Here is a 144,179-nt window from a genome sequence, read left to right on the forward strand (position 1 = left end):
ATGTAATTTATGGCAGCGAAGCAACTCTCAAAAAGGTCCACACATGGGATAATTGTGCAGACATGTTAATGAAACTAGTTTTGGTAGAGAAGTTGCGGTGGTGTTTGACTCCTCTTTTCTTGCAAAAAAGATGATGAATGTGCATGGGTAATGGATGAGGAATTTTTTTGTCAATGTAGAGATTGTTAATAATGACAATAATTAAAATATCTTATAAATGTAATTTACCTTAGTATGCTCTGCTTTTCCATTCCATTTTTGTAAATGTAATTTACCTCAGTATGCCTTGTTTTACAGTTCAAGCACTTTCATAATAATAGACATTTTTTTACAATGGTGCTTTTTTATTAAAATGTTGTTAACCAAGAGGCTTATTGTATTTTTGAAGAGTGATTGTTGACCTTGAATAAGAAAGCATTCGAATCCCTTGCCCATGGAGTTTTCCTTGATACACTATGAGGGTTTTACCATGCGAAACCTATGTCTATTTGTGTGAATTCAATTTCTTTTCCTTATGTGCATTTCTATTCTTGTTTAAAATTGATTACAGGCTCCAAATACCAAAATCTACTATTATTAAGAAATTTAAAAGTTTTTTCTAATTGAAAGAAATATAAAATAAATATAAAATAAAAATGTTAATTCATATTAATTAATTAATATTCAATTATTTCATCTTCTTCACGTTAACGACCAATATAAAATAAATTAAAAGAAATATAAAATAAAAATGTTAATTCATATTGGAACCACATTGGAGTTCAGAAGGCAGAGCGGAAGAAACGCGGTGGCTAGGGTTCCTCTACAAGCGGAGTTCGTTTCATATGGAGAGTGGCAGGGGAGGGAGCTCAGCTCCCTCCTACAAAGATGTAGTGGCCAGCGGAAGCAAGGGACCCACTGGAAATAGTAAAAGTGATAGGAACTATAGAATCAAAGATAATGAAAAGGAAACAGATGGGACCATAACAAAAGAAAATAGCAGCACAAAGGACAAAGAGGAAGAAGACAAAAGTATGGGTTCAAAAGACAAAAAGTTAAAAGGACCTTGCAAACCAAAAGTGGAAATCACTCCCCAAGTAATACTAAATGATCTTGCTCTGCAGGAACACAGAGAACATATGGGAACCTATGCCATAATTTGTAAATTCATGGGACTATGGCCCATTAAAAAGGCTTTACAGACATGGATCAAGTATCATTGGAATCCCAAAGGAAGCATTGACCTACATCTAGGGTAGAAAGGATTCTTCATAGTTGTGTTCTCCAATATCGAAGACAAAGACAGAATATTCGAAGGAGGACCCTATTTTTTTGCTGCAGCAGGTCTCTATATGAGACCTTGGAAAATGAACTTTGTTCCAGAGAGGGAGACTTTCACTTCGGTTCCTGTGTGGGTAAGGCTCTACTCTCTTCCTCTTGATTATTGGCAAACTAAATCATTGGCTGCCATTGGTAATAAACTAGGACGCTATATCAAAGCTTCGGAAGCCACAAAAAGGGGCAAATATACCTCCTTTGCTAGAATCTGTGTGGAAATGGATCTATCAGGAGCACTTCCGGACGAAGTTATACTGGAAGTTCTGGATGAAGAGTGGGTACAGGTGGTTGACTATGAGCATATACCCTTCAGATGTCGAAAATGCCACGAACATGGGCATTTATTAAGAGACTGCCCTATCAGCAAAGAAGATAACAAAGAAAAACTCAATACAATGAAGGACACCGAAAGATTTTAGAAAGTGGCCAGTAAAGGAAGGGGAGGAAAAAAGGGATCAAAACAACAACATACTGAGGGGAAAAAGGTAGTCAAAATAAGTTTAAAGTGTTAGAAGAGAATGAAGAAATCACAAGAGAAAATCAAGATCTAGAGGAAGATGCTAAAGAAAAAGAAAAGCAAGAGGACTTAAATCTCTCTCCAACCATGGACTCTCTAAAAGAAGCAATGAGATGTGAAACAGAAATGGAAATGGACCAGGAAATGACTCAAAGTGAAACAGATCTAGAAGAGCATGAACTACAAGAAATCCTTGACAAGGAAAACTTGGATCTGGAAGGATTCCTGATGCAAGGTACCAAAGGAGGAATAGATTCTCTGCCCAAAGATGAATGCAACAGAATACAACAGTTGCTTTTATGGAAAACTCGGGAACAAGAACAGGAGAAAGGTAAGAACATCCACAAACAGGAGCACAGAGGGGTGAAAACAATGAAATTAAATCCAGGATTAGCCACTAGAAATCCAGGAAAGAAGAGAGGTAAAAAAAAGAAAAATGAGCTCCTAATGGAGTGTGGAAATCTAATGATACACTCAGCTAAGATGAAATATCTAACCAGTTACTCCTTTACAAATCTTTAACTATGAAGTTCATCTCATGGAATATCAGAGGTCTAGGTAGTAAAAGAAAACAGAAAATGCTAAGTAACAGAATGAAACTAGCAATGCCGGACATAATCTTCATTCAAGAAACAAAATTCTCCATTCAGAAGATGAAACAAATCCATAGCAAATGGCTCAGTAAATTTGATTTTCTTGAAGTTAAAGCAAAAAACATAGCGGGAGGCATTCTTCCTCTCCGGAACCCCCAAAAAGTAATCAATGTAGATGCAGAGGCAATGATAAATTACTTATCAGCTACCATTCAGTGAATGGGGATGTTTGACACCTTCCTGGTTACGAATTTCTATGGTCCACAGAATGTATATGAGAAGCTTAGATTTCTGAACTCCTTGGTAGATCTCAGAAGAAGACATAAAGAAATCCCTTGGGTCATTGGAGGAGATTTTAATATGATTAGATCTCTTTCGGAAAAAAAAGGAGGCACCAGAATCCTCAGTAGAATTCAATTCTTTCATAGAGGACATGAAGATGGTTGACTCTGAAATGAAAAATGGTCTTTCTACTTGGAATAACAAAAGAGGAGGTAATGCTCAGGTTGCCTCTAAGTTAGATAGATTTTGATATCCGAGAAGTTGATGCTCACAAAGTCAGAAATATCAGCAAGTGTTCTCCCATTTCGAGGCTCTAACCACTGGCCAATTCAATTAGAAATCAAGGGAATTGATGGTCCCAAGAATAGACCCTTCATATTTGAAAATATCTCACTCTCGCACCCAGATTTTATCAGCAAAATTGAGGAATGGTGGTCCGAAGATCTACAAATTTAGGGCTCCAAAATGTTCCTCCTCCATAAAAGGCTAAAGCACATAAAAATCAAACTCAAAGAATGTAACAAGAAGGATTTTGGTAACATTTTTGCAAACAAAAAATTAGTAGAGATCAAAATGCAGGAACTAAACCAAGCAATGATCGCAGAAGGTTTTGATAAACCCAAAAGTGAGTAAGCTGAAAAACTCAACCTATATTGGGAGAATTTATGCAAACAGGAGGAAATTTTTTGGAGACGAAAGTCTAGAATTCAATGGGTCAAAGAAGGTGAATGGAACACTAGGTTTTTCCACCGTTCCACCTTAGCCAATAACGCACAATAGAATCTCCTCAATATTGAATGAATATGGGGAGCTTCAGACCACTCATGAGAATATCAAAGCTGTGATGGTTCAGCATTTCAGAGGTATCACAAAGGAAAATAATATAGACAGAGACCATAACATCAAGGAAATTATAAAGAATATTCCCAGGATGGTGTCTAGAGAAGATAACTTTAACCTGAACAAACCAGTAACTGAAGAAGAGGTTAGTACGGTGATCAAAGAGATGCAAAATGGCAAAGCTCCAGGTCCAGATGGTTTTAATGTGGACTTTTTCAAAGCCTGCTGGAATGTTGTCAAACATGATATTTTGGATGTGGTTGAGGAATCCAGAAGAAGCAAATCTATTCTGAAAGCCCTCAACACCTCTTTTATCTCCCTGATCCCCAAACAGGACTCTGCCCTGTCTCCTGATAAGTTCAGACCAATAGCTTTATGCAATGTTGTTTACAAAATCATTTCTAAGATCCTGGCCAATAGACTCAAACCTCTTTTGCCCTCTTTGATTTCTGGGGAACAGTCTGGTTATGTGGAAGGAAGGCAAATCCTGGATAATATTATTTAGGCCCATGAGGTTTTTCACTCTCTCACTAGCAAAAAGCAGGCTGGTATGATCATGCAATTAGACATAGCAAAAGCGTATGACAAGGTGAATTAGATTTACATCAGAAAGGTCCTTTCCGCGTTTGGGTTTGATCATGACTAGATCAGATGGGTTATGGCTTTGGTTACTTCACCCAACTTTTCAATTCTGGTGAATGGAGCGCCCTCAGAGATCTTCACTCCTTCCAGAGGCCTCAGACAAGGAGATCCACTCTCTCCCTTCCTTTTCATCCTCATGATGGAAGGATTAGGCCGAACCATTAAAACTGCTAAAGTTTTAGGTAAGATTAAGGGCCTTCAATTAGTGGAGAATGGCCAAGCCCTGACTCATCAGCAATTTGTGGATGACACCATGCTGCAGGGTATCCCCACGGTCAAGGAAGCTATAGCGTACAAGAAAATCTTAAATGACTTCGCCTTGGCTTCAGGTATGGAGGTCAATCTCTCCAAATCAAGAAATTTTTTCTTTAACACTAACATTGCTATTCAAAGGAACATCTCTAGAATTTTGGGCTTCCAAAGGAAGGTCCTCTCATCAAAGTATTTGGGAATCCCCCTTATAGATAAACCTATGCGCAAAAGTATCTGGGAACCAGTGCTCAACAAGATGCAAGACAAGATCAAAAAATGGACTTATAGAGCGTTGAACCTAGCTGGCAGATTGGTTTTGACGAAGGCAGTTCTCCAATCCATCCCCATTTTCTTTCTATCAACCCTGCCAGCCCCCAAAGGGGTTTTACAGCAACTCAGGAACATTCAGAGAGACTTCCTCTGGGGCAAGGAGGAGACAAAAAAGAAATGGGCCCTCATTTCTTGGGATAAAATCTCTAAACCCAAAAGTCATGGAGGCCTAGGCTTAGACGATCAGGAGATTCTAAGTAATGTTCTAGGAGCCAAACTCTAGTGGAGATGGGTTAAAGAACCAGAGGTGCAATGGGCTAAAACCTGGAAAGAAAAATATGCCAGCTCCTGGCAAACAAGTGATCTCATTAGAATGTCAGGGAACATAAAAGGCTCTCATATCTGGAACAAAGCCTGGGATAACAGAAGCCTAGTTCAGAACAACAGCTTCTGGGAAATCAGAGCGGGTGAACAAGCTCTCTTCTGGGAAGACAAATGGTAACAAGAACCAATGTTGTTAAGGGAAGACTTTATGAGCATCAAGTAGGAAACTGATTCCCAAGGACTAATAAAAGTCAGGGATTTCTGGAATCTTCCTCATGACACTGAGAAATGGAGAAGCTGGAGGAGAATAGAATGCAGAGGGGTAGGCACCACAAAGACAAAAACAAAAGAACTTATGAAAATTTTAGAACAGAGAAAGATCTGGGTCACAGATGGGCAGGATCAGTTAAGATGGGGACAAAACAAAGAAGGCATCTTTAACATCCATGAAGCTAAAAGAATTTCCCTTAACCTAGATCCCTGCATTTTGGCAAAGTCCTGGAAAAAACTCTGGAGCCATCAAGGATGGATGAAGATCAAACTATTTATGTGGCTAGTTCATCACAATTTTTTTTTAACTTGGGATAACATTCAAAAGAGGGGAGTTATGGGGCCCTCTAGATGCCCATTATGTGAGGCTCAAGAGGAAACAACAGAACATATTCTCAACAACTGTACCTATATCAACTAGTTGTGGGATTCTTTCAACATCATTTTTCAACAGACAGACAGAGATAAAGGTAGCATCAGTAATACCCTGAACAAGTGGAGCAAAAAATTTTCAGAGAATCAAATCCTCAATTTGGCCTGGACCTTGACACCAAGCTTCATCATCTAGAATGTTTGGAAGGAAAGGAATAAAAGAATTTTCAAGGACGAAAAAACTACTACCATTTTCCTAATGGAATTAATCTTAAAGTAGATTAGAGAGACTGTCTCTACCACTGTGCACAGTTACCCCTCGAATCCCCCCACTGCACGTGAATTGAGAACTCTCAAGCAGCTGGGAATTCATGAGATCATACTCCAGGGTCTTAGCAAAAAAGTAAGAGTGTTGGAAAGGGAAAAGGAATTCTAGCATCCTCCACCAAAAGGGTATCTGAAATGCAACATTGGTGGGGCTTCAAAAAGCAACCTAGGAATAGCAGGTTATGGAGGTGTGTTAAGAGACGAAGAAGGAAAAATAATTTTCACTTTCCACTGCCATTTAGGCAAAGCCACCAACAATATGGCTGAATTAATGGCGTTGGAACATTGTCTGGAGTTGCTTAAACTCAATCACAGCTCAAATGTTCTCATAGAAGCAGACTCGGAGATTTCCATAAATGCAGTTAAGAAAATCAACTATGGAACAACGCCTGAAAGGGTCTCAAAACAATGGAGACTTATACAAGTGTACCAGAGAATCCATAAACATCTCCAATGCCTTCGAACCATTAGCTTCAATCATGTTCGGAGGAAGGCCAACAAACTTGCAAATCTACTGGCCAACCAAGGAGTGATTAATTCCGAGTGCAAAATAGACATGAAATGGTAGGAGATGCCTCCTAGCAGGCTAAAAGCTATTTGTGAGGCTCAAGCCACTGAGGACAAGGAAATTTATGATTTCTGGGCTCGCGGAGGAGGGAATGAGTAATAGAAGATTGAGAGGCGGTTTTCTCTGCTATTCAGAGTGAGTGTAATGGTAACCACAATTCCTTCTTTAATGGAGTGCTCCTTTTCCGTAATAGATTCCAGGTTCAGGCGTGGAGATACAGTTAGCGCAGGAGGAATCCCGGGTCTCCCGACAGCAGGGATTTTTCGTTTTTTTGGGTTTTGAGGGATAAACCGCTTCACCAGCGGTTTTCATCCGATCGCACCGCTTTTACTCGGGAAGTGGTATTCTCTTTTTTGGAGCGATCACAATCAGATTCCACCACGTGGTAGGACGGTGGTTTGGAAACCGCCCTTCCCCGCTCACTATCGCGGGGTCTTTTTGTCTGGTGCGATATTAATCTCCACCGTTGGATGCAACACAGGTTAATCAACGGTCTTGTTTCTCCGTGCAGCTTTGAGGTTTGGTCCCGCTAATCTTCGGAGGTCTTGTCGGAGCGTTTTCATCCTCGGCCATCGATTTGCTTGTGGAATGAACGGCCCAGATTGATGGGCTCTTCCGCCAGTTTTTTAGTTGTTCTTTGTTCAGCTTTTTGGCTTGCCCTTGGGCTTGTCCTTAGTTTTCTTGTCTTCTCGGCGACGGGGAGATTTTTGTTCATATTGTAAACTATTGGTTAATTAATGCAAGAGAAGGTCCGACATTTGCCTCAGCAAAAAAAAAATGTTAATTCATATTAATTAATTAATATTCAATTATTTCATCTTCTTCTCAATGACAACCAATATAATATCTCAGAATCAATATATACATGTTCTTATTTATTTATTTAAATTTTACATTTTATTAAGATAATATACTTTTATTATAACAGTTTATAAATATATAAATTTCTATAATTTAAATGTATGGTAGAATCTTTTTTTATATATATTTAAAAATAATTAATCATAACAAAATTTATACATTAAAATATATATTTTAAATTAAATATATTTCCCTGATATATTTAACTTCTATATATAATTTGCATATGTTTTATATATATATATATATATATATATATATATATATATATATATAGATAGATATCTAACATGTTTCTTCTATGCATTTAATTTTTATACGTTTTTTGAAATATACATCTTTTTATAATTTATGATCTCTACAGTCATAATTTACGATCTCTCTGCGCTAATAGTTCATGATCTCTCTGCAATAATAGAAAAACAATCTGGGGCACGTGCATCTGCGGTCCGACTTGCTGATATCAGGTGCACACATTCCTTATATTTTTCTAATACATATCTACTGATATATTTTCAAGTATGAATAATTCACCACAATTACCAAAGATTACCAAAGGTAGACCTAGCACAATTACTCTACAAAGCCTCTATGAGTATATCGAGTCTTTAGAGAAACGTAGAGAAGAAAGAGAAGTCAAGCTACAAATAGAGTTAGCAGCCATGCTGGAAAATAAATTCACATCTCTTGAAGACAAGATCCAAAAACAAATAGAAAATGTAGTAGAACTATTGGAGAATGAGATGGAGGCAATGGAGACTAGGTTGTAGGTTATAGAAAAACAAAACCAAGATATGAACCAAACATCCCAGCAAGTAGATGCTGATACTTTAGAGAGTCTTAAAATGAAGGACATGATTAAAGAGCTAGAAGAAAAAGTTAATAGCTGCCTCACCCTAAGTAGTGTGGCAGGTAAAGTAGATATCAAACCAATTAAAGATGAAATGAAAAAATGGATATAATTAGACCATGAGCGTAACAAAAGGGACTTGAACCTTATAATCTTCGGTTTGAAAGAGGAGTTAGACGAGGATAATTTATCCATAGCCCAGACAGAATTACATAACAGATTACAAATTGAAACAACGTGTCTCATAGAAGCAACAAGGTTGGGGAAACTAACTGAGAATAAAGGAAGGCTGATCCAAATAAAGGTGAGCTCTACCAACCATAAGTATGACATACTTAGTAAAACCTCAAGTCTAAAAGGAACGAGAATATTTATAAATGAAGATCTCATTCTAGAAGATCAAGCAGAATTGAGAAAGGAGGTTCGAAAGGTAGAGGAAGCTACGAATGAAGGAAAATAGGCAATAATCAGAAATAGATGATGGTCTCAGTGCAGGCGTTAGAGACAATCTCCCTAATCTGCCAGCAAGCTCTTCAATGTCTTGATCAACTTCCCTTTCTTCTGCTCTGGACACATCAGTCATTACACTGATATTTCATTTCTTTTAAAAAAAACCCACTATCATGCTTTATTAACAACAGTGGCTTTCGGGAGTTCTTAAAAGAATATCCAATTGGAGGGCTTATGCAACACAATATATATATATATAACCATGTTATATTCTCCCTTTCCTCCTTGACATCGGCGATGGTCATAGGCGGGACTTTACCATGGACAAAGGCTCAGATATTATGGACTAATGGCTATATATATCCGCCCTCTATGCTGGTTTCAGTTCGATATATATATATATATATATATATATATATATATATATATATATATATATATATATATATATATATATATGTATATATATATGTATATATATATATATATGTATATATATATATGTATATATATATATGTATATATATATATGTATATATATATATATATCTATATATATATATATGTATATATATATATACATATACATATATACATATATATATATATAGATATATATATATATACATATATATATATATACATATATATATAGATATATATACATATATATATAGATATATATATATATATATATATAGATATATATATATATAGATATATATATATATATACATATATATATATATATATATATATATATATATATATATATATATATATATAAGTCGGCAATCGCCAACCAATGATCTTCTTTCGTTCGAATCAACGGACCCAATACACTTATGTGCAGCCTTTAATACTTCGGCGGTTCCGCTTTTCGGTGGTTGACTCAATTAACAACTTTCCCACCTCCGAAATGACGGACCTGACAATATGTATATATCGCAGTTTATATCCTTTCGCTCCTGATTCGGAACTCGGCCCTTGTTGCGTTATGGCTCCCTTTGGACCGAAAGGCTTTGTAAACCGAGCACACAACTAACAGCTCCAAAGGATCTCCTGACGCCGATATGGTTTCGGACCGATGTGGGTAAGAACTTCTAGTTATAATGTTTCAAATCAGCTACAGCCACTTAATGAAAATTTGCAAGAGTTCTTGGTATAACCAGAATATATGCGCAACTGTAAAATAAGAGTTAAAGCCTATATAAACATGAATGAAAGGGAAGGTGCTTTCAATGGTTAATATACAGTACTGCAACATGCGAAATCCAGTCACCGATTCAACAATATTAAGGCACCACACAATAATCTACGCATGCATATTACAGAGTCATTTAATAAGAGACACCGAGAGAACAGTTTTTTTTTTTAAATAATACTATGGCACTCGCTCCTCTCCTCCGTCTCATGAGAGCTTCGCTGCCTCTTTATTGATAACTAAGGATAGGCCCTCTCGTCCTTATCCGATACGAAGAAAAGCACGCTTTACAGAATGATTTAAAGCTTGAAAGGCTTTGTTACAAATAGCATGATTTATTAATAGAATTTATTCTATTTTTTAACTAAGAAAGCATAGAAATTGCAAGCTAAAGGACCCCACTCCCTTGCCTGTAGATTTTTTTGGATTTTTTTGGAATAATTTGGAAGATTTTTCCCCTCTGAGTCATATGCTTCTACATCAGACTCCTGAGGACAAAATTCTTCATGGGCTCCTGTCCATGAGCTCATCTACAGATTTGCCCAATTTCTGTAGAATGTCTTCTGTAATCCAAGTAGCTTCAGCGATCGGCTGTCCCTTCCATTTCACCAGATACTGGAAATATTCTCGTCCCCTTGTCTTTTTATACACTTTCTTATCCATAATTCTTTCTGGCTGTAAATCCTTGGCTGTGGGTAACTGTTTTGCCCAGTCAATCTTTGGAGTCTCTTGATCCTGTGTTGTATCATCTGCAGCTTCATTCTCGTACTTGTACAAGTCTGCAACATTAAAAATGGGTGATATTCCCACACCAGGTGGTAATTCAATCTCATAAGCATTTGCAGAGAATTTCCTCAGTATCCTGCATGTTCCAATTTTCTTGGATTTTAACTTATTATACTCTCCCTTTGGAAATCTCTCCTTTCTGAGGTGTGCTAAAACCAAGTCTCCAACTTCAAAGTTCATTTCTCTTCTCCTCATGTCTGCTCTAGTTTCATATTGAATGTTGTTGTCCTGTAGCTGTTGTTTCACCTGTTCATGTATCGCCTGCATTCTTGAAGCAAAGTCTTCACCTTCTGCAATTCTCATTTCTTCTTTTCCCAAATTCCTTAATTCAGATATTCCCCTTGGGTGCATTCCATAAACAATATGGAATGGGCTCTGTCCTATGCTCCTATTTGGTGAGTCATTATATGCATATTCAACTTGTGGTAACACTTGATCACATTGCTTTGGATGTTCTGCAGTAAAGCTCCTCAAAAGATTGCCTAAACTTCTGTTCACAACTTCAGTCTGTCCATCAGTTTGTGGATGATAGGCAGAACTAAAACTTAATTTATTTCCCAGCTTCTTCCATAGTGTTCTCCAGAAATGTCCAACGAACTTTGAATCCCTGTCTGAAACAATGCTTTTGGGCAATCCATGTAATCTTACAATTTCATTAAAAACAAGTTAGCAATGTGAGAAGCATCACTAGTTTTATAACATGGAATGAAGTGTGCCATTTTTGAAAATACGGCCACTACAACAAAAATTGAATCATAGCCTCTTTGATTCTTTGGCAATCCTAGCACAAAATCCATACTTATCATATCCCAAGGCCTATCTGGAATTGGCAATGGAATATACAACCCTGTGTTCTCCCTTCTTCTTTTTGCATACTAGCAGACTTTACAATTTCTTACATACTTCTCTACTTCAAATTTCATTTTCGGCCAGAAATAAAATCTATTGAGCTGTTCCAATGTCTTCTCTATACCAAAATGTCCTGCAAGTCCTCCACTATGCTTCTCTTTGATTAAATTCTCTCTCATTGAACAGTTGGGTATGCACAGCTGATTCTTCTTAAATAACAGTCCATCTTGTATAAAATAATCCAGCCACTTGCTCCTATCCACCAAAACAGGAGTTTTACAAGCCTCAAATGCCTCTTTAAAATCTAAATCGATCTCATATAATTCCTTAAGAAAATCAAAACCCAACACTTGGATTTGACTTTCTTGCAGCAATACACTTCTCCTACTTAAGGCATCTGTGACTTTGTTTGATTTTCCAGTTATATGCTTCAACACAAAATGAAAGCCTTGAAGATACTCTACCCATTTAGCATGTCTCTGGCTGAGTTTTGGCTGCTGCATTATAAACTGCAATGCATGGTTATCTGAATAAAGAACAAATTCTTTCGACATTAAATAATGCCTCCACTTCTTTAGTGCCTGCACAACTGCGTAAAACTCCTTATCCTAAGAAGAATACTTCATTTTTGGATCATTTAGCTTTTCACTGAAATAAGCTATTGGTCTATCTTCTTGACTTAAAACTCCTCTAATTGCTTCTGCGCTGGCATCACACATAACTTGAAAAGTTTTGTTAAAATCAGGAAGAACCAAAATAGGCTTTTCAGTTATTTTCTTCTTTAACAGCTGAAAATTTCTCTCTGCTTCAGCAGTCCACTTAAATGGTGGTTTATCTTTCTTTATGGTCTCAATAATAGGTGCATTAATCTTACTAAAATTCTTAATGAATTTTCTGTAAAAACTAGCAAGACCATGAAAACTCCTTACCTCAAAAATACTCTTGGGTGAAGGCCACTCCACAATTGCTTTGATCTTTTATGGATCCATCTTCAATCCCTCAGCTGAGATAACAAATCCCAAGTACACCAACTCCTCTTTCATAAATAAACACTTCTTCAGATTCAACAATAATTTTTCTTGCTGCAGCTTCTGTAAAACATAATTTAAATGCCTCAAGTGTTCCTCCTTGGATCTTCTATAGACTAATATATCGTCCAGATATACTAGTACAAATTTACCAACGAATTCTTTAAGAACTTCATTCATAAGCCTCATGAATGTACTTGGTGCATTGGACAACCCAAAAGGCATCAATCTCCACTCATATAATCCTTCATTGGTCTTAAAAGCGGTTTTACATTCATCCCCTTCTCTTATCCTTATATGATGGTAGCCACTTTTAAGATCTAACTTTGAAAAATATTTTGCGCCAGACAAGCAATCCATTAAATCTTCAATTCTGGGTAATGGAAATTTGTACCTGATTGTAATCTTATTGATGGCTCTTGAATCTGTACACATTCTCCAGCCTCCATCTTTCTTCGGGCTCAGCACTGTTGGCACTGCACAAGGACTCAGACTTTCTTTGATCAACCCCTTGTAAATTAATTCTTGCACCTGTTTCTTAACTTCTTCATTTTCTGCAGGAGTCATTCTATATGCTGCTTTGTTAGGTAGGCTTGCTCCAGGAATCAAGTCTATATGATGACTGATTTTTCGAATTGGCGGTAATTCATTAGGCAAATCATCAACAATAATATCATAATAATTCTCCAGCATTTCTTGAATTTCAATGGGTAATTCAAAAATTTTAGTAGAAGTCAATATTACTTTGGGTTTGCAAATTACAGAAAAATTTACCTCATTTTCTTCAATCTGCTTCAAGTATTCCTTCCCTCCAAGTAACAGAGTTTTTGGGCCAGTCTTCTGTCCCAATACATCTTCTTGCAGAGGCAACAATGTATGATTTACACCATCCTTTCCAAACTTGTAGGTGTTTCTCTTCCCATCATGTATGGCTCCTCTGTCATATTGCCAAGGCCTTTCAAGAAATATGTGACACACGTCCATAGGCATCACATCACAAACAATTTTATCTTTGTACTTGCCCACTTGAAATTCCACTTCACATTGTTCTCTTACCAACAGTTGATGTCCCTTTTATAACCATGACACCTTATAAGGTGTTGGATGCTTCATTGTCTTCAGCTTCAATTTCTCCACTACTTCTGTAGAGACCAAATTATCAGCACTGCCACTATCAATGATCATCTGGCAACATTTCCCTTGGACTTTGCATACTGTCCTGAATAAAGTTTTCCTTTGTGGCGGTTCAGCCACCTCCTTCACTGGCTTAAGTAAGACTTTATTAACCACCAGAGATTCTCCTCTTTCTGGTGTATTTTCTTCTTCTGCTACCGCCGCCACTGGTGCTTCTTCTTCAGCTGGAGCAACAATTGCATTCCTCTGCTTTATGTCTGCATTCTCTGGGCACTCAAAAGCTTTGTGTCCCAACCTGTTACATCTGTAACATCTTATTTCTCTGCCTCTTCCTCTGCCTCCTCTTCCTCTGGAAAAACTCCCTCTGCCTCTTGCATCACCTTCTCTGGTTGCATGCTGGGTTGAGCTACTGCTAGCTCCATCTCTAGGTGTTGTAGATCTTCCTCTACCACCTTGACTTCCTTTTCCTCTGAAAGTCCCTCTCCCTTTGGCAGACTGCTTCCTTATGAGTTTTTCCTCAGCTTTCAGCGCTATCTGATAAGCTTCCTCTACTGTTTTAGGAGACAACAGACTTATCTCATCCTGAATGTCCATCCTGAGGCCATTCATATATCTAGCCACCTTCTCATCTGTGTCTTGGGCTTCTCCAGCTCTTATGCTCACTTTATAAAACTCTTCTGTATATTCTTTTACTGTTAAAGCTCTCTGTCTAAGATTTTGCATTTGTCTAAACAATGTTTGCTGATAATTACTTGGCAAGAACTTACCTCTTAACTTTGCTACCATTCGGCTCCAATTCTTGATTCGCTGCTTACCAAGTCTCTTCCTTTCCGCCTGCACACCATCCCACCAGAGTGCTGCATGGCCTTTTAACTTGGTGACAGCAAAATTTACTTTCTTCTCATCTTCTGTTTCCTCATAATCGAATAATTTCTCCATGCTATTAATCCAGTCGATCAATTCTTCTGGATTCAGTCCTCCTTGATATACCGGTACTAATTGGTTCCATGGCCTGGCTGTGGATTTCAACACTGACTGAAAGAACCTCATCTCAGGAGTAACCTGTATGCTTCCTCCTCTTCAGCAGCTTCAATTTCGGGCTCACTGACATCTGCATGATCTATATTTCTATCTGAAGTTAATGCATCCACTCTAGCTCGCAGCTCTTCTACTGTTTCAATTAGTTCAGCATTTGCAACAGGTCGTCCTCTTCCACCACGTCCTCTTCCTCTTCCAACTCTGAAAGCCATCCTTCTTCTGCTCCTGAGATTCAATTCAATATCAGTTGTTGGCTCTGATACCACTAATGATGGTCTCGGTGTAGGCGTTAGAGACAATCTCCCTAATCTGCCAGCAAGCTCTTCAATGTCTTGATCAACTTCCCTTTCTTCTGCTCTGGACGCATCAGTCATTACACTGATATTTCATTTCTTTAAAAAAAACCCACTATCATGCTTTATTAACAAACAGTGGCTTTCGGGAGTTCTTAAAAGAATATCCAATTGGAGGGCTTATGCAACACAATATATATATAACCACGTTATATTCTCCCTTTCCTCCTTGACATCGGCGATGGTCATAGGCGGGACTTTACCATGGACAAAGGCTCGGATATTATGGACTGACGGCTATATATATCCGCCCTCTATGCTGGTTTCGGTTCGATATATATATATAAGTCGGCAATCGCCAACCAATGATCTTCTTTCCTCCGAATCAACGGACCCGATACACTTATGTGCAGCCTTTAATACTTCGGCGGTTCCGCTTTTCGGTGGTCGACTCAATTAACAACTTTCCCACCTCCGAAATGACGGACCTAACAATATGTATATATCACAGTTTATTTCCTTTCGTTCCTGATTCGGAACTCGGCCCTTGTTGCGCTATGGCTCCCTTTGGACCGAAAGGCTTTGTAAACCGAGCACACAACTAACAGCTCCGAAGGATCTCCCAATGCCGATATGGTTTCGGATCAATGTGGGTAAGAACTTCCAATTATAATGTTTCAAATCATCTACAGCCACTTAATGAAAATTTGCGAGTTCTTGGTATAACCAGAATATATGCGCAACTGTAAAATAAGAGTTAAAGCCTATATAAACATGAATGAAAGGGAAGGTGCTTTCAATGGTTAATATACAGTACTGCAACATGCGAAATCCAGTCACTGATTCAACACTATTAAGGCACCACACAATAATCTACACATGCATATTACAGAGTCATTTAATAACAGACACCGAGAGAACAATTTTTTTTTTAAATAATACTATGGCACTCGCTCCTCTCCTCCGTCTCATGAGAGCTTCGCTGCCTCTTTATTGATAACTAAGGATAGGCCCTCTCGTCCTTATCCGATACGAAGAAAAGCACGCTTTACAGAATGATTTAAAGCTTGAAAGGCTTTGTTACAAATATCATGATTTATTAATAGAATTTATTCTATTTTTTAACTAAGAAAGCATAGAAATTGCAAGCTAAAGGACCCCACTCCCTTGCCTGTAGATTTTTTGGATTTTTTTGGAATAATTTGGAAGATTTTTCCCCTCTGAGTAACATGCTCCCGCATCAATAGAAAATCCATTATTCGAGATAGAAACCAAAAAGATAATAATAAATAGCAATTCAACATGCTTCAGATTCTTTCTTGGAATTGTCAAGGCTTTCCATGGAACAAAGGCCCCAAGATAAGTTGGTTCTCAAATGATGTTGATATTATTTTTCTTGTTGAAACTTGGGGGCACGGAGAATCTAAGGTCCCCAACACAGATGGCTTTACATTATGGTCTACCTGGAATAAGTGATGCTCCCATAGAGGAATTGGGGGTATAGCTTGTTACATTAAGAATAACATCTCTCCCATGGTAGGATTTATAAAAATGACCCTTAAAACCAATATAGTTGGATAGAAATTACTGACATTTATGATAAAATGACCTACATTGCAATCTGTTATCCCTCCCCATCAATTCTAACTTATATAAGAAAAAGAATCTAGATAAAAATAGTCCTTACAATGGCTTAGAGAATGATATTTCTAGCCTTAGGAATGAAGACAATATCCTTTTCATGGGTGACTTTAATGCTTGAACTTCAAGCAACCAAGCTATTCTTCTAACCAATCATTCCAACCCTAATCCTCTTTGGTTAGACGAAGACCTTCCTCTAGCTAGCCAGTCTAAAAGAAGCTTTGAAGACCTCGGGGAGAATTTATTTGGGTCGAAGCTAGCCAAGCCTTGTAGTGCTCAGGATATCATAATTTGCAACAGTCTAAAGAAGCGGCCCAATTCTAGCCAGATGACATGCATCCATGGGCTTGGTAGCATCGTGGTAGACTATGTTATCTCTGATCTCCCTCTATACAATGAAATAACAAATTTTGACATCTTAAATGACCACAATCCTGACTCTGATCATAGGCCTTTACTTATAACTATCAATTTTTTCATGCATAGAGACCCCATAAAAGATAATCCTTATAGCCAAAAAAAGTTAATCAATGATAGAAATAAAAAAGATCTCTTTCTTAATGAATTAAAAACTAATTTGCTTCCTTTATCTACTATAGACAACATAGAAGATCTCTATCATAATTTTACTACAACCCTCTCATATTCTATTAACAAGTTCTCAATTGAAGTTTCAAGTAATAAAATAAATAGCAAAACCAACCCATGGTATGACAAAGATTGTAAAAGTGCGAGGAGAGAAATTAAGGAAGTTGTTGATGAATCTCTTATAATTGGCAAGATAAAAATATAGAAAGCCCTAACTAAAAGGAAAAAAGGCATTATATTTGTAAAAGACAAGAGAATCTCTTACACCTCTCTAAGGTAGCTCCTAAGAAATTCTTGAGGAAGATTCCAACTAGGAAAACTAAAGATAATAATAAAATTTCTTTACACGACTGGAATTCCTATCTTAAAAAGATTTATGAATCTCCAAATGTCATGGATAACTTTGAAACACTGCTCACAACGAAAGAAGTTTTCTCATTAGAAGACATTGATTTTGGGGTTAATCGTTTGGCTAATGGGAAAGCTAAGGACATTGAAGGTTACCAGGTGGAAATCTTAAAAATTGGAGGTCATGTCCTCATCCCCCACATTCACAAGCTTTTCAATCAAGCAGTCAAGAAAGGGTTCCGTAAACCATGGACTCAAAGCCTCATTATCTCTATTTTTAAAATTGGGGATAAAGATAACCCATCTAATTATCGGACAATTATGATCAACACTCTCCTAGCCAAGCTATATGGTATTTTTTTGGAAAGCAAGTTGAGCATATGGCTTGAAAGTGAAGGTAAGCGAACTAAAGGCCAAGCGAGTTTTAGAAAGCAATACTCAACAACAGACCACCTCGTTACGCTTAGGATCATTATGGAGGAATGTCGCAATGATAAATCCAATCTCTTTTGTTGCTTTGTAGACTTTAGAAAGGCTTTCGATACGGTTCCTAGAAATAACCTTTAGAACATATTAGAAGAGCTAAAGGTTCCTTTTGAATTGAGAGCTGTCGCTATAAGGTTATATGAGAATGTAATTGTCAAGTTAAAGAGCAATGAAGGGTGGTCGAAAGATCTTAAGTGTAATATCGAAGTTAAACAAGGTTGCCCCTCTCCCCTACCCTATTTGGCATTAAATACATCGACAAGCTAGAAGGTTATTTAGAGGAGGCAGGATGTGATGGCAAGATCTTAGTTGGGATAGTCAGCATCCTTCTTCTCTACGCTGACAATATTGTTCTTCTCTCAAGGTGCCCATTTGATCTTGATAAGCAACTTATACTTCTTAAGGATTTATGCTCTACCATGGGTATGATTGTTAACACTAACAAAACAAAAGTTACGATTATCAAATCCAAGAAAGACACTTACGCTAATTTTATGTATGAAAATAGTAACTTGGAGAAAGTGTCTTCCTACAAGTACCTAGGAATTGATATTCATCACAAGTTCAACTAGAACTATAGCATTGAGAAAAGGATTAATGGAGGATGGAAAGCTTTTTTTGGTCTTGAAAATAATTGTAAAATGGAAAACCTCGTAATGTGGGATATAAAAACGTTCCTCTTTGAAACATTAGTCGCTTCGGTTATCTTATATGGATGTGAGGTTTGGGGTTGTAGCATCTCTAGAGAATCCTGGAGAAAGATTGAGCAAATCCAAAAGCGTTTTATAATGTATAACCTCAAAATTAAAAGCAACACACCATATCCTATTCTCCTTATAGAAGTGCGTCTTTCCCCTATCAAGAGCCTAGCTATGACTAGGCATCTGTTGTACAAGCACAAACTCAATAACATAGAAGATCATAGACTTCCTAAACTAGCTTTAAATTCTAGCCAAAACCAACTAAGGCTCAAATGATGTTGGTATAAAGACACAAGGGCCTGGTTAAACCATTGGGAGATCGATGAGAATGTCGCATTGAAAAACATTAATAACATTAAAAATATTGTTACTTCTAAGTTCAAAGAAAAATGTGGTGTGAGAAAGATTTAGCAGCTAAAAGAAAATTAAGATATTATAAGGAGGTCAGCAACTCCACCCTAGAAGATCAAAAGTATCTCTTTGTTTTAACTAGCTCAAAGAAGAAAATTAATATAGCCAAGATTAGATCGAACTCTCATGGGCTCCATACTGAAACGGGTCCTTCAGCGGTTCCTAAAACACCATGGATGGAAAGATTATGCCATCTCTGTGATAATACGAACATCGAGGATGAAAATCACTTCCTCTTAGAGTGCTCCGTGTACAACCACATTAGATCTGAGTTTCAAAATCTTTGTTGCAATACTGACCTTCCTAGCCTTTGACGTTGTCAAAATTATAGTGAGCTCGGGAGGCTTCTCTCCAAGCTTTTTTGAGCATAGGAATAAAATCTTAAATCAAACTAAATAATTCATTTATTTAGGTCCGATAGACCAAAGTTTAGTCTGAGTGGACGTTAACCATCATCATCATCATCATAAATATGTAAAGTACTCAAAAATAAATAATAACAATACAATTTAAAAATTTTATATATATATATATATATATAGTTAATAAATTTTTATAATTTAAACATGTATAATATAAATAAAATATTTCAAAAACTCATTAAAAAAATCAAAATAATTTTTCATATACATAATATCATATTTTTGCAATAAATATTTATAAATACATAAAGTTATATTATTTTATTATTATATAATATATATAACAAATTAACAAACACCTCACACATATAAAAAATAAAAAATAATAACATTTTACACATATATATATAAAACAAAAATGCTTTTTTTAGTTCATTGATCTTTCTTTAATATATTTGACTTTTATATTTTATTAAAATGTCACTTTCATATATATATAACAAAAAAGTGTTTTTTTTTAATTATTTGTTTAATAATTTTGACTTCTATATTTTATTAAAATATCACCTCTATTTTATATATATACACATAAATATAATATGATGATATTTTTTAATGTATATAAATTTGTTTTTTAGATTTGGTTTTTTTAAATAAATAATAATAGTACAATTTAAAAATTATATATATATATATATATATATGATTAGTAAATTTGTATAATTTAAACATATATAGTATAAATAATAAATTTCAAGAACTCATTAAAAAAAATCAAAATAATTGTTTCATATACGTAATATCATATTTTTGCAATAAATATTTATAAATACAATAAAGTTATATTATTATTATTATTATTTTTGCACGTGGTTCACAAGCACCTTGGTCAGTGAGTGATCGCTACGTCCACGGAAAAATCTGGGCGAAAGCTAGGCTAAATCGTCCCTCGGCCTACTGCAAGACCTGACCCCAAGGGCTTCGGGTGGATTCGACCCTGTGACCTCCCGATGACGAGGCACCATTTTTGACCAACTGAGCTAACCCTTGGGGCTCTATATTATTATATTATTATATAATATATATATAACAAATTAACAAACACATCACACATATACAAAAATAATAAATAATAACATTTTACACATATTTATATAAATATAAAACAAAAAAATATTAAAATGTTTTTTTTTTTTAATTCATTGATCTTTCTTTAATATATTTGACTTTTATATTTTATTAAAATGTTACTTTTATATACATATAACAAAAAAGTGTTTTTTTTTTTAATTATTTGTTTAATATGTTTGACTTTTATATTTTATTAAAATATCACCTCTATTTTATATATATACACATAAATATAATATGATGATATTTTTTAATCTATATAAATTTGTTTTTTATATTTGGTTTTTTTTATATTTATGAAAATATTACATTTATAATATATATATAAGTATGAAAATATTACACTTAAAATATATATACATAATTTTTACATTTTATTGAAATATTATATTTTTATAATTATTTAAAAATATATAAATTTGTATAATTTAAATATATAATATAAATAAAGTTTTTATAATATTCAAAAATAATAAATTACAACAAAATTTGAAAATCAAAATATTTTTAAACTTAGATATGTTTTTCTTATAGGTTGATTTTTTTATTTTATATTATATAATTATATCTATATCTATATATATAGATAGATATGGGGTAATTTTTTAATTTACATATGTTTATTTTTTATATTTTCTTGAAATATTACATTTTTATTATAATTTTTATAAGTAAATAAATTTATATAATCTAATGTATATGGTAAGCATATATAATAAATGATCACCAAAATTATAAATTAAAAATTAAAATATTTTTTTAGTATACATATGTTTCTTCTAAATATTTAAATTTTAAATTTTATTGAAATATTATACTTTTATTGTTAATAATGACAACAATTAGAATATTTTGTAAATGCAATTTATCTCAATAAACTTTCTTTTATCATTCACCCACTTGCCTAACATTAGGAAGTTTTTTGTAACAATTTCTTTCTATTAAAATGTTGTTTCCCGAGAGGCTTATTATATTGTTGGAGAGTCATTGTTGACATTGAATAATAAAGCATTCCAATCCCTTGCATTGTTGAGGTTTCTTTGAATTGTTAGCATGGTTTTACCATGTAAATCCCATGTCTATTTGTGTGAATTTAGTTTCTTGTTCTTTTGTGCATTTCTCTTCTTATTTATTTAAAACATAAATCCTATGTCTATTTGTGTGAATTTGGTTTCTTGTTCTTCAGTGCATTTATCTTCTTATTTAATTGTTTACAGGCTCAAAATATCAAGAAGTGGTATTAGAGTGATGTGGTTGTGAAGGTTTTGAGATAAAAAAATTTGATGGCTACCAAAGAAAGAGGTTAGACAAGGAAGCCACAGACGCTAAGGTAAAGTCAAGCTAGTTAGTAGTTTCGTCTAACTGTGAGAAACTCGAGGAAAACCCACGTTGAAACTGTTGATTGCAGAAGAGGACGTCCATTATCGAAGAGGAATGCATGAAGAAAAGAATATGGGATGCGTCGAAGCCATCTAAGGTAGAACCATGTGATGTCAATGGTAGCGAGAGATTGTAGAAAACCACCAAAGGAAGGCCAAGAAGTGAAAATGGAAGTCCGTGGAGGAGCAACCGAGTAATAAAAGAGGGGCTACAATGGAACCTTGGAGTAGCAACATGAAATCCCGCATAGGAGTCTCGAAGCACGAATATGAAATTTCAAAGTTAAACCTTAGCAGTCATAGAGAGAAATCAAACTTGGACCTATCCGCTAAATATCTTAAACAATAGAGCAGGTGTTTAGACATTTCTATGAACATATTACTTTTTTAAAGTTATGGTTCCTCAAAAGGAAGTAGAGTTTTGTTTGAAGAAAAGAAAACAAAAGTATTTGGATATTCTCGAAAAGGGAAGCATATTTTTATTTATTAAAAATAAACTAGAATGTTTTAAAACCCTAGTGGAATACTTAGAAGGAAGAAAATTCAAAAAATTAAAAAAGGGAAAACCCTAGTTCAAGGATTCATATAAAAAATTTAGTAGAACAAATTCATTTAAATAAAAGGATCCCATGTAGAAGGAAAATAGCAAAAATTACAAATTCCATGTCCGAGGCGGAGAAATTCACCAACAAAATTAATTTTGAATTGTGGAAACTAAAGGTAAGGGATTAAGTTGTCAAACAAGTGTTGCAAAAAGAATTAGATGGGTTATTAAAGAGACATGCTTGCATGATAGATTTGGAATGGAAGGACTTGGATTCATGAGTTCTTAGTACCATCAAGTTGTGTCTCACAAATGATGTTCTCTTCAACATTGTTGATGAAGCCTCAGTAGTAGGTTTGAGTAGTAAATGGAGACTTTATACATGGCCAAGTCTCTAACAAATATGATTTAGCTAAATAGGTCATTGTATATCATATGAATGAAGGACAAAACTAAGATTTTAAACCACCTAAATGTATTTAATACCCTTATTTTCCAGTTGACCAATATGGAGGTCAAATTTGAAGAGGAAGATAAAGTCGTTACATTTTTGTGTTCATTCTCTGAGGCTTGAGACCATTTTATAACTTATATCAATTTAAGAATAACTAAATATCTAAAATTTGATGCAGTTGTGGGAGCTTTTTTATCTAAAGCGATGTAGAGGAAGTATAGCATTAAAACATCCATGCTAGAAGTTAGGGTAGCTAGAGGTTGGTCTAGGGAGAAAAGAGAGAAATCGAGTTCTTCCAGGTCAAAATAAACAGGAAAAAATTGTAAAGCCAAATGTTATTTTTGCAACAAAATAGGGCATCTCAAGAAGGACTGCTTGAAAAGAAAAGAGTCATGTGAATATCCAAATAATGAAGAAAATCAAGTCAGGTTAGGTATGATATACAGGGTTTTTATGTTGAATTAGGTATGACAGTTGAATTTTTGTATTTGTGCAATTTTTCTCAACATTTTGAATATTGATTGTTAGATTCTAACACTTCTCATCGCATGATTCTACACAGAAATCGGTTCTCTTCATATCAAACTATGAATGGTAGTTTTGTGTTTATGGGTAATAATATATATTTTCAAATTATTGGGGTGGGAAATGTTAGAATAAAAATTTATGATAGTATGATTCGAACATTGAATGATGTTAGATATCTACCTAAGTTGAAAAAGAATTTGATTTCTTTGGAAGTATTGGATTCAGAGGGTCACAAATTCAGTGCTCAAGGTGGAGCACTGAGAGTTTAAAAGGGACTATGGTTGTTATGAAGGAATAGAAGGTTAGAAACATTTGTAAACTTAAAGGAGCTACTCAGGTTAATGAGAAAACATATGTATATGAGGAGGTAGGCTAAGTTACTCACCTATGGAGTTAGTGGTTAGGTTACATGAGCAAGAATGGCCTTCAGGAACTAATGAATCACAAAATACTTGGTAAGTTGAAACATTGAGTTTGGATTTTTGCAAATGTTATGTATATGGAAAACAATGTACACAAAAGTTTAAAGCTAGAAGTTGTAATAGTAAAGGAGTTTTTTATCATATCCATTTTGATATTTGGGGACAATCTCCTAAACTGTCTTGGGGAGGTGCATCATATTTTTTCATTTATTGATGACTACTCGAGAAAATTTTGGGTTTGTACATTAAAAAGAAGGGCTGATGTATTTAATGTTTTCAAAAACTTTAAACTTATGCTGGAAAATGAAACAAGAAATAAAATTAAATATTTAAGAACTTACAATGGTGGTGAGTTTACTTCCCTACAATTTTAATAGTATTACAAGAATGAAGTGTCCGTTAGACACAAAACTAGTGTTTATACTCCTTATAAAAGTGGAGTTAACAAATGTATGAATAGAAATACTAGGGAAAGAACCAGGAGCATGATCAACAATGCTTATCTATAAAAGCAGGTGTGGGATAAGCAACATCCACTGCTTTTTAGTTGGTAAATAGATCACCTCCAGTTTATATTATTTGTAAAATTCCTAAATATGTTTTGTTGGGTAAGTCTTTTGATTACTCATACTTAAGAACATTGGGTTGTAATGCCTACACTCTTATTCCAGATACTCAGTGTTCTAAGTTAAACCCAAAGAAAAAAAATTATGTCTTTGTTAGGTATGATGATGTTGTGAAAGGACACAGGTTGTAGGATCCTTATATGCATAAAATAATCATTAGTAGAGTCATCATGCTTGATGAATATTCTCTTCTCAAATAAGATGTTGAAAATTTTTAATAGGAACAGGTATTGTGGAATCAACAAATTCAGTTGGAGACTCAACCTTTTTTGGAAAGGATGAATGAAGAAGAAACTTGTAAACAAAAAGGTGAAGAACATATAAAGGAAAATGTATAAGTTCAACAACCATTCACTCTTACGAATTCTACAAGGGAAAGAAGAGCACCCAAGATGTATGAAGATTTTTCTTCATTTGTTTCTTTGATTACTGAGGATGTGGAACCTTCTCTTTATCGGGAAGCAATAAATGATGTGGATAGTGAAAAAGTTAAGAAGGAAACTGACGAAGAAATTGATTCCTTGGCTAAGAAAAAATCCTCGTATCTTGTGAAAATTCCTAAAGAGAGAAGTGTTGTTGGATGTAAATGGGTCTTGAAATTCAAGAGTAATGTTCATGGAAATATTGAAAGATATAAGGCAATGCTAGTGATGAGCCCTAGAAATGGGTAATTATATGGGCTCATTCAGCCTCGTAATTCGACTTAATCCACCATTCTCATTAGTTTATTGCATTTTTTTTATTATATTTATGCTAATAGAGTGAATTGGGTTAGTCATTATGCCAACAAGTCTAATGTCTGATTTATGCAGTCTTTTTGGTCAATTTGGAGACAAAATCAAAGGTTTAAATGAGCACTTGGCAGCCAAATTCGTGGAGAGGATTTGTAGGAAGGTGTCCCCTTCATTTATGAACCCTTACCTTGAATTCATCACCAGCAGCTCGGAGTTCAAGGGCCACCACATCGATTATCACAAGGGGAGCTGAGCAAGGGCTAGTAAAGTTGTTGTTAACTGCAAGTTTTGGCAGCCGAGTCCCTAAAGTTTAGGAGGAATGTTGGGGTCCTCAATCTATATAAATAAGAGGGCTTAGGGTCTCATTTGGTTTGGTCAGAAGTTAGTCATTTTTTACTCCGATTTTAGTCAGATGTTAGTCATTTCTTAGGCAGTAGGTTAGCTCTACATTTCAGCACATTTGCAAGCTTTTTCTTGTAGACAGTTTTTGGGATGTAACTATTCTTTTGATCAATAAAGATGAATCCAGCTTTGCACCAGCTCTAATCTTCCTTAGGAGGTTGTAGCTCTTGGGTTTGGGCCCAACCCAAGTGCCCAGTACCTCCTTTGTGTACTTTTATGTGTCTTTGCTGCATTCTTAGAATAAAATCTATTATTTAGAATAAGATCTTGCTTTGTTACTTAGGTTGTTTTTGATGATTGAAATAGCTTTTCATGCTTCAGGTTGATTTGATAGATTGGTAAAGGAAAAGATCTACAAAAAGGACATCAAGCAATCCTTGATCTCATCTCTCCCTCCTTGGGACCATGAGCTGAGACCAAGGTGTCCTTGCTGCCACAAAAACATTGTTCTTGCTTCTTCATGCAATTGCTAGTGTTAGATTCTTAGTTGCAAAAGTTGATACTAGTTATGATTACATGCTTAGATCTATTCTTGCTTGGTTTTCATTGTTGTTTTACATTATTTTCTGCCAATAAACTTCTGTCCATCATGGTTTCTAGTTTCTAGGTCAAAGTAGGTTAAAATAGCTAGATATTTGGTTTTTTTAGTCTTTCTTTGATCAATCTTGAGAAATAGTGTGCAGAGCATCTGTAATACCTATTTTCCTACCCTTACCCCATCAATGCAACCTTCTCCATCCCCGAACTCAGATTCTTTCCCTTCATTTGCCTCATTTTCCCACTTTTCCCTAATTCCCACATCTTTGTGCAACCTTGCTCCCTCCATCCTTGAACCAAATCCGATCGCCTTAACCACTCCCCACCCTCATTCACCAAGTCCTAGATCTCCTCACACCCTTATCTCACCTCCATGCCCACTTCTTCACCTTTTTTCCACCATCAGCCCTTCAAAATTCCCTTTCGGAACATCTTGTAGAAGCCATAGAACATCTTGTAGAACCCCTGCAGACTTCCTGTAGAAGCTCATGAAAGCGGTTTCTTGAGATCCGATCACTATGAAACTCTCTGGAAGGGTGTTACAGACCGCTTAAGCCCTCTTCTCACCTTCCCAACCTCCTGCAAGCGTTTCCTTTTGCCAATCAACCTCTACACACGAAAAAAAAAATAGATAAAGCACATGCATAATAACTCTACGAAATTACTAAAAAATGAAAAAAGATGTTTTCTTCATATTTCTCTTCAGAAGTAGCTTAGTCACATGCATTTTACCTTTCTAGAAGTCAATGGCATCCATTTCTGTAGCTTTCATCCTTTTACTTGCACCAGTAGGGTTAGTTGGTAAAACTAGGGTTTGCATTTCCTTTTAGCTTTCCACTTCTTTTTACAAATAGATTAGCCGCCTTAGAGTTAGCTTTCGTCCATCATATTTAAAATCTTCTTCTAAGATCTCATAGAAGTTGGCTTATGCTCCTAGCTGACTTATGCCAGCTGATCAAGTGACAGCTCCGACAAGAGCTAGTACTTGTGCATATAGCATCGTCACTTCCAAGTTTATTATGAACTACCAGGTTGATAAAAGTAAAGAAGGGAGCCCTAGGAGTTGCAACATTATTGTTGCAATACTGGAGCCCACCATCTTTTTGGCATCGTTGCTGGGGAAGCGTCATAGTATTGGTGATTGCTGCTTTTCTTCTATTCTCTACTACAACCTTCTGCTAAGTAGTTTATTTCAGCAAGCGTGGAGTAGATTGTTTCATTTCCATTCTGCAATTTCATTTCCACAAAAATAGATTAGACATTTCCCGCTTTCATAGATTACCATTTCAATTCTGCAATTTCATTTCCATAAGCGTAGATTAGCATTTCAATTCCACAATTTCAATTTTGCAAACGTAGCTAGCATTTCATTCCTATGATTTCATTTCAGCAAAATAGATTAGTCCTTTCCTGCTTTCATTTCAATTCCGCATTTTCATTTTAGAAAGATAGATTTAGTTAGTTGCAGTTCATTCTATTTCAATTTTGCAGGTACAAGAAGAAAAAAAATCGAAAATCAACCAAAAATATTTCCTTTCATGCCTTGTAGGAGTAGAGATAATTCAGAAAAATGTTTGCACAACACCCCCCACTGCTTCACACAGCCAACCTTCTCTCTTCTTCGATGGTTGTGATTAAGAAGAACCCCTAGGTGGACAACAAGACATATTTTGAAGAACCTCTAGGGGAGAAGAAGAAGAAAACATTCCTCTGGAGCAAATGGCTACAAACAGAAATGTTGGGAGCAATACCTTATCCAAAAATGAATTTGCAAATCAGATGGAATATTTCAAGAGCGAGATGAGGTAGTTTCTTGCCATGCAAATGGATGCCTTGCAAATCCAAAGGAATCAAGAGGAAGCCAAGAGGGCTTTGACCATCTCTTGTCCCAGGTGCACTAGAAAGCATCCTAGGAACGAATGTCCATTGCACTCCATAGAAGTGTGTTTTGTCTATGAAAGAGACCATCCTACGAATCAGTGCCCTTCCTTGCCTCGAATTAAAGCTGCATATCAGAGGGCCAAAGGAGCCACTGAACCACTCTATTATATGAACCAAATGAGGCCACATGGACCCAGACCTTACCAGCAGGGAATGCAAGGGACTTCCTAGACCTATTATGACCCCTATCAATCCACTTCCATGCCTTCTTGGGGTCCTCTTGCGCATCCTTCCTAGTCCACAGCCCCTCCTTGGTCGTATCCATCTCAATATCATGCTCAACTAGCTACTCATCCATTTCACACCTATGCTCAGCCACAGCCTCAGTAGAATGCACCTCATCAAGGGTGGAGGCCCCAATACAACTCTCCTCCCGCTCCTTTGCCTCCACCACCTGCTCAACACCAACCATTACCTCTTGCTCCACCAAGGCAACGCCAAATTCCTACCAAACCACAAACCCATCCACATCCATCTCAAATATACACCCCAACTCAACTACCCGTACCACCATTTCCAAACCCACACATTGGAGTAGCTCAACCCAATTACAATGCTGAGGCACAATATGTCCAAAAAACTCCTCTTGAGCTCAATGATATTCACCATATCTCAAGAAGAGTATTGCAAAAAAGAGATTTATTGACAGCATTGAAGTACCACATCCAATAGAAGAAGATGCAAAAGAGAAGAGAAAAGCACCATGGGCTGCACTTGATGAAGAGAATACAAAAGAATCAGAGGTCGAGAGATCTCCCTCATGGTTACCATCAAATCCTCCATGTATTCAAGAGAAAAATCAGCAAAAAGAGGAAGATGTGAAGGTCATGATAGAAGAAGATATGGAGAATGATCCAGATAAGAACAAGGACCAAGGATATCAGAGCTATATTGAGATATGGTTGCAGACGGTCACTAAGTTGCAGTAGTACTCTCTTCCTCAGCTATGTTTGACCCCTTCAAAGTCAACTCATTTGGTCTCTGAAATCCGAATACCTGTCAAAGCATGCATTTCAAGCCTCCACATCATTTTGTCTCTAATCTCGATGTTCACATGGCTCCATTGGAAGTATTCTTATACTTGAAAATAATTTTGTTTTTCAAGTAGGGTAGGGTAGAAAAAAAAAAAGAAAAAATGAAAATAAGAGGAAAATAAAAATCCAAGGTGAAAACCTCCTCGGGGGCGCCTTAGATTGGCTCATTGATTGAAAACCTCCATGACGCGGTCAATGGGTTGGAAAGAAGAGAAAATAAAAAGAGAATAAGATCCCTGGGTGAAAACCTTCCTTGGAGGCGCCCAGGGCAGGCAATTAGGGTGAAAACCTCCATGAGGCGCCCTAGTTGTTTTCAAAAAAAAAAGAGAAAAAGAAAAAGAAAAATAAACCTAATTTCCATTGAATAATTGCAGGTTGTATCAAGGACATTGCAGCTCAGGAGGATCGCTCAAAACAAAGACAGAGAAAGTTCTGTGCCTTCTACAGGAAGCTCTATGTCTTCTACAAGAAGTTCTGTGTCTTCTACAGGAAGCCTACAAACAAGCCAAAATTGATCTCCGAAGAGGACCCAAAGGCTAGGAATATGTCCATGAGGCCTGCAAACATCCATGTTTCCATCCCTCACCCTTATCCATTATTTTTTCCATCTCATTGTGCTTCTTTCCTAAAAACTGGGTGTTCTACAGGAAGTTCTTGTAGAAATATCAGGAAGCTAGGAATGGATTTTAAAAGGCATTTTGGCGAACATGATAACTTCCTAAAGGGTTCATAAGTCCTCCTACAATCTTCAAACCTCTCTCCCATCAATTCCAAGTCTACATTATAGCCCAAGCTCATTTTTTCTTACTGTGCAAAAAAACTGTAGAATGCTTTGAAGCAAAAATACATAGAACAGAAATTTGTTTTTTCCCTAACTTGAAAACCGTGCATCCATTTACAAAACTGTTATAGGCGGAGTTGTATAGGGATGACGGCAACATGCCCGAGCAATTTCAACCAATTCTAGTGCATGGTTTCCAAGAAATCTACCTCCATCACCGTCAACCATTTTTGCATTTTCTCCATATCCGTGTATCCATTTCAAAACCTGTTTCATGGGGAAATGAATATAGGTGATGGTAACCTACCCAAGCAGTTTTAGCCGATTCCAATGCATGGTTTCCGAGAAATTGACCTCTGTAATATTTATCCATTTTTAGTTTTTCTCGAAATCTGTACATCCATTGACCACAATTTTGCTATGGGACGTGCATAACGATGATAGAAGCATGCTCAAAAAGTTTCAGCTCAATCCAATCTATCATTTGGGAGCTATGGAGAAAACAAGTTGTTGTCCTGTAAAAATTTGACATCAACAGCATGAGGGTTCAAATGCGAACGTTGAAGCAAGCTCCTGCAACGTAGGTCCAACCAGAGGATACTTGCACTAGGAAATAAGCCATGTATCAGCAAACAAACCAGCATGCATCCACAGAATATGAGCATGCAGCAGAAAAAAGGACCAGGACATTCGACTTCCAGGTACGTGACTAAACCCATTCCTCTGTTGCATGAATGTAATTTAAGAACTGCGTGAATAATGAGATGGTTGGGATTAAACAAGATTGGTGGCAAGCTAACTGGCCACCCTCGTCTAGTTCAGACAGTGCCTTGTCCAGTTCTCTAGCGCTTAGCCAGAAATCATGCAGCATACGTGTATAGTCAACTCACGTGAAATTTAAAAAACAAGTAGTGTTGGCTGTTTGAACTCTAGTGCAATAGATGACAAGTGATTAACAAGAAGAGAACATACAGTTCATAATAGCACTGCAGTCTGCATGGGGCCAATGCACATCTGGCCACCTCATCTTCTGACACGAATCACGCTGCAGTTAAACGATGCTTGGCTGAAACTCTCACCGTTCTTTGTTCATTGTGCCTTCACGACATTCACAACTGAAGCACATGTCCACCACTTCCAGATCAGCTAACCAGTGGTCCTCTGCAATATTCCTGCCTGATTTTTTGAGATTTCTGCCCTTTTTTTTTAAATCTCCCACCTTTCAGGCTCTATAGGAAGTGCAGTTTCGTTCTGCAGGAAACGAGAACCTTCTACAGGAAGGCTTCTACAGGAAATGTAGGAAACAGCTATGCAGAAAGAACCCCGGGATTTTCAGCGAATTTCAAGCTCAAAATGAGGTAGGCTCAGGGAAGCTTCTTTGTGCATGATTTGTTTGTGCAAAGTGGTGACTTGAACAAGGCATGAGATTGGAAAATCAGTGAAAAATCTGCCTATGAATTGGAAATAAAACGTTTGCATGTGTGTTGCACTAAGTTTCTCAGTTGTGTCTGCATCAAGATTCTACTCCGCATTTCTTGTCTTTAAAATTCTCCTATAGAGAAGATATGCAACTATGGGGGCCAACCTGTGTATGGAAAATTTTGAACTTACATGTATGTATGTGTGCTGAGAAGAGAAATTGAGCTCTGTACTCCATCTGTAGAAACATAATTCTTCCTTTCATAAACAGACAGCCGAATTCTAGGCAGAGAGGCTAAAATATTCCACCTGAAGGATGTCACAACCAAAGCAGACACACAGAAATAAAAGGAAAAGACATATCCAGCAAAACAGACAAAAATATTTGACACAGGGATTTCTACAGGAAGCATGGAAACATAATAGCAAGAGGAGAAATCACTTGAGATATTGGCAAGGGAGGCAGCAGCTACACTTTCTACCTTAAGCACACCTCCAAAACAAAAAGGGAATTGAAAGAGGCAAACCTCCATGTACTTTAAAGCAAGGAGGAGCATACGGATCAAAGTGGGTAGACCCCAGCCAGAATCAAAGGAGCCAATTATCATTGAGGAGACCACAGCTAAACAAAAGGAGGAGTCTCCTTCAAAGATAACCATCACCTATGAACGAGGAAGCCAAAAAACTTCACTAGAGAGAGAGAATTAAGATGATGGACTCAAAGACAGTTCTACAGGAAACTGAGAATTCTCTATAGGAAACTCAAAGGGGTAGACATAACACAGATTTCTGAAGAGTAGCAACTACAAGAAGGTTCCCTTGCAGGTTACGAAATAGTAGAGGAACAATATCCAAGGGAGGATACACAGCCCGATGTTGAAATGAGGATAAAGTAGCAGCAAGAGAGGGAGTCTCAGGTGGTAGCTGAAATACTGATGTTGAAACAACAGTTGCAGGAGAGAGAAGCCCAGATGTCCTGCACGACTAGCTAGGCAATAGAAACCCTGCAATGAATACAACCAACTCGATCCTATGCATTGTATCTTAAAGACCAAGAAGCCCTCCATACATTCACACTCCCTAGTTGGGAACTCATCGGGGACATGACAGTAGAAAGTGACATAAAAGCCCTCACTTATGATATCAGTCCTTCTGACAGTGAGGAAAAAGAGCAAAAAGGGGGAGAAGATGAAGCAACTAATGACTCAGCAAGACAAGAAAATGAAAAGGAAGAAACTAAAATAGAAGAGGAAAAGGATGAAGATACAAAACAAGAAAAGCACAAGAATTCAAACAAGCAGACTAGGAGGAACAGTGGAAGGACATGGACAAGAAGGAAGGATTTTATGGCACACATGAGTAGACCACATTAGAAGCTTGGGATGATAAGGAGGCCACCAGTGCCATCAAATATAAAGAGATAGATTAGTTTCTCAGAGGAGGAGCAACACTTTCAGTAGGGGGCGATGATGAGCCCCAGAAATGGGTAATTATATGGGCTCATTCAGCCTCGTAATTCGACTTAATCCACCATTCTCATTAGTTTATTGCATTTTTTTGATTATATTTATGCTAATAGAGTGAATTGGGTTAGTCATTATGCCAACAAGTCTAATGTGTGCTTTATGCAGTCTTTTTGGTTAATTTGGAGATAAAATCAAAGGTTTAAATGAGCACTTGGCAGCCAAATTCGTGGAGAGGATTTGTAGGAATGTGTCCCCTTCATTTATGAGCCCTTACCTCGAATTCAACACCAGCATCTCGGAGTTCAAGGGCCACCATATCGATTATCACAAGGGCAACCGAGCAAGGGCTAGTAAAGTTGCTGTTAACTGCAAGTTTTGGCAGCCGAGTCCCTAAAGTTTAGGAGGACTGTTGGGGTCCTCAATTTGTATAAATAAGAGGGCTTAGGGCCTCATTTGGGTTGGTCAGAAGTTAGTCATTTTTTAGTTCGATTTTAGTCAGATGTTAGTCATTTTTTAGGCAGTAGGTTAGCTCTGCATTTCAGCACATTTGCAAGCTTTTTCTTGTAGACAGTTTTTGGGATGTAACTATTCTTTTGATCAATAAAGATGAATCCAGCTTTGCACCAGCTCTAATCTTCCTTAGGAGGCTTTAGCTCTTGGGGTTGGGCCCAACCCAAGTGCCCAGTACCTCCTTTGTGTACTTTTATGTGTCTTTGCTGCATTCTTAGAATCAAATCTGCTATTTAGAATAAGATCTTCTTTGTTACTTGGGTTGTTTTTGATGATTGAAATAGTTTTTCATGCTCCAGGTTGATTTGATAGATTGGTAAAGGAAAATATCTACAAAAAGGACATCAAGCAACCCTTGATCTCATCTCTCCCTCCTTGGGACCATGAGCTGAGACCAAGGGGTCCTTGCTGCCACAAAAACATTATTCTTGCTTCTTCGTGCAATTGCTAGTGTTAGATTCTTAGTTGCAAAAGTTGATACCAGTTATGATTACATGCTTAGATCTGTTATTGCTTGGTTTTCATTGTTGTTTTACATGATTTTCTGCCAATAAACTTCTGCCCATCATGGTTTCTAGTTTCTAGGTCAAAGTAGGTTAAAATAGCTAGATCTTTGGTTTTTTTTAGTCTTTCTTCGATCAGTCTTGAGAAATAGTGTGCAGAGCATCTGTAATACCACTTTGCCTACCCTTACCCCATCAATGCAACCTTCTCCATCCCCGAACTCAGATTCTTTCCCTTCATTTGCCTCATTTTCCCACTTTGCCCTAATTCCCACATCTTTGTGCAACCTTGCTCCCTCGATCTTTGAACCAAATCCGATCACCTTAACCATTCCTCATCCTCATTCACCAAGTCCTAGACCTCCTCACACCCTTATCTCACCTCCATACCCACTTCTTCACCTTTATTCCACCATCATCCCTTCAAAAAACCCTTTCGGAACATCCTGTAGAAAAATCCTGTAGAAGCCACAGAACATCTTGTAGAACCCCTACAGACTTCCTGTAGAAGCTCACGAAAGCGGTTTCTTGAGATCCGATCACTATGAAACTCTATGGAAGGGTGCTAGGGACCCCTTAAGCCCTCTTCTCACCTTCCCAACCTCCTGTAAGCATTTCCTTTCGCCAATCAACCTTTGCACAGAAAAAAAAAATAGTCAAAGCACATGCATAATAACTCTACGAAATTACTCAAAAATGAGAAAAGATATTTTCTTCATATTTCTCTTCAGAAGTAGCTTAGTCACATGCATTTTACCTTTCTAGAAGTCAATGACATCCATTTTTTTAGCTTTCATCCTTTTACTTGCACCAATAGGGTTAGTCGGTAAAACTAGGGTTTGCTAGGGTTTGCATTTCCTTTCAGCTTTCCACTTCTTTTTGCAAGTAGATTAGCCTCCTTTGAGTTAGCTTCCTTGCATAATATTTAAAAGCTTCTTCTAAAAGCTCATAGAAGTTGGCTTAAGCTCCTAGCGGACTTGTGCCAGCTGATCAAGTGACAGTTGCGGCAAGAGCTAGTACTTGTGCATATAGCGTCGTCGCTTCCAAGTTTGTTACGAACTACCAGGTTGAGAAAAGTAAAGAGGGGAGCCCTAAGAGTTGTAGCATTATTTATGCAATACTCGAGCCCACCAGCTAATAGAAAAATGGTACTCTCACATAGAAGGTATTTAGTTTTAAGAGATTTTATTGCCAATTATAAATCTTGTTTCTATTCATACAATGTTAGCACTGATTGCATTGTGTGAAATTAAATTAGAACAATTAGATGTTAAAAAACTTTTCTTCATGGAGATTTCGATGAGGAGATGTATATGGAACAACCATATTGTTTTGTATAAGGACGCAGTAGGACATTAGCTTCTAATCTCAACAAATCATTTTATGCCTTAAGACAGTCACCCATGAAATGGTACGAAAAGTTTGATTCCTTCATGGTGAGCGAGAACTTCAGTAGAAGAGAATATTTTCATTGTGTGTATTTTAAAATTTTCAATGCTATATTCATTATCTTCATTTTGTATGATGAAGATAGTCTTATTGTAAGGAAAGGCATGGAAGAGATCAATAGGTTAAAGGCTCAACTTGCTAGGATGTTTGATATGAAGGATATTGGAGCTACAAAATAGATCTTGGGCATGGGGATATATAGAAATAGAAAAAATGGAAATATCTTGTTATCATAGTAGAAGTATGTGGAAATAACACTTGCAAAGTTCAGTATGAACAATGTGAAACTTGTTAATGTTTCCTTAACTTCCCATTCAGAACTTTCTTCAGGTTTAATTCCTAGAACTGATGAAGAAAGGGAGTATAGGTCTCGCGTACCATATGAAAATGTTGTAGATAACTTAAAGTATGTGATGGTGTCTACAAAACCTGACATTTCACATGCAGTTGGAGTTGTCAGCAAGTTCATGGAAAATACAAGAAAAGAATATTGTCAAGCAGTGAAATGGATGCTTTGGTATTTGAGAGGTACAAGTGATCATTATAACATATATAATGGTTGTGGTGATTCAGTCTACATATATGTTGATTCATATTATGATGGTGACTTCGACAAGAGGAGATCTACTATAGCATATGTATTCACTCTTGCAAGTGGAAGGATTAGTTGGATGTCAAAGCTTTAGGAAATAATTGTGTTTTCCACTACTAAGGTAGAATATATAGCTACTTCACATGCCTCTAAATAGGAAAATTTGGTTAAAGGGTCTACTAGGTAACCTTGGAAGGATGCAAGAGAAAGTGAATGCATGTTTTGATTGTGAGAGTCCTATTCATTGGACTAATAATTCACCTTATCATAACAATGCTAAACATATTGATGTAACACCATTTTGTAAAGCGTGTAATTGACGGTGACGAAGTAGTTCTCGAAAAGGTCCACACACAGGAGAATTGTATAGACATGTTAATCAAACTAGTTTTGGTAGACAAGTTGCAGTGCTATTTGACTTCTCTTTGCTTACAAAAAAGATGATGAATGTGCATGGGTAAGGGATTGGGACCTTTTTTTTATCAATGATGAATGTGCATGGGTAAGGGATTGGGAATTTTCTTATCAATGTGGAGATTGCTAATGACGAAAATAATGAAAATATTTTATAAATGTAATTTACCTCAATATGTCCCACTTTTCCATTCAATTTTTGTAAATGTAATTTACCTCAGTAAGCCTTGTTTTAAAATTCACGCAGTTTCATAATAATAGACCTTTTTTGTAATGGTGTCATTTTATTAAAATGTTGTTAACCAATCGGCTTATTGTATTTTTGAAGAGTGATTGTTGACCTTGAATAATAAAGCATTCCAATCCCTTGCCCCATGGATGTTTCCTTGACACATTGTTAGCGTTTTATCACGTAAATCATATGTCTATTCTTGTGAATTTAGTTTCTCGTTCTTATGTGCAATTATATTCTTATTTAAAATTGATTACGGGCTCAAAATATGAACATATACTATAATTGTTTATAGTGTGTACGATATATGTGTGTGTGTGTGTGTTTCTTCTATGTCTTTATCTTCTATATTGTATTAAAATATTACATTTTTCTTATCAGTATTTATAAATATATAAATTTATATAATTTAAATGTCAAAGACAATAAATGAAAAGACAACTTAAAGATTATAATAGTTTTTAATTTAAACATATTTTTTCTTTATATGTAACTTTATATTTTACTTAAATATTACAATTTTATTATAATTATTGATAAATATATAAATTTATATAATTTAAGAGTGTATTGTATAAATAAAAAACTAAACATACACGCATATATATAAAAATAATAAATGACAAGAAAATTCAAATATTAAAATGATTTTTCATTTTTTTCCGAAGGAAAGAAAACCATTGGCACTTTTTATTAAATATGCAGTTCCAGTACATAAACAATGAATTTACAAAAAGTAAACAAGATCATCCATATAGGTTCTATGCGATGTCCTTAGGAAATTGTAATTATTTTATTTACTGCAGTAAAACAAAAACTCGATTTTATTATTATTATTTGAATTTATGCATTTAAGATTTTATAAGTTATGAATGAAACAAATATGGAGTATTAACAAATCTTGTAACTCTCTCATATCAAGAAGTTGGGATAGGTAGTTATCTAACCCTAACTACTTCCCTGAATATGAATTCTCCAAGAAGGGGATCAAGAGGGTAATTTTTTGAGTACTTGAGACAACCAAGGAGAAAAAGGAGAATGTCTACCATGCTGGAAGGTAATACGGTTCGAGAGCTAAGTTTGGTGGTGGCTACATAGTTGTGGATGTTGTGACTTATAAGTCTTACAAGAAGGCATCTATCTTGTGAGAAAAAGCTCGAGGGGAGGCTTGGACCTGAAGGCAAGTCTCATGGTTGGGAGGATAAATCTGATAAATTATAGTTGTGACTTCAACAACCGACTGTCGTGAAGACTGAATCCAAGTAAGTATTTAAACTACCATGTTTATTTTGGTTGTGAAACAATATAGGTAGAAATTAAAGGTTGAGGAATATTAGCACTTGAACTAGATAAATAAGTGGCCGGTAGGCACTAGTATGGACTGTGTTTTATACACATATTTATTATAAGGAAACAAAGATAAACTCTGTGGAAAGTAGAAAAAGAAAACAGTACAACTTTTAAGGCTGGAAAACAATAAGCGAGAAATTAAGAAAGAATCCTTTTTTTCTTTAGATACATTTAATTATTTAAAAGAAAGAAAAAAACTGCTAAATAGTGGATTTCTGGAAAATGGGAATGGACAGTTAAATATAATTATTCAGTTAAAATAAACTTGCTCCAATCTGGACAACATTGTATCAACAAGAAAATCATCTAGTGGGCCAGATACAATGGCATCAAAACCTGTAATAGTCAAACTGAATTAAATAAACAAATAACCATAACAATCATCTTATAGATACACGGTGAGTCTCCAAAAGTAGAATAAGCAAAAGGGCATGACAACCTCAATTTACCCGCAGCCCAAGAGGTAGAGAACCCTCAGGGCTTAAAAACCATTCAAATAAGGATATCAATACCATATACAAGTCGAAAACACTCTCTTCGTAGCATATATTTGAATTCAAGATGGAGCTAGAGCCCAGAACAGAGCCCCGGGCCAAACTTTCAAAAACTAAATTGATAATTTCTAAAGAAATTTGGTAAGAACAAACACAAGAATCTAAAACACAGATTACTAACTGAGATTTAAATTTAGAAAACAGAGTAAGCTAGTGGGTCATGAATTCTCAAATGCATTGAATGAGTTCATTAGGGCTTGAACTGAAACTTAGTCACTTTACAGGAAAATCTATAATGAAAACTAGAAATGGAAATTCATCAACTACATAAGTGAAATTGCAACAAAAAGTCATGAACTGGAATTTATTAATTGTTTATGTGAATTTAAAGTTCAAATTTAGAACTGGTACGCCATAGCTTGTAACAAATAAATAATGGGTTCAACTAGGGTTTGGAACCCCCATTAAAGGAACCTCAAGGGGTTTAGTAGATAACAACTTCACTATGAACTTGAAAAATAACACTCGTTATTGTTACAATAATCATAGCTTAATACATCGACAAAGGATTGCCCAAAAGGGCGAAGCTAATCTCAAAACCCAAATAATCTAATAGAGAAAACTTCATTAAGAATCTGAACACTATAATGACTAAGCATGAACCTTGCGGAGGGTTCTCAAAAGAGTCCAAAGCTAAACAGAAATCCATAACCAAGTCCATTCAAACTCTATCGCCTATAGGCTACCAGAGGAAGAGAAGATTCTTTTGACATACCCAAAAAACTAACTTTAGCCAAAACACAAACCCATGGCAGAGCTCTAGAAGAAGCACCTTGCAAAGTTACCTTGAGTGCTAAGGTGCCTCTGGAGGAACCTGAAACAAACAAAGAAAAAGTGTTACCATGATAGCCAATTAACGAAATAACATTTCATAAGGATCAAGCTTGACAAAAAGATGGAAATACTTGTCAGGGCCACGCAGTGGGTGGAAGCTACAGTAGGAACAAAGTCATGTAGCCACTCCTTAGCCACAGAAGCATAGAATAGGGCAACCTACAATGAATCCATGGAGCAAGTAAGTCACTGAAAGGCCAAACCAGGCACAATAATGCTAGCAGTACACAATCAAACCTCACCGATGTGCAATTGAAACTATTAGGGTAAGAATATTGTCGTTGGATGAGTTCAAGCGCGCATGATCGTCGATGGAGCGGAGTTCCCGAGGAAGGAAGGACAACTGGTGAGCAGATGGAGGGATTCCTGTTGTGGGGAAAAATGCCTATGCAGGACGATCCTATCCACCTAAGGTGTGACAGTGCCTTAGCAACAAATGAGTACAGCTATTTTGGTTTCTTCCTTTATGAAATGTGAAAGAAGAGAGATCAATAGACTTACCGGTGTCTTCTGTTTGTCCCTCGATCCGGTCTCTCTTCTCTTTGGGAGTTCACAGCTGCTTGCCTTCTTGCTTGTCCAGCTTCAACGGGTTCCTGCAAGATCACAAGAGAAGAACACTACACAAAGACAGATATTCACATTCATAACTAGTTTAGGATTAGAAATAAACTAAACATACTAATGCATTCATACATCAAAAATACATCAGCATATAGGAGAAACCAAGATAGCTTTATTGATGAATAACAAGGTTCAGGAAGAGATACAACCTAGAGGGCTCCAATCCAGCATCTCCTTCCCAGCAAATGGAATTCCTATCTTCACCCCCTTCAAAGCATTAAGCACCCAATGATTCCAATCTCAAACCAACAGCAATTCTTTGCAATAACAAAATTCCAGCCTCCTAGATCTCATGGAGGAGAGATCCATATATAGATGTTTGGAGAGAGGATGAGTCAGCTTGAGATCTGACTAGTGTCCTCTCCCTCTGTCAGTTCTTGAGTCCACTTGGAGGTTCTTGCTTCCACTTGGAGATTTGGAACCTCTTACTCATCACGAGTCGAATTCCCTGAGGCAAGTGTCATTTTGGAAGCTTCCTGGGTTTTGACACCTTGAGAAATGAGCCTGCCACATGTCCATTCTCGTTCAGCGCAGGTAGCCAGTGTTCCATTTGACATTCCACGCAGGTAGCCAGTGTTGCCTTTGACATTCAGCGCAAACAGCTAGTGTAGCCACTGAAATGATCCTGAATTGACTTGTTTTTGAGCAGTTTCTGGTGGAGAACTTCTGTGAATTGCTGTGGTTTGTTAGCCTTATTCCTCTAGGGGTAGGAACAACATGTTTATGGACTTTGGATCCCTTAGATTATGGACATTTCATGCTCAATGCTGTAAGGCACAAAAATGTCTATAACAATTCCCGAGACCTTCTCCCGCCATCGCTTGAGAGGATAGGGAAATTGTAATAGTTAAATGACTTTTTGTAAAACTTCAATAAAAGATTCAAAACAGTGTATAGAGCATTAAATACAAGATTTAATATATTCATAATGGAGTAGTGTATTCGAATGTGGTAAAAGAATTATATATATATATATATATATATATATATATATATATATATATATATATATATATATATATATATATATATATATATATATATATATATATATATATATATATATATATATATATATATATATATATATATATATATATATATATATATATAATTTCGAATGTACACGTATGCACTTGAAACAATGTCACCATAGTTCAATGATGTGGGTTTTTTTTTATATTTATTTTTTTTTATGTGGAGACATGACATCCTCACTACTACCCAAGCATCTTGAGAGGCTGAAACATATTTTTAAAGCCAAAAATCTATCTAGATCTCATGGATTTACCACAAAAAATAGTCAAAACTATATCAACAGGATAATAAATAGCATCCTCCTATGATAAACAAAAAAACAAACTAATCCATAAACCAGTATTATGGTGCATCAAAATTTCACTTCGCCATCACCTTGCCATCCACTAAAAATTTGTAGTTTGAACCTGTAGGAGCAACCAAACCTTGCATTGAGAGACCATCACGCACTGTGTTGTGCTCCTTGTAGACATGAGAAAGGGTAATATGGTCAAAAGAGTACACAAGGAGCTTTATGTGTTTCATCCATTGAACTAGGTAAGGAATTGAGAAGGAGGATGGTCCAACTATGTCAATAATAGAGCTTGAAATATTATACTTTTTGTATAATTATTTATAAATATATAATTTAATATAATTTAATTTTGGTATAGAGTAAATAAAAAATTAAAAAAGATCCACAAGTATACAAAAATAATCAATAACAACAAAAAGATCAAAGAGTTTTTTAATTTTATTTACATGTTTCTTTAATATATTTGACTTTCATATTTTATTAAAATATCACTTTCATTATTTATATATATATATATATATATATATATATATATATATATAATTAATTTAAGTTTATATTTTATTGAAATATTACATTTCTATTATAACCATAAATAAATATATAAAATATAAACCAAAAAAATTAACATATAACAAAATTAATTTATACATTTTTATTTTATATATTTATCTTTTACATTTTATTGAAGCATCAAGATTTTATTTTAACTATTAATAAATATATAAAGTTATATATATTTAAAAAATGGCAATAACATTTAAAGATTAAAATAATCACCGGCGTCTATAGGGTCTTGGATAGATGGTGATTGAGTGCTCTAGTAAGGCACTCCTTAATGGGAAGTCACTGGTTCAATTCCCCACCCTGATTAGGGTGGTATATTGGACATGATGATGATGTAGCCCCACCAAGCTTGAAATAAAAAATCACCCTCCTTCTAAGCCCCGAGGCAAGCAAGCGGTTGTTGGTACTAGGATAGCCCTCGATATATACCTAGGGAAGTGTGGGAGGAAAGTCATCCCAAAGGAAAGGAAAAAGTTGTTAGTACTTATTTAAGAATGCAACAAAGTTACCCTATTCTAGAACGTCAATATGTCAACTTAAGAGACTAGAATCTAGGTAGGGAGGATAACTACTATAATGCCACCACCCAACAAAACTCAATTGGCTCATATGTTTCTTTTATATTTTTAACTTTTATACTTTATTAAAATATTAATTTTTTTTATGATAACTTGTTATAAATTTCTATAATTTATGTGTATATGGGATAAATAGAAAATCAACATATGAAAATTGTGAAGATAAAGATAAAATAATAGAAATGAATAATATTATTTAAAAAAATTATTGTCTATGTAAATTAAGACTATTACGAGCATAGATTCACCCAAGAATAAAATTAAACTAAGTAAACTAAGTTCAAATTTAATCACTTTTATTTAGCAAACCATGTGACTCAAAATACAACTATTAAATTTCTTATATTAAGTCTACATCGATATTTATAATTTATTTAATAAAATATTTGTTATATTTTTAATTTATATTTAAAAACGTGCAGTCTAAAAATGTCTCATTTTTGTCCAGAAAATAATGCAAATTCTGGCATAATTTTGAAAAATAGGGTTAACGGTTATGGAAATTTAGCTAGGTTTCAACTGTCAAAATTTTAATATTTAATATTTTGGGTGGGGTAAGGGTTTTTTGACAATGTTGAATCCATTTCCATCATAAAAAATTTATTTAACATTCTTTTTGAAAGAAATTTTCACCTAAATCAAATTCCTCCTCTGAATAAAATTGTGAACTCCGGAAACAACACCAAATAAAAATATAAAAAATAACCAATAAATTAATTAACATTTATTTAATAACATGTTACATTTTTTTGTGTAACCGTATATTGTGTTACAAAAAAAGAGATTACATAAGTATTAAGGCATAAACATCGAAAAGCTTCAGCTCCCAAGAATCTCATGTGTGAAATTATCAACAAAGTATACATAATTATAAATAATAGCAGAAAAACCTACTCGATAACCCAGACTAGTTAGGCTAATAGGCCTTCCTTTGAAACAGACTTTCGTCATCCCTTTCATTCCCAGGTTGACACGTGGCGTGAAATTTGGGTCCAGCGAAACGCGATTTGCAAGGATTGAAAGATTATCTTCGGATTCGAGTCCTGTATCTGCAAGCAGAAACACATGTTCTGCGACTATTCACCATTCGTCGTCCCTACCTATTCAAAGCTATTGCTTCTATTTTATGGAACGATAATGGTCACCGCCTGTGTGGGATTGTGGTATTCAAATCCTGTTGTCTATGTTATGGATATTTAGTGGATATAGGAATTTTTTGGCTGAAATCTGGGGTACCCAGGTTTGCGCGCTTAAATCAAGCTACAATTTATGTTGCAGTTTCTTAGATGAGTCATATTAGATAAACCTCCTTTGAATTTGGTGGGCAACTGATAGGACTCTAGCGGGTTGTTTCGAAATTCCGCAACCATTCGACAATTTTGTCTAATTTCGTTCAATTCTGGTGGAAGTTATCTAGAATTGGTAAGCACTACAAAATATCAATAAAATACCTAATAAATTTAGTGAAATCTCGATGGTTTTTATAAATTTGATCTTCTTCCCCTCCGTTTGTCAGTACATAATATGAATTTACTGCATTTTCATCAGTGTCTTTTACTATTAATGAATTGTCTCACAAAGTGGTTAAACTTTACACTATATTTGAATGTATGAACTTAACTTTACACTATATTTGAATGTATGAACTTTTCGATAGGGTTTGGAGAGTATCAAATGGTCTTTTACAAATTTAATATAACTTTGCCTAATATTGTCGGTTTGTTAGATAATCTGAATTTTGCAGAAGGTTCGTTAAAACTGATGGTTATATTTAAGAACAACTTAATTTTAGAAAAGTTGTAAACACAGAGTATGAAATTACTCTGCGTCGTGGATTTCTATGGACCTTGGGTTCATAGGGCAGAATCTTGGAATTTTTTAACATTTGTCGTTTGTTTTTGCAATATTTTTGCCAAATCTTTATAGTGAATATTTTTGGGATTACAAAGATTTATCAAAGTTTCTACATTTACAACAAAAATATGGTTCCTAAGGTTTTCTCTGATCTCATTTTACTGGGAAAGCGAAGTTGACCACAAACACCAGTTTGTGATTTCATTGTACAGGAAATTTTGATCATATAGACCAGTTGGAGTTCTTGTTTTGGGGTATCTTAAATAACGGGGAATTTGTAGCTCAAACCTCACGGATTTTGGACATATTTGTCTCGCTTTGCATTGGATTAGTGTTCATGAATGTTGATCAAAATTATATGCAGGGACCATATATAGATGGGGAGAGGCCTACGGATTCAGATTTTGCGTTGGCACCTAAGCTTCGCCACGCCGGAGTGGCCTTGGCCCACTTCATGGGCTTTCAATTTCCTTAGGAGCTCAGCGCGCTGCAGAACTGCATGAACGTATTTTACAAATTTAATATAACTTTGCCTAATATTATCGGTTTGTTAGATAATCTGAATTTTGCTGAAGGTTCGTTAAAACTGATGGTTATATTTAAGAACAACTTAATTTTAGAAAAGTTGTAAACACAGAGTATGAAATTACTCTGCGTGGTGGGCTTCTATGGACCTTGGGTTCATAGGGCAGAATCTTTGAATTTTTTAACATTTGTCGTTTGTTTTTGGAATATTTTTGCCACATCTTTATAGTGAATATTTTTGGGATTACAAACATTTATCAAAGTTTCTACATTTACAACAAAAATATGGTTCCTAAGGTTTTCTCTGATCTCATTTTACTGGGAAAGTGAAGTTGACCACAAACACCAGTTTGTGATTTCATTGTACAGGAAATTTTGATCATATAGACCAGTTGGAGTTCTTGTTTTGGGGTATCTTAAATAACGGGGAATTTGTAGCTCAAACCTCATGGATTTTGGACATATTTGACTCGCTTTGCATTGGATTAGTGTTCATGAATGTTGATCGAAATTATATGCAGGGACCATATATAGTTGGGGAGAGGCCTACGGGTTCAGATTTTGCGTTGGCACCTAATCTTCGCCACGCCAGAGTGGCCTTGGCCCACTTCATGGACTTTCAATTTCCTTAGGAGCTCAGCGCGCTGTAGAACTACATGAACGTATGTATATGTACAGAGAATCATCCTTGCTCGTGCAAAATCATCATTGTCAATGAATATTCTCAATCCGAATTTGGAAAAAGTTGTCCACCTGTGTTACTGTGGCTTGTCAATAAAGTGTCTTACTTGTGAAGATAATTAAGATCTTCATACGATGATATCGTTGTCTTAATGAAATTGGTGTTTCATTGACCTGATGGTAATGCAATTGAGAATTTGTGATTATTTAATATTCTTAGTTTGAATATTTGTGATTATTTCACCCTTCAGTTACTGGCGGAACTCGTCCTGGCCTTCATAAGTTCTTGGCCTTCATTTCTGTTATGGGGGTCCTTCATTTTTATGGGCTGAATACATATGATATACATATCTATAAATGCATTTTTTGTACCATTTTTCTGATTTTCATACTATTTTTCTAATCTAAAAAATCTATCGGCCTCTTTTTGCACTTTTTAGGGCAATTTCTAGTATAACTACAGAGTGACCAAAAAGTCTCGCAACACCAAAGTGCATGCTAGCAAACAAAAATAACCAGATTCACCCAATAACGTGCTACCAAATAAACTCCTAAGTTGCAATAACCAAAACATAATACCATCCAGTGATCAAAAGCACTAAGCAATCTGACAAGCCTCAACATTTACGCCAAGGGAACACATACTACATCCATGAATGTGATATGCAAACATGCACCCAAAGCCAAAGCCCCACAATATTCTTAATCCGCAAATGTAGATGAAAATTCCAGATTAAAACCAACTCCATAGTACCAACACGTGTTCAGAAAAGGATGAGTCCACACACAAGACATAAACCAAAGAATAGACCAACATTACGGCCACATGAATACAGAAGTACATAACATATTAAGAACTAAATAGATAGGCCACTTACATATCGTGTAAAAAGCCAGAAGGCTAGAGTAAATTCATAAATGAGTTACTCCTCGTTAACTAGGGAGGGAATAGTAGGAGACAACAAACTATCATCCACAAGACGATCTATCAAATATCCAGATGCAGATTCACCAAGGAAAAACCCTTCCATCTTGGATAGACAAGCAGCAACATTGTCTAAACAAAACCACATATTTTGAAGCATTCACTTCATATCTTCCCGAGTGGAAAAAACCATTGGTGTTATTGACTCATTTGTCTTTGAAAATAAGGCACAACAGGTTCGTGAGATGTCTTTTAAGAGCCAAGGGACTCAAAAAAATGCCACCTTCTCTGACGAAATCTTCTAAGAGTTGGCATCCATTTCTCATCCTCAGAGACTAATTCTGAATCAAAATAATATGGCCATTCTCCACTATCAGAATTTCTCACCAAATTGCAGGGGAAGCACATCAAATGCAAAGGCTATGGAATCATATGCAAAAGGGCACACCCTTTTGTACTCAAAGAGACTAAAACCTCCTTGTCAAATACTCATTCTCAATCTTGAAGGCATGAGGAAAGAAGCAAAAAGAAACACAAGACGTTGACGTAGCGACCCATGCTCAATGAATTTGGACGAAGAATGAAGTGGGAGATAATCCAACCTACACTAAAAAACAACCAGGTCATCACCTACAAACCAAACAATAAGACCATCATCCATAATATTATTTAATTTCTCCGCAATGAAGAATCATAACCCATAGGGTTAACTGACACATTACCAAAACGCCTAAACGAATGAAGTGGGAGATAATTCAACCTACACAAAAAAACAACCAGGTCATCACCTACAGACCAAACAATAGGACCATCATCCAGAATATTATTTAATTTCTCCACAATGAAGAATCATAACCCGCAGGGTTAACTGACACACTATCAAAACGACTAAACAAGACAGGATACAACTACCACATAAATGTGGCTAGTAGGAGTACCAATCCAACAAAAATAAACTTTCAAAATTTGCTATCGACAAAAACCCCATGTAGAATTGGCACACGAAATTATCCCCAGAGAAAGGACATGACACTAAATAAGAAGACAGGGAAAATTCTAAATGAACACATGGCGACTCCCAACCATACTCAATTAATGAGAGCTAAAACTTAAGGAATATCAGAGTCCCACTAAACCTTAAACAATCAAAGAGAGGCCTCTCAAATTAAGCACATAACTCATAACTCACTAAATTGACCCAAACTGGGGAGTCCACCATAAATCCCAACCAACACTAGCCCAATAGCGTATCACGAGAATTCACACCAAATGCCACCAAGAACAAAAAACAAGAGACACCATACAACTATTGAGGCCCTCCCCCAAGTAGAGACACCAACATAAGGATACGCCTCAAGAGAAACTGCTCCCAATTGCTACAAATGCTAACAAGAGTGGAGAATAAGGAGGGATCCCCGCCTCTCCACTCACACCGGCTACAATCTCTCATCAAACAACTTCGATAATTAAATAGAATGCACGTTCTCTCCCTTGACAAAATAACAAAGGGATACAAAAACAGAATATTTACCTCAATGCATGTCTCACAAATAGCAAGGATTTAAAGAGTTTTGTGTTGGAAGAATCATCGCACCTCTATGGAATCAGTAATTTCCACCCTAGGGATCCTAGTTACTGGTTGGGAACGTTTACCAACACCTGAGGGTTTTGGTGTAACAGAAAACCTCTTCATGGACCCAGGTTCAATTCCCCCAAGTTGCTTTTGAGGGGGTTTGTAACGTTTACCAACACCTAAGAACTAACTCGCATCAACTACGGTGCCAAGCAGACCGGTGGAAAAGACCTAAAGAAGCTTCGGAAGACTTGGGAAGAACAAGTGTGTACTTTTTGCACCTCTAGAGCATTGGAATCAGAAAAACATTTCATTTTGGAATGTTATATTTTCATAGACATTATAGATAGTTCTAGTAGTACATTAACATGGGTTCCTTGGCATTGTCTTTTCAATGAAGGTACTCTTAGAAGGTTGACTCAGCTCATCATTAATTTCAATAATAAAAAAATTGAATTACAAAAAGCAAAAAGTAGAAAAAATAGTGATCCCATAGACTATATCTAACCTGAAAAATTCATTTCATTAACACAAGAAAAGAGACATAGACATTAACTACTAGCGACCCTCACACTAGAAAAATTCAGATGTTCCGTCAACACGCTCATCAATACATCCTCTGGACACCTGAGTATCACGCTTAATAGCATTTCATTAATAATGCCTCAAAATTGAAGTCAAGGTGAAGCTTACGGCACTCAGATATTGGGCTTCACTTTTGTTTATTGTCCTCAATCAGGGGAGCTAGATAATGTCGATATTCACTCCCTTAGATATGATATATTGGACTTGATATTTACTAGGGGAGCGATTCCTAATGTTGTGCAAGGACCAATAATTGATATAGTACTGGTCCCACCAAACCACCAAAAATTGAGACTTTTGCAACCAATATTTAAAAAAAGATAAATAACATTAAGTATAAATAAGTATTAATTTATGTCCAAAATTTCCCCATACATTGACTGGGCCCACAACTATCCATAAATAGTATCTTAATACTTAAGAGTGCAAACCATATTGACCCAACTAGAAAACAGATAAAACCATAAATGCTTCCAAAATGGTCTATTCCAAAAGTACAAAGTAGCAGTCACTTCAACCCCCACTCATTAGAACTGAAGCTTTGTATCCCACATAAATATCCATACCTGCACATAATAAAAGGGAATGTATGTCAGCCATAACTGTTGTGTTGTTCAACAACTAAACCCCCTATGTTCAATAAATGACACCCAACCCAATAACATTTAAACCCACTTTTTTCAATAAATGACACCCAAACCCAATAACTGCAATAAATGACACCCAACTCACTCTATTTCTGATTAAAACAGATCAAAGCACATGAATCAACAAATAACAAATTCCCAACCATTAGATCACATCAAAATAAATCCAGAACACACAGTCAAAATGAAGCCATTTCAACCCATGTCCATACATGTCCACCAATTAAATTCAAGTGCCAAAAACTATAAAAGAAGTTCAGCCAATGTTGAAGTTGCATCCTATGCTTTCAAAGTATTCAGCAAACTTGAAGACAACATCACAAAACAGTTGCCATTATATCTAGGTTAGTTAGATCAATTACAACATTTTCTTCTTATAGTTCTATTTTCATTTATTAGAGTTCTTACAGATTCAGTGTCACTTTCATGAAAATCAACACACAACCTACAGTGCTATTTCACAATTCATCTTCTTAGAGATTCAGTTTCACTTTTATGAAAATAAATACACAACCTACAGTTCTATTTCACAATTCACCTATTTCTATTTCTATGTTCAGACTTATAGACGTATTGATGTGCCTGACAAGATTTTATTTAAAAGCATAATCAAACGACTACTACTTAAGAAGAGCCGACATATAACCAGGAGGATCAGAGGAAAACAGACTGTAAGGGAAACACTGTTAAGGAGCACCAAAATATAACCACAAGGATATGACAAAAATAGGCAGTAACGAAAAGACTGTTAAGGGGAACCGAGTTATAAGATGAAAACATACAGTAAGGAAAACATTGTTGTCCATTTAGATGAAAACATATAGTAAGGAAAACATACAGTAAGGAAAATAGAGTACTTAGATTTTATAAAACAACATTAAAGACTTTGCAATAGGTCAATTTCTCCATGGAGAATTTATCTTTTCCTCTCTATATTCCTTTACTTCTCTTGGTTTGATGATCAACATATGCATGACCACATTTTATTAACTCCACCACCAGATCATAAAGCTCTTGAAAATAGTTACTGTTGTAGGTTATCTTAAAAGTTCCCCAACCCATCTAATGTATATTTCTTAAACAAGTTCTATATATTCGTTTTCCCATATATGGAAATTTTTTCGTGATTTATAAATTTGAAGGCGTTATTTGCTTAATCCAAGGATGTCAAAAACATTCTTATAGGACAAGATTTTACTTTAATCCTTATCTATCACCTGGAAACCAATGTTATGTGTGTCATGCAAATTATGGGTGCTGACTATCGTTTTATTTTTGTGCTACATGGATCAAGTTTGTTTAGCTTTGGATATTTTCACTTTTTGGCCACGGACCTTCCTTTTTTCCTTGGCTTTTTGTCTTGCTTATTCTTAGCTTTTTCCCATCTTCTAAGGCAAAAGAAAGTTGTAATTTGCAATGAGAGACTACGAAGTAATGCAATTTGATTTTTTGGAAGTCAAATCTATGAAATATTATAATTGAGAAGATTTCTTGGAAACTTGATCCAACTTTTCCTTTATTTCAGTTACCCCATTATCGAGCATTTCTTTCTCTACATGATGAAAGCATGGATTCAAGGCTTTTTATGCACATAACTACCGATAACCAAAACATCACAAGTTGTGATCAATAGAGTAACTGAATGTGAAGGAACTTCTTCCTTGGCCATAGCCATGGTTCTAATGATGCTAGCATGTGCAATATCACTAGCTAATGATACGAGACAGAGTGAAACAAAATATATGTGCACATTTCTCTTGCTTATGCCTTAGCTAAAACACTATGTAAATAGGTGAACAAAGTTCAATGGCAAGACTCAGAATGTAATAATCAAAATCGACTAAGATAGTAACTCAAGATAATTTGGCTTTTGGTTGCCTATCCTCCAAATGACCTACGACAAGATTTTACTTTAATCTTGATCTATCACCTGGAAACCAATGTTATGTGTGTCATGCAAATTATGGGTGTTGACTATCATTTTGCTTTTGTGCTACATGGATCAAGTTTGTCTAGCTTTGGATATTTTCACTTTTTGGTCACAGGCCTTCCTCTTTTCCTTGGCTTTTTGTCCTGCTTATTCCTAGCTTTCTACCCATCTTCTGAGGCAAAATAAAGTTGTAATTTGCAATGAGAGAATACGATGTAATGCAATTCGATTTTTTGGAAGTCAAATCTATTATAATTGAGAAGATTTCTTGGAAACATGATCCAACTTTTCCTTTATTTCAGTTACCCTATTATCAAGCATTTCTTTCTCTACATGATGAAAGCATGGATTCAAAGCATTTTATGCACATAACTACCGATAACCAAAACATCACAAGTTGTGATCAATAGAGTAACTGAATGTGAAGGAACTTCTTCCTTGGCCATAGCCATGGTTCTAATGATGCTAGCATGTGCAATATCACTAGTAAATGATACGAGACAGAGTGAAAAAAAATATATGTGCACATTTCTCTTGCTTATGCCTTAGCTAAAACATTGTGTAAATAGGTGAACAAAGGTCAATGGAGAGACTCAAAATGTAATAATCAAAATCGACTAAGCTAGAAACTCAAGATAATTTGGCTTTTGGTTGCTTATTGCACTGTTACTAAAAATCTAATTTTTCTTCCATTTCCATCTAGTTACTTCACTATAGTGGAAATGTAGGGATGTGGTCAAAGGACAGGTTTGGAGAAAGGGATGCTGAGGCATGAACTCTATTTGTAATCTTCGACTTTTGTAATAATACATATTCCAATGTCAGCCAATCACTTACAGAAAACAACAAAACAACAAAACAACAAAAAAACAACAAACAACAAAACAATATTTTAAGTATTCAAACCGAACAAGAGCTCTGTTGGGAAATGCATAACAAAACAAATCAATACAGTCATGGTATTTTAAGTGTAAAGACAAGTTATCAAAACAACAATCACTGATAATTTTGAAGACATACAACAAAATGATTCTGTAGATTTGATTTTTCAAGGATACTAACATACATGTTGATAATTTTCTGTAATAAAGCAGAAGTATTTTTGCCTTGTATGAAAGCATAATTTACAAATATTCTAATGTCTAAATGCATGCAATAATTTTATAGGTTGTTGCATCTATGGAAAAATGAAGTTATGTTGCTCGTACAAGGAGAAGTGACAGGAGAGTGACAAGGGGTGCACAGTTGCGATGTACATCGTCTGATGAGGACAAGATAGCTGATGTCAATGTCAACAATGCACTAGGGAACATTGTTGAGGATGACCATGTGAAGACAGTTGATATTAACACACCATCAGCGACAGAACCACCATCAACAACAGTCCAAGGGGCAAGTTCAACTAAAATGATCAGTGTTATAAGAGGATGGACAAAAGAACAAATGTTAGTTGTTATTGACGACATAGAGTTTAATGGATACTCAGTTTAGGCATCTGCAAAAAAACATGGTATTCCTCCCTCATCAATAAATTATTGGATAAATGGACTGACTCATACAAAATGTAGAAGGTCTCTTACAGTTATGACAGAGGAGGAGGAGGCTGAGGTGGTTGAGTGGTGTAAAGAGATGGCCCAAATGGGACATGGACTAGAGTTGATACAAGTCAAATCCGCAGTTGCTCAAATCTGTCAAGGGAGGCCAAACCCATTCAAAGATGGGTTTCCTGGTAAATCATGGTGGTTTGGATTTAAAAAAAGGCATCCAGAACTTGTATTGCGTATTGTTGAGGGCCTTGATAAAGACAGAGCATTAAATTTTCACCCTGCAGTTGTGCAAAAGTTCTATGACACACTTTCTAGTGCTTACGATAAGCATTCTTATGGAGCAGACCATATATGGAACTGTGATGAAACAGGTTTACAAGCAGCGAGGAATTGTGGCATGCGGGTAATTGCCAAGAGAGGGAGCCGAAATGTGCCAAAGATTTTGCCTAAGAGTAGGGAGTGGATAACTATTTTATGTTGTGTCAATGCAATTGGTACTTCAATCTCATGATTTTATCTATTCAAAGGTAAAAATCAACTGAAAAACTATATACAGAACTATGAACTAGGTGCATGCATGGCTACACATCCCCATGCATGGATGACTAAAGAACTGTTTCTAAGTTGGCTTTTTCACTTTGCTGCATCGGTACTAGGTGGTGTCTCGCCTAATAACAAACACCTATTGATATTAGATGGCCATGGGAGCCACATGGTTGTACAAACAATTGAGAAAGCAAACAATTTAGGCATTGACCTATTGACATTGCCCGATCATACCACTCACAGACTACAACCCCTTGATGTTAGTGTGTTTGGCCCTTTTAAGAACTTTTTCAGGTCGGAGCGCATTGCATGGATGGCAAATAATCCAGGGGTTGAGGTGAAATGGTTCAAGCTAGCAAAGCTTGCAAGTAAAGCTTTTAAAAGGGCTTTGACACCATCAAATATCAATGCTAGCTTTAGGAGGACTACTGAACTATGATGCTCTTATGCATGATACTGGTTGTAGCCAAGCGTTTCATGTGGATGGTCAGGAAGATGGGAATGCCCAAACAGGGGTTGAAGTGCAAGAAGTAGATGACCAAGATGATGTTGTTGCAACTATTAATATGATTTCCCTATCTCAAGGACACTTATATGCTGAAGATGATGACACTATATGTGAAACACAATATAACCATGAACAAATTCGCAGTAACATGGAGATCGTTCCACCAACTCAAGAACATGAAACTCCTGTTGCTAGTAGTGTTAATGACATTGTTGAACATGCAGTTGATAATGACCAATTGACATTTCCAAGCCAAGTAACCCCACCTTCATGGCTAGCAGAAGCAATGATTAATATGAATGCACATAGCGTCTCAGCAACCAATGAAGAAAGCATGAACATGCCCTCACAACTAGCAGAATTGAACAGTGAAATTTTTCATCTTTTTGTGGACAATAGATCAATGGAAGAAGATGAAGCACATAATGAGGCATCAAATGAAGATGATGATATAGTTCAATCAGTTCCATTAGATACTGAAAGGGAAGTACTAAGCAATGACAGTCAGGTGGGAGGGGTGGAGAAGACACTTGGCCGATTCCTAAAGCTACCAGTAGAGAGAGTATCAATGAAAAAAAGCAAGGTGCACTGGGTAGTCTTCGTCTAGGCCAAAGCTCACAGTTACTCACCTCAGAGGACTATATAAACCTGTTAGTTGAGTCTAAAGAAAAGAAATTTTAAATGCAAGAATTAAAACAGAAAATGAAGGATCTAGTCAAGGAGAAGAAGGAAGCAAGGATTGTTGCAGCGCAACGTCGAGAAGATGAAAGGATTGAAAGAGATAAAGCAAGGCAAGTTAAGGACCAACAAAAACAAATGGCAAGACAGGAAAAGGAAAAACGAAAGGCACAACAAATGCTTGAAAAGGAACAAGGGATGATCAATATGGTTAACAATGATACAAGAATAGTTGATGAAACCAAGATTATTTCAAACTCATTGGACTCCATCGCAGATAATACACCATTATTCCAAGATCTCATAAACATTCAAGTGCCTCACTATCAAACTGAGGGTTTACCCACTTGCCTTATTCCTACCAGAGTTGGTGTCAATTCTATGTATTCTCATTACACACCTCCACTTAATGCAGGGGTCAATAGTGCAAATGTAAGGTATGGGTACTCAATACCTCCATGGTTGGAAGCTGCAAATTGGAGTCAATCATATGGCAGCAATCAACCATTTCCTAATTAACCTTGACAGGTATGGCAACCTACCTGGCTCAAGAATGTAACTCGGGGAGTTTTGGCACTCAAGATTCCCAGGGCCATAAATAATAGGGGTGTCATATGTTTTTGGTTGTAACCACATTATGATGTCGATTTTGGATAGATTGTATCTTTTTCTTGTCACAGAAACATTTTGGCTTACAACCTAAGTTGTTTTATTTCATAATGTGTAGAACATTGTAGCCAAAATCCATTTTAGAAGGAACATCTATAGTCTATTATAATGTAGAAATCTTACAAGATTCTCAGGGTCATAAAGAATAGGGGTGTCATATGTTTTTGGTTGTAACCACATTATGATGTGGATTTTGGATGGATTGTGTCTTTTTCTCGTGACAGAAACCTTTTGGCTTACAACCTAGGTTGTTTTATTGCTTTGAAATGCTAACAACATTATGGTTCTATCCACACATCATCTAAAGTACATAGAAATCAAATTGCAACCATTGCTCTCAATCTTCATTTAATATTCTTGCACAATTTGAGACGTGCAATAAATTTGAAACTTGCAAACTTCTCCCTTTGGATTTATATATATATAATCTGGAAAGAAAAAATCTTTATATTTCAGAAAGAGAAATATACATGTTACATCCTCTGCAGAGAATTAGAAGTGGCTCACAGTGCTTTTTCTGTAAACTTGAATCATACACCAATCCTGCTGATATGTTGGTGTTCATAAATCCTGCAAAATACTTATCACGGTTTGCGTCACTTGCCTTTTGAGCATCCCTCCTATTTGAAGCCCTGAGTCAACTCGATCACCTATTGTTCAAGGCTATGTAGCTAATCTACCCTCCTACGAGATTATCAAACTAGATCAAGACCAAAACATATTCAACAGTAAGTAGTTAATTGTTAGAGCACAAAGATTAACTCAATAGAGCCAAAGGGTATACTAGGTTAATTTCTTTGTAATATTTTTGAAATGTTAATAAAATTAAATTTCCATGTTTTGCCTTGAGTTGCATTATGATTCTTTTGAGAAATTAGCATTTCATTTGAGCCAGTACAAGTGTGATCGAAGCAGTGGACACATAAGAGCCAGAGAAGTTGCAAATAAGTGGTACACTGGGCATTCCACACTCCAGGACATTGTAAAGGCCAACAGAGCCATGTAAAAGTCCATAGTCAAGTATCACTTTTAATGTGTATCATTTTTTCCCTTTTTGTGGCAAAGAAGTTTCATAAAAATAAATGGAGTTGGAATGTTTACTCTTAAATTTACAAAATCATAAAAAATTAGGTGGTGGTAAAAGAAGACAAAACATGTCAATTTAAATTCAATTTCATGTCATATTTTTTCTAAAATTTAATATATAATTTTTATCTAATTTATTCATTTTCTTTGAAAGATATCATTAATATTTTACATAAATTTTTAAGTAGTGACAAAACCGCGACCCCCCATTTCTCTATTGATTTATGTTTTTTAATTCCAATTTATTTAAGAGATGTGTTGTAAACATTCTAAAGATTGCTAAACAAATTTAAAAATAAAAAGTTAGCATATTTTTTGATTATTATTAAAATACTAGTAAAAATGATCATATTTTAGTATATATAAAACAGCAACCCAAGAAACTACCCTTTCAAGTTTATCAAATCATTGTTTTTTAATAGAAATTTGAAAATAGCATATAACAAAATGTTAAAATTATTTTTTTGAAAATTTTTAAAATATATTTTATATTTTTTATAATAAAATTTTTAATTATGATTATAATAACCTATTTTATATTATTCAAAATATAATATATAAAATCATTTGTTTAGAAATTCTACTTTTATATATATATATATATATATATATATATATATATATATATATATATATTTAAAGAGTTTTAGCATTTCATTTAACTTTACATAAAGTTATTTATATTTTGTTAGTGATTCACCATATTTTTTACCAATATTTACTATTAGTTGACTTATTTGCAAATTTAGTATTTAATTTTTATAACATTATTTATATTTTCTAAACTCATTAAATAGGTTCACTATAGCTCTTACCAAAATTTATTGTGAGTTAGCTTTGTTACAAATTTAGCATTTAATTTTTATAATTAACAAGTATGAAACTCAACTGATTTAATTGATATTTTTATATTATTTTTTTATCTTTTTCAATTTGAGTACTTTTTTGCTTTTGCCATATAATGAGACACATTAACATGCTTTTACCGTGCTACTAATTCCAAGTACACACATTTCATTAGAGTGCCATAGATTTCCTCACTGTGAAGTAAACATAACAGTACTGTGTGGAATCTAATCAAAATGGAAAACGAGTGTCATGATGTTTCTAGTTTCCTTTTGGGTTTGGGGAAGAAAATCGTATTAATAAACAAAACATTTGTGTGATCTTGATTAAACAACTCCCCTTCACATTAATTATGGAAGTTGTCCTTTTTAGACACGTTGTGAGTTGTCACTGAAAATGTTCAAAGGAATGCTTTTACTGCACACCAACACATGCTGACTTTCGATTCAACAGACTGATTTGTTGGAGAAAAATAAGTCAACGCTAAATAAAGCACCTCCCATAATCCCTATAAATATCTCAAATCTAAGAACTACCATATGGTTTGAGGAATGTGCCTGAAAATAAGAAATTGTGAATCAATTTTTTTTCAATTGGAGTGAAATACAGATACATGCTGATAAAATGAAAATGAAAATTCATGTTATGTCTCCACAGTATATAAAATGTGGAGGTATAGTTCCAGAGTCTGCTTAGAGCATAAACTATTAGAATGAATTGCATCTTATCTAAAAAAATTATTTTTTGGCCAAGGCATGTTATATTTTATTATTAAACAATCGAAATACCAACAATGCTTCATATGGGACCAAAGTATGGTCATGTTAGGTAACTAACATGTCTTCTATGTAGCTAATTTACCCTCCTCCCAGATTATCAAACTAGATCGAGACCAAAACATATCCAACAATAAGCAGTTAATTGTTAGAGCACAAAGATTAACTCAATAGAGCCAAAGAGTATACTAGGTTGATTTCTCTGTAATATTTTTGAAATGTTAATAAAATCAAATTTTCCATGTTTTGCCTTTAGTTGCATTATGATTCTTTTCAAAAATCAGCATTTCATTTGAGCCAATATAAGTGTGATCGAAGCAGTGGACACATAAGAGCCAGAGAAGTTGCAAATAAAAAGTACACTGGGCATTCCACACTCAAGGACATTGTAAAGGCCAACAGAGCCATGTAAAATTCCATAGTCACTATTAATTCCAAGTACACACATTTCATTAGAGTACCATAGATTTCCTCACTGTGAAGTAAACATAATAGTAGTGTGGTGGAATTTAATCAAAATGGAAAACCAGTGTCGTGATGTTTCTAGTTTCCTTTGGGTTTGGGGAAGAAAATCGTATTAATAAACAAAACATTTGTGTGATCTTGATTAAACAACTCCCCTTCACATTAATCATGGAAGTTGTCCTTTTTAGACAGGTTGTGAGTTGTGACTGAAAATGTTCAAGGGAATGCTTTCACTGCACACCAACACACGCTAACTTTCGATTCAACAAACTTATTTGTTGGGGAAAAATAAGTCAACGCTAAATAAAGCACCTCCCATAATCCCTATAAATATCTCAAATCTAAACACTACCATATGGTTTGAGAAATGTGCATGAAAATAAGAAATTGTGAATCAACTTTCTTTCAATTTGAGCGAAATACAGATACATGCTGATAAAATGAAAATGAAAATCCATGTTATGTCTCCACAGTATATAAGATGTGGAGGTATAGTTCCAAAGTCTGCTTAGAGCATAAACTATTAGAATGAACTGCATCTTAACAGAGGGAAGGGACGCTGCTACAGGGACGAAGAAGAGGAGGTAAGCCGCTGAAAAGAGGAGCAGCAGAAACCCTAAACCCCTAACCAAGGCTTAAAAAATTTAGAATTTTGCCCAAAACCCTAAACCCTGCAAAAACCCTGATGGGAAACGTGATGGGAAATCTGCAAAACCCTAAACCCCTAACCTGCAAAACCCTAAACCCTCAAAACCTGCCATGCAAAGTTAACAAAAATTCCATTAAGCTGTTTTGTGTTGAAAAACACATCAGAAATAGCTAGTAGGACTAAAATCCTACCGGATAGAAGCCATGTCCAAGTCTAGAGCTCGCCACACCTTCGCCAGACCTTCTCCGGAGCTCGCCACAAGTGCAACGAGTTGGAAATTAGCAATTGGACAACAAAAAAACCAAAAAAACCAAACAAAAAGCACAAAAACCTGCAATTACCTGTGAATGCAACCTTCGACCTTGAACTCACTGAAACTACTATTGGCTCCTCCCCAAACAACAAATAGCGCGAATTAAACCACCACCAAGGAAACCCTAAACCACCGGCGCTCCAAAATGACCAACAATTTGCAGGCGGAAAACCACAAGAAAAACAGAAACCCTGTTTCAACCATGGACGCATATCGACAAACAGTGGCGGACATCAGCTCAACCATGGCAGACGAAATGCGCAGGTATTAGAGCCGTCCCGCGCCATCGTCGGTGGAGGGCTTCACCCAACAACCGGACCCGAACAAAAAAACAAGAGGGAAACAACACATCACAGAAATGAGGCAGAAACAACCCTATTCATGGTGCGGAAGCGTGTTTTGAAAGCTTGACACGATGCCCAACACGTGGCAGTGCACGACACACACCTGTCGTCCGACTCCCCATGCAGCGCACGTGGCTATAGGCGAGGTGGAGGGGAGGGCACACAAGGAATGGCATCCCTCCCCTCCTTCTCTTGAATCATGAGAAATATAGATTGTGAATATTCAACCATGACTAGACCCCACACTCTTGGCCGTACCCGGATAGTTATACTTAGAATATTATGGAATCTTGTGTAGTTCGATGCAACTGCTCAGGAGCGTGTTATGCAACAGCTCAGGAGCGTGTTATGCAACAGCTCAGGAGCGTGTTTAATGGATCGAGGACAGGAAACTACATCACGGTTTTGTCATTAAATATTCAATGTAGGTTGGAATATGGTTCCCCCAATGCTTTTGGTTACTTTTCGCTTAAGTCAGGTATGGAATGTTTAGAATTTTGAGTTTTAGTGGAAAAAAAAGTGTCTAATGCTGTAATTCGATTTATATTATAACATTTTGTATTAGCATTTTAAACCCAAAAATAGTATCCCGAGATTCCTGTGAAAAAATCGAAAGCTCCTATAGACTGTTTGTTTGAAAAGTCTATTATATATTAGAAGTTCAGATTCAGCCAAGCTTACCGCGAAAGTCTGTTTTCAGAGGTAAGCTTTCAATATAAGCCTGACAATTCTTTTACAGGAAGAGTACTGCAAATCAAGAGGTTAAATGTCTATTATCATGTCTTCTTCATGGCTTTGAAGAATCTAAGTATTTACATTTGAAGAAGCTAAGGCATTCGCAGATTTTTTTTAAAGTTGGCCTGTTCACATACCCAAGCTTTCTTAGGATACTTGAGATCAGGCTACCGAAGTTTATTCCTTTGAGCTAAAATTCAGTTTATTTATGGAGTCGATGTTTATTTATATTATTTTCCCTGACAGCAAGATAATACAATCTCACAGTATTTAAGGCCGAAATTCTGTCCTTGACAAAGTATTCAATTTTGTACTTTGAGCTAAATTTAAGTTCATTTTCAATTTTATGTGGACGCAAATGCTTATTATTGCTCCATGGGATGAAATATAGGGTTAGAAATGTACGATCTTAATGTACCTGGACCTAAAGTTCAGTCTTTGGAGCCGGAAAATACTTATTTGAAGCTTAAAATGATACTCTCTTGTTCTAAATTTCAGAATTTAATGATACTCTCTTGTTATGCCATTAAATCTTCTGTTTGCAGCTAACTTTATCTAAAAGTAAGTATTCTTTAAGCAAATGCTAAGATTTCGAGGCTGATTGGATAAAATCTATGGCATATGGCGCGAACTTCTGATGAAAAAAGGTTAAATTTGGTATGTTGCAGCAGGATTTCCGTATTAGGAGAAAGTATTGAAGCCGCTTTCGCAATGACTTTTGGAAAAGTTTTCTGCACATGCTACCTTCTATTTTTGGTGGCTTTGCAGTCCTATACAACCTACACAGAAGCAGCACCTCCAAATGCACGAATCACATCTGTGCCTGGCTACAGCGGTAGTCTTCCTTCAGATCATTATGGAGGGTAGGGATAATCTTCATCTATATTTATTTCGTTGAAGTTAAAATTGTGTGACTGATTTGCCTCTGAATATGAATTTGTCTCTGTAGACATGTAAAGATAGATGAGAGTAGTGGAAAGTACCTCTATTACTATTTTATTACATCCGAAAGAAATGCAACGACAGATCCTGTTGTTCTTTGGCTGAACGGCGGTCCTGGTGCCTCAAGTTTTGATGGCTTTGTATACGAACATGGTTAGTTAAGATTTAACTTTCTAGATTCACGATTTGTTTATAACTTCAGACATCTAAGCTTATAATTTCAGGTATTAATTTTTTTGCCATTTGAGTCATATCATTGACGATTATGTCCCTTTAAAATTTGCAAAAATACTTTTTCAACTTCTAATCAATGAAACAATATTGTTTATGATTAATTTTTCGAGATGGACTGCATTGCATATTTCATGTCAGCACCCAAATGATTCAGAGAGCCGTTCACTCTTTACAGGAAAAAAGGCCTACATCCTTTAACAGTAACAGAATGTCTCACTTTTATCGTGCACGTGCAGGTCCCTTTAACTTTGAAGCCGGAGAGAATGGAAATTTGCCGAGACTACAACTGAATCCATACTCTTGGTCAAAGGTATTTTTCCGTGATATTTTTATATGGATGAATTTATTTAGAACACAGGTCTTTTTTTGTGAAGTGATTTTATTTATCATTGATTCATTCATTTTAAAAATATTGATCTATATTTTGTACATTTCCATTATTTCAAAAAAGTGAAAATCTGTTTATAATATATATATATATATATATACATTTCCATTATTTCCAAAAGTGAAAATCTGTTTAAAAAAAAAACTTCAAGTAACCTATGTAATCCAAAATAATTAATTTGTGTGAGATTTGATTTTTATTTATATTTAAATATCATAGAAAAATTAAGAATCAAAACTATTTTTGAAGAATTAATTGATTCCAAAAGCATCCAAATCTTCACACTATCTAGATAATAACATCCCTCTGTCTGGATAATAACATCCCTTATTAAACAGGTTCAAAAAGAAAGGAAAAAAAAATCACAAAATTTAGTTTCATGATGAGGAAGAGAACACTGAGTAAAACCACTCATTAGACTTACTTTTTTATATATTAATGAAGTGCCAGGATGGGTTCAACTGCGAAGAGTACTAAACTTATGGAACAATGAAATGGCTAGTTTTTCTCGTCAATCGGATTGCAAATCAAATTCTAACGATTATATTATTCTTTTATAAACCCAGGTATCAAATATTATCTATCTGGATTCACCATGTGGAGTTGGTTATTCATACTCTGAAAACGTTAGTGATTATGATACTGGTGATCTGCAGACAGCTTCAGATTCGTCTAAGTTTCTTTTGAAGGTCTTCAGCTTTTTCTTGAAAATCACTTATATTATTGTTTCCAGATTCACTGGTATTAGAGGTGCATAGTATGTTTTGCATCGATTGGAGTTTTTTTATTGAAAGAATTAGCAATCAGGAATTGTTTTTTCTATTGAGAAAGTTAGCAATCAAGAATTATACAATAAAGATGTGGAAGTATATTTGGTAATTCTGCAGACACCATGTAGTTTTTTTACTAATGCAGACCTCCTCTGGTTGATTCTGCGACGAAAAGAAACTCATTTCGTTTATTGTAGTAGTTTTTTTTACAAATGCAGACCTCCTCTGGTTGGTTCTGCGTTGAAATGAAAACTCATTTCGTTTATTGTTTCAGCAGTGGTTTGAAGAATATCCAGAGTTCATTTCAAATCCGTTCTATATTACTGGAGAATCATATGCAGGAATCTATGTTCCAACTCTAGCATCAGAAGTGGTTAAGGGTATGGCAATACGGTTGGTTTCCATTTAAAGGGACATACATTTCTAATATATGAAGCATTGAGTCACTTTTTGGAACTTCTATGTTTATGTTACGTTACAGGAATTGAAGCTGGGGTAAAACCTGTTCTGAATTTTAAGGTAAATTGATTTGGAATAATTAGCGTTGAAGTTGCTAACAATGTTGCAGTCTGTATATGTTCTATAAAAGTCAAGTTAATTTGGATTTTACCCATATTGGGTTTGCAGGGTTACGCAATAGGTAATGGGTACACAGACCCAAAATTTGATGACAATTCCTTTGTATCGTTTGCTCATGGAATGGGGCTTATATCAGAAGATCAATATCAAGTAATTTCTCTATTCTTAATTTTTTTTTATTAAAAATAAATGCATACAAGGTGAATCTACACATGAACTTTGTTGTAAAATCACCTGTTTTAAATATTTTAATTTATCAATTATCTTTTATTCGTTATATAAATTTTAATTTTTTATAATATAATGCTTTACTAAATAAATTATTTTATTTTAGTTTCTTATAATTTATTAAGAATTTAAACCATTTAAATAATTAATTAGCAATTTTACATTCTTGTAAACTATTATGACATCGACCCCAAGTTAAAACTTTTGAGGACACCTAAAAGGATGATGATAAATTCCTTTTTGATGTAGAGGCATCAATCCCAAGTTAAACGACTTTTGGGTTGACCTAGAAGGGTCTATCATAAATTCTTTTGGAAATATATTTTCTTTTATGTGTAAAATAAAACTAGTGGTTTTGGTGCCCAGATTCCTCTGGAATTTGGGTTGTGGTTTTGGTGCCCAGGTTCCTCTGGAGTTTGGGTTGTTAGGGTATTTGGTCAGTTGTTCTTATGGCTAGGCAGGCCTTTTGTAAATATAACAAGTGGCAGCATGAGCCTGTTAGGTTTTCTAATTTAGGTTTGTTTTGTTAACATATTTCCCAGCTCCCACTTAGCGTAGAGGTTTGGTCTGGTCTTATTGCCATTTAAATTTATTAACTGAAAGGGAGTCAATGACGGTTGAAACTGTAGCTTAGAAGGAGATCGAGAGAATCTGGATATTGTGTAGACAGACAATTCCCACTGTAAGCGTGTTTCTGTTACTTGTGTGTCTTGTGAAATTGTGTATGTGTGGATTAAATGTCCTGTGCTTCTGAAAGCGACTGTCTGAGTAGGAGTCGAAATGATTCCTGAGATGGAACCTGAATGGCCATGTGGGGCTCATGATCACGCAAGTTGAGCGTCATTGTAATTTATACGCACAGAGCCGAGAGTATCTACGAAGATGAGTGCAGGTTCAATAGAATCGAGTTGACGAGGGTATTCATCAATGTGTCATTGGGATCTTTGTGTAAATACCATCAGGTTGAGGTAATTGTATATTCCATTTTTATTTGCATTTTTATTGAATGTGTTTAATCCTATCAGCTGCATGCGTGGCAATGCTCTGTCTGAAAGTGTTGGCTCCCCATTTAATGGTGGTGTAGAACGTCAATGCTCTAGTATGTTTAGTAGCATGTGCTTAAATTTAGCGATGTGTCTGTTTACTAACACTGGCGGATTTTTCGTGAATGTGTTTAATCCTATCAGTTACATGACTGGCAATGCTCTGTCTGAAAAGCAAGTGTCTCTCTTTCAATTTACATGTTTTTAATTCCATCGCCTGCATGCATCTCGATGCCCTGTCGATGCCCTGTCTGAAAGGGAAGCTATCTCTATGTCAATTTAATTGACGTTCTATGAGAACCTCAGGTGTTGAGGTTGTTCAAGCAGGAGGGCTAGACCCCGTATTCTATTTGATGGAAGGCAAAGGAAGATAGAAGAGAAAAGATACAAATTTCACACACAAACAATTTGAGTTGCTGTTTTTCCATGACCATATAAACTTGATTTGATTCAACTTGATTACCATGAATCCATAATGGGGTATTTATAACGTATTTATACTTTTCAGTTTTGCTATTTTTTCTTGAACTTGATTTGATTCAACTTGATTATAATGAACCAATAATGAAATATTTATACTTTTCGGTTAGGACTTTCACAAAATAATTTCAAACATACAAATACTCACTAAATTTAAACTTTTCCACAAATAACTCACACTTGAATCAGTAATTTTTCTTGAACTTGATTTGATTCAACTTGATTATAATGAACCTATAATGAAATATTTATACTTTTCGGTTAAGGACTTTCACAAAATAATTTCAACATACAAATACTCACTAAATTTAAACTTTTCCACAAATAACTCACACTTGAATCAGTAAACTCACTGTAAATCTATACCAGACTTAACTGAACTTATTCTCCCTCGATCAATTGACATGCATCTTGCTAGATCTTCATACCGGAATAATTACTATTTCGAACATATTGTTGAAATCGTCGTAAATTAGGAATCTATTAACCGCTGGAAAGGATCACCGGCCAAGCAGAACCGATGCATTAGGAACCCTGTACGTGCACTAGTGAATATGTAAATTTTTGCTTAGTTGATTGAGGATTTGGTTAAATTCAAATTAAGTGTGAATCCTCCAAGCCTGTCGCAATTTGGTGAGAGATCTCTCTCATATACTTTATACAAATTCGTCAAGAACGGGAATCGGTGAATTCAAAGAATGCCAGTGTTTAGACGGCGATTCCTATTTTCAACCTATGGAAAAGTTATTGCACCCTCACATGCATTCTCGATAGTCAGATATAACACGTGCGTCGTGATGACTAGAGAAAAAAAAAAATTGACGTGTTATATGGGACTATCGAGGGCGCATGTCAAACGCAATAACTTTTCGATAGGGTTAGAAATAAGATTCGCCGTGTTTAGACATCGAAAGCCATGATTTAAACTGAAAAAGAGAAAATAAAAATGGACTCTGTAGGTAATCGGTGTTGGTAAGCCATCGGTGATAGTCGGCCAGTCGAGTCGCATTTACTTCGTAGAAAGGAGAAAAACATGGGCGAGTGCCCCCGACCTCGACCAAGTGTGGGTCCCACCAACAAATGAGTCGGTGTATTTCGGTGGGGAGTATTGGAACCCTGACCTAACTATGGTCCCGGTATTGTTGTAACCTGGGTTATATTTGTTTTCATTATGTGAATTTAATCTAGCATAAAAGATGAAAACGGAAACAATGTTGAAGGGGTTTGATTTTATTCGGTGAAAGAAGAAACCCGCCACCGTGGTGGTCGCTTGCAAGAGGAGATTGGAAGAGGTGTGCAGACAAAAGGATCCCTAGAGATTCCCCTCGAAGAAGCAAGGCCAAAGGCCATCATGGCACCCAATAGCCAAGATCTGAGAGAAAGAAGCAAATAGGCCCCGACGCGGTAGTCACGCTGAATCAAAGCGGTACCAGAGTGCAAAAGCTCTTTAAGGCATTGACATATAAAGAATGGTTTTGGCCCGCAAACAAGAATTGTTGAAGAAGAATCTAGTGGACATTTTGGAGTTGAATCAAAGAGTTATAATTATTGTTTTAATTATAACTGACAGTTGGGTTGTTCTGCAAAGGCAAAATTAGGAACTACAAACAGCGAGAGAGGAGGGTTAAAGAAAAAGAGAGATTGTTCGTAGCACGGATAAGCAGAACACAAAGGCACAAAAGATTAAATATAGAGGATAGGTCGAGAGGCAGAGATTAAAAAAAAAACCGGTCATGAAGTAATGGGATTCAGAACATAGTACAGAGGAAGAAATTGCAGCGAGGAACAAAGCTGCAAGAAGAGGACGAAATCCCAGCCAAGTGTAGAGCAAGAAGAGACCGGAGAGACCGGAGATGCAAAGAACTCATAAGCGAAGGAAACCCGGGCAGCTAGCTGGCCATTGCGTTATTTAATTTTGACAAGCAAGCCAATAAGTGCACGTAGCAGCAGATGTGGATGGCATAGCTACAACTAGCAAAGCGGTAAATAACCGAGTTCTTAAAGGAAATGGAGGAGAACCTTTGCAACAAGGGATGCTGTATTTGAAGAAGGAAACCCAGTTGTGGTTAGAAAGTGAAGGGGACAGAGGAGGTCTTCAAGAGGATAGAACCAGAGGAGTTCTGAAGAAGTGAGTGAGATGCAATATCCAAAGAGGAGCAAAGAGTTGTCTAGAGGCTCCAGAGAACAGAACCAAAGGAATACCAATAGCCCAAGTTGAGGTGAGGTGTTTGGGTAACAAGCGAGGTGAGACATGTTACAGGGTTACGTTGCAACTAATAAGGGAGCATGGATAAGCTCAGGAAGTTTGTCACTGATGGTCATATGAAGGGTTGAGGGAGAAGCCAAAAGAAGAAAGGGAAAGATGCCCAAGGTAGGAATCCATAAAGAGAATGCTAAAGCAGAAGGCGTTAGAGAAGGGAAGTCTAACCAAGCAAAGTTTGACAGAGATGGCTGAGTTTAAATCAAGGCTGAGAGAGGTAAGTATGTTGCTACAAGAGAGGGAGAAAGAAGACCAAAAGGATAGATTACATGTTAGAAGCAAAAGATCCAAGAATAAGATCCCTAAGAGGCCAGGGACGAAGATGAAGCACCTACTGAATGCTTCATTGAGAGAGGAAGAGATCAAAGCAGCTGAGCTTAAGGTTGAAGTAGTTAACACTTGTGAACCCAAGGGAGAAGACATCCTGAGAGAAGAGGATGATGAGAGAATGTTTGGGAGTCTCATGGACTATATGCAAAGTCCAGAGCAGCAGAGGGAGCTGAAATTTGTTGATAGCAATATGACTTCAACTAAAATTCTCATGAGAAATGAACAGGAAAATCTAGCAAAGGAAGGAGATGAGGCTAGAAGGCCTTTTGTTTTAAAGATTGGTGAATTTTATGTGAGTGCAAGTTTTTCATGGGAGGAGAATGGACAGATGTTCCAAAAGGAGAATGAGAGTGCTGAGTTGCTCCAAGAACTCCCAATTAATGCAATGGATGGTGAACAGCCATCAAGGGAGGATAAGGCAACTCCTCAAAGGCATAAGCAAGGAGAAGTAAAAATGTTTCTTGAAGACAGACCAAGAGAGTAACTCCAAGCAGTTGTCTAGAGTGACCATGGTACTTAGTAGCCATGAGAAAGAGTGACCATGGTACTTAGTAGCCATGAGAAAGATGGAGAGAAAAACCGAGTTTTCATTGACACAAGGGAGGAGACAAAGTTACCTCTCCTAAGCCACCCAAAGAAAGGCGTTCAACAATCACGAAATGTGGCCATAAGGAAGCTGCTGCAAAAGGAATTTTTAGTTCAAGAAGATAGTTAAGAAAACATAGTCTAGAAAAGGGAGGGGCTAAGCAACATTTCGAAGCCATGCTATTTAAGTATTGGCTAACCAATCCAAATTTTGAGGGTTGGCTTGGAGAATATTGCACCGAGTATGTGTTTGTTAAAATTGGCAACTAGATCCATGTGGGTCATCTTATTATGGCAGCTGATATTTTTCTTGGATTCCTCTCGTCGAGAGGTATGGGATTTATTTAACGATCATCCTATTCCGACATGTATTTATGGAGATATGAATTTATTTGTATATACTTGACAATTCGTCAAGGTCGGCTAGCAAGATAAAGTGTGTGGCACACCCCCAGCTTAACCTCAACGATTCATACAAAAGGAAGATACCTTGTGGCATTAAGAGGAGAGACCTCTACACTGCCCTAATAAAGATCAAGCTTTAGTCATGAAGGAGATTTATACACTGTCCAAGTAAGGTCATCTCGCTGCAGAGAAAAGAGGGTGAAGCCATGCCCTTGCCACAGAGAAAAGGACTAATGCAGCTCTATATTTTCAGTTGAAGGAGGACCCTTATACGTTGTTAAAGGAAGCTCTAAAGTACCCTAACCGCTAGTTAAGAGGTGCCCTAAATCCACTATTAAGGGTGACCCTTAATTGTGGTTCAAGGAGGCCATTATACGTTGTCCCAAGGTTCCCTAAATCTGCAGTCCTTTGAGCCTTCATTCACAGCTAAAGAGTGATCCTATTTCACTGCAACTAAACTCTAATATGCAGGCTAATCCACTGATTAGAGGAGTCACTCATTCAGCAACCAAATTAACCCCAACTTAACCCAACGTTGCACTATAAATAGAGGTGGTTGGCTTGCTAGTCATTTGTGACACACACTTCTCCTAAGATCTCTCTCCACTCGTTTGGGTTTTGATGGCTAGAGAGATTTACCGGGAGAAGTTATGGTATGTTCTATGCTTATGCAATTTACTCCGATTTCTTCTTATTAGCCCAATGTCAATTTCATTGTTTAGCAATCACATTAACATAAAGTAAAATGCTGATAGAACATAAATAAACCGACAGAAGACAAGCCAAGAAAAGAGACACCAGATGTGGCAACTAGCCAGGGACAAAACCCAATGTGGAGAAACCCTTTCATCAATTCTTCTATAATATTCAATAATTCAGTAGAGAGAGAGCGAGAGTACTCATAGACAAATGGATTAGAAGATGCAATTCTCCCTAGTTGAGAGGGAGCGTTAGAATTGACAACTAGAGACAAACTCCATGTGGGTCACCTTATTTATGGCAGCTGATATTTTTCTTCGATTCCTCTCGTCAAGAGGTGTAGGATTGATCTAATGATCATTTGATTCTGACATGTATTTATGGAGATATGAATATATTTGTATATACATGACAATTTGTCAAGGTCGACCAACAAGATAAAGTGTGTGGCACACCCCCTGCGTGATCTCAACGATTCATATAAAAGGAAGATACCTTGTGGCATTATTTAACATCATCTCAACACTCATCTTCTCTCTCTTCATCTCATTGGGCCAGCATAGGAGTAATTTCTCTCACACGTGCAAGAGGAAGGACAAATTTTCTGTTTTAGGGCAGCGTTGGCTGATTCTAGGGCAATGTTGAATTTCTGGGAAGCATTGACTTTTCTAGGGATGCGTTGACCAAGTGCAGGGTTGTTAAAGAGTGTGTTGACCAAGCGTTGACCTATGTACGCTGTTTGGGTGCTTTGTTGACCAACGTTGACCAATTGTTGACCAACATTGACTGGTTAGGGCTGACCGCAGGCTGCTGATTTTTGACTACTGTTTTGACGGTTGACTGAGGGTTGTTTTGGGCTGCTGAAGTTTGTTGTTGAAGACCGCGTTCTTCAAGGTTGACTAGAGGTCAATCCGAGGTTGTTTGACTAGCTTTGACTTTGCTCGTTGCTGATTTATTATTGCTGATATAAAATATCAGACTTATGATATTGTACTATCTCTCCCTCTTTGCTGAATTATTGAAGATTATAGGAAAATTGATCAAAGGGTTTCCCGACTTTGGGGTTTGTCCCTAGCTAGCCGCCACATCTGGGGTCTCTTGTGTTGGCTTGTCTTCCGTCAATTTATTTATGTTCTATCAACATTTCACTTTATGCTAATGTGATTGACAAACAGTGAAATTGACATTGGGCTAATAAGAAGAAATTGAAGTAAATTACACTAAGCATAAAACATACCATAACTTAATAGTAGTCAATAAGTCAGAGGTGCTGAGATTATTGTTACTACTAGAGAGCTTGGTTCAGTACCAAGAGTTGTGGAGGCTGGTATCTAAGAGATGGTACAATAGACAATAGAGCAAGACCTAGTTGTCAAGTGAAATCTCCAAGATGGAGACTAGAAGGAGAGGATGAATTGTAATCCTTTGTGACAGTGAAAGACATCCGAGTGGAGTTGAGGTGAGAGAAGGACAATCTCTTGTAGAGCAACCACAGTGAAGGAAATGACATGTTTTAAACATCCTAGAGAATGTGGGAATTTTCTGTTTAATTCCAAAACAAAAATAACTTGAACAGAACAAAGAAAATGCTCTGTTTTAACATAGTGGAAACTAAAATTGTTTTCTGGGAAGAACAAAGTGTTTCACATGCACAAAAAAAACTTTGTATTCATTAATAAAAACAACAGCTGTTACAAATTCCTTCCTCTCACAGAGGGATTCTCCAAGAATGCTTCGGTTCCACACAAAAAAAATTTACTCTGTCTTCTCCTGAAAAATATTACACTACTGTGTGTAAAATTTTCAAAACATACACTCTGCAATGTCTCCCTTTTGTTTTCTCAGCAACGTCTCCCTTTTGTGTGTGTTACATTCAAACTGCTGTAAAAAAAAATTTCTTACATTCGCTGCGGCGAGTTTTTCCCTTTTCATATTCAACAACACAAAAAACATAACAATACATATTTCTATGCTATACTCCCGTGAGTTAAAAAGAAACAATAAAATTAAAGACTTTTACCAACATTCTACGAACTAGAGTAAATATTCTTTAATTAATTCACTAAAACAAAACTGGCGGTCAAACAAAATTTACTTCACGTCAAGTCATAAATGACTCCATGGTGCAGGCATGTACACAACCGTTGATTTCATCGAACAACTGTCAGCAATTCCCCGGAGGTCCCTTTCAACCGAGCTTTATGCATCGGGGGATGGTGGTTTTGGAATAGTGCTTGTGGCCACGTAAAAGGCAAAAAGGAACGACAAGCAAACTAGTTTCATTTTCCGGTAAAGCAAGTTCTCGGGCTATTTAAGCTGTAGAGAGGAGAGCAGATTCAATAGTTGCAGCGAAGGCATGGGTTTCATCCGAGGAGAGGAGAGGAGGAAGTGAATGCGCTATTGAGCCCAAGTTAGCTTCACGTCCCAGTCAGTTAGCTTCATAAATATTTGGTAAGATAATTAAAAGGCTTGTGATTTATTTCCTTTTTTTCTGCCTGATTGAGGTGTTTATGAATGCCAACAAGTGCATATATTTTAAATGTAACTCCATCTTTCAAATCGTGATTCCCAATAGCCAGCACCCATTTGGTTGAATTGCTGATATTTTATCACAAGAGATATCGACATTTTTGCCCACAATTTTCTCCATTTGCATATGAATTTTCCACGATACCAAATATTGTTACTTCCAATCCATTACAAATAGATTTTGTTGAAGAGTTCTGGACTCTAGCAGGGTTTATGGTTTCTGTTTTAGAGTTTGCATTACTTGAATGCTTCAATTTTATGGGTTTTATAGCTGATATATTTGTAGAACCTGCCTCCTTTTGTGCCTTTTCAAGAAGGAGAGTTGTTAATACTACCCACTGGAACCTGCACAAGAAGAGTTGTTAATACTACTCACTGGAACTTGCACATTTTTCTCTCTGAAGTTGGCATTTCTGGTAGTTTTGCAATGAATTCCTACTCTTCCTTCCAATTTTGGTGATAGAATCTATAATAATCATTAAAAACTTATTAGACTAGAAACATACATCATTGGTCTAACTATGGACTAATTTATAAAATGACATAGATGACAAGGATCCCTTTATCAGCCAGGCTAACTATGGACTAATTTATAAAATGAAATCCCTTTATCAGCTAGTTTGTTTGTTAGTTATTTTTATTTTTACATTAATTTACCTTTCCTCATTATTTTAAATGTAGTGTTTGTTAAATTTTTATTGTTGAGGTCTTTATTAGAATTCTTATATTTCCTCATATAAAACATATTTTTAATACATAATTAAATTCAAAATCATTAAATTTTTTGAAGGCATTTATAAAAGTTTAATCAACTTAAATATTCTATTCCAACTATATCTAATGATATTTCAAAAATCATTGGAACTAGAAAAGGACAGACAGGGAGAGCCGAAGCGACTAGGGTTTTAGAAAATTGCAGGGACTGTCTCTAATGGAGGGCGGCAGAGGGGGGAGCTCGGCTCCCTCCTACAAAGACGATGTTGCCAGTAGAGGAAAAACACCGACGGGGAACAACAAAGGTTTTGCGAACGAAGGGAACAGGGATAATGAAAAGGAGACAGATGGGACCAATACCAAGGAAAACAACAGCACAAAGGACAAAGAGGAAGAAGACAAAAGTCAGGGTTCAAGAGACAAAAAACAAAAAGGACCTTGTAAACCAAAAGCAGAAATCACTCCTAGAGTAATATTAAATGATCCTGCTCTGTAGGCGCACAGGGAACACATGGGGACCTACGCCATTATCTGTAAATTCATGGGACTATGGCCCATTGAAAAAGCTTTACATACGTGGATCAAGTATCACTGGAAACCCAAAGGAAGCATTGACCTACATCTTGGGTCAAAGGGATTCTTCACAGTGGTATTCTCAAATATCGAAGATAAAGACAGAATATTCGAAGGAGGACCCTACTTTTTTGTAGTAGCTAGTCTCTATATGAGGCCTTGGAGGATGAACTTTGTCCTGGAGCAGGAGACGTTCTCTTCGGTTCCAGTTTGGGTAAGGCTCTATTCTCTACCTCTTGACTTTTGGCAAACTGAATTGCTAGCTGCCATTGGCAATAAACTAAGATGTTTTGTCAATGCTTCTAAAGCCACAAGAAGAGGAAAATACACCTCCTTTGCAAGGATTTGTGTGGAAATGGATCTATGAGGAGTGCTTCGGATGAAGTTATCTTGGAATTTTTCGATGAGGAGTGGGTGCAGACAGTGGACTATGAGCATATCCCATTTAGATGCCATAGATTCCATGAACATGGTCATCTGTTTGGAGACTACCCTCTCAGTAAAGCAGACAACAAAAACAAACTTATTATAATGAAGGACTCTGAAAGCTTTCAAAAAGTAGCAAGTAGAGGAAAAGGAGGAAAAAAGGGGCTTAAGCAACAACATAACGAGGGGTAGAAAATCAGTCAGAACAAGTTTCAAGTGCTGGAAGAGAATGAAGAGATCATAAGAGACAACCAATATCAGGAGGAAGGTCATAATGAAAAAAAGAAAGAAGAGGATAATAAACAATCTCAAGACATTGGTCCTCAAAAAGAGATGATGATAAGTGAAACAGAAATGGAGATGGACCAGGAAATTACCCAAAGTGAAACATACCTGGAAGACCATGAACTACAAGAAATTCTAGATAAGGAAAACCTAGATTTGGAAGGATTCTTGATGTAGGGAACCAAAGGAGGAATAGATTCACTGCCTCAAGAAGAATGCAACAGAATACAACAGTTGTTTTTATGGAAAACTCAAGACAGAGGGCTGGATAAAGGTAAAAACATTCACAAATAGGAGCACAGAGGGGTGAAAACAATGAAATCAACTCCAGGATTAGCAACCAGAAACCCAGGAAAGAAGAGGGGCAGGAAAAAGCAAAACGAGCTCTTGATGGAGTGTGGAAAGCTAATGATAGATTCGGGTAAGATGAAAGATCTAACCAGTTACTCCTTTACAAATCTTTAATTATGAAATTCATATCTTGGAATATCAGAGGTCTAGGGAGTAAAAGAAAACAAAGGATGCTTAGTAACAGAATGAAACTAGCAATGCCAGACATAATCTTCATTCAGGAAACAAAATGCTCCATTCAGAAATTAAAACAAATCCATAGAAAATGGCTTAACATATTTGAGTTTCTAGAAGTTAAAGCAGAGAACACAGCTGGGGGCATTCTCACTCTATGGAACCCCCAAAAAGTCAGCATAATAGATGTGGAGGCTTCAAGAAATTATTTATCAGTAATCATTCAACCAGTGGGGGTTTCGGACACCTTCCTGGTTACTAATGTTTATGGTCCTCAACGAATAGATGAAAAACTCAGATTTCTTGACTCCCTGGTAGATCTTAGAAGTAGACATGAAGAAATACCTTGGGTCATGGGAGGAGATTTTAACATGATTAAATCTCTTTTGGAAAAAAAAGGAGGTACCAGAATGCTAAGTAAAGATTCAGTAGCGTTCCACTCCTTCACAGAAGATATGAAACTGGTTGACTCTAAAACGCACAATGGTCTTTTTACTTGGAATAACAAAAGAGGAGGTGAGGCCCAGGTCACCTCCAAGTTAGACAGATTTTTGATCTCAGAGGCACTGATGCTCACTAATAGAGAAATAACTGCTAGTGTTCTCCCCTTTGGAGGCTCTGATCACTGGCCGATTCATTTAGATATCAAGGGGATTGATTCTCCAGGGAATAGGCCCTTCAGATTTGAGAATATCTGGCTCTCCCACCCAGATTTCATCAGCAATATTGAAAAATGGTGGTCCGAAGATCTGTAGATCCAAGGCATTAAGATGCTCCTCCTCCACAAAAGACTAAAGCACATAAAACGCAGACTCAATGAATGGAACAAGAAGGATTTTGGTAATATTTTTGCTAACAAAAGATCGGTGGAAATTAAACTACAGGAACTAAATCAAGCTTTGATCATAGATGGTTTTGACAAAGCCAAAAGTGAGCACGCTAATATACACAATCAAGAATGGGAGAATTTATGCAATCAAGAGGAAATCTTTTGGAGACAAAAATCGCGAGTTCAATGGCTTAAAGAAGGTGAACGAAATACCGAAATTTTCCATAGATCAACCATAGCCAATAGGGTACACAATAGAATTTCTTCGATATTGAATGAAAATGGGGAGTCACAGACCTCTCATAAGAATATAGAAGCAGTGTTGGTTCAGCATTTCAGAAGCATCACTAAGGAAACTAATCTAGACAGAGAGCAATGCATTAATAAAATTACAAAAGACATCCCTAAAATGGTGTCTAGAGAGGACAATTTTAACTTGAATAAACCATTAACCGAAGAGGAAGTCAGTGAGGTTATCAAAGATATGTAGAATCATAAAGCTCTAGGACCATATGGTTTCAATGTAGACTTTTTTAAGGCTTGCTGGAATGTTGTCAAGTAGGATATTTTGAATGTTGTAGAGGATTCTAGAAGAAACAAGACTATTCTAAAAGCTCTCAACACCTCCTTCATCTCCTTGATCCCCAAGCAAGATTCTGCCCTGACTCCTCATAAATTCAGACCCATTGCTTTATGCAATGTGGTTTACAAAATTATATCCAATATTTTGGCTAGCAAACTCAAACCTCTTATTCCTTCTTTAATCTTAGGGGAACAATCTGGTTATGTGGAAGGAAGACAAATCCTAAATAACATTATTCAAGCCCACGAGGTAGTTCACATGCTAACCAGCAAAAGGTAGGCTGGTATGATCATGCAATTAGACATTGCCAAAGCATATGATAAGGTGAACTGGATTTACATCAAAAAGGTCCTTCTTGCCTTTGGGTTCGATCACAATTGGGTCAGTTGGGTTATGGCTCTTGTAACTTCATCCAGCTTTTCTATTTTGGTGAATGGCTCGCCCTTAGGAATCTTCACCCCTTCCAGAGGCCTCAGGCAGGGAGACCCACTCTCTCCCTTTCTCTTTATCCTCATGATGGAAGGACTGGGCAGATCCATTTCACATGCCAAAGCCTTGGGAAAGATTAAGGGCCTTCAATTAACAAAGAATGGTCAGGCAATGACTCACCAACAATTTTTGGATGACACCATGCTGCAAGGTATTCCCACAGTCAAAGAAGCTTCAACGTACAAACAAATCCTAAATGACTTTGCCATGGCTATAGGTATGGAAGTTAATCTCCAAATCTAAAATATTTTTCTTAAATACTAACATTGCAATTCAGAGGAATATCTCTCCAGAATTGTGGGCTTTCAAAGGGATTCCCTCCCTTCAAAGTATTTCGGAATTCCACTTACAACTAGACCATTGCGCAAAAGTATTTGGGAACCAGTGATCAATAAGATGCAAGACAAAGTTAAGAAATGGACTTTCAAATTGTTGAACCTAGCTGGTAGGTTGATTCTGACAAAGGCAGTTCTGCAATCTATCCCTATTTTCTTTTTATCAGCCCTCCCAGCTCCCAAAGGGGTCTTATAGCAATTCAGGAATATACAGAGAGACTTCCTTTGGGGCAAGGAGGAAGCAAGCAAGAAGTGGGCCCTTGTTTCTTGGGATAAAATCTATAAACCCAAAAGTCATGTAGGTCTAGGCTTGGATGATCAGGAGATTCTAAGTAACGTTTTAGGAGCCAAGCTCTGGTGGAGATGGGTTAAAGAACCGAAGGCTCATTGGGCTAAGACCTGGAAAGAAAAATATGCAAGCTCCCGGCAAACAAGTGATCTTATAAGAATGTCTAGAAGCATAAAAGGCTCTTACATTTGGAATAAAGTGCGGGAAAACAGAAGTCTTGTACAAAACAATTGTTTCTGGGAAATCAGAGCAGGAGATCGGGCTCTCTTTTGGGAAGACAAATGGAAACAAGAACCAATGCTGATAAGAGAGAATTTTATGAGCCTCAAGCAGGAAATAGATTCCCAAGGATTAATCAAAGTCAAAGATTTCTGGAATCCTCCACATGACTCCGGAAAGTGGAGAAACTAGAGAAGCATAGACTGCAGTGAGGATAGCCACATAAAGATAAGAGCAGAGGAACTCATGAGCATGTTAAAATAGACGAAGATCTTGGTAACAGATGGGCAGGATCAGTTAAGATGGGGCCTCAATAAAGAAGGTACCTTTAATATTAAAGAAGCAAAAAGAATTATCCTAAACCTAGATCCTTGCATTTTGGCGAAATCCTGGCAACATCTTTGGAGCCACCAAGGGTGGATGAAAATAAAGCTTTTTATGTGGTTAGTTCACCACAAGAAAATCTTAACTTGGGACAATATTTAGAAAAGGGGTGTTATTGGGCCTTCCAAATGTCAATTATGTGAAGCTCAAGAGGAGACAATGGAGCATATTCTCAACAGCTGCACCTACACCACTTGGTTGTGGGATTCTTTTGATGCCATTTTTAAACAGACAGACAAAGATAAGGGAAGTATCATTAATACCCTAAACAAGTGGAGAAAAAACTTTTCGGAGAATGAGATCATTAATTTGGCTTGTACCTTTACGCCAAGCTTCATTATCTGGAATGTTTGGAAAGAAAGGAATAAAATAATTTTCAAGGAGGAGAAAACTATTCCTCTTCGCCTAATGAATATGATCTTGAAACAGATTAGGGACACAGTTTCCACCACTGTTCACAATTTTCCCAAGAATCCTCCCACAAAGAATGAATTGAGAACTCTCATACATTTGGTTATGCAAGAGCTCATTCACCATGGACTAAGGAGAAAGGAAAGAGATTTGGAAATGGAAAAGGAGTTCTTGCATCCTCCACCAACAATTTATCTGAAATGCAATGTTGATGGTGCTTCAAAAAGTAACCCTGGAACAACAGGTTATGGAGGGGTGTTAAGAGACGAAGAAGGAAATATAATCTTTATATTCCACTGTCATTTAGACACATCCACCAACAATATGGCTGAATTAATGGCATTCGAACAATTTCTAGAGATTCTAAAACTAAATCACAGCTCTAATGTCATTATTGAAGCAGACTCAGAGATCTCTATAAACGCGGTTAAGAGCATCAGTTGTGGCACAATGCCGGAGAGGGTCTCAAAACACTGGAGACTAATGCAAGTGTACCAAAGAATTCAAAAACATCTCCTGAGTCTTCGAACTGTTAGCTTCAATCATGTTCGTTGAAAAGCCAATAAACTAGCAGATATAGTAGCCAACCAAGGAGTGATTAATTTAGAATGCAACATTGAGTTGAAGTGGTAGTAAATGCCTCATAGTAGATTAAAAGCTCTCTGTAATGAACAAGCGGCAAAGGACAGAGAAATTTTTGGACATTTGGCAAGAGGGAAAGGCACGGAATGACACTTTCTAAGCAAGCTCAAACATAGTACTTTGGTTGGTACCTTGAAGAAGGGAAGACTCAGAGCAGTTTCAAAAGCCTTCGGTGTAAGTTTTCCAGTCTCCTTCTTACTTCGAATTGCAATACATGGTTTCAATTACAGCCAGCGGATGCTCCCGAGGCAAGTTTTGTAGCAATCTTTCGCAGGAAGGGCGGCTATAACTTTCCAACGACGGATATTCTCCTCCTTTCCTCCTAAGGAACGGAAAACCAGGCTTTAAGCGGTTTCTAGGCGATCACAAGGCTTTTGAATGGTAAGTGGTTTGGGAATTTTGAGAGCAATTCCACTAGGCTCTCAACATGTGGCAACGGTATGGTAAGGAATACCACCCTCCATCGTGCCTTAATGTTTGAGCATCTTGGCTATGTGATATTTCTCCAAACCGTTCTTTTTTGTAAAGAGAATCGACGGTCAGATTTGGTCGTGCTTGTTGGTGGGGACGCTTGCGTTTTCAGGCTTTTCGTAACAGTGATGTGATGGTTAGCAAAGTTTGTCTTTGGGTTAAGAACCATAATGGTTAACCGAAGTTTGACAGGTCCGCTTTACTTCTTGTAGAATGAAGGGTCATATCTATGGCAGGATGCCCTTGATTTTTCCGGAGTCCAGGGTGAAGTCAAGTTTTTTTGTTGTATATGCTGTAACATTACTTTTTGTTTATTGAAATAGAGGGATCATCTCTTGCTTCAGCAAAAATAAAAAGATATTCCAAAAATCATTAAAAAAACATATTTACAAAAATAAAAAATTATTATAAAGTTGAATTATTAGATATAATGTTTAATGTGTTATTATGGTGCATTGAATGTGTTCTTTTCTCATTATGTCATATAGACATGTCTCCATCAATGTTTCTAATGTTTGTCATAGGTTATGTTTATAATACAATTTGTGACATAGTAGTGTAATTTTTGCCATCACACAGACAAGCTTGTAATGCTTTTAGATGATGAATGTTTTGTTTTATGTTTTTCATAAAAAGAAATGTTCTTTCTCTCATTTCTTGAATGAAAAACCTCTAAACATCGTTTCTCGTCCCATTGCCATTTCTTGTTTTGTTTCCCGTTTCTCATTTCTGGTAACATATGGCATGGCTTGATGCAGTAAGTGTCCAAAGAGTACAATCAATTGAATGGGTCAACAACTAGAGGAATGAGGTTGACCCCATAAATTGTTTCCGTAACACAAGTGGAAAACAAAGCTGTTGAAATTGTAATTTCAACTGAAACTTCATTTTATTTGCGATGCGATCCATCGCAGATCGCAAATTAAAACTTCTGTGCGTTAAGTCCTCCGGAATGATGCGATGCGATCCGATCGCATATCGCAGATCGCATCATATGTGTGTGCTCAAATTTTGTGTTCCGACCAAATGGGATTCTGCGATGCGATCTAATTAAAGTCATGGGTGAAGTATAGGCCAGCATTAAATGAAATTTTACGTGAAGTAAAAGTGTTTTTTACTTACCGCCAGTAAATGTCAGTAAAACAGTAAATGCTATTTACTGTGGGTTGGTAAGTTTTGATGAAATTTTTTATTTTGTTTCAGCGGGAGTATGGGCACAAGAAAAGGCTGGTAAAAACATTTAATTCCTTTTTACGGAAGCATGGTCAGTGAAAACGTGAAGTAATTTCCTTTTGGTTGTCATATATATGTAATGTTCTTTTTGTTATGTAATTTTTAAGAGTGAAGAGGGGAGACGCACAGCAGTGCAAAGAAGTGAAAATATAGAATGCAACAGTGCGTGAATGAAAAAGAAAGGCAGCAGCAGCAAAATAGAATATACATCAGACACAGCAGTCTGAGTCTTTTGTTTTTTTTTAAATTCCTCTGTGAGAGAGGAAGAACCATAGTTTGTAACAACAGTTTTTATTAATGAATAGAAATTTGTGGTGTGTGTGTAAACTTTGTCTGCTGCAATTTTTTTTTTTTTTTGGTTTCCGCTGTGTTAAAGATCCTGTGTTTGAAACAGAACATTGTCTCTGTGTTCTGTGATTTTGTTTTTGGGATTTTGACAGAAAAATCCCCAACAGTGGTATCAGAGCTAGTTCAGGCTCTTTGAAGGGTTCAAAGAAGCTGAAGGAAGGATTCTTATCGCAGCAACTTCTCCAGCAGTGTGAAGACTCAGGCAAAAGAATCTAAGGTATTTCTCAAGTTTTTTTTGTGTATTGTTGTTGAAGACAGTCTGTTATTTTAAATACACAGTGAAGTATTTCAAGCATAGTTAAGAGTGCAAGAATGGCTGGCACAAGCACCAACAATAGCATGGGTATGCAGCTCCCATTATTTGATGGCAAAAACTATGATTATTGGGCAATAACAATGAAAGCCTTGTTTGCTTCCCAAGACTTATGGGAAATAGTTGAAGATGGTTTTGAACAACCAGCAGATGAAAATGAGTTTAATGCATTAACCCAGGGAGAGAAGGATCTGTTAAAGAGCTGCAAGAAGAAGGACTCAAAAGCCCTCTTCTTCTTGTATCAGGCAGTGCATGGAAGCGTGTTTCCAAGGTTAGCAGCAGCTAAGACATCCAAAGAAGCTTGGCAAACTCTTAAAACAACCTATCAAGGAATGGAGAGAGTGAAGACAGCAAAACTGCAGTTGCTGAGGAAAGATTTTGAGAACCTGTGCATGAAGGAGTCAGACAATATTGACTCATTCTTCACTCAAGTAATTGGCCTGGTCACACAAATAAGATCTCATGGAGAGATACTTGAAGAAAGGAGGATTGTGGAGAAACTATTGAGGAGCCTACCCTCAAGGTTCCATGTGATTGTCACCACCATAGAAGAGACAAAGGATCTCTCAAACTTTTCAGTTGATGAACTTCATGCATCATTGATCACACATGAGCAGAGGTTGAGTAGAAATGAAAACTCATCTCTAGATCAAGCCTTCAAGACCCAGATGTCCTTTGGAAGAGGAAGAGGTCAAGGCAGAGGAAACAAGAGAGGAAGAGGCAGAAGCCAGAATAGAGGTGGAAGGAACAGTCCAGCGAATGCTCAAGGAAGAGGCAGCAATCCAAATCAGAACCAAGGCCAAGGCAACAGCCAACAAGGAGGAAAACATCATGCTCAAGGACAAAGGTATGAAAAATCCAATGTCCAATGTTATTATTGTAAAAAATATGGGCATTATGCCAGTGAATGTAGAAAGAAGCAGCATGATGTGAGTAATAGCTCTAGTGGAAATATTACTAGAGAAAATATCAGCCAAGATAATGTATTGTTAGCTTGTAACATGGCTGAAACAAATAGTGAAGATATATGGTTTCTAGACTCCGGTTGCAGCAACCATATGACAGGAAACTTAGCCCTGTTTTCTGCTTTAGATCAAAGTGTGAAGTCACAAGTCACACTTGGGACAGATAGCAAAATTTCTGTTATGGGTAAAGGGGAAGTTAAAATATTCACAAAGCAAGGTGAAAGGAAAACCATAGCAGATGTCTATTATGTTCCTGGAATGAGATGTAACCTCTTGAGTATTGGACAGCTTGTTCAAAAGGGTTACAATGTTTTTTTTGTAAATGATGTATGCACCATCATGGATATTGCACCCAGCAAGCGATGCATTGCTGAAGTGAAGATGACGAGGAACAGGATGTTCCCTCTCAGAATAAGAGCAGAATTGAAAAAAAAAGAAGTAATTGCAGCAGTTTCTCAAGAGGCTCTCCAAAGTGTGCCAAAGGATGAAAATTGGTTGTGGCACCTGAGATTTGGACATCTCAACTTTGGAGGCCTTAATTTGTTGAGCAGAAAAGGAATGGTAAGAGGATTACCATTGATAGAGAAACCGGACAGCCTTTGTGAAGGCTGCATATTGGGAAAACAACACAGAGAAAGTTTTCCAAGCGGGAAAAGCATAAGGGCAAAAGCACCCTTAGAGATTGTCCACTCAGATTTATGTGGACCAATGCAAACCCCATCTTTAGCAGGCAGCCAATATTTTCTAATATTCATTGATGATTTTACAAGAAAGACTTGGGTTTATTTCTTGAAGAACAAATCGGAAGTGTTTGAAAAATTCCGAAATTTCAAAGCACTCGTGGAAAATCAAAGTGGGCTGGGTATTAAAGTCTTGAGAACATACAGAGGAGGTGAGTATATCTCCAAAGAATTTTTATGTTTTTGTAGAGAAAATGGAATCAATAAGCAATTTACAGCAAGGTACACCCCACAACAAAATGGAGTTGCTGAAAGGAAGAACAGGACCATTATGGATATGGCAAGGAGCATGTTGAAGGCAAAGCATTTGCCAAATGATTATTGGGCTGAAGCCGTAAATTGTGCAGTATATATCTTGAATAGGTGTCCTACAAAAGCTGTGATGAACAAAGTGCCAGAAGAGGCATGGAGTGGGAGAAAGCAAGGAGTCACCCACATGAAAATTTTTGGATGTGTGGCCTATGCACACATTCCTGATCAGCTAAGGAGGAAGTTGGACAGCAAAGGGGAGAAATGTATCTTCCTTGGATACAGTGAGGAATCCAAAGCCTACAGGCTGTATATCCCAGCTACCAAGAAGTTTTTTGTCAGCAGAGATGTTCAATTCATTGAAGAGGAAGCTTGGGATGGAAGCATAGAGAAAACAGTTAATGTTAAAAACTGTTTGTCTCATGATGAAGATGATGAAGAGATGGTAGAAATACATCCCCAAACAGCAGGGCCAACACAAGGACATCAAGGAACACCTTTGAGGAGAAGTGAGAGTGCTTCTCCAAGCACACCACAAGGAGGAAATTCAAGTGCATCTTCAAGCACTTGTACACCAAGTGAAAGAGGTAAGAAATTCAGAAACTTAAGTGACATTTATAATGAAGGAATGAATTCCTTATTTGCCTTGTATTGTCATGTTGATGATCCTATTCATTTCGAAGATGCTATTAAAGATAAGAAATGGATAGAAGCTATGGATGAGGAGATGAATGCCATAGAGAGAAACAAAACATGGGATTTGGTTGAGCTACCAAAAGGTAAAGAAGTCATTGGAGTTAAATGGGTCTATAAGACCAAGTGCAATGCTGAAGGCAAAATTGAAAGACACAAGGCAAGGCTTGTTGTCAAGGGATACAAGCAGTAGTATGGGAGAGATTATGAGGAGACTTTCGCACCGGTTGCAAGAATGGAAACCGTGAGAGCAGTGTTGTCCATAGCAGCACAAAACAAATGGAAAGTCTACCAAATGGATGTGAAGTCGGCATTCCTAAATGGAGTGTTAAAGGAGGAGGTTTACATTGAACAACCTCTAGGCTATGAGAAGAAAGGCCAAGAGCACAAAGTGTGCAGATTGAAGAAAGCTCTTTATGGGCTGAAGCAAGCGCCAAGAGCGTGGTATAGTAGAATAGACTCTTATCTACTGGAAAATGAATTTGACAAATGTGAGGGAGAACCCACAGTCTACATCAAAGAAAAGGATGGCAAGATTTTAATTGTTGTCTTGTATGTTGATGATGTTATTTTTACAGGTAATGATGACTACCTCATTGAAAACTTCAAATCAGTCATGAAAGAGGAATTTGAGATGACTGACATGGGTTTGCTGAGATACTTCTTAGGCATAGAAGTAGATCAAAATGAAAATGGGATTTTTATCTCTCAAGCAAGATATGTAAATGAAGTGTTGAGCAGATTTAATATGCAAGAGTGCAAGGCAACAATCACTCCCACGGTAATGGGATTAAAACTCAGCAAAGAGGACAGCAGCAAGGATTTTGATCCTAGCTTATATAAGAGCATAGTTGGCAGCCTTATGTATTTAACTGCAACTAGGCCTGACATAATGTTTGTTGTTAGTTTGATTTCCGGATTCATGGAGAGGCCAAAGGAGGCACATTGGCAGGAAGCAAAAAGAATTCTGAGGTATGTCAAAGGTACAAAAAGATTTGGCATTTTATATACCTTCTCAGAAAGTTCAGATTTAGTTGGCTACACTGATAGCGATTGGGCTGGAAGTGTGGATGATCAGAAAAGCACATCCGGTTACGTTTTTCACATGGGTTCAGGAGAAATTTCATGGGCTTCCAAGAAACAGCCAATCGTGGCGTTGTCTACAGCAGAAGCAGAGTACGTGGCAGCTACAGCAGCAGCATGTCAAGCAGTTTCGATGAGAAGAATGTTGAGGAGCTTAGGCCAAGAACAGGCAAAAGCAACAGTGATTCTCTGTGACAATAGCTCAGCTATTGCGTTGTCCAAGAATTCTGTGTTTCACAAGCGAACGAAACACATTGATACAAGGTTTCACTACATCAGAGAATTGGTGAACAATGGAGAAATTGTTCTACAACATTGTAGCACTCAGGAACAGGTAGCAGACATCCTGACAAAGCCACTAGATCAGAAGAGCTTTGAATTTTTGAGGAAATGTTTGGGTATGATTGATAACCCAACAGTTGAAATTAAAGGGGAGTGTTGAAATTGTAATTTCAACTGAAACTTCATTTTATTTGCGATGCGATCCATCGCAGATCGCAGATCGCAAATTCAAAATTCTGTGCGTTAAGTCCTCCGGAATGATGTGATGCGATCCGATCGCATATCGTAGATCGCATCATATGTGTGTGCTCAAATTTTGTGTTCCGACCAAATGGGATTCTGCGATGCGATCTAATTAAAGTCAATGGGTGAAGTATAGGCCAGCATTAAATGAAATTTTACGTGAAGTAAAAGTGTTTTTTACTTACCGCCAGTAAATGTCAATAAAACAGTAAATGCTATTTACTGTGGGTTGGTAAGTTTTGATGAAATTTTTAATTTTGTTTCAGTGGGAGTATGGGCACAAGAAAAGGCTGGTAAAAACATTTAATTCCTTTTTACGGAAGCATGGTCAGTGAAAACGTGAAGTAATTTCCTTTTGGTTGTCATATATATGTAATGTTCTTTTTGTTATGTAATTTTTAAGAGTGAAGAGGGGAGACGCACAGCAGTGCATGAAAATATAGAACGCAACAGCGCGTGAATGAAAAAGAAAGGCAGCAGCAGCAAAATAGAATATACATCAGACACAACAGTCTGAGTCTTTTGTTTTTTTTAAATTCCTCTGTGAGAGAGGAAGAACCATAGTTTGTAACAGTAGTTTTTATTAATGAATAGAAATTTGTGGTGTGTGTGTAAACTCTGTCTGCTGCAAATAATTATTTTTTTTTGGTTTCCGCTGTGTTAAAGATCCTGTGTTTGAAACAGAGCATTGTCTCTGTGTTCTGTGATTTTGTTTTTGGGATTTTGACAGAAAAATCCCCAACAAAAGCAGAGTGTGGGATCGTGGAAAGCCCAGGATATCATCAGATGGGCAAGACCAGGTAGTCTTGTTTAAGGGAGGAAAAATTTGAGAGTATGGAGCCAAGGAGGAGCTTCGTTATCCAACAAATAAAATGGGAACTGAGATAAAGAATTCAACCCAAAGCAGTGTAAAATATTGCAAAATAGTCATGAAGACCATTTTAGATGGATCACTTACGGGGAAGATGTCCTAGTGGGAAAGAAAACACAAGAGAAAGAGAATAAAAAACACTGAGATGCTAACTGAAGATGATAATGGAGATGGAGCGGCAGTTGAGGCCATAGAATTGCTCAAAATTCTATTTCAAATAAACAGTTGGGTTCACCACGAGCTAGAAATTGAATTGAAGAAGTTAGAAATTCTGATGAAGAACATGCCAAAGTAGTTGTAAAATAGAAGAGAAGGCGTGGCCAGTGATAACATGAGGTGGAGTGCAGAATATTTCATTAGCAGGAGAGGGAAGCAACAACAATTAACCTAAATAGCGGACTTAGGAACATTCAATCCAACGACAAAACTGTAGTGGGAACAAGCATATGAGTAGCAACAACAATGGATGGATAGACAACTCCAAAATAAGGTATATGATCTAGGAAGGATGAAGACAATAGCAACCGAGCAAGGCAAATAAAGTGGTAAATTACAACACCAAATTTGAGACCTTAGAAGGTTCAATAGATTGAATACATTTGATTAGGAGGTTAATTTTTTTTTCAAGCTGAGTTTGATACAAGAGAATCAACCCAAGTCAAACAACTTTTGAGTTGACCGAGAGGGGTCATGATATATTCTTCCAAGGGAAATATAGCTCCCTCCATTTGTAAAATTGTGTAAAATAAAACTAGTGGGTTTGGTGAATCTCGGTTGTTAGGATATTTGGTGAGTTGGTGTTATATCCAGGTGGGCCTTTTCTAAATGTTACAAGTGGCAACATAGGTGCTATTCTAAATGTTACAAGTGGCAACATAGGGTGCTAGGTATTTTCGACACATGTTCAATTTCTGTTTTTTTTGTTTAGATATTTCCCCACTCCCAGGAAGTTACAAAAAGTAATGTACAACTAGCGAGGTTTAGTTTGGTTTTACTGGCACATAAGTTTATCTCAGTAAAGAAGCAGCTGAAAGGGAGTCAGTAAGGGTTGAATGTGTACCTCAGAAGGAGCTCGAGAGACTCTGAATATTATATAGAAAAACAATTTCCGCTTTATACATGTTTTTGTTCTGGTATGATAATCTTAAAGAAAATTTTCCTGTGCCTTGTGAAATTGTGTATGTGCAGAGTAAATGTCTTGTGCCTCTGAAAGCGACCGTCTGAGCAGGAGTCAGAATGATTCTTGAGATAGAACCTGAATGGCCATGTTGGGCTCGTGAATAGGCAAATTTAGTAACCTTGTAACTTATATGCACAGACCTGAGAGTATCTATAAAGTTGAGTGCAGACTCAGTAGACTCGAATTTACAAGAGGGCTCATCAATGTGTCATTGAGATTTCTGTGTAAACACCATCTGGTTGAGGTAATTGTAGACTCCATTCTTATTTGCATTCTTCTTGAATTTGTTTAATCACGTCACCTACATTCGCGCCAATTTCCTTTCGGAAAGGGAAAGTGTCTGTGTGTCAATTTAATTGTTTTTATTCCCATCACTTGCATCCCTTTCGATGCCCTATCTGAAAGGGCAAGTGTCTCTGAGTCAATTGACGTTGTATGGCACAGTGTTTAGCCGTTGAAATCAATTAGTTTAAACTTTAAAAGAATTAACGGAGTTCACCGGTGAATCAGTGTTAGTCAGCCAGTCGGGTCCCGCTGCCTTCGTAGAAAGGAAAAAAGGATGGGCGAGTGCCCGACGCACGACAAAGAATGGTCCCGCCAGCCAATGTGCAGTAGGTTAGTCATCCCCGACTTCAGTCAGTGCAGTCGAACATGGTGTTGTATCTCGGCTTGGAGTATTGGAACTCCAACCTAACATGTGGGCGCAATCGTGTTGTAACCTAGGTTATTCTTGTTTTTGTTATGTGTATTTAATCTGGGAAAAACTATAAAAAGGAGACCGATGCTGAAAGGGGTTTGATTTTATTTGGGGAACCTACTACCACGGCCACTGGCCACTTGCAAGAGGAGATTGGAAGAGGTGCATAGACAAAAGGATCCTTAGAGAATCCCCTTGAAGAAGTAAGGCCAAAGACCATTACGGCACCCTGCAGCCAAGAGACGAGAGAACGAAGAAAAAAAGTGCTCAACATAGCAGCCATGCTGCGTCAAAAGTAGCCAAGATCTTTGATTCCATCTAAGTGCAAGTTGCCTCTACGAATAACCAAGAACATGGATTTCAACAAATCATAAATCTAAGAAGGAAATCTTTCTCAATTAACCTTTGAAAGGGATTATATTTTAGAAATTTCCATTCCCACAAATCTGTTCATGGTAATAGATAACATCCTTATTTTTGATCATATGGTGCCATCCTTAGATTCTTGCTATTCGAGTGTTAGAATAGATTTGTAATTTTTTTAAAGATGATTTATAATGAGATTCAACAACTAGGTTAATGATTAAGTTTGTATTTTTATTTTTAAATTTAACCTTGTATTTTTATTTTCAGATGATTTATGATGAGCTTGCTCTTAAGTCTAAATGATTGTTGTGCGTTATTGAAAATTTAGTCATTTGATTGGCCCTCAAATGAATTGCAGTGAGTTATTGAAACATTAGCCATATGATTTCATTTATGGTTTAGCCCTCCTGTAATTCAGAGCTACAATTAAGGTTTTATACGACCGATAAACCTTAAACGATGGATATTTTATACAGTGGATAAACCTTAAACAATTCATTTGCATTTAAGTTCCATGAACGAGTAATGGAAAGTCCATGAGCAAAAGAAGAGGAGTAATAGTATCAAATATGAAGCGAACATCTTTAATTCCATATTGAATGTATATTGAATGTAAGTCGCCTCTACATAGGAACCAAAATCTTCGGCAACAAATCATAAAATCTAAGAGCACTATTCCTCTCCATTAATATTTGAATGAATGGGATCACATTAGAAAGGTTTCCATTTACAAAAATATATCCAAGGCAATAAAGAAGAGGAGATACACATCCATCGACGTAGACATCTTATTTTTCATATCTTAAATAATCAATACATAAAGAAACTAAGTTAAACTTAACTACATGTAAGCACTAAATCTAACTAAAGCGACATATGTTTATGCTATGTTATGTGCATGTACACCACATGAAAACACTAAAGCTAACTAAACCTAAGTGTGTTTTATGCTATGTAAATGTGCGTATACATTAACACCCCCCCTTAAGCATATTTTAGGTGAGTATGATGCAAGATGGATGAGTCCCAGAAACAAGGCCATCTTAAGTACGCATGTTGAATGCATGAAAGAGGAAAGAGGGAAAACACACTACGAACAAAAACCCCCCTCAAAATACAACACAAAACTAAAAGTAAAGACAATTGCTAAGAAGTTGTGCCCTTCACCCTAAGACATTCTTGTAGAAAGTGTAACTTCTACTCAATGAAAGTCTTGGTGAAGATGTTAACAGTTTGGTAAAAAATGGGACAATATTGCAAATTAATGATCCCACCATGAATGAATCTTATGATGTAGTGCATGTGGATCTCGATATGTTTGGTTTGTTTTTGATGCATTAGATCTCTACCAATCTTTAGTGTACTATGATTGTCACACCATATGACAACTAGATGATGGACAATGATACCAAGCTCAAAAAGGAAATGTTGCAACCAAATGGCCTCAATGGCATTGATGACTCCTATGTAATTGGCCTCTATTGATGATAAAACAAAGGTAGCCTACTTCTTGCTTGACCAATAAATGGGGCTAGACCTCAAACTAAGTACATAGCAGGGAGTGGACTCCTCTCCAAATGGATATGGAGGAACATTTATGCTTTTCATAAGTAGAGGTATTAACTCCCATGTTTGGAACAAGCAATGATTGTCCTTATCCAAGTTTTCATATCAATATGGACTACCCAGAACATCAATATGTGTTTGGCGATAAGATGCATGAATGAGCATGCCTATATGTAAGGATGCATGCATGTCAATGCTTGGATTTGTAGTTGAGAGTGCATTTGGGGCGTCATCAAATTGAGACCTCGCCAGATTTGTATCAACAACATTTTCAATAGTAGAGGATTCAAAGTCCGCTTCTATGTTTTCGAAAGCAATGTCTCCATTTGTAGTAGATTCTTCATCATTGGAAGAGGAAGATATGTCTTCGTATGCAATATCTTCATTATTAGATAGGATACAATTCTCATCTACAACAACTTCATCAACAAGAAAAGAAGTACAATGTTCATGTACAACACTATCTCTAGATCATTTATCCACGTTGTTGAAGAAGTCTTCATTGGTTTCATGATTACTATGATACATCAAGCTCTCTTCCTTCAAGTGGTGTTCTTCTATATCATCTTCATCACCATATGATTCTTTCAATGTAGTCCAAGTTTCATTTGGTGATTTAATATCTATGATCTAATAACTAATATCAAGAGAAAAAAATAGAAACAATCTTCCATAAGTCATGTCGGATTTGTTAAGCCAATCAAACTTCTCATCCTATGAAATTAGTTCTATCTCAATTCACGTGACTATCATGTACATAGATTTTCTCCTAATATGAAGAAAAATCATGAGCTTCCATTCATAGTAATTGTATGGAGTGAGAATGGTAGAAATTGGGAATTTCATTCTTTCACCAATTCAATTTTCTGATAGTTTTTTACACTTTCAATCACCCAATAATTTCCAATGTTTTGATCTTCAAACCTACAAAATATTTTTCATGCGCCTTCTTGAGGACCAATGCCACTTTGGTACCATGTTAAATTATTAGCACCTACACAAGTAAGGACCTCGTTGGAGAATAATTTCATAAACTTATAACAATTGAGAGAATTTTTTTTGGAAGAGAATGAATTATGTATTTTGTATATTGAATAATGATGAAAGAATTAATACATGAAGCAACTAATTTAACTTTAACTGCATGCAAGCACTAAATCTAACTAAAGCTAAGTGTGCTTTATGCTATCTTAATGTGCATGGACACCAATAAGAAGCAACGATAACCAAAGGTGTTGGACACCTTAATCCTTCATAATTATGGTAAATAATAATCTGGTGTAAATATGTAAGAGATAATTGGTTCTGCAAATTGACAACCCACATAGTTGAACCATTTCTCCATGTAATACATAAGTTTCAGTCATTAATGAATGAAAATTGGAGCTTTTTTCATGATCCTCAATCTAGCATGGTATCAAATATGTGTGCTCCTCTTTCCTCCTACAACTTATGCCCTCATCTTGCTTATCTGATATCAAGGAAAATGAGATTTTCCATTGTCCAACGCATAGGTGGACGAAATATGCGTATCGCTGGAAGTCTTCTCATATTATTATGAATTGATTCTCATTTAAAATCTGCAGAAAATTGTAGTCAGCATCACGAAACTCTTCTAGTCGCTCACTCACACAGTTAATCCCTGAACCTGCTTGAGTAGACAAGCATGCAGGTGTCTTTGTTGCGCATTTTTGAATGGTTCTTATGAAACCTTTCTTTAGGGTAATATAATATATCACATCAAAGACGCAACTAGACCATAACAAGATCATTATGATTCCTATTAGGAATCTGATCTAACCTATAGCATTGCCCCAATAGAGACCTGCACTAGAATTTCCCAAGCTATAACACCGACCCGATTTGAGACATGGTGCGACATCTTTCTGTGCTCCTGTGATAGAATGGAAACATCTTTGTATGCTTCTACACTATAATGGGATCGCCTACAGTACATGGGCATAGTCAAGCCAAATGATCGAATCCTTGGAAGGCCCATACCAAGGTCATGTGAAGGATCCCGAGAGTCTCTTGTGCTTTGTTTGAAAACATTCAACAAGGTTTAAAATGATGAGGGGAAAATCGACAATAGGAAGTGCCCATGAAACATCCTTAGCATAACTTCAGAAAAAGTGGATGCTACACCTTCATTCAACTCTTCTCACAATATATATCTCTGCAGAGGTCCTAGCCAGCAAGAACGGTGACGACATTCAATTTGTATGTTATTCTCATCATTTTTTGCTGCCTGTGCTTGACTCCATGTCATCTATTTTTGAATTTATGAGGGCATAAACTATCTACAATGGTTATCTGGTAGCCTTAGATATCATCCATCCAATTTTGCAGTTTTTCCTTTACACACTCCATATTTTCTGTGTTTTCCTGCACCTGTCTACCTAATTCCAATTATGCTTTCCATGTTTTGGTGTATATTCTATTTGACCAAGAAAGAACTGGGTAATATATGGTCTGAGGACTATGCACGCTAGCATTATCTAATCTATATGTTATATAAAGACCATAAGTGTTCCTTATATTATATAAGTGAACAGGGAAATGGAAAAATTACAAACATTTTTACTATCAAAAATAAAATAAAAACCCTTTCTTCCTAGGCATCCATGTAAAAATAAAAGAAAACTTGTTTCTTGAAGTTTCCAAGTTTTTTAATATGGTAAACCTTGTTTCTTGAAGGTTTTTTGAAGGTTCAACCTCAAAGTTGTTCAAGCATTGATGTACTCACTAATTCCATAGTTGGCCTAGTTTTAATCAGCAAGGAAAAATATGGAAAATGGATCTGAAAGGTAAAAATCACACTCATTTTTAATGATCTGTGTGACTGAATATGCATGTTGGCCGGATAAATTGATCTTGCGGACAAGGTCGATCTCCAGAGTATTAGAAGATAGTCTAGCAACAAACAGACAAACAAACCTATCTTTCTCTAGACATATGCGATTTATAAGTAAATACTACAAAGGTATCAAGATCCTACCTTAGATCCAATGCTTGTTCGTAGTAGTCATCCTTCAATCGTTCGAAAGAGTTATCTTTGAAGACCCGCAATCACAAACAAGAAAACATTAAATAGCACCTGCATAGCAAATATTATAAATCATGTCTATTATGGTGATCAAGAAATCCATAAAATAAACCATCAATTAACGGCTTATTGAGAAAAGCAAATATATTTGTATTAACTTTGAATAGTAGAAGAACCTTACAACCTTTTCAGCCTTGATGTTGAAAAAGCTCTTCCTGTGGTTCGAAACAGGAATTTCCTTTACTTTGACAAGCCTTGCACTCCTCCAAATGAGATCTTAGAGGTATGCAATCTCTCCTCATAAAAACTCAACTAAAGAAGACTAAGCTCCAACAACATTTCACCTCAAAATATTTAGCTTCTAACCTCCTAAGTAACCAGCCCAATGCTTCATTTTGTAGTGCAGAGGAGGACGTTACAGGTCCACCTATGAAGGGATAGAATCCTCCTTCAAAGGGATAAGCTCCTCACATCAAGGGGTTAGCTCCTTAAGGTATGGGATGCATGAACTTCAAAAGATAGAACTTGCCACCTCAAGATTCCTTCCAGAAGCTTCTAGAAATGACTGAAAGTAAGTTTTTTCAAAGTATACTCGCGCCTTTTAACTTTACAGTGGTCTGCACCTTTAACACAAAGACAGTGCAGTCAGGTGCGCAGGAGACATGACCATTAGGTGCAGGACCGTAGGTAAGACAAAAATAAAGTGCGAAACCAAAGTTTTAAAGAATTTTGGGGGCTTTTCTCTCATTTTCAGACTTGATATGAGGAACTGATGTTTCAGACTTGCAGAGGGGGAAAGTATGAGTGGTAATGAACTCACACAGATAACAGAATGTCAAGGTGACAATTTTTAGTGCAACAATGCAAAGGAGAAGCCACATAAAAGAATGACAAGGAATTTGTGTCATAAGTGAAGCCAAAAACCAACCAAGCCTACGTCTACTAGAAAATTTTCCATCTGGAAGAGAAAGGACAAAAAAGCTTTAGCCCTCATCAATGGTCAAGTAAGTGAGGAGGTAATAATACACATTGTATGAATCACTAATTCATATGGCGCGCTTAAAAAATTGAAAGATGTATATGATTCTCATTCAGAACTATAACTCACATAACTATTGCTGAAGCTTTTAAATCTCAAATTGAAAGATGATGACACCATGGCATTAGCCTTAGAGATCAAGGCTATCATGCATGGTGTAGACATCACTAGAGTTAAGATAGATATACCTCTCACAACTTTCATAAATACCATCTATCTTACATACTCTTGCTACCTTGAATCTCTGCAAGAAAGTGGCCAGATGAAAAACATGAAATTTGACTCCTTGGTTGGGAAGGTTGTTGAATGCGAAAAGGCTTTTGAAAATGAGAAGAAATCATCACATTCCACTAAAGAGACTATATCAATTACCCAAAAAGGAAATGTTGATTTTACCAGAGGTGATAGTAGTAAAAGAGGACATGGCAGAAAGAACTTCAGGTGAAAGTGGGGTAGATGGAATCAAATAGAGAGACTTGATATGCAATGTGTCCACTATGGAAGAAAAATCCATGAAGCCAAAACAAGCAAAATCCCATGGGAGAAGATAAAAGAGTAAGTAGAAAAATAAAGATATACAAAACAAGCGAAAGGTAACACACTAGAATCAACTCATTATATTGTCACTCATTGTAATATTGGTTTGTATGAGGATATGTTTAAAATTATATCTTCTTTTTGGAGAGATAGATGGTTTCTTGACACAGTTGCCACATGCCACATGACATTTCAAGGAGAAGCATTTGAGTAGTTTGATGAAAAGAGAGATGGCATGTTATGCTTTGCTAATAGGTCCAGTCTCAAGTCTTTATGGATTCATACAATAAGACTCAAAATTCCCACACTTTCAAATTTTGTCCTACCTGATGTTTTCTATCTTCCTTAATTGCGGAAGAACCTACTACCCCTTGTGCAAATTCCCCAACAAGAACACTCCATTCATATTTTGGATGGAAAATTTGACATAAGAAGGACTTCCAACAACGAGATCATGATGATTAGAGATGAAGAAGATAGGTTGTTAAAGCTAAAAGGGACATCCACAACTTCTTGAAAGGTACAATGTCTTCAAGTCTTCTATGGCATGCTAGATTTGGACATATTAATTATGACAATCTTTGTTTGACAAAAAAAATGGTGTTTATGGTCCTTTGACTATTCCTAGAAAACTAAAGCAATGTTTTGCCTACATTCTTGGAAAACATAACAAAAACCCATTCCATAACTCCAATTGTAGAGCATGTAGAAAGATTGGTTTGACTCATTCATATTTGTGTGGTCCTATGTTTGTATCTTCTGGAAATGGAAGTAAATACATTATGATATTTATTGATGATTACAATAGAATGTTTTGGGTATCTTTGTTGAAAGAGAAGTCCAAAGCATTTGAAACATTAAAAAAATTTCATGTATGGATTGAAAATGAAACAAAACTAAGATTGATGTCCTTTGCTATGATAATGGAAAAGATTATACAAATAATGATTTTCTATCCTATCTTCAGCAACATGGGATAAAAAATCAAACAACATTTCGATACAATCCTCAACAAAATGGTGTATCTAAGAATATGAATAGAACATTGCTAAATATGGTTCATTCCATGATGTTCTTTAAGAATGTAAAATTGATGTTCTCGGTTGAAGTTGTTTTTTTGTGTGGTATATGTGAAGAACATATGTCCATCACATGTTTTTCAAAACAAGACTCCCTACAAAACTTGGTATGCCCACACTCTGTCTATTAGGAATCTCAAGGTTTTGGTTCCACCTATCGTGCCTTCATTCTAAAATAGCAAAGAAATAAATTTGATGCAAGGAGTCGTAAATGCATTTTCTTGGGGTACTCGGATACCCCAAAGGCCTATCATCTTTACGATGAGTCAAATGACAAATTCATACTTTCTATAGATGCCATATTCCTTGATTCCACCAAAAATAATGACTTTATTGAGAGATAACTTAATCATATCAAAATGATTTCTCCAATGAAGACATATAATTAATTTGACAATGAGATTTCAAACATTGAAGAGGGGAGCCAAGTTCTGGGTCAATCTTTGGAATCTCCCTCCACAGAACTAGAACCAAATTCTTCTCATGAATAACTTCCAGACACCTCATCAAATTTGGATGATGTTATAAGTAGAATTGAGAATTTTAGCATTGATGATGCCACACCCTCAAAGGCTCTATCTAGTCCATCTCCAAAGTACCAAAGTGGTTAATAACAACACTTGAAATTTTCATACTTATGAGATCAGAAAGGCTAGAACCAAGGGTTCTACTAAAGATAAAAATCAAGATGCAAATTTAGATCATGTGAATAACACGTATATTTTAAATAATTTTGAACTAAATATTTATGCTGACTTTGAACCTACTTCCTTCAAAGAATTTACTTCTCATGATGAATGAAAAGAAACCATGTAGAAGGAATATGATGCACTCATAATAAATGGGACTTGGAAGTTTGTAGCCCTCCATATGGAACCAAACCAATTGACTATAAGTGGGCTTTCAAAAAAAAGTATAAAGAAAACAACTCACTTGACAAACATAAAGCAATACTGATGGAAATGTTGATTTTGGGTAGCATTGGATGATCTCTAGCTCCAAAATTTTGTGGAGCGGCTAGCACACATGACATCTCTAGAACCCAGAAGTTGTTTGGATAAATTCCACTCGAATGAGGAGTTATTAAAATAATTAATATTTTTAATCAGTCCCTAAGTCTAAACTTAGGAAAATAAAAATATTAATGTGTACTAATAAAAATATGGGCGAAAAGGTTCTGAGTGACGAGGATCAAGCATGTTTTAATCTTAGTCGTTGATTAGATATTAGATCACGACCGTTGATTCATCAACATGAAACGTATAAGAGGAGGCTTGAGGGTCAGATGGAGATACACCAAGAGATCAAGGAGTTCGATTTTTCTGGGGCATGGTTTGCTGAGAAGGTTGAGCTAAGTGGTATGAGTTGCAGTGAGGAGTAGTCCAGCAGAGGGACTTCAGTCCAAGGCTCAGGATACATAGCAGAGAGGCAGAGTAGCATCAGGAGAGACATCGCAGCTCCAGAGAGGGTGACACAATACATTAGAGGAAGCACTAGGGTTTTCTATGGGGCAGGGAGAGTGCAATAGTTCAACATATCGACTTTTGAGAAAGGGAGGCTCATTGGAAGGGTAATGCAGCTCCTAGAGGAGGTGACATAGTTCTAGTGCAAAGCTTGGAGCATCCATCACTGCCCAGCATTGGGAACAACATTGTCATCTGTGGGGTTTGATCAGTTGCTGGATTCGCCAAAATGTTTGTCTCCGAATAGAGGTACTTCTGCTAGGTTTATTCTCTATTGCGTGAGCCAGATTTGGCACCCTATTTGTATTCATAAATCTACTTAGTAATACAAACCCTCTATATGCTGCATCAGTTTTGCCGAATTGGGTTTTTTCGGGGAAGGTTGTCCATAAATAAAGTTGTCCCTTATGTGATTGTCTCAATTTATTTTAGTTCATGATCTATATGTATGTGTAGTCTGCAATAGTGTTTTCATCGTTGTTTAAATAGTTAAATAACTTGTTGAATGCAAAGAACAAGTAGGAGATGATAAACCACTGATTGTAGTAGGATTTTTGATGTATAGATTCAAAAATTCTCATAAGAAAAAGGATTTTCACAAAAAGAAGGTATTGATTATGAGGAAATCTTCTCTCCCCTATCAAAATGGGTGACCATCATGACCATTTTCACTTTGGCAGAACAGAAAGGACGTAAAATCCATCAGATAGATGTGAATGCAAATTTTTTGAATGGGGACTTGAAAGAAAATGCTTTTATGTCTAAGCCTAAAGGTTTTGTTGTGAAGGGAAAAGAAAAAATGGTATTCAAACCCATTAAATACTTTTATGTTATAAAATAGAAACATCTAGCAGAAATATTCATAAAATACTTGTATGGTATCAAAAGTTAACCCAACATCTTATGAAGCAAAATTTCAACCACTACAATCTTGATGATGCAACTTTGTTTGTCAAAAAGGTTGGCAAGACAATTGTCTATCTGTATAGGTAGATGATTTGTTAATAACTTGAAACAACAAACTATATATTGCATACCTAAAGAAAGACATTGAAAAAGGTTCTGAAATGACATAATTAGCACATTTTCACTGTTACTTGTGCATTGCAGTCAATCACAATCCAAAATACATATTCATTTCCCAGAAAAGGTACATTAGAGAACTATTGAATAGATTTGGCATGGAAGAATGTAACTCTCTCTCCACTTTGATGGAACGAAACTTGAATCTTATGTCCAAAGAAGGGAATGAATTTGAGGATGTAATGAAGTACATACAAATTATGGGAAGTCTCATCAACCTTACCACAACGAGACCCAATATCTCATATGTTCTGAGCATCATTTCAAAATTTATGCAAAAGCCATGTGATGGACATTGGACTCTTGTGAAAAGAGTTCTAAGATACTTAAAGGGAACTCTAGATTATGGAATTAAGTACACCAAGGCGGACAACTTCAATGTTATTGTACATTCTGATTAAGTCTTTGATGAGGACAAGGAAAAGGGAGTATCAACTTCAATATATCTCATGAGTCTAGGATTAAAAGTTATATCTTTGAGGTCACTCCGACAAGAGAGGCAAAAATATGTGGCAGTCATAGAAGCAACAAAGGAACTTGTGTGGCTCAAGAAAGTATTTGAAGACATGCAAGAAAAACAAGTGAACTCAACTCCTTTACTTCTTGACAATACTTTTGCAATCAAATTGGCCAAGAACCTAACTCCTTTACTTGTTGACAATACTTTTGTAATCAAATTGGCCAAAAACCCAAGATTCCATGATCAAACCAACTACATCAACACTAAATATCATTTGATTGGATACCATGTAGAAGGTAATAGTATTCATCTAAGACATTGTTCCATGGCTCAACAAATCGTACACATCATCACCTCTTGGAATAGAAAATTTTGAAACTTCGAATTAATGTTTTGGATCACAAACACCCCTCTTTGCAATCACCTTAATCCTTTGGGATTATGCTAAATAATAATTAGATGTAAATATGTAACAAATGGTTGGGAAAAGTAATGTTAATAAATATGTTTCACTCACTAATAAATGAACATTAAAACTTTGTGCATGGTCCTTAGTGCGACAAAAGAAAGCATAACACAACTTGAAATTCCATCACTCCTCGCATAAGTGTGGGAGCTGTGGGAGCAATGAGCCTACCCAATTGTGCCCGTAAGTGAACAAAGTCATAACTGGTGGCCCTCCGTCATGGAAGAAAAATGAAAATAGTCTCAACAGTTGGATGTACATAATAAGGAATATCTTTCTTCAATGGAGGTTTCGCTCAAATTGTAGGAAATCCTCCCGAAGTACTTTTACATAAAAAAATGTATTACTCTTGAGTTTCGATTAAGATTTTGAAAATATTGGTATGCGAACGTACAGCTGTGCTTAAGGCCAGTATATGTTTGGACCAATTATGGCCAATGTGGCTCCGAGCCTTTGGTTATCTATAGATAATCTTCTTAGTTTCCTCTGGATATCCCTTCAAGCCTCACATGTGCTGTGTACTTTAGCTACACACTCTTTCCTTCGAGTCGAGTATTTTGCATATGTTGTAACCTAGCCCATCGGATCCCCACGATCCTTATCTTGGTTTTTTTGTTGATTTGCTCAGTTGTCGAGTTCAATTATCGTTATCTTAGACATATTTTAGAATTTGACATAAAGAGCTAGGTTAAACCGTTGCTTTAGTTATTTTCAATCAGATTTTGTATTATTTGCCAAATCTGCAATGCAAATAGATTCAGCTATTGAGACTTAACGGGTTTTCATCCAATTCCGCGAAAATGTAACCACTTAAGCTGTAAAATATGCATTTTGCAGATTTATCCAAGTTTTAAACTGTTGAATTTGCGAGACACCCTTGGGAACCTTTGCCCCTACCGTAAATCTCTGTTATCGTACCCCTGGCTTACCTCTACCATAGCTCAAATCCTATAATAGTAGGAATGGAATGGTAAAACTTAATCAACTAGTAATCTGAGTTAGTCTTGTAAACTTTCCTTTCAAGGTGCAGAACCAATCACTAATATTGTATACTTAAATTGATATTTGAGTTCCAATACTGTCTTTGTTGTTCTCTACTAACCTGATACCAATTATCTAAATATTGTAGGAAGCGTTCGATGCTTGTAAGGGGAAGTATTATGAAGTTGAAGATCATGATTGTGAAAAAAAACTAGATGTAATAAACGGGGTAAGGTCTTTTTCTTTGTTTCAATTTTCTTTAATCCGTAAGCTGTTCCATTGTCGGAAGATATTTTCGTGGTTTGCATACATGCTAAAACCTCTAATTTTGTCATTGAATGTGCAGGCGGTTTCAAGACTTAACATTTATGACATTCTTGAGCCATGCTACCATGACAAGGAAATGCAAAAGGTTCTTGGCAGTAAAGCAAACTTGCCTGAAAGTTTTAATATATTGGGCCAGACTAACAAGAACCTTCCAGTAAGAAGAAAGATGTTTGGCGGTGCTTGGCCTTTGAGATCAGCAGTTAGAGATAGCAATGTTCGGACATGGCCGAAGCTCTTCGGGGACCAAGACATCCCTTGCTTGGTAAGGATTTTTGACTAATCCGTTATATGTTAAACGAGTGATGTCGATTGCAGATTTAGAAAATATTCACATGTATTGTTTGATTAGTATTATCCATATTTCTAAATGGTAAAAATGATGATTATTAGCAGCCTTAATGAAGTAGCATGTTTTAGGTTTTACATTTCTAGAACAGACGCTGGAGTTGCTAAAAATTTCATCTATTACATATCAAATTGCAGAATTTTCAGCATACTTATATTTGGTGTATGATTTCTAGCATTTTCATTACGTTGGTATTTATAAATTTCCGCAACTTAACAATTCGGGCGTTCTCGAAAATTGCTCCGTTTATATTGTCAAATCAGGACGTCAGCATTGCTACTATTTGGTGTAATGATGAATCCATGAGGAAGGCTATTCATGCACAAAAAGTATGCTCCTTTAACTAAAAATGGCTCTTTTCACATTTCTTCCCCGTTCCGTCCCGGTATGTATGCCTGATCTGGGTATTTATTCTTGCAAAGGCAAGGAGTTATATTTGGTGTGTGTGCGGAAGGATATATGAATTTATCTATACCCCGGTAGAGCAAATGTGGTGAGAAATGAGTAATTGACACAACCTATTATACCTATATGTATTCTCCTTTGCTAGTTTGTACGTGTACATTTCTTCATTCTACGTTTGAATATAATAAGTACATATGTGGAATTCTACATATAATGGACGTTCTACAGGCCTTACTCTTCTTCTTTGAAAAAAAAATGTACTTTTTCCTACAGTCTGATAGCTGCTAAGCAGCACATTTATTAACCTGTCCATACATTTTTAGAATCGATTCTTACATCAAAACATAGATATAACTTTCTATTTTCTCAAAAGATTGGCAGAATAAAAAGTTAAGAAAAATTCAGAAACTAAAACATCACTTTGAAATTCTGTATAAGAACTCACTCCATCATCAAGCAATAAAGCATTTTTTTGGGAGCATATGTGCTATAACATTCTCTATCATAATTCTAAACGTAGCATTCTGAGTTCAATCCTCCCTTTAAACTGATGTCTGTACGTGTTTGCAAACTACTATCATCACATCCTCATACAAGAGCTCTTGCTCCACATCTTCACCTTTGAATGGCTCTATTAGAAATTTACAGCTGCCACATATCCCTTCTCTTTTTTTTTCTTTCACAAGTAGTAAACCCTTATGTTATGAGCAATTAAATAAAAAAAAACAACTAAATTTTGAAAAAGAACTCTATTCCTCCTTTACCAAATTCCCCACAAAACAAATGTGCAAAGAAACTTTAGAGATGAAGAACCAGGCCGAAAGACACTCTCCCTCATAGAAACTTAAATAGAGTAGTGAAAGACAATGGTTGCACACCACATAAATCAATCACACAAATGTTATTTTATTATTGATCTCAACAATTACAATATATAACACTTAACACAATGACTTCAACACCTATAGATCATGACTTCAACTTATTACATAAGAATCAACACCTTCTAGACTCACAATGACACCTAAACATGACATGGAAGCATTACTTCCAACACCCTCCCTTAATGCTTACATGGAAAACATTAAAAACACATATTATCATATTTGTTTGAATCGTCTTCATCAACGCTCACATCCACTCTAGAATCTCGCAAACACAGCTCTTTCTTCACCACCACATCTTCGAGCTGTCACTTGACCTCCATTTAAAACATAACAACTTCAGACCATCTTTCACGTTCTTTGCAGAATTAATGCTTCTCAACCTCCTCGAGCACGACGGGTCAGTGTCGATACTGAACCATCCTATGGACAAACCTCCATGTGTTGATCACCTGGTCTTCCGCTATATTTTCGAGTTATCTAGGAAAGTTGTGTGGGTATTGAATGTATTCAAAAGTCAATTATACAAGATGACCTCTTAAACACATAATCAAATTAACCTGTAAGTTGATGTTCCTCGCTCCACATGACGCCACCCACTTACAACAGATTATACATAATCAAACTAGTGATATGTTCTTGTGTCATTGTATGCATCAAGAATCACCAATTTGAAATTACGGTAATATGTTCTATAATTGGTTCTTCATTTGATTTTTCACATTACACTGATAATAACACACCACATAATAAACTACAAAACTCTAAATAACAAATCGACATACATATATTAGTGTTGAGGAAATCAACATCTAAACAACACATCTCTCCATGGATCTTCTCTCGAAGGATTTGTTTAGAAAAGCAAGCCCATTGTGATTTGTCGACAATGGAATTGTTGGATGTATCCTCATCTAATTTCAAGTCGAATCAATCTCTGGTAGCCATACGTTTGTTCCCATGAGCCCATTTAATGACATATCTACATGATCCCATTTAATGGAATCAATGGATGAATGGAAACTCCTCCGATAACAATGAGTTGAGAGAATATCTGAGAGTGTAATTATCTTCCTATGAATATGATGCTCAAATTTTTAGTAGCCAATACATATTCACTATGAAAACCTGAAAACTGAATAATGATAGCATAAAAAAATAAAAAATTTACAGCGTTGGGAAAATGACACAACACAGATTGAGCCATCCCGAGATACATATCTATGGAAGCAATTCAAATGTGCCAAAATCTATTACACCATCTGCAACAAATCGAACGAGATCTGATGTAGAGATCCTATTTGGCCAAATCACCAACGAGAATATCACTGACATGCCCTTGTTAGGTCCCTATAATACTAGTGTATTTCCTTATTATTTTTGCCATTATAGCCTGTTATTGTTATTGTTGTGCCCTTACATTATTATTGCTATGTCGGCTCTCATTATATTGTGACCCTTTAGGCTCCTATATATAGAAAGGAGTTCTTTTCATTTTTATCATCTAAGAATTATTCATTTGTGTAATGTAAATGAAGTTTGCCCCTCGAAGAGCCCCAAGGGTTAGCTGAGTTTGTCAAAATCAGTGCCTTGCCATTCAGGAGGTCACAGGGTCCATTCTCTCTGAAGTCCTTGGGGTTAGGCCTAGCTAGTGGGCCGCGGGGCTAGATTCGCTTCGGTGTCGATCAACCCATATTTTTCTGTGGACGTAGCCACCACCCGCTGACCAGGGTGTTGGTGAACCACGACCAAAAAAAAAAAGTTTTCCCCTCGAAGAGGCTACTTTTGAAGTGGTTGATCTATCCCATTTTTCTATTTTGTGAGTTGGTTGCATGACAATTTCTATGCAAGCTTTGGATTCTAGGGTTTCACCGCTTCAAATAGGTCATCGTGGAATTTTTGTTATAACAATTTTTCTATGAAGCTTCAAAAGCTTAAATTAAAACCCATATGATCGAAATTTTGATAAACCTCGAGACTAAATTTTAGATCTTGGCTCGCTATCTTTTCAGAGATATGAATTGAGGAAGTAATGGTTTTTTCACGCACCCAAATTCAATCTGAAACAAGCCAATCGTGATAAATTTTTATCTGAGCATCGAATTGTAATTTTGTAAGAATTTAAAGAAACAAGACACTGTAGTATTATGTGTATCATTTTCAGGTGCGAAGGTCAAAATAGTGACACGTGACACTTTGTACAAGTTTGCTCTACTGAACAAGTCTATAATCGGGTCATCGTGGGAGATTTAACATAACTCTTTCTTGGAGAATCCAATCTGGATCAGACTTGTGGGGTTGGAAAGAGGACATAGAGGGCTATCACAAGACTAAATTGCAGACCATGAACATCCGAAATTACAGATATACAACAGATTCAATATTGAGCTTCGACAAAGAGAAAAATGTGTGTAGTCTTTTTTAAAAAATTTCATAAGTTTGGTTTGAAAAAATTGTTTGAAGTGATTCAAAGGGAACAATGAAGCATATTTATCATTAGTTGATGCATCAAAAAAAGAAAATGGAAACACCTAGTAAGAAACCCGAAAGCTCTGGCATGATTCATGAAGAAGAGGAAGAAATGCAACATGATATATCAAAATTACGAGATCAAGTCTAACAAATTTCACTCTCACAAAAAGTAACAGAAGCTAAGATTGATGGTTTAAAGAAAGACGTGGAATTTAAAATGAATGGAGTGGAAACTAAGATGGATGATGTGGAATCTGAGATGGATAGTTTAGAAGTAAACATTGAACATTTGAAGAAAGACATGGAAGGTTTAAAAGGAGGTTTGACATAGTTTCTAGAAGAAATGATTCCTAATGGCGAAAAGGTAGTAGAGGAAACTCATGATGAGAACAAAATAAACGTTAGTCATGATTTCATAGACTCTAACATTGGGTTCAATATGCACCATGTTCCAAAGATTGATACGAGGAAGTTCGATAGAAAAGATCCAATAACATGGATACTACAGATGAGAAATATTTCGATCTCCATAATGTGCAAAAGACACAAAAAGTACGCATTGGTCTTTCATATTTGGAACTCAATCAGTCTATGTGGTATCGATGACTTTTCTCTCATAAAAAATATTCACTTGTGCAATTGTTACAGAAGAAATTATAGTAGATTATGATGATACAAAAAGCAACAACTTTTTGAGGCAATTGATAAATCTCAAACAAAAGGGTTCAATGGTGGAGCACATAGAGGACTTCCAAAAATTGAATACAAGGGTAAAAGATATTCAAGAGGAGCATAGGATTGATGTGTTCATAGGGGCTTTAAACGATAACATCCAACATGATGTTATACTTTAGGAACTTGATTCATTGGAGAAAGCATTCAGGTTGCCAAGAAAAATTCAAAGAAAAATTATGGCAACAAAGAAGCCTACCAATCAAAACTATAAAAATGGAAGCGTTTTTTCCCCTAGCCTTCCACAACCTACAAGATTGACAACACAACAATTGGAAGAAAAAAGATCAAAATGGTTTTGTTATAGTTGTGATAACAAATACACTAAAAGTAATAAGTGTGCTAAGAAGAAATTATTTTACATAGATTATGAAGAGGAAGAAGAAAAGGAAGAGGAAACATTAAAAGAAGATGATACACACCAAGAACAAACCCTAGAAAAATAATAAATGAATCAACTCTAACGACATGATAAAGCTTCTAAAGAAAGAAAAAAGTGGTGTAATTGCACAATTATGTTCGCCAGAGGTTCCCACGTCGAAATAATCTATTTTTCCAAATCTCCAAAATTTCTTGGACAATCATTCCAAGGTATTTGAGACTCCCAAAGGCCTGCCACCTATTCATGATCATGATCATGTTATTCATTTGATTCCAGGAATTGTTCCTGCAAAGATCAGGCCTTACACATATATATATGCCCAAAAGAGTGAAATTGAATGTATGGTTGTAGAAATCCTAGAGGCTAGTATAATTCAACCTACTCAAAGTTTTTTCTCTACTTTAGTAGTATTGGTGCATAAGAAGGATGGATCATGGTGCATGTGTCTGGCTTATAAGGAGCTCAACAAGCTGACTATTAAGAATAAATTTCCCATTCCTGTCATTGATGAATTATTGGATGAATTTCATGGAGCAATTTACTTCACCAAGTTGGACCTTCGTTCAAGATAACATCAAATCAGAATGAAGCCTGAAGACATTCTGAAAACAACATTTAGAATTCATGAGGGTCATTATGAATTTTTGGTCATGCCTTTGGCCTTACCAATGCACCTTCTACATTTCAAAGTTTGATGAATTATATCTTCAAACCCTTCCCTAGAGAATTTATGTTAGTATTTTATGATAATATACTAATCTACAACAAGTCTTGGAAGGATCATGTTCAACATGTTGATAGAGTGCCCAAACTATTGAAGGAGAAACAATTATATGCAAAAACCTCCAAATTTTTCTTTGGAGTAAAAGAGGTGGAATATTTGGGTCATATTGTATCTCATGAAAGTGCTAAGGTAGATATTAGAAAAATTAAATCCATTAAGGAATGGAAAATCCCCACATCCATAAAACATCTGCCAGGATTTCTCAGGTTGACAGGGTATTATTGCACGTCTATTCAGAATTATGAGAAAATAGCAGCACTTCTAACAACAATGTTGAAGAAGGATGCATTTCCTTGGACTCCAGAAGAAACAGAATCCTTTGAACATCTTAAATAGACAATGTGCCAAGCATTGGTCTTAGCTACGTCAGACTTAACAAAAACCTTTATTGTGGAATGTGATGCCTCAAGAAACGAAATTGGTGCCATTTTAATGCAAGAAGAAATGCCCATTTCTTTTGAAAGTCGTCCAATCAAAGGAAAGTATTTACACAAAACTATTTATGAGAAGGAAATGTTGGTAATACTACATGCACTTAAGAAATGACAACCTACCTAATGGGAATACACTTCAAGGTGAAAACAAATCATGATAGTCTTAAGTAAGTTTTAGAACAAAGATTATCTTCAGAAGAGAAGCAAAAATGGGTCACAAAGATGTCAGGTTATGACTTTGAAATCATCTACAAAAAGGGGAAGCAAAATGTTGTTGCAAATGCACTCTCAAGAAAGGATGAGGATGTGGAAACATTGCTTTGTGCCATTTTTATTATCCAACTAGATTGGACAAACAAAGCAAGGGATGAATGGAAGAATGATGAAGAAGTAAGGGAATTCATTCAAAAGTTGCAGTAATATCCCAGTACATCTGATACATTTAGATGGAAAAATGATTCATTATGGTACAGAGATCACTTATACTTCTATAAGAATTCCTAACACAAACAAAAGATTCTTCTAGAATTGCACACCTGTCCCTTAGGAGGGCATTCAATATTGTTAAAAACTTAGCGCAGGGTTAAGAAGAATTTTTTTTCGGATGGCCTTAAATCTGATATTCAAAATTTTGTGGCGGAATGTTTGGTTTGCCAACAAAATAAAGTTGAGACAATTAAGACCCCGGGTCTATTACAACCTTTATCCATTCCAAGTCAACGTTCGGAGGAGGTTTCAATGGATCTTATCACAAGTTTACCCAAATCCAAAGGAAAGGGTGTCATCACGGTGGTAGTTGATAGACATACCAAGAATGCACACTTTTCTGCATTATCTCATCCATTTAAAGCCAGTACAGGTGCTACTACATTTATGGAAAAAATTCAAAATCTACATGGAAACCCAAAGATTATTGTAACCGACAGAGATCCTATTTTCACTCGAAATTTTTGGGAAAAATTGTTTTCTTGTCTGGGTACTCAGTTAGCTCATAGCTCATGTTATCATCCTCAATCTAATGGGAAAACTAAGATAGTGAACACATGTTTGGAAGCATATCTTTCTTCCTTTGCATTTGATAAATATACACAATAGGTCAAATGGTTGCCTCTGGCTGAATGATCGTATAACACTTCCTACCATACTGTAGCAAAAATGACTCCATTTATGGCACTTTATGGATATCATCCACCTTCCATCACATCATATTTAAGAGAAAATTCTAAGGTTCAAGCAGTGGAAGATCACATCAAGCATCAACAAAACATTTTTCAAGTTTTGATGTTGGTGACTCAGTATTTCTACGACTACAACTATACAAACAAATGTCCCTCAAGCAAGATAAGAGGGATAATAAATTATCACCAAATTATTATGGTCCATACAAGGTGTTGCAAACGATTGGTACTATGCGATACAAATTGGAATTTCCTACATCTTCCCAAGTGCACCCAGTTTTCCATGTTTCATGCTTAAAGAAGGTTATAGGTGACAAGCTCCCAGTTCAAAAAATATTGTCAAAACTTGACGAGGAAAGAAAAGTCATATTGGAACTTGAAGCAGTCAATGAAATAAGAACTCAACAGCTATGAAATCAATCAATTTCATAGTATCTCATCAAGTGGAAGAACTTACCAGTTGAAGATTCCACATGGGAGGATGAGAATTCTATACCGAAGCATCGAAAACTACTCAAGTGTTGAGGATGACACTTTTTTGAAGGAGAGGGGCATGTTAGGTCCGTATAATACTAGTGTATTCTGTTATTATTATTGTCATTGTAGCTCCTTGTTGTTGTTGTTGTGCCTATGTTGTCTACATATTGTTATTTTTGTGCCCTTAAATTATTATTATTATGTCGGATCTGATTATATTGTGACCCCCTAGACTCCTATATATAGAAAATATTTCTTTCCATTTGCATCATCCAAGAATTTTTCACTTGTGTAATGTAAAGGAAGTTTCCCCCTTGAAGAGGCTACTTTTGAAGTCGTTGATTTATCTCATTCTTCTATTTTGTAAGTTGGTTGCACAAAAATCCTACGTGCTTCAACTCCACCATTTTGGCTGACTCCTCGTGGATACTTTTATGTGTCCAGATCCGACATCCACATGCCATCATGGCAGTGCTCTAATTTCCATTTCCATTGCCATTAAGGAGCTTCAATGAAGTCATTCCAATATGGAGCTTCCATGAGAAGTGGAATCGCCCTGCAAGATGCTTTCCATTGCAGCTAGACATAATGCCCAGGCAAAACATGAGGAACTCATCTCTTGCTAGAGTTTATCATAGTTGCGCAGATCAAACCATGCTTGAATAAATCTGGATGATAAGCCTTGCTATCGCTGAGATGAATAATCGTTAGATGGATGGATTTGGTCCATATAAAATACCATCCATTTGTTTTGACAGAACGAGCATACATCCATTATGTGGAAATATGGCAATAAATGCACAATGTTTGACTTGACAGAACAAGCAGAGGGAAAGTTTTGACAGAACGTTGGGAGGGATGCCAGACAATAGTTAAACAGAGCTTCCAGATATCACAAGCCGTAGATCTCCTAATTAAAGAAACCTCCCCTTAAGTTTTCTGCCAGACGAGAAGAACCCAACAACTCACACAGTCTTCACAACATTCAGATCTATAGATCTTAGAAACCGCCACAACAGAACTCTTTAGCAAAACATCATACTCCACAAAACAATTTAGATCTACACATTGGCTCACAAAAAAAAGCACACACATTAACACTCAGACTCTCTCACATCTTCCTGGCCCTCCCTTGAGGGAGTCAAGCCAAAACCTTCTCTGATACCATAATAGAAATATAAATAGAGCAGTGAAAGACAATCGTTGCACACCACAAAAATCAATCACACACGTTATTTTATTATTGATTTCAACAGTGACAATATATAACACTTAACACACTGACTTCGACACCTATAGATCAGAACTACAACTTATTAAATAAGAATCAACACCTTCTAGATTGACAGATAGGGACTCACAGTGATGCCTACACATGGCATGGAAGCATTACTTTCAACACTCCCAAAAACAGAGCCCATCCACCAACAATTTAAATTGAAAGCTGAATCCCAATATGCCAAACCCTTATGTGACTCGCATACTTATCAATTTTTTTTAATTACTCTCTCTTTTGGAAAGCCATGTAGCTCAAATCTTTAGCTTCTAATGAATCTCTTGCTCTCTCATATCCCATATTTTTTTCTCTCTAGAAGATTCACTTGGGATTGCTCAAACTCAATCAAAAGCCCCTCTCTGAAGACCATATTTGAAATATGCCTTTCAATATGATCTAAGAGTCCAATACACTCTTCCCTTTTCTGCTTTAGCTAACTGCACACTGCATCTTTCTTCCCTTTTCTGCTTTAGCCAACTGCACACTGCATCTTTCTACTTCTTCAAGTTTTTGGAGAATTGGTACATTGCAGACAATCTACTAGATTTGTGTTTATGATTCTTACTTTAAGATGTAAGAACTAAATTAATGACGATTACATCTCAAATCCATCCTCTATTAAATAGAAAACAATACTGATGATTTTCTACCTCTCCAAATTCCTAAAATATCGGCTTATGATCAGAAATAGATTCACACTTTGCTAGAGAATGAAACACAAAAAACCTTTGAATTAAGGTTTCCTTCATTACAAAAAGATCCAATCTCTTCCCCACACCCCGATCACCTTTTCGATTGTTCAACCATGTAGGAATTAAAGTCCAGGGGTCTATGTCCTCAAACCCTGCTGCCTACATCCAGTCTCTAAAAAATTCTTCGTGCAAATCATTCCTTCCATTAACTCCCCACACTTCCCTATGGGTCAGCGTGAAATTCAAATCACCTTTAATTATTCAATTGCCTTTGCTGATAGCTTCATGGAAAGTATATTTCAAGTATTTTTTTGGTATGATATGTGCCATAGTTAGCATTCATTGTTTAGCTAATGCGCTTTTGCAGCAAAGCTTTCCGTCAGCGGTGTTGAATAACCCATAAATCTACTATTCCTATTGACACTGGTTTCACAGAATTTCATCTTTTTCCTTGCGAGAAACCAACTCTACCTGATTGTTTGAAGATATGCATAGACCGAAGAACAGGCCAAAATTAGATTCCACTTACGGTATCTCACAACTCCACCAGCAAGTATAGATATTGTTTCTATAACAGTTTTGTACCGGGAGTATCACCAGCCAAAACACTCTCCTATAGGAACGGAAGTCCGGAACTCTGGATTGGGAAAAATAAGTTAAAAGAGGCCAATGGTAATCATCCTTACTTGACATTGATTAAATAGTTGAATTGAGACTTCTGTGATCCATAATAGTTATAAGAAGAGCTTCAGCGTAAATCACATATAGAAAGACCTTTGTCGACGTGTTTCTAGCCAGCAAGTGTGGCTCATCATCAGGACAAGTTGAAGAAACAGATCCAGCTTTGCGTGTTAAATAGTCTAAGCAAGGCCTCCAACAACTATCTAGATTAATGGCTAGCTTCGACTTAGGGACAGTCAAAAAGCCAAATTGATTATTTTAAGGAATAATTAGTTAAAATGTATAATTTAATAATTAAATTTTTTTATTAAATGAGAATTAGTTAAATTGAAGACCTAACTTATTTATAAATAAGGTAAATGTAATTAAATAAAATACATAATAATAATACAAATCAGCAAATAAATAAATAATAATAATATATATTCGCTAGATAATAAATAAATAGATAAAAATCTATATAACAATAAAAAATAATAATATAATATATAAATTAGATATGAAAGAAATAATAAAGTAAATAATAATAAGAAAATAACAATGATAATAATACTGATATATATCCGTTAATAAATAGATAAATTACCAATACTAACAATATATAAAAATTAGTTACGAAGAACTAATAAATAAATAAATAAATAATAATAATAAAAACATAAGAAAATAAATATTTGTTATAACAATAATAATTAGGGAAAAGGGGACGACTCAACAATAAAAATAAGCAAAATAATAATAATAATAATAATATATATTCATTAATAGATAAATAAATAATTTATATATATATATATATATATATATATATATATATAAAAGATAAATAAATAAATAATAATAATAATAATAATAATAATAATAAGTAAATAAATATTAGCTATGATAATAGAAACCAATATCAATCAGGGAAAAAGGAGCGACGTAAAATAAACAGGAGAAGGCCTGGAAAGAGTCCAGAGCCAAAAAGGATAAACCCTAGGAGATAGGAAGGATCCAGGGGAACGACGAAAGCGACAAAGATGAAAGGGGGGGGGAGACTAAGATGAAAGGGCAAGGATCCAACATCTACTGATCTTCCAGCCGTCATCTCTATTGAGATTGTTAGGCCTTCTTTCGATCTCAATAGCTTCCCTGGGTTTCTGATGATGGAAGTGGGCAATCTTCGCAATAACCTTAGCCTCCTCAATACAAACGTGATGCTTGGTCTTATCCACATGCTCTGCCAGCGCTGAAGACTTGGTTCTCCCATGTCTTAGGTCAGCTGCATGTTCGCAAATCCTCAGATGGATGGAGCGCCCTGTTTCCCCGATGTAGGCGGTCCCACAAGAACAAGGGATCAAGTAGACACCCTTCATGTCCTTGGGGTTAACGGGATCTTTAACCGATACGAGGGAATTACGAATAGTTTTGAGGGGTCTAAATGAAGAGGGAATATTATACCTCTTAAGGATCCGAGCAATCTTGTCCGTGGTTCCTTGGACATATGGAAGGTGGACGCCTAATCAGCGTTCCTTAGGTTCTTTCCTAATAACTGCATTTCTAGATGCTTTAAGGAAAGCCTTCTGACCTAGGCGCCTACTATATCCATTTTTCACAAAGACATCAAGGAGATGGGATCTCTCCTTATCAAAGCTCTCATTATCAGAAATCCTGAGGGCATGAGTAGCGAGGGTGTTAAGGACACCCATCTTCTGAGCAGGGAAATGATAGGAATCGGCATGAAGATACTGCTCAGTATGCGTTTTATAAATAAGTTAGGTCTTCAATTTAACTAATTCTCATTTAATAAAAATTTTTAATTATTAAATTATACATTTTAACTAATTATTCCTTAAAATAATCAATTTGACTTTTTGACTGTCCCTAAGTCAAAGCTAGTCGTTAATTTAGATAGCTGTTGGAAGCCTTGCTTAGGCTATTTAACACGCAAAGCTGGGTCTGTTTCTTCAACTTGTCCTGACAATCAGCCACACCTGGCTCGAAACGCGTCGACAAAGGTCTTTCTATACGTGATTTATGCCGAAACTCTTCTTATAACTAATTGATTAAATAGTAAAATAAACCCAAACATAAAAATAGAACGTTACACATAAGACCAAAATTTCACCAAACATTAAAAGTTTTCACAAAAATTTCACCAAACATTAAAAGTTTTCCCAAAACATTGAAAGTGAAACCCTGGATAAAGGACCAAAGTCGCCCTAAACAATAATGAATTATGACAGGAAATCTTACAAAATTCTCTAATTGATATGACGAGACAGCTTCAGTCAAGTCAGCCTTCGTGTTGCAGTAACAAGTCTCTCTCCTTGTATTCTAAAACCCGTTAAGAATATTTGTTGCTGTCATTAATTTCTTTAATATAGGTTAACTTTTGATTCTTCTCATCACCTTCTTCACTTCGGGGTTTAACGCAAGGTTAGCATCTGAGATATATATAAAACAATTAATAACATTGCCAAGACATGAAGAATCTTTTGGGTTGCTCTGCACCTATATTGTCATTTCGTAGAAGCCAGATTAATGTGCTCTTGTATTTTGCAATGTCATTTAGGTTGTTCAGCTACATTTTCTTAAGACCATTACGTTTTAATGGAGTACTAATGGCTATTCCACTTATGGAATTTTCCTTGCAGGAAGAAATTTCAGGAGAATGGCACATGAATAGCCACCGTATTCAGTACAACCGATTTGAAGGTGGAAGCATGATCGTCTACCATAAAAATCTGACCAGTAAAGGCTACCGTGCATTAATTTACAGGTCCGTTGCTACTTGTACCCACTTAGTTCGTAGATATATCTAAATTTTATGATGATAGATGTTAAAACATAGGAACTTAGTTATTAGTAGAAAGTAATTTTAATAGGATTATTTTTTTTAAATCTTTATTAGATTATGCCACACCATTAGTTCCTCGTACCTACAAGAGTAGCAGAGTCCATGTAATGAATTAGTTAGATTTATAATTATCATGAATCTGTTTAAATTTACATATTTTTTAAATGCTTAGATTAAAAATATCTATATATTATTTAATAGATATAATTTGAAACTCATTTATATCATTTTATTTTTATTCAATAAAATCATACATTATCTTTGGTATAGGTTACTAAGATCTTCTATGGTTAACAAAATCACTCTTTCGTGATAAAAATTGAATATATAAACTATATATTAAATGGCTCTTCAAGTGAGATATCTAGAGAGTGCTCAAGCACTTCATACAATACATATTGATATTTAATCAGGAGAACATAATACATATAGGCTTTTACACTAATAGGGTGGTTTCTACCATTCTCTAGATAGTAGGATCTGAGGTCTAAGATCAGCGTCTCAATCATGTCATCATCATAACAATAATATAAGTTTAGCTTTCTCCATTACTTCCAACACTCTCCCTTAATGGAAAAAGGGTACTGAACAAGAACATATGTTTGCTGGTCTAGTCTCAGTTAGGCTTACAATTAAAACATGAAAAACTTGGTAACAAAGTTTTCATTTTAGTGTTCTTGCAGCAGAGCCCATACTTGTTCATTTGTGGATGAAGCTTGATCTTCACTTTCTTTGCCGTAAGAAAATGATAGAGCTTTGTCTCCTTTCTACGTTTTTTCCCCTTCCAGAGGAACACATGAACTTTTATCCTCCTCTTCGAGTATATACTAACATTCTTTGCATTTGATGTTGCAGGTTCTTGCGATTCTTCAATTGCTTCTTCTTGTCTCCCAATATCTGCACAAAAAACAATGTTAGATTTATAAAGAGGACCACATTTTCTTTTGTCTTCCTGCTCCTTCAGGAGAGCTTTCATTTCTCCATCTCTCCCTACTCCATCCCTCTCTGTTGACATAGTTATGCCTTCAGCCTCTTCACTCAGTTCCGTTGCTACAAGCATGTTCTACATTTGATCTGTATGTGAAGATAGGCCTTCCTTCTCACCAAACAGTAATTCATCAATAAGATGTTTTTCAATCATCAAATTGATCCACTCATCATGAGGTATATAAGTCTCATCAAACTTGATTTCTGCATCTGGAAAAATTTCAGGTTCTACAATAATGGATGTGTTTTCATCATCACAAGTTTCAATTACAGACACACATTCATCACCCATCATTGCATCTTCAGTTTCACAATCAAATATGGGATCATTTTCAAGAGAAATATCTTCAACATAATTGCCCTCATTCAAACAGTATTTCATTTCTAAAACATCCCATAAGAATTTTGTACTAAGAATCTCTCAATATTCATATATTATGTTGAGTATGATGTTATCATCTAAAGCAGATGTTACAAGACTTAATGCTGATGCATCTCAATTATCATTAATAACATTTTCAACATAATCTAGTAAATTTTCTTTCCATAATATTGTTTTCATTTCATTTGTCCATATTACATAATTCATACTTGAAAAAGACGGTAAATTTTACCATTTAATAATCTCACCAAATTCCAAATCTGCATCTTGATTGGCTATTGGTCCATCAACATCAACCTGAAACACATCACTAAATTCAGCAAAACAATATTTTGCATTTCTCCTTTGATTCTTTCTCCTTAGTTTTCTACAAGACTCTTTCAGTTTACTTGAAGACCCATTTTCTCTCGTATCAATTTCCATTTTCTCTCGTATCAATTTTGGAATTGGAAATCGATCCACCACAGTCAAATTCTCCACCATCACTTGTGGAAAAAAAATGAGCGCCAACAGGTTTTGGTAGCCAAAATACGGTGCACCAGCATCCAAATAAAATTTAACTAATATTTGAAAATCTCCAAAGTAGACATACAGGCTCACAAGTCAATTCGACACACGCAGTCGACACAACATTCAATCGGACCGATAGATCTGCCTCTCCTCTTACTTCATCCAAACCACCTAAACTCTTTACAGCCAAGCTGAACTCTTCGAAGTCTCCCAAACACTAGCAACTTCCAATATTCACAGTTGCTAACCAACACTTTACAACTGCGATCCTGCTATCTGCATAGGCACCAGCTCCTCCAATCCACACTGCGCGCACCCTTCACAGTAGTCCACAGTTCAATTATCCACCACGACAGTTCGGGCGGCGCCACCACACTACATTCTCTCACCACGGCTCCACATACATTCCTCCACGGGGGTCCTCCTCACCAGGCATTTGATCCGCAACGTGTTATTATGACGTCACGTAGGTAGTCGGGCTACTCCAAGCAGCCTCATGTTGTGCCTCTCTCAACCCACTACACGCAGGAAAACACACACAGGAAAACACACACTTGGACAACACTCAGCAGTCCACAACTCTAATACCATGTTGAAAACTAATATTCCATTAATTAAATGGCTCTTCTGCGCGCGTTCCACACAACAATCCGGGCAACAGATCTCCACAGTTCTGGATTCAATCATCAAATTTGAATCCCTCAAGTGCATTTACTCCATACGTTACTCCACTGGTCTACACCTCCTCCTATTTTTCTGTACCAAGCAGCTTCTTCATGCTTCTTATCGAGTCGATCTCCTTACACTTTCTCTACCAACAAAGAGGTAATGAAAATGCCACTTTATAGGTGCTCGTTGAAACTCCAGGACGCAGGGAGGAGATTTGACACACAACTTGAAGAATGGCTGTTTACAAAATTGGTTCCACCATCCAACCAGATCGATCTCAACTCGCAGAATACACACTTATCACTTTGCACTAGAGGATTCCTTCAAAGATCTGAGGGTTGATCCGAGAAAATCAACAAGCCTTCAAACCTCTGGGATCATCCACAAAATTCACTCAGATCGCGCAGATTTCATGCGATCTCAGGCTCCTTCTGCTCGGTTTCCTCCACGCTGGCTAACAGTTTCGTCTACGATCCGACGGTGATCCAACAAATAATGCAGGCAATAATTGTTAGTGGAACGACGATCCTGTGTTATGTGTAATACCCTTAATGGTTAGGTTAATGACAACCAACCCGCAGTGGATCCACTCCAATCCACGCAGACATCGACTATTCTATTCTGCGCAGATTTTTGATGAAGATGGAGTATTTTTTTGTACCCAAAAAACATGGAGCGGCTTCCTCCATTGAGGATGGAGAAAAAACAACAATCCTCCTGCGACCTTCAGGCAATCTAGCTTCACCTGATTCGTATCTGCGCAGGTAGGGAATGCCCAGCGACGACCAGTAATTTCAGCTTCCAACACGCTTGAATGGCCTCCACACCAGAGCTGCCCTCGATCAAGCAATTTTTTCCTCCCTCCTCGAGCACGAGCAGATTTCCCACGTAGTTTACAGAGGGCTCCAAGCAACACAACCTCCGATCTACAACAATGATTGCAGATCAGATGTTTCTATGTGGGTACTAGGTAGAACTGTGCTTGACCCGGTGAAATATCACTGCAGAATAGGTGTGTCAATGAGGTACGAGCTTCAATTTGCACCATAGTTCAATCAAGGAAAATGAAATGCATAGATCGAGCACGTTGCCCCTCTGACCAAGCCATAGCAACAACAACTTGCAGGGTTTCAAAGAAAAACACACACAATTTTGTTCCACTCTTCGGTCAGCGCGATTTACCACCATGGGTTCGCGAAAGTCGTCGTGACTGTACACACCAGATATCTGTGACGGTCGATGAAACCAAAGCCCGAGTAATTGTAATAGTGGATCGGCACGATTAACCCTCCAAACCATGCAACGACTTCGCCTCAGTCGCATCTTAAAATCTTCCACTCATCATACAAGATCAACAACCCTGCAACTCTAATACTATGATAAAAATTGAATATATAAACTATATATTAAATGGCTCTCGAGGTGAGATACTTGGAGAGTACCTAAGCACTTCACACAATACACACTAATATTCAATCAGGAGAACTTAGTACATATAGGCTTTCACACTAACAGAGTGGTTTCAACCACTCCCTAGATAGTAGGATTTGAGGTCTACGATTAGATTCTCAATCGTATCGTCATCATAACAATAATCTAAGTTTAGCTTTCTCCATTACTTCCAACATTTCCCTTAAAAAATCATTTGAGAGAAATGTAAACCATGCAGATTTCATACTTCTCATTATCCAACCTTTATACTCATCCAAAAATATTACTTTCAAAATACTATTTGATAATTTTTTCTCCCTGGTTCTTTAATGACTTTTTGTATTTTTCATATCATGCCTCACCCTACTCTACCTACTTGAATGAAAATTAAATCCTAAAATATTAGTTTCAACGAGAATTAAATCCTAAAATATTAATTTCAACATATTCTGTTTACTATTTTTTCCGGGGGTGTATAATGATTTTTTATATACTTAGAGTATTTTATATATTGATTTAATATTTTTATTTTTGAAATATAAAAATTTAAATAAAAATTAAAAAAATCATCTATTATTATAAATTTTAATAATTAAATATCATGAATTCCTTATCCAATACACAAAAGATTTCATAAACCATAAAACTAAACTTTAATCTTAAAATTAAATTATTAATAATAATAATTTTATATTAATTTCCAAATTTATTTCATTGATTACTATGCTAACCATGATATACTATAATCTTCACATTTTCATTTGTGATGACAGTGGCGACCATGATATGGCGGTGCCTTTCACTGGAACAGAGGCTTGGACAAGGTCCTTGGGTTATGCCATAATTGATCAATGGCGCCCCTGGATGGTGGATGATCAAGTCGTTGGGTAAGTACATGATTATTGCTTCTGCTCTTCTACATCATGTTAATTGAAACACATTTAAATAAAATGTTGTGTTTTTTGAATTGTTGATGTGTACAGATATACTCAAGAATATGATCACAACTTGATCTTTGCAACTATAAAAGTAAGTTATTTGTTTTTTTTTTTTCATAATTTTGAGAAAAAAGTTAAATATAAAAATTCCTTTTTACAGGTTATTTTTATCAAAATATAAAGTCAAATATAAAAATTCCATTTACACTTTATTTTTCATATAAAATTAAATATAAAAAATCCCTCTTACACGTTATTTATTTTTATCATTGAAACTAACTGCATTGTCCTCTCTGCAGGGATCTGGGCATACAGTTCCAGAATATAAACCTAAAGAATCGTTAGCATTTTATACACGGTGGTTAGATGGAAAGTCGTTGTGAAACACATATTTCCCAAATTTTCTATTTTCCTTCATTAAATCCATCGACTTGGTTTGACTCTTTATTACTCTTTGTCATTGACTTGGTTTGCTCTTTATTACCTTCTGAGGTGTCAGATTTGATATTGAAACATTTTGGATTGCATTATTATTCTCTTGGATACATTGAACCATCCAAGATAGATGAAAATAATTACATAACAATGATTGCTTGCCTTATATGCTAGGATATGTGAGAGCACAAACATGTTTTGCTTTGTGGAAAATCCTGATCCTTATCTATAATTTTAAAATGTGAGTAGGTATTTTGGGAAAATATGTGAAATTTTATAACGTGAGTTGATATTTTGGGAAAATATGTTAAATTTGATAAGATCTTATAATTTCATGAATATGAATATGAATATTGTTTAATATTTTTTATATAATAATTTTTTTTAAATTACAAGTTTTTTAAATATAAATTTTATTTTTTTATTGAGGTTTTGGATTGATTTAGAATGGTGTGTTTTTAACATACTCTACTTAAAGAGTTTACTAGTTCAAATCTTTTGTGGGTGTTTATATATATATATATAAAAGAAAATTGATAAAATATATTTGTTATTTGATAATGCAAAATTGTTTTATTTCAATATAAAAAACTAACATCTAATAAGTACTAAAAGAGATCGACCTAGTGTAATTTAAAAATAAAATGATAAGATATATATGTTATTAATCCCTCCCAAGTAGGATATAAATTTGACACACCTTTCTACCCATAAGTAATTTTTTTTATGATTGGTTTCTTTTTAAAATTGCACTTTCTAATTTGAGATTTCTATATCCAACCAAAAAGTATATATGTTTTCTAATCAAGGTAATAAATAGACCCATTTTATAAAAAATAAGATCATATATGAAATTCTCAGAATGAAAAGAAAAGCTACTATTTCACCTACATAAAAAATAAATAGTGAGTTAGTGTTTCATATAGCATACTAATGAGCCATGTGTGTGGACATATGGTGTGAGTCTCAGCCTTTAAACTTAAGGCTTTAATGTTCATGTTCTATGCTTACTTTTATTCTAGTTGATATATATTTATTGGATTTAACATTGGTAATAAAATATTTGATTTATCATCATTATTTTTATTTATAGAAATAGATGTAAAATTGATATTGTAATGTATTATTTTATACATATATTCAAATATTATTTAAGGCTCATATTGAAATCTTTTTAAACAATAAAACAATTACACATCTTTCACACATTGGAAAGTGAAAATATAAGAAATTATCCCTCAATTGTTGTGCTCAATAGTTTGATTTCATTTGTGGTTGAAATTGAAACTAACTTATCATTTACAATAGTATTTTTTTTATTACCATATTATTTGAGCGATATCATTTATTTATTAAATAATTGAAAAATAAAGTATTTTATTAGCATTCTTTTATGGGCAGTTTAGTTTTTCATTAAAAAAAGAAGTTAAAAGCTTTTTGAAAAAGTTACATATGTACATCAATATTAAAAAAAACTAAAAATACATAATCACACTGAATTTAATAATTAAAACTCTAACATAATGTGTAATTCATTCTATGCCTAGTTAATATGTAATATTTAAAACAAAAAAAAGTTTATTTGTAAAATTTATAGATATTATCAACTATGTAAATTGAAATTTTATAAAAAGGTTTATTAATATTAATATTAAAATGATAAAAATACATAATCACACTGAATTTAATAATTAAAACTCTAACATAATGTGGAATTCATTCTATGCCTAGTTAATGTGTAATATTTAAAACAAAAAGAAGTTTATTTGTAAAATTTATAGATATTATCAACTATGTAAATTGAAATTTTATAAAAAAGTTTATTAATATTAATATTAAAATAATTTATTTTTAAGCCTTAGAATTTGGTGTTGACTTGACCTCTCAAGAAACGTTGATTTCAAATTCTCAAGCAACTTGACTTATCAAAAATCATGTCACAAGTTCATAGGATTACGTGGAGTTTGTCAAGGGAAACCATGGAAGATTGGTACTTAATGGGAAGATAACTTATATTTAGATATTTATAGCCGCAAAAGCATCTCACACATTTTCAATATATATTTTTATTCGTCTTTACCACACCTTTCCAATATATCTTTTCATTTGTGTTTCTCTAGTGATCCTATGGTCAAGTTGTGTTCAGTGTTTTATTTGGTTGTGTTTTTTAATTTTAACTAAATTTTCAAGAAAAACTTTAAATTTTTTACTTTTTCATAAATGAAAAAGTAATTTTTGAATGTTGAGTAAATCTTATTTCTAATTTCCAATTAGCCTAAGAAGCACATAATTCTTGTGGTGGAGGACATTTTATTTTTGGTATTTTTTAGTGCCTAACAATTCATTTTAAAATTAAAATAAAAGTGATTTTGTGATTGACCATTGGGTTGGTGAATGCTTTGACAATGACACTGCTATGTTAGCACTATGTAAAATGATGCGGTTGTAGGTTGTTTCCATAGGCTCGCGGGGAGGGGGGGAAGAGATAAATAAATCTCCAATTAATATTATTATGTTTCCTTGTGTAGAGATTTACTATGTTTTAGGGTGAAGGATGAACAGGAGAATGAGCATCCTTTACATAGTGAGTGCTCTGACACTCACAATGCTCTGGTCAATGATGCAAGAATTGACACGCTTCCTAGTTGTTTGCATAGGATCAGGGTGGGGGAGCACTGAATGAACCTCCTTGTGTAGATATTTTGTTGTGCGGATGATAGAGTATGTATGCAAGAATAGGGTCCTTTGCACAGTGAGTTCTCTGTCACTGACACTACTTTGGTCAATGATGTGAGAATTGATGTGATTTTTCGTTGTTTACATAGGCCTTGGGGGGTGGAGCGAAATTCCAATTAAAATTATTATGTTTCCTTGTGTGGATCCTTTACTATGTCGATGATAGAGTATGCGCAGGAGAATGGGGGTCCTCTGCATAGATAGGGGTACTCTAACATTTTGGTGAGAGCTTTCGCACTGACACTACTCTGATCAATGATGCGAGAATTAATGCGTTTGTAGGTTCTTTGCATAAGCTTTGGGCAAGGTGGGGGCTTAACAAATCTCCAATTGTTATGATTATTAATATTATTATTATGTTTCCTTGTGCGGAGGACAGAGTATGTAAGGAAGAAAGGGGGTCCTTTTGTTACTACTCTGCTCAATCATGCCAGAATTGATGCAGTTGTAAGTGCTTTCCATGTGCAGATATTTCACTGTGTAGAGGACAGAGTATGTGTTGCAGGACAAGTTATTCAGAAGATATAGTGATTTCAGATCTTAGATGTCAGTTCCTGCCTTAGATGCGTTATCATTTTTGACGAATTTTATGTAAGAATGTTGGCCCTGAAAGAAATTTGTTAATTTTACTCTTTACATTTATCACTTTTATATTGTTTTTGTAACAATTATCGTAACCATTGGACTATAAAATCTACTCATATTATGGAAGATTAAATAAATTGTGTTCTCAATCCATGTGAGGAAGAGGTTTGGTGTGGTAAAGAAAATATGTGAGCCATGCTATGAGTGATTCAATTGAGTAGCAATTTGTGCCATTAAAATTTTGCTTTGTGTGCAAAACTAGAGAATGTATGAAAAGCTCCCATGTTTCCTTGTGCGAAGGTTTTACTATGCTTTGAATTTGTATGGAATGAAAGATCTGCGAAGGGATATTTTAATTGTAATGTGTTTTAACCCTTTTGTAGTTAGTACATGTGCAATATGGGGTGAAAGGATGAAGGTGGGTTACACTTTTGGGCCAACTGTGGTGATGAAAATTCAAGTTTTCTCTCTTTTATCAAATTTCATCCCTCAAAATTCATGTAAGCAATGTGAGTTTTGATTCAGAGTAGAAAGACATATTGTTGAGAATTATGTTGTTGTCCTAATGATATTTTAACATATTATATGACACTAAATATTTTTTGCAAAAATATTTAGTGTCATATAATATGTTAATTTTCCATTAAATGAAACACTTATCCTTGCAAATTTTCACACATCTTAAGAGGCATGCGTGTGTTCACGTAGCATAACTTAGTCTAAAATCTGTAATGCTTAATATATATATATATATATATATATATATATATATATATATATATATATATATATATATATATATATATATATATATAGCTAAGTTTTTCATATTAAAAATTTATTTTTTTATTCAAAAATTTATTTTTTATTATTTTTTTAAGTTGGCGAAGTAATATTTGAATTTCATTTTGAAAACACATTTTTCACGTAAGGATTTTTTAATTATTTAAATAAATTGAAAAACCAAAAGAGCCCTTTTGAAGAGGACTTGCAAACGAAGATAGTGGTATTTTTTAAAATCTTTTCGTTGTGTATATTTTATGATATTGGTTTCTTATTTAACCTCTTTAAAAGAAATTATGTTTAAAATAAATTAGATGAAAAATATCATATGAATTCGAAAATGTCAAACTCATATGCCATTTGATAAAGGATTTCTTCATGAATCCAACATGATCAACTCTGTCACCTATGGAAAATTTAGCCCTAAGTCCGCTAGGGTACAAAATGGTGTTGCAAGAAATTTTGCAAAAAGGGTGCTAAAATTGTGGATGTTAGGACTTCAGAGGCTAGATCAAGCACTTAAAGCACTCGATCAAGAGCCTAAATTTCAAATTCAAATAACTCGATCTAGGGTTTCGTAAACCCTCGATTGAGCCATATACATGGTTAACAAGGGTCTGATGGAGTTACAAAGCTTGATCATGCTACTTTGCTCGATCGAGCCTGTATAAAAAAAAATTAAATGATCTAAAATTAAGCTTCTACCTCATTTTAAAATTCCAAATCTTATTATATTTTTGTTATCATGCCATGTAGAAACTTTATTAAATTTACTATTAATATTAAAAAATTAGTATTATTATTATTAAATAAAATGATCAAATGATATTGATATAAAATTTTTAATATTAAAATATTTTAATGCTAATATTAAATTTATTAATTATGGATTAATATAGTATTATTAACTTTAATATGATATAAAATTTTCTATATTATAATATATATACTAGAACAACCACATTAATAAATGTGGTTGATATACGCCATAGGCGTCAACAAAAGAGTCATTAACACAAAATAGTCATACAAGGTCACTCAATATGTTAATTGTTTTTAACCTATTTTTTATTTATAAATATGACATAATTAAAATATACAATATTTTTGAAATCCCGAGGTAATCATAACCTAAAGCTACCTTTAAAGAAATAAACCTAAACAATTTCATTTGGAAGACATGAAGCACTCTATGTATCTTTGATGGAGGTAGCTAGAACTTTAATATTTTGGAAAATTTTAGATAATATTTCCATGGAAAATTATCATTTTCCATCCATGTGAATGTGCAGCACACATTTGAAATCTTGCATTTTAAATATGTATTATAGAAAAAAATTAAATTGTTGTACAACATAAAAAATGATTTAAACATAATATTTTAGTGTTGAAGTATTTTTTTTTTTTTTTGGAATATAGAGGAGAGAGAGTGGGAGAGAAGGGTAAGAGAGAAAGAGGGGAACACAAATATGGGGAGAGGGAGAGTAGGGGAGAGTCTCCGAGAAAGAGACTAAGATTGAGATATGGAGTTGGAGGAAAAGATAGGGAAGGAAGAAGTTCAAGACATATAGACAGAGAAATGTGGAGAAAGAGAGAGGGAGAGACAAGGGAGAGATGGAGGGAGAGTGTGTATTTTTGGGGGTGATATAGAAGGAAAAACAAGAATAGATGTACATAAGGGGGAGAGAGAATGAGAGAGGGAGCGAGGTAATCAATAGAGTTGTAGGATGAAGCTTGAGAGAGATATACATATTTAGAGAGAGGGAGAGAGAGAGAGAGTTAGTGAGTGACAAGGGGTGAGATAGAGGGAGGTGGGAGAGAAAGGAAGAAAGAGGACTTGAGAGGGAGGGAGAAAGAGAGGTGGAGTTCGAGGGGGAGAGAGATGGAGGTAAGAAGAAAGACATATAAATAGATAAAGGTGGAGAGAGAGAGAGAGAGGGAGTGGAAAGGGATATGGAGAGAGAGAGAGAGGGAGTGAGAAGGGGGATGGAGAGAGAGGGAGAGTAGGAGAGTAGGAGGGAATAGAGAGAGAAACTAGGAGAGGGAGAGGGAGAGGGAAGGAGATATAGATATATATGGAGAAACAATGTGTATGTTTGTGGGGTGATATAGAGAGATGAAGAAGAAGAGACAAAGGGAGATCAAGATATATATGGAAGGGGGAGAAAGGGAAGAAGATAAAGATAGAGGGATGGAGGGAGAGATAGATAGATATGAAGAGAGAGTGTGTGTGTGTCCGGGGGGTGAGATAGAGAGACAAAGAAGGAGAGATAGATGGAGATATAGAAATAGATGGAGGGGGAGATAAAGGGAAGAAAATTTCTTGCACTGGATGCATTGATTTCAATGTACAAATGTTGATTTATAATCCTATTTAATTCCTTGCATTAGATGCATTGATATACCTATAGATGTTGATTTCTAATTGTATTTCATTGCTTGCATTAGATGAACTGATTTCATTAAAGATGTTAATTTCTAACCTTGTTTGATTGAGCTTGCATTATATGAATTTATTTCAATATAGATGTTGATTCCTAATCCTATTTGATTGCTAGTACTAGATGCATTGATTTCAGTGTATATTTTTGTTATATAGAATCTATGACTGTGGACAAAAGTATCTTCCATAGACTTAGTGGGCTGGTCTAGAACAACAGAAATAAAAGACTATAAAGTTTTTCTTAGAAGAATTGGAGAATGGAAATATGACTTACTTGTGACCCATTGCAAGCTCCTCTCCTCTTGGCTTGCTAGCTCCAACTGTAGCTCTGATTGCTATAATTAAAACCTGCACAAACAAACAACACAAGCCTAAGATCTACGACATCTATATAGCATTATCGAATCAATCTATTCAATGTATCAGCATAACAATGAAACACATGTACATAAGCATAACATAACAGATGTAGGAAAATAATATAATCTTTTTATTAAAATGGAAGGGAGAGGGTTTACAACCAAAGCTGTAAGATGATCTTGTAGAGAACCTCCCAAGCTGACTTATCCTTCCTTGCCACCATTTACACCTCAAAGACAACCTAATTCATGGGAATGATGTATCTCTTATGATCAAAGCAACAACATAACGGTATGATTAATCTCCAAAAGCCAAACTCTAGCTTGTGGATGGCAGTAAATATATATGAGAGGATGATAGTTTAGGAATTCTTATCCATTTACCAATCAAGGCTTGAGATCAACACTTGATGGGAGGATAAGCTCAAGGGATAAGAAGGTGAAAACTCCATGGTAGGGAAGATAGGAATCAAAGTTATTATCCCAGGTAAATGGTTGTAACAACTCCTCGATGCTTTTGGAAGTGAAATCTTCATGATTCTTCTTATTTTCCCCAAATTTTCTTGATCAACGCACCCCCAAGAAGGGAAAAGTTGCTCTAATTAGTGTAAGTGTAGAACTAAGCAATCTGCCACTCAAAGTAGGTCCCTATGGGGACAAGGTGCGAAGGGTCTTAAACACAATGAAATGAAGAAATAAAGGTCAGAAAATCAGGGATTTAGGATATTCATTCTTAGGGATTTGTGTATGGATGATGACAAGGTGTTCATAGATGTTGATGGATATAGTTTGTAGGCCTATTGACCAGCGGTGACAAGATGGCCTATAATAGATTTCCCCCTAAAGCGCAAAGTCTGAAATATTGGCTGATGACTGAAGTGCTTTTCCTTGGGACAAGTCCGAACCAAGAACAACTAGTTGGATCATCGTCTCTTACAATACATTTACATCATGATATATTGGCTAAGGGAGGCAAACCCATACTCAGCACGTAAGCTAAAATTACATGTACAATGATCAAGTAGACATGTCCACTGATGACAAAGGGTGGACCCACAATTGGATGACTCCTTGTATGATCACAACAATCATACATTGTGATCTTGTATAAATCCTAAAATCGCAACCCAGATGGTTGGAACTAGATCTGAATTCTTCTATATCATTCAATTGATCATCCAATGTATGATTCTAACCATGTGAATAAAGCAGTTGAATTTGAACATGGTAGACACCATATGATTACCAACCAATGATGTAAGTTATTAGGAGATGTGACAGAAACCACCAATGATGTTAATGGATCTTAAGGTACTGAAATACAATTCATATTGTGTGAATGGATGATTTGAAGTCAAATACCACAAAAAATCTGACAGTTGAAGGAAAATGATGTAAACCTATCTCCAAGAGTGAGAAACCTTTCCATTGATGTATGCCAGTTCCAAGATACTGAAGGACAAGTTTTGAGGTCAACTTCCTGGATAATGAGTTGGTGTCAACAGGAAGTGACCTATCACAAGAGGGCCTTGATGTATCCCCCATCAATGAAAAGAAATAGGTATCATGTTTTAAGACATACAAAATTTTATGTAGAACTATTTCAAGAACGAAAAACATGGAATGAAGGATTAAGAGTATTGTAACATATATTAACTTAATGAATTCTCTTAAACACATTGGCGACATTGAATGGAGTTGGCAGCATTGACCCAAAACCAAAAATGGAGGCTATGAAATGGTATGATGAACCAAAAGACAAGAGGATTTCCCAACCCAATAACCACGGAGATGAAGTGGAAGAAGAGCGACTCACTACCATAATAGGTGGAGTATTCCGTTTTCCTAATTTCCCCAACATTTGTTGGTGAGTACCTCCTTATTTTTTAACAATCTTAAGGAGGATAACATATTCTTGATTTGTAAGTTCATCCTTCATATGAATCCCTCCGAGTATGTTTAACGAAACTTGAGAAGGAGTGGTTTGGGCCCATCATGTTCAACAATTCCATCGTTATTTGATGATTTTAATGAGTCTGGACAGTGAAAGTATAACTTGAAATATTTATCATGTTTAGAGATTTAAAAAAAAAAGGTAAAAGGGAAAATTCCAAAGGTTCATTTTTGTAGATAGTCGCTTGAGTCTCAGAAGGTAGAAAAATATACTCAGTAGAACCTCTTTGCCATGTTTTACTAAGTTATTCCTTTTTCATAGTTAGTCTATCCCATTCCAAAAAAGTGTTAAACTTATACTTAGTACATGTCTTTTGATTTCATTTAATGAGTTTTAAAAGACAGGTGCTTGAAAATATTTTCATGTTTAGGGAGTCTTCAAAGAGCTGAAAGAGTACTCCAAGGGTTCCTTTCTTGTAGGTTTACAGAGGATGAAAAAGTGATAAAGTTATGCTCCTTGGTCAAAATGGTCTATTTCAATTGAGACATTAACAAACCCGTTAAAATAGTTGCGATATTACTCAAAACACCACCAAAATATTAAAAATCTTTGTTTCATAATAAAAATGAGTCATATTTAGGTCAAAATACTAATAAATTAATGAATTAATAATGAGAATGACCATAAAATATGCAAAAGGTAACTCATTTTTACCATTCCACATTTACCTCTTGGAGAGTGAGTTTTGAGTGTTTTCCCCCATTCTTCTATAGTTGATTGTGACCAATCCATGGATCATTTCAAGCACCATAACTTCTAGGTATGAGTTAGTACCTTCCTCTTCCTTTTCATGGTTCCATTTTATAATTTCAGGCACATTTTTAAAAGTTTTGAGGCCAATATGGCTCTAATTCCTCGCCCTAGGTCCAACACACCCGAAAAAGGTCGAAAGGTGCATTGATCAAGAGGAAATTATACTAGGGCTAATGCTGCAACACATTGTGTGCCCTTAGGAGGGTGCGTTGGGTGCAATCCCCAACTTGGTTTTGCTTGTTTGCCTCAAATTTTCCCTAGTATTTTTGCATGAAATGTATCCTAATGATTTTCCTTGTGATGTTTCAGGTGTCTATTGGAAAAAAATGGCCTTGATATGGAGGGAAAGAGAACATGAAGAACAAAATTTAATTGTACGTAATGATCCTTCCACAATCTTGGCTTTAAGAGATTGTGGGATCTTAAAATTCTTTTGGATTCCTAGTATGAGGCAACAGATAGAGTTATTGAGGTATCTTGTTTGTGCATGGGATGTTCAAGCACAAGAATTCATACTTGGTGCACATACATTGGAAATACAGGTAGAGGACATATATTCTTTTACTGTTCTGTGAAGGCGAGGTGCCCTTGTTTCTTTGTCTAGTTCAAGGAGTGGTGGAGAAACAACCAAATATTATGTCATTACCCATTATTGGCTGAGATCTAAACTAACTAAGGATGCAAAAATCAACATCAAAGATATAGTCTGTTTTCCTTTAGGAATGATCATGTTCCTTATTGTTAGATTCGCCAGCAATGCATCTCTTCATGTGGCAAATAAGTCACATACACAATATGATCTAAAATGTATAGAGATTATAATATTCAAATGGAGTGAAGGGGTATTGGTAAAAATAAAAGAGAAGATGAATAAAGAAAAATATGGATGGTTTAAAAACTTTGGCTATGGTTTGATTATGATCTCTTTTTCTCTGGAGAGGATTCCATTTCTTAGGCCACAACATATCACACTTGAGCCCATAGATTCGAGAGTCCCACAAATGAGGAGATGGGTGGATATAATGTATAGACATTTAGGTCCTTCGTTGATGAGCCTCACACATGTCTTCTTTAGTTGGTTGGATACACAACTTATCATGATAGAAGATCATCCGTATGCAAGGATGGATTTTCGTAGAGACCAAGAGCTCATGCTTGCTGATGGTGAGCGATGGAGAGCTATAGGTAATACATTTTGACCATTTTTTTGTATTCATATGTTTTACAATTTTTTATTTTTATTTTCGTTGTACATGAGACTAAACTACTGGTTTGTACACATGAAAATATTGGACCTGTTTGACTACTGAGTTGTTTGATCTTCATCATGCAGGAGACCCACAATAGGCACTAGCAATTGTACATGTAACCATAGTAGAATGAGAGGTACTATAGGATCTCAATGTGGCTGAGTTCCTAGTAGAAGTTGGGTGCCATATGTAGTGGATGAGAAGGGTCAACGACCTCCCTATGCAACTGCAACCTCATACTATTGGTGTGCCTGGCCATATGAGTCGACTTCTATGCAATATGCCTCGTGTAGTCGAGAGCTATCAATAGAACTATGAATAGTGTACCAGGAGGCTAATAGACATATTTTGGTCACATGTATATTCTAGGCCGCGTGCCCAAATGTGTCTCGGGCACAAATTTTGTAAAACCAAAACTCTGTATATATATATCTTCATTATTTCTTATGGTTCTATTATTCCATTTAAATGTGATGTGATGTGTATTGAATTGATTTACATGTGTCGCAAATGTCTATCTAAAACATGATTAGAAAGTGCATCTATCAATGTATTTAGATTTCTAGAAATGTGTTGATACTAAATGAAATCAAAATATCTTTCCAGAAGGCTAGCCCTCACAAATATGCGAAACATAGTTGGACTTCTAACTGAGTAGACATTAGTCAATTGTATTACTATGAGCTATGAGTCGAGCCTGATAACTATACGACAAATACCAAGTGAGATAGCATCAGAAAAAAGTTTGATCACTATGCTATACTTAATGATGTCATTTGTAGAGTGACCGCTACAATTTCCGTGTAAACTCACTAACTCTCCATTTGAGGCAAATATGTCCCAAGCTGCAGAAGAGAGGTTCAGAGTACTACGACTAGCACCATTAGCATAACCAACATATGGTTCCAGGGATGTCGACATCTGCAAACCAAATGTAAACATAATTAAAAAAAAAGTAGGAAACTTTAAATGGAATACAATGCAAAAACAGTTAATCACATCTATATATAGTATGTACACAGTGCACTACACAAATGAAATTACAATATTTCTTATGGTAGAGCCCATTTCTATGTTTCGCCAAGGGAACTCCATCAAAATAAACTAGTTCATAGGTCCCTTTAGCAAGAACACATTTGACAATATATGGACCCAACCAGATTGGCTTGAACTTCCTCGATCCTATTTTATCGAACTATTGATCATATAACAGAATGAGTTCTCCTTCCGAGAAGACATGAAGTTTGAAACTATTGTCATATTGTTCCTTTATACATTTCTTGTGGGATTTGTTAGCCATATTGACATCTCATCGGGTTTCATCTAAGCACGTCAGATGTAAGAGATGTTCCTCTTCCATAGAAGTTGTAGGGAGTACTTTGAAAACAAGTTTGAGGGATGGAATTTCACATTCATTTGGAAGGATTGCTTCCAGATGACATACCAATTATAAAGGTGTAAATCTAGCAACAATCCTAATACAAGTTTTCTATGGCCACAAAGCCACATAAATAATGAGATGTCAGTCTGATTTATAGACCCCTATCATATATTGAAGCATTGTTTTGAGAAATTTAGTAATTGTCTCAACTTTCCCATTCACTTTAGGGTAGTAGGGAATTGAGCTTTCATGGGAAAGTCCCAACTTGGTAGTCAATTCGGATATCATGTGATTTCAAAAATGTTTTCCATGGGCTATAACTACAACTTGTGGAACACCAAACCGTGCAATGACACAGTTAAAGAAAAATAAAGCAGTTTTTTCGCTACTATTTTTATATGTAGGCATCACGTCTTGCCCCATTTGGTAAAATAATCAACCGCTACAATGATATAGCCATGTCCCCTATCTGAGTGACGGTTACATGTCATGAAATCAATGTCCCATTTCGTAAAAGGAGCAATGGCGATAATTTGATGCAAAGGAGCTGATGGAGCACATAGTTTTCAATAAACAATCTGGCATCCATGACATTTCTGTACAACATGGATACAGTCGTGAAATATGGTGGGGCAAAAGTCACTAGCACATAGGATCATTTGTGTCATGGAATAGCTAGAAAAATGAATCCGCATGCCCCTAAATGGCATTCAGTTAAGACTTTCTGAGCCTTCTCATGGGTGAGGCACCTCCAAAAAATCGTGTCGATATCAAGGTGATAGAGAGTGTCACCGATTATAATGTAATGTTTGGCTTGATATTGGATATGTCATTGGTCAGAGAGAAAGCTATTAGATCGGATGGTATGGTTCTGGGGATATATGAGAATGTATCCATACCATGGGTTAGATGAAAAAATTAGAAATAATGAATCATCTGGAATAAAATCACTAGATTTCGTTTCAACTTCAAAATTGGGAAGGTTGTAAATTAACTCAACAAAAACTAGGAATTTCTTCAACTTGGATTTGATGAATTCCAAATCGAACTCTTGTAGGATGAAAATCCACTTAGAGTATTTCCCCCCTAGTAACTGTCGTGAGAGGATATACCTCATGGGGTTGCAATCTGAAACAACCATAGTTTTGCAGAGTATAATGCAATGGTGAAACCTTTGAACAAATTGAACAAGTGCCAAATCTAACTTCTCGATAAGATTGTAGTTGATTTCAGTATAATTGAAATTCTAACTCAAGTTATAAATGAGATATTCAGTTCCTATATCATCCTCTTGAACCAATACCATAGCAATGGAAGTAGTTGTAGCAGTGAGGTACAATAAATAATCGCATTGGTAATCAAGGGGGTATAATAAACATGCTCGAACTAGTACATCTTTCAGGGGATCAAACACTTTATTAGTAGCGTCATCCCAATGAAAGGGGACCCCTTTATTTAGAAAATAATTAAATACTTTAGTTAGTTCAGCGTAATTAGGAAAGAACCTCTAAAGAAAGTTAGCCTTCCCTTGCAGTTTTTGAATCTAAAGGAGGGAAGAAGGAGCAAGTAGATCTTGATCACCTGAAATTTCAAAGGATCAATACAAATTCCTTTTTTTGATACAACAAATCTGAGAGGATGACGAGAGCTAACACAAAACACACATTTGTGCAGATTGAGTGCAATGTTATAATGTCTATATCATAAAAATATGGCCCTAAGATGCATTGGTTGGAAAATCATCCAAAAAAGGTTGCACAATGTGTTTGATGTCAGGGAAGGTGTACTCAGATATCACCAACATTATTTCATCCAAAAGGGAGTTTTCTGTACTGAAATGCGCTCCAGGGAGAAATGAATGTAGTCTTATGGATATCCACCAGGAGAATGTTTATTTGATTATAGCTTGAGAAACCATCCATAAATGAAAATATCTCGCAAACGGCACAATCATCAATGATCTAGTTGATGAATGGGGTGGGATAGTTGTCCTTCTGACAAGCACAATTGATGTCCCGATAATCGATGCACACACATATTGTTCACTTTTTTTCCATAATAGGAACAATATTAGACACCCAGTTAATTAAAGGTACATGATAGATGAAAGCACCTCGTAGAATATTTTCAACTTCAACTTTGATGGAGGTGACCTTCTTGGGATGAACGGGTTGAAGGCGTTGCCACACTAGTTTAGCAATGATACGTTTTAATTTCTTTCACAATGATGTTTGGATCGATATTAGGAATTTCTTCATACTAGGAAAAAAGCATCTATGAATTCTTGAAATAGGGCTTTGTAAGTCATGGCCTCATCGAGAGGGAAAGATGCACTGATATGTAGATTTTTGACAATGCCAGGTTTATTTGAAATTTTGAGAGGAATGGTCTCTTCAATGTTGGACAAGTTCTTCCCGGAATTGACATCATAAATGGATATAAAAATTGTAGATAACTCTATGATATTGGGTTGATAAAGTTTATTATGGTCATCCTCGAAGCAATTTAGCAAGGTGGAATGCTGATCATGATCATCCCAAGGTGCATAATTCGACATCATGATCCCATGATGCTCTCATTGGTGGGAAACATATGAGAGAAATGATTAGATGACATACCATAATCTAAAGAGAAGTCAACCCAATTAATTGTAGAGAAAAAATCAGAATAGGTCATGCAAGCCAAATGGATGGCTTTGTAATCTTGCTCAACAAAGCTGAGTTGTATACGATCACCAAAACTATCGATATTAGATTGATCTGGTATTACCCATGGATTAATTATAATAGTACAAGAAGAAATTATATTAATATAGACAACCGAAGTATATTTGTCAGGAACTTGGGGGGGAGGAAGAGAAAAGGTTCCCATGAGAGATGAATCTTTAAGTAGTGCAACTCCTACATGTTGATACATGTGAGAGGTTTCTCCCATGAGAGGGACACGTCTAGAAACTGAAGAATCAATGGAAAAGAAAATGTGTTGATCGATGGCTACAATATTTCCTTTATGAGGAAAAGAGATCATTCAAAAATAACTGAAAACAACCGGAAACATTGCATAGACCCACATGTGACCTAGTATAAGATTATAATCAAGAATTCTGTCGATAAATTTGAATTCTATTGATAAAGTCTTGCCACCTAATTATACCTATAAAGAATTCAAATTCCCACACAGTTTTTAAGTTCTTCCATCAAAAGCTTTCAAAGTGGTTGGTGACTGGCTTAATTGGGAGAACCAATAGCCTTCTGACAAGATAGGGACATAATATAGGTTGAGGCACCTTCGTCCACAACGGAAAAATGAATATTTTTACCACGAAAAATAACCTGAATCATGAAGGATAACCGAGATGGAAGTTGAGGTGTATGGTTCTGATGGTTAAAGACTACTAGGTTGGAATTTGAAAGATCAATACATCCAATTGCCAAGAGAAAATCCTTCTTTTGGGTGGGGAAATTTTCCAACACTTCAAGAGTAAACATAGTTGATGGAGCCTGAGCTAGCTCAACAACTATGTTATAATTTTTAGCATCTCTTGCACGAGGGTTAAATGGAGATTTATGAATAACACCCTTGGGAGGCTTAATTGTTAATTCAATAGGTACAACATTTGGAGTAGAGTTCAATGGAGATGCATTCAAATTGGTTGCTTAATCAGTAGCCTGACCGTTCAAAGGATTCACATTACCATAGTCCTTACTTTGGGTAGCCAACAAAATATTGCTTTTAGGCTTAGTGGTTGAAAGCATTAAAATCGAAATAGATGAAGTAGGGTCTCTGGCAACCAAATTTGTCTCCTAATTTTGGAATGGGTTTCTCAACACAGTATGTGTAGTGGAGGATTTGAGGAATTGATTCACCTCTCACTGGTGTGGAAAATCATGAGTGAAGTGCTCTGTGTGACAAATTAGACACGAGTAACTAGGTTTCTTCTTCTCTTGAGGAGACTAGTTGTTTTGTTTATCCTGCAGATCATTGTCTTTCTTCTTACTTCCCCATTGCAACGATTCTCCTTTAGATGATTGAATGGAATTGGTCTCAGAAGTAGAATCCATAGGAGTGGAAGGAGGGTTTCGAGCAGCGACAACAATATTTGTACCAGATGGTTTACCCATTGACTGACAGCTGGTAGAAGCAATCATGCTATCAACAACATGTGATTCTTTACCAGGAGTTTCAGAAATAGTATGTGTAGGTCATGGAGCATCAGGTATCTTATCATACAACGTGCCAAATTGGGTATAAATTAAATCCAAGTACTGTGCACGAGCGATCACCTATTCTTTGGTTACGACTCTGCCTCTGGATACATATTTTGTAATAGACGGCAACAGAGACTTTATGAACTATTCAACTAATAGTTGGCCTGGAATGAAAGTCTTAATCAAACGACGATGACATTTCCACTCATGAATATTATTAGAAATGTGAGTGGCTTTAGTTTGTTTGAAATTAGTTAAGAGTTATGTTCCAATATCATATCTGATGGGTAAGTGTAATTGTGTTAGGAGTGTAGTAGCTAAGGTGCTAAAGTTATTATACGAAGCTTGTGCTAATTTTATGTACCATTTAGTTGTCGTACCAGTGGGTTTACGTTGGAAAAGACAAAAACGAGCATAATCATCATTGAGGGAGTTCAAAGAACACCACAAATGATATTTCATTATATGCGTGGATGGGTGTTCTCCAAAATTTCCAGTCAATTTAGGAATATCAGAAAGAAACTTAGTAGGAATGATAGTCCACCGAGGAGAATGTGCAATGGGATTGTTGGTAAGCCTAGTCAAATCCGAGAATTCAAGAGTGAGCATGAATTAGAACTGCCTATTAAGGTCTGGTGGAGGATATCCTAGATAAGAAGGAATAACCTTAGAAGTAGGTATCTGTGTCACAAGATAGGGAGGATTTTGATATCCATTGTACACATAAATTTTTTGTCCAATTTCGGAATGACCTTACAAAGGTTGAAACAATTGAGTTTGGAATTGTTGATCGTAAGGAAAATAGGGATACCTTTATACGGTGGATATGGTTGCCCCATGGGATTATTCATCATCCCAACATAAATTGGGCTCGGTTATATTTGTGCTTGTGCCATACCATACACATACTGACCCATCTGATCTTGATGAATGGCCTGTCCAAATTGTTGTGATTGTAAGTTACCTTGAAGAGGTTTGGTATACATAGGTTGTGATGCGCCAGATACTGGTGGGATGGGTTGAGTTAAAGATACAACCTGTAAAGTTTGGCTCACATTCATTTGATTTTGGACAGGTTGATTCGTGGGTTGTTGAACAAAAATTTGAGGGGCAGATGGAATAGGTTGAGAAACTAAAGATGAAGCCACGACTAAACAAGGTTGAATAGGAAAAGAAGGTTGTGAAATACAAGTAGTCATTCCTGAATAAGAAGGACTCATTTGAGGATAAGCACTAATTTGGGGAGATGGAAATGAACCTACAAAAGGTTTCCACCCTATCGTAAAAGGAGGGTAATACAGAGGGAACTTCCCCAGAAGTGGAGTGTTCCCGATAGGAGATGGATTGGGATGTTGTAAATAACCATGTCCACCAACATAAGGGCCAACCTGCTACTGAAATATAGGTCTATATGGAGGAAGAGGAGAAACCTATGTAGAACTCATTAACAAAGTGCCAGATGGAATCCTAGATGTAGATGTGATGGGGGAGGTCAATGGACTAGTTGTTGCACCAGAGAAGTTACCAAACAAGGATTGGTAACTAGGCAGGATAGATGAGACACCATATAAATTTGCCTCTGGTGTGGTTAAAAGCATGGATGAAGCTGCAACTTTGGTTGTCTCATCCATGGTAGAAGATACACCTTGGGAAACCAAAGTAGGCTCAGTAATGGTTAATTGTAAAGACTATTGGCAAGATAAAGTTAGAGGTGAGTTGAAAGGAAAGTAACTAGACAAAGGAGGTTGAAATGGAGTATGAGGAGATGGGAAAGGATGGGTCTAATAAATATGAGTCCCTTCTCGAATGGGAGAGGAGGGTTGAGGCTCTTCCTGTGGAATATCTTCGATACTGACAAGACTAAGTGGATGTGGTTCACCATTGGGTATAAGATATATAGTTTGGGGTTGTGTCTGAGGTAGTGGAAGAGAATGAGAAGTTACTGAAGTGATAAGTATATGTGACTAAGGTGTCTCTGGTTGTATAACCTTGGGTTGAGTTATCTCTGACTCGGTAAAGTCACGTTCAATAACCTCAGGTAAAGAGATTTGAGGTGGTTTAATATCAACTGTGTCAGAGTCACCGTCCAATGGAGAGATGATATCAGGATCCATACTCAGAGGAAAAGATCATTCTGGTGGTTCTATCTCAGATGGAGAACCAATAAATTTTAAGGTTTATCTTGATTTAAGTTTTGGTTATGAGGGCTCACCACAAATTTCACCTGAATATCCTAAAATGCGAACTTGTATGATAAAGTGAAGCTTCTCATCTCAATGAAAATCTATATATGGGAGGGAAGAGAACAAATAATATGTAACATACAAGAAGCAACAAACCAGATTTTTCAAGAAATTCCCCTAATGAAATTGTTTCTAACTACAATTTTCACACAGAAAACCCTATATGTAATGCATAATGCATAATATTTTTCATTTCAATTCCACTTAATTTTCAGATGAAAACTAATATATTCGCCTAATCACCGATAAAAAAAAAAAAAAAAACACTTTTCAGAACGATGACTAAAACATCAATTCTTTAAAGCTATCCAGTTATAAAGTAATCAATTTGCTAATGATCGAATGGAAAGAAGAAAGAAAAACCCAGACAAATTCTTATCTAAGGAACTCAAAACCAAAATAAAACGAGATGAAGGTTTTTGAGAGGGCTAAAAACACTCAGGGACACAAGGAGGACCAACTGGAATCAAGTCAATCATAGAGAAAAGAATTAAAAGGAAATTTTTACATGAAACAGGGGTTAGTGGAGGTACAAAGAGGCTACTAATGCTCTGAAACGCATGTACAGAGAAGGTGAGGGTGCTTTTCAATGCTCTATCAGGAGACCAAGGGGTGCGTTGCTAAGGGAAATTGTCTTTTCTGACACAAAAATTCAAATACATGAGCTCAATGAAGGTTCTTCCTAGGGTCAATTCAAGTTGTGTGAGACACTTAAGGTCTTATGAAGAGGTGTAACAAGGGAAAAACTGAAGGAAACCACTAAGGGAATCCAACCCCAGTGGAGTCATGAATTTGTTATACAAAATATATGACTGTGGGTTGAAGTATCTTCCCTAGATTTAGTGGCTTGGTCTAGAACAACAGGAATAAAAGCTTATAAAATTTTCCTTAGAAGAATTGGAGAGTGGAAAGATGGCTTACTTATGATCCCTCACAATCTTTTCTCTCATATTGGCTTTTCAGCTCTAACCATAGCTTCGATAGCTATAATTAGATCCTTCACAAACAAACAACACAAGGCAAATATCTATGACATCTATGTAGAATTATCCAATCATCCTATTCAATGGATCAACACAAGAATGAAACACATGTACATAAACACAACATAACACATGTAGGAAAATGGTATACTCTTTGTATTAAAATAGAAGGGATACGATTTACAACCAAAAGTGGAAGCTAATATTGTAGAGAACCGCCCAAGTTGGCTTGTCCTTCCATGCCACAATGTACACCTAAAAGCCACACTAATGAATGGGAATGATGTACCGCTTATGATCAAAGTAGCAACATAAGGGTATGATTAATATCCAAAAGCCAACCTCTAGCTTGTGGATGGAAGTATATATATAGGAGAGGATGATGGTTTAGGATTTATTATCCATTTACAAATATAGGCTTGAGATCCACTCTTGATCAGAGGACGAGCTCAAGGGATAAGAAGATCAAAAATCCAAGGTAGGGGAGATATGATTCAAAGTTCTTATCCAAGTAAATGGTTATAATAACTCCTCAAAAATTCTGGAAGAGGAAGCTTCAGGATTCTTCTTATTTTTCCTAAATTTTCTTGATCAACACACCCCAAAAAAGGGCAAACCTACTCTGATTAGATCAGGTGTGGAATTGAGTAACTTGCTACACAAAGTAAGTCCCTAAGCGGGCAAGGTGAGCTAGGCCTTGAAGGCACTGAAATGAAGAAGTAAAGGTCACAACTCAGTGATTTAAGAGAGCCATACTTAGGCTTTATGTAGGGATGATGACAAGGTGTTCATGGACGTTGATGGATCTAGTTTGTAGGCCTATTGACTAGATGTGACAAAATGAGCTATAACAATGTTGAATTCTAATACTACTTGATTGCTTGTAGCATTAGATGCATTGAGTTCAATGTAGATGTTAATTTCTAATCCTATTTGATTGTTTTCATTTGATGCATTTATTTTAGTGTAGATGTTGATTTCTCATCCTATTTGGTTGCTTTCATTAGATGCATTGATTTCAGTGAAAATGTTGATTTATAATTGATGTAACTAGATTTATGGTGTACCTTAATTTCAAGTTAATTATTTTAACATTGTGCATTGATTTCAGTGTAAGAACAAAAAACATATTGATGATATGAATTTTATGAATAAGATGTTGTAGATAACCTCAAACAAAATAAAATTGAATAAAACTTGTAATTGTAACTTTTACATCTCCACATATTTCAAAATTAAACATATATCTTATTTCAACCATATTTGAGATTTTAAAAATTGAATAAAACTTATTTTCATCGTAAGGAATTGATTGAAATACCTAGATAACTACTTGTAAATTTAGGAAGGCTGATAACATTATACAAAATTATAGAATTTTTTGATATATTATTTTTTGACCTATCGATTAAATTTCAATACAATTGACTTATATCATGTTATGAGTTAGATCTTATAGATAATCTCAAAATAACTAATGTTGAATAAAAGGCATTTGTTGTTTACATGACATCTTTTATTAAAATTGAATAAAACTTATTTCAATCCTATTTGTGTTTTTTAATTGAACCTTGAGATAAGAAATTGATTGAAATACTTAAAAAATTTGTCCATGCAATTATAGGTGGGTCACAAAAATTTTCATATATATTTTTTTGATTATAATATGGATGACTTTATAATTCAAATAATTTATTTTTAAAATTGAATTGTAATAACATACATGTTGATTGTACTAAAAGACACTTCCACAAGCCAATATGAACCATGATTGGAATTCTTTCCATGTTCAACATTAAATTTATAGATGATATATTTTAGTTCATTTTAAGTATCAAAGTGACTTGTATTATAACTTAAGATTGTACTTAGTTTCTTAGTCTATGAAACTAGAAATCAAAATTGAACATATATTTTACTAATAAAAGTTATAATATATAGAAAAATTATTAAATTAGCAAAATAATTTTAACGTATCCATAAACTTCAAAAATTAATGAGCATCCATAAACAAGATTAATACAAATCCATAAACAAAAATAGTGAATACATCTATCAATAAACTATTTGTATGAAAATATACAAAGTCTGTATCACACATGTGAATATCCCCTATGAAATGAGCTTGGAAATATACAAACTATGGCATTCTAAGTACCATCAAAACTCATATATGAGTTCTGTCACGCAAAGTAAGTGTCCATAAGATAATACTATAGTATAACACATTCAAATTCAAACTAATTAGATCATTATTTGTGAAAAATAAACAGTATGGAAATAAATGATTCTGAACCACATTTTTAATTACATATACATGAATCTACTAACCTCAGTCGAGTCGAAATGCAAGTTAAAGGGGATGGGGCCTGATCATGAATCTGGGTTTGGGGCTCCCCTACCTGTCACTCAATTATTGAGGCATGCATTGATGAACCCACATCATCAATGCCTCTAAACCTAACATCCCACTCATGTCTCCACATAACATCAAAATCAACTACACTGCATATGGAGTTGTGTGCATAATGTGAATAAAAATTATAATTAGTATAAAAATTAATTAGCATATATGTATAACTTAAAGAAAACAGAATGTTGAAATCTTAGGAATAAAAAAATTACCTTAATTTTTAGTCCATGTGGTACTACATAATGACTCTCCTCCTCTTTAGTGAACATATAAGGAGCTGGAGGTGGAGGAGAATCCATGGAAGCATGCTCTAGTCGAGGATGGCATGGATGATCAACTACCCCCTCAGATGACCTCATAAACTCATCCATGTAGTTGGAATGTGTCTACATGTTATCACGAAAATATTAATATAAATAGAATATAATATGAAATAGAAATTTTAATATATATATATCTATATATATATATATATATATATTTATGCATAATTTGACAATAAGAGTGAAGACATTTGTATATATATATGTTCCTCGTCTGTGCCATGTAGGTTGTGAACCCTCCAACTCTCACGAATGGCATCAATATACATACATGTATATGGAAAAAGCTGGTCAAAGGGTAAACTTGGGAGAAATTCATCATCATATAAGGGAACTGGTCGATCCCGAGGTAATAATTATGGTCTCCTAATCTCTCCATCCAATGCAGCATGCGCACTGGCCAACGACGTCCGCATGTTGTGTGCAATAGTCTCCCTAGTCTCACCACCGAGATGTGACAACTCCTCTAGCTTTGTCTATAATACCAATCTCCGAGACGATATTAGCAGGAATTTTGAAGGTGGTGGTACATACCCAGGGTCCCTACAAGACTCCTTACACTCATAGGTATGTCCCAAGCTAACTCCATAACAATGATATCCGGTATCAGTATAATTCATCCTCATATATAACAAGAATGTTTCATATAAATGCTTGGTAAATTAAATGGTGACTTGGTCATGGTGGGGGAATTGGCCCCAAGATCCAATGAATCTATCATACACAAAAGGGGTTGCATTAACATTCCTAAAATATTTCAATGGAATTAGACCTATATGTCTAGTACGGCAATCCGAAGGAATGTTGAACAACTCCCCACAAACATCAATGTCCTTGGTGGCCTCCTTCACCACCTTTCGAGAATCTGGGCCTCTAACCTCATGCCTCCTAATCATATGTATGGAGTACAATATGTGGCTATGTAGGCCCAACCTATAGTATGTCTCGATCAACCTATTGATGCTACCTAGTATCAGAGACAATGTAAGATGAGTCAGTGAATTGGTAGGGATCTTTTATATCTCTACTGTGATCCGTGTATTACGGGTCGTAACATCCTCTAATGTGATATGAGTTTTAAAATCATCCCACGGAGGAATAGATCCTTCACTCTTATCCTTAGTTTCGACCTATTGAGGTCCTGTAAATGATAAAAATAATTTAACATATATATAATTAACAAATTAGAAGCATAATAACATATACATTAAATTCAAACACATAAGTGGAAGACAATTTAAAAATTAAAGACAAATTAAAGACATAGACACATAAAGTTTAAAGAGGATTTAAAAATGCAAGAGGTGTACCTAAAATAGGCGAAGAAGGTGCACTAGATGTACCATTGTCACCAACATAGATAGAAACACTACCTCTGACACTTCGACTGGTGTCGGAGGCAGGATCTATGAGGGGAACATGAACTCTCGGTGGGTTATGTGATCTATCATGAGCCATAAAACGTATAACAAAACCTCTCACACTGCGATGGCCTATAGCTGGGGTGCGTATATAGGATGCTCAACATATTACATATAATACATATAAACTAATCCAAAAAACAAATGTTGACAAAAAAAGCATTTCTAAACTCAAGTAGAATAATTTAGGTTCAAGTCCTAAAATTTAGAGTCCATTTGTTGATAATTTATCAACCAAAGTATTGAGTTCCATGTAAACACAATCGAAAGAAGTGACCAAATCTACCTTAACACTTTTTCTCATTTCTAAATAATGCATTTTATTCATAACACATAAATATGTAAATTATATGTAAAAATTTGAAATAAACCCATTTGTAAAAATAATAAAATTGCATGCCAACCAAATACTACAATAGACATTAAGTTCTTAATGTTTGACTTTGACACATGACATGTACTAGATGCAAGCACATGAAGACAATGTTTTTATACAACGCACTACATAATGGAAAATATAGTACAAATTAGAAAATAGTCTAAATGCTTTTATTCACTAGACCAAATGCACTTTTTATGATGGATTTAATCTATCTATAATTGACGCATTGCTGAAACATGAATATATATATATATATATATATATAGAATTATATATAGTTATATGTTAAATTCTATATATATGCTAAATAATTATATTTTATGTTCTATACATGTTTGTGTGTGTCTATGATGCTATAACTTTTTAATAGTAAATATATATAGTTATATTTATAATTATATAATTTATAGTTATTAACTGCAGTTATAGTTATAGTTATGTTATATATATGTCTGTGTGTCTTATGTTAAATAAATATAGAACTATGTTATGTTTTAAATGTTAAATAACAAGTTATGTTATGTTAAATAGTTATAGAAAAATTTATGTTATGTTATAAACATTATATGTAGAACTATAATATATATATCTATGTGATATGCTATAACTTTATAATCTAGTTAAATATATAGTTATATTTAAATAAC

The 144,179-nt window shown here is 35.8% G+C and overlaps 1 protein-coding gene across 2 annotated transcripts; it reads left to right on the forward strand.

The window, feature by feature from the left end:
- Window positions 1-61,095: 61,095 nt before the first annotated feature.
- Window positions 61,096-119,263, forward strand: LOC149172623 (serine carboxypeptidase-like 20). 2 transcript variants are annotated; one of them, XM_089427755.1, is made up of 15 exons: window positions 61,096-61,284; window positions 61,371-61,516; window positions 61,834-61,907; window positions 62,552-62,674; window positions 63,033-63,135; window positions 63,237-63,274; window positions 63,383-63,484; window positions 100,200-100,280; window positions 100,398-100,640; window positions 100,988-101,053; window positions 112,849-112,858; window positions 113,774-113,885; window positions 118,716-118,829; window positions 118,926-118,971; window positions 119,180-119,263. In XM_089427755.1, exons 1-15 carry the CDS (start codon window positions 61,133-61,135, stop codon window positions 119,261-119,263), a joined length of 1,494 nt encoding a protein of 497 aa, XP_089283881.1. In that variant the 5' UTR covers window positions 61,096-61,132. The 2 variants fall into 2 exon arrangements, with proteins under 2 accessions (XP_089283881.1, XP_089283880.1); XM_089427754.1 differs by lacking the exon at window positions 112,849-112,858 and having other exon boundaries at window positions 113,761-113,885.
- The last annotated feature ends 24,916 nt before the right edge of the window (window positions 119,264-144,179 follow it).

This window comes from Pinus tabuliformis, chromosome 4_2 (genome assembly GCF_031772625.1).
Source record: "Pinus tabuliformis cultivar Carrire ecotype Pingquan chromosome 4_2, CPIR1, whole genome shotgun sequence".
NCBI lineage: Eukaryota > Viridiplantae > Streptophyta > Pinopsida > Pinales > Pinaceae > Pinus > Pinus tabuliformis.

Bases quoted from the DNA above. Each gene is read 5' to 3' on its own strand.
- LOC149172623 (XM_089427754.1), top strand. From the start codon at position 61,133: ATGACTTTTGGAAAAGTTTTCTGCACATGCTACCTTCTATTTTTGGTG. The intron at 63,136-63,236 runs GTATGGCAATAC...GTTACGTTACAG, and splicing joins AGCATCAGAAGTGGTTAAGG to GAATTGAAGCTGGGGTAAAA. The intron at 100,641-100,987 runs GTAAGGATTTTT...TTGTCAAATCAG, and splicing joins ACCAAGACATCCCTTGCTTG to GACGTCAGCATTGCTACTAT.